The sequence below is a fragment of the Oncorhynchus clarkii genome, chromosome 6 (genome assembly GCF_045791955.1).
Source record: "Oncorhynchus clarkii lewisi isolate Uvic-CL-2024 chromosome 6, UVic_Ocla_1.0, whole genome shotgun sequence".
In the NCBI taxonomy this organism is placed as follows: domain Eukaryota; kingdom Metazoa; phylum Chordata; class Actinopteri; order Salmoniformes; family Salmonidae; genus Oncorhynchus; species Oncorhynchus clarkii.
This window is the reverse complement of record NC_092152.1, coordinates 38,933,996-39,078,174: the sequence shown is the minus strand read 5'-3', so window position 1 is coordinate 39,078,174 and position 144,179 is coordinate 38,933,996. Positions and strand designations below refer to the sequence as shown.

The window sequence follows — 144,179 nt, the reverse complement described above, 5'->3', positions numbered from 1 at the left end:
TTTGGATATACCATGTAAACACTGTTGTTCTAAATCTAAAGCTCTTTGGTATTTCATAGGCTTATATCTACATTTCAGTACAATGTTCTACAGTGAAAGTAATCTGCTGAGAGGGGTAACAAGTACACTGTAAACACCAATGCAATGTAGAGACAGAAAATATTTATTAGGCCAAACATTAAAGATGTATACAGTAGCATACAACAAAACCATAAACATATGTAAACCAAAAGTATATTCTTTAGAATACAGTAAAGAACACATCCCTGGGGGGGTGGGGGGGGCAGTCACCAGTGCTAAGTTACGCTACATCTCTTCTCCGGCCTCACAAGATACGTTTTCTCTTGCCAAACATCGAGGGAAGTATCTCCTAGCATGGCATATCCAACCTTGGACAGAGGCAACCTCTATGTCCCCACATGGAGGGAAGTATCTCCTAGCATGGCGTATCCAACCTTGGACAGAGGCAACCTCTATGTCCCCACATGCGTCCTCCATTGCCTGGAGAAGCGACATGCGGGCATAGGGTTGACGATCATACACTTTCCAGCACCAGGCTGATAAGAATTCCTCTATGGGATTTAGAAAAGGTGAATATGGGGGTAGGTACAAAACTACAAATTGTGGATGAGTGGCAAACCAGTTTTGGACCAGAACAGCCCGGTGAAAACTAACATTGTCCCATAAAACGACAAATCTAGCAGGCTCTTGATCTGGACAAGCATTGTGTAAATTGCATCCAGAAAAGTGAGCATATGGCCGGTGTTGTACGGACCCAGTGTGGCATTGTGATTGAGGACCCTGTTTTGAGTGATGGCAGCACACATAGTTATATTACCCCCACGCTGTCCAGGGACATTGGTAGTTGCCCTCTGTCCTATTACATTTCTTCCGCGGCGCCTGGTTTTGGTCTGGTTGAAGCCAACCTCATCCACATAAATAAATTCATGGCGGATTACATGGGCATCCAGCTCCAATACTCTCTGTAACAGACAAAAGGATATACAGATGAGTAAATATGGTATGTATGAAGTACTGGAAGTAGTGTTGCATACATACCTCTACAAAGTCATGTCGCATATTCTTGACTCTGTCAGAGTTTCTCTCAAATGGCACCTTGTAAAGTTGTTTCATCGTCACTCGGTGCAGTTGGAAGATGTGTTGTATGGTCGACAGGCTTACAGCATTGATGTTGTTAAATATGGTGTCATTAGTCAAGATATGCTCTCTTATCTCTTGAATCCTAATTGCATTGTTGGCCAAAACCATATTTATAATTACAGTTTCTTGTACATCTGTAAACAAGCATCCTCATCCTCCATGATGTCTTTGCCTTTCCACTCTGTACAGAATTCAAACACAGTATGTGTTCAGCATAGGAACTGTAAACGATGTACAAAAAAATGTAGTACCACATGATAACCAACCTCATTCATTCAATGCAGTGGAGTAAATGGATGGCTTAGAGTTACAAATGTTTATGCAATACTATGCAGTCATACATATTTTACAGTACATTACTGTAATGCTAAATTAGTCATTATATAGTTGCATACCTGTTCTAATTTCTGAAGGTTCGAATTATGGACGTCACTGTAAATCGACTCAAGTTGGGCTGGACTCTCAGTCCAGCCTCTCTCATGGTCAAACCGTGGTTGATCACATGATCAACAAGTGTTGCCCTAATCTCATCAGAGATGGCTCTCCTTCCTTCTTTTCTTTGCCCTCGTCCTCTTCTTCATCTTCCTCTCCCTCCTACTCCTCTTGCTCTCTGTCCATTGTTGGCATCCATTGATCAAAACAGGTAATCTGACCTTTGACCTATTTATAGGCCTATACTACAGTAAAGCAGTGATTGGTTAGTGATCAGTTAAGCTATTAGTGTTTGCACATGTGAGGAGTGTGTGTGTGACCTGGTGAATAAGTGTAGCATTTTGATTGGTTGTGTTTGGAAAAGGAAAGCAAGTCACTTCTTGTTAGATTTTTGTGTTTTAGGTAGAGGATTGTGTGTAGTGTTTTGAAAAAGTCAAAGGCTGAGAAATAGCTTACGTAGTATATATGTTTTGTGAGTCCGCCAGATCAGAGGCAGAAGGGATGACAACACGTTATATTGATAGGTGTGTGAATTGGACCATAACTCTCTCCTGCCTCAGCATTCAAAATTGAAAAAAGTCATTTTTGGTGTCAGGTGAAATGTACGGGAGTAAAACATACCTTATTTTCTTTAGGAATGTAGTGGAATAAAAAAATATAAAGAGTAAAGTACAGATACCCCCAAAACGACTTAAGTAGTACTTTAAAGTATTTTGCTTTACTACTTTACACAACTGTTGAAGGGAAATGGAGGATGGAGCTGCTGAGACCAACACTGCAAAACAAGAACAAAGTGATGGTGAGCACTCATGGGATTGGCTGGCTGGCTAGAGTCTTTCATTAGCAGGTAGAGGGAACAGGGAGGGAGAAACAAGCCATGACACGTCTGTCTGAATCTGGGCCACTCTCCTCCCTCTGTCGTAAGCCCCAAAGTTAACATTCCTCAAAGGGCACACGATTGGATTTACGTGACATTCTCAGAGTGTTGGTGTTTAATTGGTGTTGTGGCTTTTGGCAACACATTTGAAAAAGGTCCACAGGGATATTAATAATTAAAAATAATGAGTCAGGGTTTTCCATTAGCTCAGAGTGTTTTCTGTGCCTCGTCAAAGACGTTCAACCACACGCAGCGAGAGTGATTTCCTATGGATAACTGTACAGGATCTGTACACAAACACATCTCTTTACCTGTACACAGACACGTGCATCTCTTTGTTCGTGTGTGCGTGTGCACTTCCATTTGTGTTCTTGTATGTGTGAATGTCTGCATGTGTGCCTGTGTGTGTGTGCCTGTGTGTGTGTGTGTGCCTGCATGTGTGTGCCTGCGTGCGTGTGTGTGTACGTGCCTGTGTGCATGCATGCATGGCTCAGATTGGAGTGAAGAATGGCATTTATAAGCACTTTTATAGCAGGCATGTCTCCTAGGTTGTAGGTTTCACCAGGCATTTACAGCCTGTATGAATCAGGGACAGTAAGATGGGTGATCATTTGACAGACTGCTTCAACCTTTCTGCTGTCTTCACTGATGAAGGGTGCTATATTCCACACTACACTACCTCCTGCCTCTCCCCCCGGGCCCCAGTCCTACCAAGGGCACTGCTTCATTGCACTTTTCTCATAGACTGCGGCCCCAAATGACACCCTATTCCCTATGTAGTACACTACTTTTGTCCAGACCCTGGTCAAAAGTAGTGCACTATATAGGTTAAAGGGTGCCATTTTGGACAAAATACTGGGGTCCTGACCCTCCAGGTCCACTTCACACCTCACAGCTGAGGAATGGAGGCCATAGAGAAGGCTTTATAGTCCTGTAAGACCCTTAAATCTTAACCCTTTATACTCAAGGGAAATGGCCTATATGAATCGGGCTAAATTGAAAGGTTTATTATAGAAGAAATATGCAGAACTATGGTAGCAATTGAAAGGGAACCGTTTGGAGATTATGTGAAAATTATTAGACCAAAGGTGATGAGAACAGTTCACCTGACACAAGACTGAATCCAGACATTACACTGCTGATTTTATGGGCGTTTTACATTTACTATACCTTTCGCTGCATTTGTTGATAACGAAATCTATAATTAATCTGGATACATTCGGTAACATGATAAGAATATTCCTGGAAAATGTGGGGTAGGTGCAACATAGGACAACAAGAAAAATACAATGGTTTGAGTGAGAGGACTAACTTGTGACTCCAAATGGCCACACATCTCTCCAAAGTGTGCACAGTTCCAAAGCAATTTCAATGCACCGTTTTGACTCAAAGAAGAGTCTTCAACTATAAGATGATTTTTTCGAGCTCTCCTAGCTGTGCCGTTGAGGAACTAGAGCAAGCACACTTGTAGTTGTTTTGTTTGGAACACAACCCTGCATCCCCACCATCACAAAATGATTGTTGTTCATTGCGCAATCCAAAAACGGTCCATTATAAATCGCAATCTGGATCAGGTGGGTATCATTTAAAAGCCAGTTCTATTTCCAACATGTTTAGCTAATTTCTAAAATATAATATTACAATCTTAGGCTTTCACAATGTAATTCAGGAAAAATATTGTCATTTTAGTGGACATAGAAAAGAGTCATGAATGCATTCAGGTACATGTGCTGCGTGAATTTTCTTCTCAATAGACAGACTCATTGGGGCGGTTTCGTGGATACAGATTAAGCCTAATCCTAGACTCAATTGCACTTTTAAACTGGACTAACTGAAATGGCATTTCTCAGATTTAAAAAAGTCTCAGACTTGCCAAGGTAGATTTAAAAAGTTTGATTTCCAGAAGGATGATTAGAGTTAATCTAGATCTAAATGAAGCCTTAAATTAAACCTGGCCAGAGGCCAATTGGTAGTTACAGTCTTGTCTCATCGCTGCAACTCCCGATACGGAGACTCAAAGGTCGAGAGCCATGCATCCTCCAAAACACGACCCAACCAAGCCGCACTTCTTCTTGATTCAATGCCCACTTAACCCAGAAGTCAGCCACATCAATGTGTCAGAGGAAACACCGTACACCTGGCGACTGTGTCATTGTGTATGCACCCGGCCTACCACAGGAGTCGCTGGAGCATGATGGGACAGGGAAGACTCTGCCGGCCAAACCCTCCCCTAACCAGGACAATTGTGTGCTGCCCCATGGGTCTCCCGGTTGCAGCCGGCTGCGACAGAGCTTGGACTCGAAACAGGATCTCTAGTGGCACAGCTAGCAACTGTGATGCAGTGCCTTAGACCACTGCGCCACTCGGGAGGTGGCCCCCAGGTTTACCTTGGCAATGGAGGAAAATGGATTACCCAGACTTCTTCAACGATGATCAAAGAGCACCACCAAGGCCAGACAGAAGGGCGGTTATAGACAGAAGGTTATAGAATGATTTTTATGAAATCGACTTCTGTAACGTTTCCGTACAAAAGAAAATGCAGATTACATTTGTTTGCTTGAGCCAAGGACTTCGTCTGACTCTCTTAGGGGAATGCCCATCCCTCCTTCCCTACAGGGGCTGTGTATGCGATATGTGAACTGAAAGACAATTACAGTACATCAAGATCCCCGATGCTGCTGCCCAAGCCAACTACAAGGTAGAGTTTATGGAATATGGGAACTTCCCTCGAGTCATTGGCTGTATAGATGGATGTCATAATCCCATCAATTGTCCCTCTACAGCAGGTGCTGAGGAGTACAGGATGAGTAAATACTGGTTATCAATCAATGGACAAAGTGTGTGCACTCACAATTTGCAGTTCTCCAACATCGTTGCACATTGAAAGGATTTTCCAAAACTTCTCTTTTCATGCTCAGGAGGACAACATAGTGGAATCTTACTTGGTGACAGTGGGTACATACAGTATGTACAGACCAACTTCTTGTTCACCCACTTTCTTCCTGCAATATGACCTGAGCAACAACAGTACAACCAAGCACATATACGCACCATAAGTGTAGTGGAGCGCATGTTTGGTGTATGGTGTCTCAGAAACACATTGCGCTTCCAACCAAGAAGATTCTGCATTGTCATAAATACACATGTTAAATGAATGTGTCCAACCAAATGAGGAGAGGAACGGTCCCCCATCTAAACTGTCCAAATGGTCATCATCGGGGATGCCTTACAGGGGTTGCTGGCTATCAGGGATCCCGGTTAACAAGTCCCCCAGCTCATATGCCTCTGTGTTTCCACTGCTCCAGAGTCCAATGGTGGCGAGCTTTACAACACTCCAGCCGACGCTTGGCATTGCTCATGGTGATCTTAGGCTTGTGTGTGGCTGCTCAGCCATGGAAACCCATTTCATGAAGCTCCCGACAAACAGTTCTGTGCTGCTGTTGCTGCCAGAGGCAGTTTGGAACTCGGTAGTGAGTGTTGCAATTGAGGACACACAATTTTTAAGCACTACTTGCTTCATCACTCGGTGGTCCCATTCTGTGAGTTTGTGTGGCTTACCACTGTGCGGCTGAGCGGCTGATACACCTGTCAGCATCGGGTTTGGCTGAATTAGCTAAATCCACTCATTTGAAGGGGTGTCCACATACTTTTTTATGTATACTGTACAGTGAATGTACAAAACATTAGGAGCACCTTCCTAGTATTGAGTTGCGTCCTCTTTTGCCCTCATAAGAGTCTTAATTTGTCGGGGCATGGACTCTACAAGGTAGAGCGTGGAAAACCCAGCAGCATTGCAGTTCTGGCACTTACTGCCATACCCCGTTAAAAGGAACTTCAATCTTTTGTCTTGCATTCCCCCTTCTACAATGTAGAAAATAGTACAAATAAAATAAAAATCTTGACCAGAAGTGTGTGTATATATATATATATATATTACACTGTTTGGACCTGAAAAAATGCCCAAGGAATCCAATGACAGAAAAATCCTTACATTGGATTTGTTTCCTTGGTTAAGATTTTAGATCAGTACATTATATAACAGAAGATGGTTTTGAAAAACAATCAATATTTGAACTTATGCAGGACATTTTCATCAGCAGTACAACATCGATTTGAGTGGTGTAAATGGGGGCTGCTATCTAGGTATCGGAGGTGAAATTCTGAGAATATGGATGTACTCCACCTACCACCACTGCTGAGCTCAATAACCATCCTTCACCCTCCCTGAAGAGTGTGTATGATAGATGCCTGATGCACCCCAGCAAGCATATGGATGTGTCACAAATGGCACCCTATTACATATATAGTGCATTACTTTTGACCCATAGGGCTCTGGTCAAAAGTAGTGCCCTATGTAGGAAATAAATGAGGATGCCATTTCAGACTCAGCCATTGGTGAACCTGTCAGGGCCCTGTCGCTCCCCCACCGCACCCTAACCGTTCTCCCACCACTCCTGTACTTGGGGTTTGAAGGTTAATTGGGTTGAACCCAGATACACGTCATAATGGTCAGATCAATCATCAATCAGGTCTTTACTGTGTGGGGGTCAGAGAGGGGAGAAGAGTACAGAGAGCAGAGCTCAGTGTGTGTCTCAAATGGCACCCTCTTCCCTACATAATTCACTACTACCTTAAGAGCCCTGGTCAAAAGTAGTGCATTATATAGGGAATAGATTGCCATTTGGGACAGGGCCTCGGAATAGATTCAGGCTGAGACAGAGGGAATTGAATGCTTCTACAGTGTTATCATGCCCTAAAGCCATCCACCATCACTAGTCCTCACCTTCCCTCACTGATATAAAAATATGTTATAGATATATTATAGAGCAGGGGTAGGCAACAGATTTGAGTATTTTTTCCCCCAAAATGGTATTCAGCTAAAAGTGTTTCATTTAGGAAATCTGTTCACCAAGTACTCCCATAAAAAAAGAGATGTGATCATTTCTCAAGATTTTTTTGTGCCTAGTTGTGATCACTTTGTAGTGTAAAAATGATTCAAATTATGTTCCGGCCCCCGACCATCTGCGGCTGAATCTAGTTGCCTACTGCTGTATTAGAGGCACAGCTTCCTGCACTGGCTGGGTTATGAGCATCAACAGATTGTCCAGTATACAATACCAGACTGACATATTTCCACATCACTTTTCACACACATAGGCTGAAAGTGTCACGTTCTGACCTTAGTTCCTTTGTTTTGTCTTTGTTTAGTATGGTCAGGGCGTGAGTTGGGGTGGGCAGTCTATGTTTGTTTTTCTATGTTGGTTTCTGTGTTCGGCCTAGTATGGTTCTCAATCAGAGGCAGGTGTCGTTAGTTGTCTCTGATTGAGAATCATACTTAGGCAGCCTTTTTTCCACCTGTGTTTGGTGGGTGTTTGTCTTCCGTGTCAGTGTTTGTTCGACGGCACGGGACTGTTTCGTTGATGCACGTTATTTTGTCTTGTTCCAGTGTTCTGTTGTTTTTATTAAACATTATGGACACTTACCACGCTGCGTTTTGGTCCTCCGATCCTCAGAAGAGGAGGACGAGATCCGTTACAGAGTGTCTTACCTGATATACCCTGCCAGGTATAATCACATAAGACACCAGCCAGCACTGAGCACACAGACCAATTATTGCTAATAAAGTGGACAAAATCCATGTTTATTGGTCACATACACGTGTTTAGCAGATGTTATTGGTCACATACACGTGTTTAGCAGATGTTATTGGTCACATACACGTGTTTAGCAGATGTTATTGGTCACATACACGTGTTTAGCAGATGTTATTGGTCACATACACGTGTTTAGCAGATGTTATTGGTCACATACACGTGTTTAGCAGATGTTATTGGTCACATACACGTGTTTAGCAGATGTTATTGGTCACATACACGTGTTTAGCAGATGTTATTGGTCACATACACGTGTTTAGCAGATGTTATTGGTCACATACACGTGTTTAGCAGATGTTATTGGTCACATACACGTGTTTAGCAGATGTTATTGCGGGTGTAGCGAAATGCTTGTGTGCAGTGTGTAAGCAGACAGCACCATACATGACTTTGTCCCAAATGGATCCCCTCCTCTCAGCATCTTGACCCACATATAGGCCGTATGGGCCCTGATCAAAAAAGGTATACTATATAGGGAATAGGGCGCCACTCGGGACAAAAATTGCACAGCCATTTCATGCATGTCATAGCAGTGCTATAGCCTACTGTAAGTTTATTTTCCTTTTTATTTCCAGAACCACAATTAATGTCAGTTCTCAGTTATCTGAACCAAGAAAGGTCAGATGTGTGTGAATGTGAACATGTTCCTTCAGCAAAACCCCTTAACCTGGACATTCTGCCTCATTCCTTGTTCTGACCGGACATTCTGTAGCGGCTGCTACCGGCCTCTTATTCCATGTATGGTTCTTCCAATCTCTACAACCCAGCCCTAGTTTACAGGGCCATTTGGGGCACCCTCCACCTCTCTTGCCATTAGGATGGTAATAACTCTATGATGGCACTGGAGAGAGCGCGATGGCCCACAAGCACAGACCCCTGGGAAGGGAGGACACTGATGCAGTGTAATAAACCATGGACACTAATGCTAGCATTCCGTAAATATATCTACTACAGTGCAACCTCTGGACCTCAGGATACTGCTGATGTAGTTACTATAAGGAAAATGGGATTTCAGTCCCTTTCATTAGGCAAATCCTTATCGATCCAGAAGACTTTATCCGTCTGTCAGATTATGGTAAAGACCGGCCTTATCTTCTAATATATATTCATATTTTATTATTTATTTTTATCCCCCAAACTTTTACTCGGTTCATGTTTTATTCATTCTGCTAGATTATCACGTGAGGTGATGCATTTCCTGTTCCTGTTGTAAAGTAATTAGTTAAATCTACCATGAATTGGCCAGTGTGTGTTCAACTGACTTTTAAATCCTTAATAACCGTGTAACTAACTTTTACTGTTAATCCTCACCCCTAGGCCAGCTATGTAGGAGAAAGCTTCTCTCTGGTCTCCCCTTGATCTCCCCTGTAGTTCTGAACGTCAGAAGTTAGGCTTTATTACTAAGTTCCTCTTTTCCGCAAAGGTAGCTATAGTTCTTTGTATAGAAATATACATTCTTTATAGACCCCAAGGAGAGATATACTGTTAGCTTTCCTGTTCGTTCAGTGTCTCTCTACATTTTTGATTCTATTCCTCTCCAATATGCTCAGTCAGCTCTCCTCTCTCACTTTGTAGAAACCTGCCTCTAGGGCACATTACCAGGCCCAGGGGAGGGGAGGAAAACAGAGAGATGGAGAGAAGAGACAAGAGAACTGACAGCTGAACTGACTGTACCTTCTCTCTGCTGTGGAGTCATTTCTTTCTTTGAGTTGGTCTCAGTTTGTTTATTTTCTAATGGCCAGCGAGAGTCAACAGTTTGCAGGGCATTAGGTGTGACCATGTGACCAGGCTGCATTTCGATCCGTGTTTCCCCTCCGCTCAGCATCTTGACTCACATATACTCCTGGCTGATGCAAGACCTGACATCTGGGCCTAGTTGCAAGATGGTTTTAAACATTTTGGGGGAAAATCTGAGATCAATGACTCTGGTGTCCTGTCCTATCTAAACCCAATGATTTTAATGCCGTCAGCCTGTCACGCAGTATGAATGCTGGTTGAACCCCACCTCAGACTGTCAGCAGGGTTCAAATATTGAACTCAACATGAATTCATTCTTCATACCACTTCACATATAACACATATAATTGGTTCCTCACATCATTTATACACTTAATGTAAGAAGGTATTCTGCTATGTTGTCTCTGTCGTTCCAGCTGAGCTCATTCACAGGTTTACGCTCTGATTACACTACTCATCTACCTAATCAGGGTGTTTTAATTGCTTGAGAGAGAGAGAGAGAGAGAGAGAGAGAGAGAGAGAGAGAGAGAGAGAGAGAGAGAGAGAGAGAGAGAGAGAGAGAGAGAAAAAAAATATATATATATAGGAAAGCTGCTGAGGTGGCTTTTTCAACTCTTGCCTGTAATTGGGAAGTGACAGAGCTGGAGCATTTTCACACATCAAGCGTCCAACAGAGCTGTGGCTGCTCACACTGAACCCAGAGGCAGGAGGCATCAGTACTCAAATAGCATTCATCGCCTGCCGTCTACAATTAAATACATAGAATTAAAATTGTGCTTTTAGAACTACAGGAAGCTCTATAAATTACAATAACTCTTTTCAAATTGTGTTACCATAACTCCAATTATATCCCATGTGATATCTCTTTATTGGCCCTGGCCACCTGGTTGAGACAAAGTACCAGTCAAAGGTGTTTACTCCCCATTGTGGAGACAGTCAGAGCCTGAAGCAAGCTGCCATGAGTCACAGATCCAAATGAGCCACTGAAATTGGCAGAGAAATTACTCACCTCTCCTCGAGCAGAACGGTTAGGCTAGAGTGGTGTGTTACATAAGGCTTATTTTGGATGAAATACCACTTGGTGACTGATGCTGAGTGTGGTTTGTGGCTCTCCCGCTGTGACTGGTGTTAGCAGTTGATGTTATTCTTCAATAACACTAACTCCAAAGCAAATCAGGGGGAGAAAAATAGTTTTATTTGAGAAGGTGTTATGTTATGTTGATGTTATGCTGGGAGACGTAGATGTTCAGTCTCCCCTGTCCTCAGCTTTTCTCCACCCAACAAAGGAACAGGATGCCATTTATAAACCCCCACCCCACCCTAGCCTGGGGTTGACCAATCAGAAGTCCTTGCATTACCACTGGGCCAATGGCCAAACAACAAGCATCCTGCTCCCGACTCAATGTACAGAAGAAAAAAAATCCAGAAAATCACATTGTAGGATTTTTTATGAATTTATTTGCAAATTATGGTGGAAAATAAGTATTTGGTCAATAACAAAAGTTTATTTCAATACTTTGTTATATACCCTTTGTTGGCAATGACAGAAGTCAAACGTTTTCTGTAAGTCTTCACAAGGTTTTCACACACTGTTGCTGGTATTTTGGCCCATTCCTCCATGCAGATCTCCTCTAGAGCAGTGATGTTTTGGGGCTGTTGCTGGGCAACACGGACTTTCAACTCCCTCCAAAGATTTTCTATGGGGTTGAGATCTGGAGACTGGCTAGGCCACTCCAGGACCTTGAAATGCTTCTTACGAAGCCACTCCTTCGTTGCCCGGGCGGTGTGTTTGGGACCATTGTCATGCTGAAAGTCCGAGCCACGTTTCATCTTCAATGCCCTTGCTGATGGAAGGAGGTTTTCACTCAAAATCTCACGATACATGGCCCCATTCATTCTTTGCTTTACACAGATCAGTCGTCCTGGTCCCTTTGCAGAAAAACAGCCCCAAAGCATGATGTTTCCACCCCCATGCTTCACAGTAGGTATGGTGTTCTTTGGATGCAACTCAGCATTCTTTGTCCTCCAAACACGACGAGTTGAGTTTTTACCAAAAAGTTATATTTTGGTTTCATCTGACCATATGACATTCTCCCAATCTTCTTCTGGATCATCCAAATGCTCTCTAGAAAACTTCAGACGGGCCTGGACATGTACTGGCTTTAATTAAGCAGGGGGACACGTCTGGCACTGCAGGATTTGAGTCCCTAGCGGCGTAGTGTGTTACTGATGGTGGGATTTGTTACTTTGGTCCCAGCTCTCTGCAGGTCATTCACTAGGTCCTCCCGTGTGGTTCTGGGATTTTTGCTCACCGTTCTTGTGATCATTTTGACCCCACGGGGTGAGATCTTGCGTGGAGCCCCATATCGAGGGAGATTATCAGTGGTCTTGTATGTCTTCCATTTCCTAATAATTGCTCCCACAGTTGATTTCTTCAAAACCAAGCTGCTAACCTATTACAGATTCAGTCTTCCCAGCCTGGTGCAGGTCTACAATTTTGTTTCTGGTGTCCTTTGACAGCTCTTTGGTCTTGGCCATAGTGGAGTTTGGAGTGTGACTGTTTGAGGTTGTGGACAGGTGTCTTTTATACTGATAACGAGTTCAAACAGGTGCCATTAATACAGGTAACGAGTGGAGGACAGAGGAGCCTCTTAAAGAAGAAGTTACAGGTCTGTGAGAGCCAGAAATCTTGCTTGTTTGTAGGTGACCAAATACTTATTTTCCACCATAATTTGCAAATAAATTCATTAAAAATCCTACAATGTGATTTTCTGGATTTTTTTTTCTCATTTTGTCTGTCATAGTTGAAGTGTACCTATGATGACAATTACAGGCCTCTTTTAAGTAGGAGAACTTGCACAATTGGTGGCTGACTAAATAGTTTTTTGCCCCACTGTAGCTCTGAGTTCAGGAGGGACATTCCACAGATTCTAAACAGCTGTTGAACTGAAACCCAACTCCTAATTACAATTCCCTATTGACCATTAGTACTCTAGTTTTTAGTCCTCTCATCCTCTGCATTGTGTATTTATCTTCTTCTACTGGCCTAGTTGAACCTGGAATCCTGAGGAGAGGTGAGTGGCTCACCATGTGGCCTGGTCTAGATGCTCTGTCCCCAATCAATCAATCTCTATCCCCCCCCCCCCCCCCCCCCCCCACATCTCTCAAGAATGGTCTAACATCGATATCTGTCCCACAGGATGTGACAGAGCTGGTCTAAATTCTAGAAATGGGGTCGCCTTGACCCTGGAACGCCATGTCTTATCCATCAGCTCTCAGATGTGTTTTTCCTTGCCCTGCGACTACGTCTGCCTCGGCAAGTGTTCTGTCTCTTCTGATCATGACTCAGGGAGTATTGAGCTGTCGGTGGACACATTTTTAAGCCAACTCAGATTTGCAACACTTACCATGCTGTTTCACGCTCACAAACACTCTCAGCCCTTGGACTTTTTTTAATGACAGGCACATCATCTTTTAAATTGAATTTCAGAGTACCCACATGAAAATACAACAGTATACTATGCTTTGAACACTTTAGTATTATTTGTGAGAAATTGTCTAGTTTTGAAAAGACTGTATGGCTGGTTTTAGTGAATGGTGAAAAAGGCTCCCTTAAGAGGGACTCAAATTCATGACTTCTCCTTAAGACGTTTTATTTTAGGCAGGTCAATCGTCAGAGGACATTGAAGTTAAAGAATATATACTGAACAATAATATAAAACGATACGTGTAAAGTGTTGGTCCCATGTTTCTTGAGCTGAAGTAAAAGATCCCAGAAATGTTCCATGTGCAGGAAAAGCTTATTTCTCTCAAATTTTGTGCACAAATTTGTTTACATCCCCCATTAGTGAGCATTTCTCATTTGTCAAGATAATGCATCCACCTGACCGGTTTGGCATATCATGACACAGGTGCACCTTGTGCTGGGGACAATACCACTCAAATGTGCAATTATGTCACAGATGTCTCAAGTTGAGGCAGTGTGCAATTGGCATGCTGACTGCAGGAATGTCCACCAGAGCTGTTGCCAGATAATTTAATGGTCATTTCACTAGCCTAAGCCGCATCCAATGTAATTTTAGAGAATTTTGGCAGTACACATCCGCAGACCATATTTAAGCACGCCAGCCTAGGACAACCACATCTGGCTTCTTCACCTGCGGGATCATCTGAGACCAGCCACCCAGACAGCTAATGAAACTGTGGGATTGCACAACCATCTTAGGGAAGCTCATCTGCATGCTCTTCGTCCTCACCAGGGTTTTGACCTGACTGCAGTTCGGCGTCTTAACCAATTTCGGCGTGCAAATGCTCACCTTAGATGACCACTGGCACGCTGGAGAAGTGTGCTCTTCATGGATTAATCCTGGTTTCAACTATACCGAGCAGATAGCAGATGGCATATTCTGTGTTGTGTGGGCGAGCGGTTTGCTGATGTCAACGTTGTGAACAGAGTGCCCCATTGTGGCAGTGGGGTTATGGTATTGGCCGGCTTAAGGTACAGACAACAAACACAATTGCATTTTATCGATGGCAATTTGAATGCACAGAGATACCATGATGAGATCCTGAGGCCCATCCACCACCATCACCTCATGTTTCAGCACGATAATGAATGGCCCCATGTCACAAAGATCTGTACACAATTCTTGGAACCTGAAATTGTCCCAGTTCATCCATGGCCTGTCCCCAACTGAGCATGTTTGGAATGCTCTGTATCAACATGTACAACAGTGTGTTCCACTTCCCGCCAATATCCAGCAACTTTACACAGCCATTGAAGAAGAGTGGGACAGTATTCCACAGGCCACAATCAGCCTGATCAACTCTATGCGAAGGAGATGTGTCGCGCTGTATTAGGCAAATGCTGGTCACACCAGATACTGACTGGTTTTCTGATCTACGCCCCTTCCCTTGTTTTAAGGTATCTGTGACCAACAGATGCATGCATATCTGTTTTCCCAGTCATGTGAAATCCATAGATTAGGCTCTAATGAATTTATTTAAGTTGACTGATTTCCTTATATGAACTGTAACTCAGTAAAATCTTTGAAATTGTTGCATGTTGAGTTTATAATTTTGTTCAGTGTAGTATGTATGGTTGGTAAAGGAAACAGATGGCCGTTAAACATAAATCCACAATAAGCTACAATAACCCTGGCACAATTCATCAATACAACTTTGCCATATAATGCTACTCAAAAAGGGAGCTATAACTAGCAATGCTGAACTGGCTTAAACGTAAATTAACTATATGCTAAGTGCTAGTGCTAAGAAGCCATAAGAAACAATAGGGCAACACAGCATCAAAAGTAATGTTCAAGAACATCATCTGATAAGTCAGAAACTATAGAACAAATCAAAGTACATAGTAAGACAGAAACATCAGGCAACAACTCACTTTTGGTCAATGACGTATACTGCTAGTCCTCAGATGATGGCTGCTGTTCAATGAATTGTGTGGTATGTATTGTGGCCATTTTAATATGGTCAGCGGGTGACCATCTGACCTGAAAGGTGAGTCGTCAGGTGACTTGTCTGTCATTTTGGAAGCACTTTACCACTGTGATGGTGAGTTTGATCGCGAACTGGGCATTAAACATAGTATAATCTGCAACAGCCGCCACCACATGAATGCTGCTAATGTGTTCCCTAACCGCTATTCAGGCATTGTCCTTTGCGATGGCTGGCAAAGACGGGGTCGCTGCTTACACAGGTCTCTACATCTCTTGACCACCAAGCCAGTGGTAGGGTTTGTCCATCTTTGGCAGGATTGCAGCGTGGGTTGACACTGACAGATGAAGTCCAAACACTTGACTGCGGCACCATCTCTGCCGCCCCATGGAGCCAAGGGCAAAGCCAACTTGAGGCAGGGATGCATCCGGGATTTGGAATGTCAGAGATTGTGTGCTCAAATCAAATGTTAATTTCTCACATGCGCCAAGGTATAGACCTTACAGTGAAATGCTTACTTACAAGCCCTTAACAAAATAACAGTAGCGAGGCTATCGGTACAGGGTCAACATGCGGGGGCACCGGTTAGTCGAGGTAATTGAGATAATATGTACATGTAGATAGAGGTAAAGTGACTATGCATGGATAATGAAACAGAGTAGCAGCAGCGTAAAAATGGGGGGTGGGGACAATGCAAATACTCCGGATAGCCAGTTGATTAGCTGTTCAGGAGTCTCGGGGTAGAAGCTGTTAAGAAGCCTTTTGGACCTAGACTCTGGTACCGCTTGCCGTGCCGGAAGCAGAGAGAACAGTCTATGACTAGGGCGTCTGGAGTCTTTGACAATTTTTGGGCCTTCCTCTGACACCGCCTGGTATAGAGGTTCTGGGTGGCAGGAAGCTTGGCACCAGTGATGTACTGGGCCTTATGCACTACCCTCTGTAGCGCCTTGCGGTCTGAGGTCGAGCAGTTGCCATACCAGGCAGTCCAGCTAGTGGCCTGGCATTGTCTGAGAAGGTTCATTTCAGCATCTCTGCGAGAAGGCTTGGGATCAAGGACCAGTGAACTTGGCATCTCCACTTGACAGCACAGGGTGTCAGAGGGCATAACCAGGGAAGACAGAAGGCACTGTTGCACTGGAGTGTAGCTGGTAAGGAAGGCCCTCATAGCCTTGCAGGGTCCAGCCAATGTGTCTTGAAGCCACATTGGCAGGTTTTGCAGATTGTAGGGATTGAGGCTAGTCGAGTTTAGTTCACCCTTGAGCTGTAGGAACTCTATGAAGCAGTCTGGGACACTTCGGCAGTTGAGAAGTCTGTCAACATGGAAACAGTAGTTCAACTTATAACCAGAATGATCTTTCAAAGACGTCCATCTGCTGGTGAGCATGTTGCTTTGTAGAGCAAAGCTCTGGAACCCCTGAGAGTCACCAACCTTCACATCTTGGGCCATGAGGAGGGCAGCAATCTCACTTTGAGTGAGCTGATGATGTTGGCCGTGCTGGACCTGGAGTGCCTGAATGCTAGCTGTGTAGGGTGATACATTTGGACTGGCCAATAATCTATGCTTCAGGGAGCTTAAGCTGTTCCAATAGGACATGGTACTTGTATTTCTCAGTCAAGGAGATTGTCCAGTGCCCGTTTCAGATTCACAAAGTCCTTTTAACTGTCAGTGGTGAAATCTGGTTTAGGAGCCCCATACAGTGGCTGAGGGTGACTTGCATTCAAAGTTGGACCCATCTGCTGACCTGGACCCCAGGAGGCTGCAGACACTCCTTTGGAGCTGGATGTGGAACTTGCTGCGGGATAGCTGGGTACTCCGACTTTGAAACAGGGTATAGAACTTCCAGAGAGTGACCTGGATACACTGGTACTGGGAACCGATGGAAGAACACTGGCTGATGTTGAGCAGAAACTGGTTGAGAGTGACCTAGGTGGCCTCAGGAATTGACAGGCTGCGAGTGAGACAGTTGCCCTTGAGCTTGAACGCCCTCTAGCTACAGAAGTAGGGCCTGAAGGAGAGTACGAAATTATTTGTCAATGCTCCTCAGTGTTCTGCACTGGGCAGGTTGCCGATCTGAAGGCCTGGTTGAAGGTGTAGGTAGTCTGAACAACTTGTATGTAGTGAAAGTGCCCTCTACTGATGATAACAGGTTAGGACTGCTGGAACCTTGTGGTTGGGGTTTACCTAGTTGTAGGACTTCAGGGTCTAAGCGGGACACCACTCTCTGAGGGGGATCGTCTTTCGGATTTGCAGTAGAGGTACATATTATGCAAGGAAGAGGTTTGCTTCTTGGAGTCCATCTTGAGTTCCAGGCTCCACTTCCTCTGGTTGCAAACCTTAAAATGAGACATAGGACTCATCAGAGACAGAAGTTTTATTCTGTTTCTGGTTTTGGAGCAGTTGTGCTGGGACCAGCCAGAGGCCCACTCTCCTGACTGAGGCCGTTCTCACTCTCCTCCCAGAAAAATAAAGAAATGTGGTCAAGCATTTCCTGACACCTTCTATGGCGCCTTTCATACTGGAGCAGTTGGCTTCTAAGCTGCTTAATCTCTCCGTCTCTTCCATTTCAGCTTTAGACACCGACTCCACAAGTGCTCTTAAGGGACTTCATGTTCAGAGATGCCTGTTGCACAGGGGTTTGCCCATCAGCTCGTCCTGCCCATATGTCTGGCAGAGAGCTGGCTAAATGAGAATGTCTGGTATCCATCCACCTTGGTAGCCACCAAATCCACACGAAGGGCCATGTAAGAAATTGTCTAGTTTTGAAAGGACTGTATGGTTTTAGTAAATAGTGATGGCCACCAAAGGGCTCCTGTCAGAGAGACTCAGATTCAGGACTTCTCTTTGATCCGTTTTATTTAGGCAGGTCAATCATCAGAGGACATTGAAGTTATAGAATGTCTGGCTCTAGGAACAAAGGAAACAATTGACAGTTAACATATCCACTATAGCTTCAATTGCCCTGGCACAATTCATCAATACACATTTCCCATATAATGCTACTCAAATGGGTGTTATAAGCAGCAATACTAAAGAACAAATCAAAGTACATAGTAAGAGAAAATATTGGATAATAACTCACCTTTGGTCAATGACGCATACTGCTGGTCCTCAGATGATGACTGCTGTTCAATGAATTGTTTGGTGTAGTGTGTTATGGCGGCCATCTTAATATGTTCAGCTGGTGACCACCTGGCCCATCACGTGACTTGTCAGACATTTTGGAGAGACACTTTGCCACTGTGATAGTGAGTTTGATAATGAACTGGGCATTAAACATTAAATAATCCACAACAATATTTACTGTATATACTATAGTAATCAATGTAGTGTTTTTGCAGACATGACTATGATAAACTGTATTATTTACATGTTCGTATAGTATTAATACTGTAGTATTACTATAATTGAGAAACTATAGTATATGCTATACTAATCAAGGGATCAAGGGGTAGTGGTATAGTATTCTATGATGTACTACACAATTCTATAGTAAGCACTACACAATCGAGGTGTGGAGTATAGTATACTACAGTTTTCTACATAATTCTATGGTAAGTACTATAGTATTTTATAGTAAACTGTAGTATTTGTTAATGTGGGGCACCTCAACTCAAGCACCCATGCATGCACACACACAGATACTACCACACCATGTGTGTGTGTGTGCGCGTGTACAGTGGGAAGAACAAGTATTTGATACACTGCCGATTTTGCAGGTTTTCCTACTTACAAAGCATGTAGAGGTCTGTAATTTTTATCATGCCAACGTTTCAGCTCTCTTGCTAACTCTTTACGGAATTGCCATGTTTGGCTTGACAATGACAGTGGAGTATGCAAAACCACAAACAGATCTGGGACCAGGTTAGGACGAAATATAATCTGCCAGGAATACAAAACATTAACAACAACTGCTCTTTCCATGATATAGACTCACCAGGTGAATCCAGGTGAAAGCTATACTACCTTTTTGAGGACACTTGTTAAATCAGTGTAGATGAAGCGGAGGAGACAGGTTAAATCATTATTTTTAAGCCTTGAGACAATCATGAATGGGCAAGACAAAACATTTAAGTGACTTATGGTTGTAGGTATGGTATGGTTGTAGGTGCATGGCTCACCGGTTTGAGTGTGTCAAGAACTGCAATGCTGCTGGGTATCCCACACTCAACAGTTTCCCTTGTGAATCAAGATGGGCCATCACCCAAAGGAGATCCAGCCAATTTGACACAACTGTGGGAAGCTGATTAGTTTCACATGTTCCTGTGATTGTCTCCAACCCCTCCAGGTGTCGCTTATTTTCCCCAGCGTATTTATCCCTGTGTTTCCTGTCTCTCTGTGCCAGTTCGTCTTGTATGTTTAGTCAAGTCAACCAGCGTGGTTTTCCTGTACTCCTTTTCTATTCTCTTTTTAATAGTCCTCTCGGTTTTGACCCCGGCCTGACTCTGGACTACTTTCCTGTCTGCCTGATCATCCTGTCTGTCCTGACCTTGATTCTGCCTCCGCTTCGGTACTGTCATGACGTTGGCCTGTGGGTGAGGTTTATGACCCTCTCATAAATACCTTTCTCCGTTTCCTCTCTCTTGACTCTACAGAAGGACTCTTGAAAAGCCTTTGTTAAACATAGAGAGTCTGGGAACATCAAAAAGTGGGGGAAAGGAACCATATTTCGGTAATCCAACCAGCTGAAAATATGCGTTTGTACTAAATTAATATGATGCCAGATCAGTTGACGTCTGAGACCTTTATTACTGATGATAGGATGACAAACTGTATCTTGGAAAGTCTGCACATTATAGTTATCAGATTCACATGGAATTGTTGTGCAATTTAAATGTTTAAATATGAAACTATTTGTGAAAAGATGAAACGTAATTTATCTTCTTAATGAGAGAACGGTTTGTCATAGTAAACTATGCTCAACTCAGTGGCCCTGCCCATGTGAACAGACATTGGTTATAAACAATGAAACACGCCCTTCTCTCCCCTCCTATATAAAGCCCTTGACGAAAATGTAACTTTGTGTTCCGAGGACGTTAGCGCGACAGTCCTACATTAAAGGGGCTCAGATTATAAGCTGTTCCAAGGACGGGTGGACTTGAGGTCCCCACATTGAAAGGACAAAGACCACCTGCAGAACTAAGCCAACCTTAGAGAACCTAACGAAATTAGCATCGAATTTCAATGTGAAGGTGACGACGTGAAGGATGAATTTCGACTATATCAAGATAGCCAGTCAGTTGATTATTGATACGTTTTTCCAACACATGTATGAGCACAAGATTACTGCTGCCAATTCCCCTGGGAATCTGTAGCAGTACGACGATAACACTGTGAAACTCAAGGACATTCAGAGCAGGGCTTGAGCTGTTGTTGAGCCAATGCTTTATAATAGCTTCTTCAATGTTGGCTGAGAACTTTGCCCCTTTCCTGTTTGGATGCAAACCATCCCTCTTATAAAGCTGGAGCCTCTCCCAGAAGTGGTCAAAAGTGTCAATGATCTCCAAATAGATTGAGGAACAGTATGATTCAAGCCAGTAGTGTAGATGGCTAAAGCAATCAATTCTGTGACCTATTGTTGGTAGAGGACAGGAAATGAGAACCAGCTTGTCCGTCTCCTTTAGCCTGCCTATGAGCCCTCTGAAGTCAGCTTTGGATTGCTCCGACTTATGAAGTTTGCTGTTGTTTGTACCAACATGAATGATTACTGTGTGAGCAGTCGGGAACGGCTCCATTACAACAGCGACCTGGTGATCTACGTCCCGAACACAGGCTCCAAGGAAGCAGAGGGTCCTTACTTCCGCGATCACTACATCCCTAACCATGGAGCTTCCTAAATCAACCACCTCTAAAAGACGAGAAGGTCCCTGCGAGACTGTGGAACGTGCTCTGGGAGCTGATCCAGGGGATCACGTTGAACATATCACTGGTCTTACATTTGTGTCCAGATTTCTCTATTGAGGCTTATGTCAAATGGAAGTTGCTTCCATTATAAAAGGACAGACTCAGAGCTTCAAAATGGTATGTCGTACACTGTAGTCGGAGGAAACATGGAAAGTTATGCTGCTTTAAAATTGTATTTGTTATCCCACTTAAAAGACAAGTAGGAGAAAAATGCCCTGAGATTTTCACACATTCCAAGAGAGCTCTTCTTTGTTTATGCCCATTCAGCATTGTTTTCACCCTCTTAAGCCTTAGCCCAACCCCACCCACACATGTAAACGCATTAGAGTCAGCATGGCATTGTCCTCTAGAAAGTAAACTCACTACGTGAACCCAGCTAAATTCAGGACAGCAATGTTTCTGAGAGATGTAGCAACAATTTTGCTGTTGTCCATAGCTATAACTTTCCCCAAAAAATCTGTGGTAGCTAAAATGATCTATATACTGACCGGGGTAGAGCCCATTCTGTTATAGACAGAAGCCTTTGACATGGCAGACCAATCAGGATTCATCTCTCGGCATGTCCAACCAATCATGACTAGCCAGGAGCCTTTAGCTCAGTGGTCTGTACTTGGATCAAATAGGCTGATAGTTTATCATCTTTATTCATATTTACGGATCCCGTACAAGCTTGTAATTAAGGCACATGAAAGTTCACCTGTTCAAGAAGGCATTTCTGCAAAAACAAAAAACAAAACATATATTTTTTACAGCCCTACTGTGAAGTAGGAACCATTGTCAAATGCCTCAGATCCTCTAACCATTCACATTTCATGGCAGAGGAGTCAGACAGGCTCGTATTCAGGTCAGGATCAATGGTCCCGGCTACAAGAGCCTACCGCGACGCAAGACAAGCATTGCAGGTGACAGCCAGGTAGGATTAGCCTGCTAGCTCTGGCACTTCAGCCAGGAGACAGTCAAATACAGCCAGGAGAAGAGTTGCATAAAAACTGTGTTAAGAACAGCACTAACACCTTCCCTCTTAAACTGCACTATTCAATCTGTTCTGACAGAAAACAAGGATCCCCCTGACACACGCACACACTCACACACACACCCTGAAGTCAGTCTCTCTGCCGACCGGTTTTTGTTATTTCTTTATCTTTCTTTAAAATACACAAAAGCAATATACAATGCCTGACCCACTCTCTGGTCTTTCATGCACAGCCACCGACACAGACACAACCACAGACGCACACACGCAGGCACGCACAAACTTTCCTCCCATTAATTTTCCCTTTCCTCTCTATCAGCACCAACTTCTGCATGTCACTCCCACAGCCGAGTAGAAAACCTATGGCCTCCTATACCGTACGCCTCTTTACAGCTTGTCCGACATTTATCATCCTTGCATTGTTCTCATTCCCTCCTTCCTTCACTCCCACCTTCATTCTTCTTTTCTCTCATTTTATTTTTGTCTCTCCAGTTTTATATCACCCCCCCTCCTGGCTGAATTTTAAATGTCATAATTTTTGTCCTCTAGACCCTCCTACTCTCTTTATTTACAGTACCCCTGCTTTGCTCTCTGCTCTGGATTGTACAGCAGGGAACCACACTTACTTCACTGTTCATCATTACTCACATAACGGTTAACAATTCAGTATATCTGTATCGATTTGTATGAAGGATGAGATATTTAGGTGTGATATAATTGGAAATATGTAAGTACATAGACATTACTGTATGAGTCTGTATTGTAACTAGAAACAGCCACAGTGGAGTAATATTGCACTATGCATAAAATATTGCACTCTGCTGGGGTGTGGACATGAAGCTAGGGTTAGGCGGGGTATTTATGACTACATCCAGGCTCAACCCTAACCCTAACTTCATGTCCATATCCCAGTTCAACCCTAGCCTCAACCACAACCTTAACCCTAGCTTCATGTCCACATCCAAGTGCATCCCTGACATCAACCACAACCCTACCCTAGCTTAATTTCCACATCTCGGTTCAACCCTAAACATAGCCTCATTAACAACCCTAACTTTACCTCTTTGATAAGTATCTTAAAAAAACTCTCAATTTGTCGGGGCATGGACCCTACAAGGTGTCGAAAGCGTTCCACAGGGACGCTGGCCCATGTTGACCCCAATGTTTCCCACAGTTGTGTCAAGTTGGCTGGATTGCCTTTGGGTGGTGGACCATTCTTGTAACACACCGGAAATTCTTTAGCGTGAAAAACCCAGCAGCATTGCAGTTCTTCACACTCAAACTGGTGCGCCTGGCACCTACAACCATACCCCGTTCAAAGGCAATTCAATGTTGTGTCTTGCCCATTCACCCTCTGACTGGCACATGTACACAATCCACAGTCTAAAGGCTTAAAAATCATTATTTAACCTGTCTCCTCCTCTTCATCGACACGGATTGAAGTGGATTTGACAGGTGACATCAATAAGGGATCAGCGCTTTCACCTGGATTCAACTGGTCAGTCAATATCATGGAAAGAGCAGGTGTTCTTAATGTACCGTGCATTCAGAATGTATTCAGACCCCTTCACTTTTTCCACATTTTGTTACTTTACAACTTTATTCTAAAATGGATTAGTGGTTAAGGGCGCTGTACTGCAGCGCCAGCTGTGCCATCAGAGTCCCTGGGTTCGCGCCCAGGCTCTGTCGTAACCGGCCGTGACCGGGAGGTCCGTGTCAGAACACAATTGGACTAGCATCGCCCGGGTTAGGGAGGGCTTGGTCGGTAGGGGTGTCCTTGTCTCATCGCACACCAGCGACTCCGCTAACCAAGGTGGCCAGGTGCACGGTGTTTCCTCCGGCACATTGTTGCGGCTGGCTTCCGTTTTGGATGCGTGCTGTGTTAAGAAGCAGTGCGGCTTGGTTGGGTTGTGTATCGGAGGACGCATGACTTTCAACCTTCGTCTCTCCCGAGCCCGTACGGGAGTTGTAGCGATGAGACAAGATAGTAGCTACTACAACAACTGGATACCACGGAATTGGGGAGAAAAAAGGGGTAAAATTCAACAAAAAAAAACATATATATAAAAACACCCTCATCAAATCTACACACAATACCCCAAAATGACAAAGTGAAAACATGTTTTTGGAATTAAAAAAAAAAGTATTTGGAGTGACCTGAAAATAGCTGTGCAGCGATGCTCCCCATCGAACCTGACAGAGCTGGAGAGGATCTGCAGAGAGGAATGGGAGATATTCCCCAAATACAGATGTGCCAAACTTGTAGCGTCATACCCAAGAAGACACATGGCTGTAATCGCTGCCAAAGGTGCTTCAACAAAGTACTGAGTATAGGGTCTGAATACTTATGTAAATATATTTCAGGTTTTGTTTTTATACATTTGCAAACATTTCTAAAAACCTGTTTTTTGCTTTGTCATTATGGGGTACTGTGTGTAGATTGATGAGAGAAAAAAAAACAATTTAATGCATTTTAGAAGAAGGCTGTAACGTAACAAAATGTGTCAATGGGTCTGAACACTTTCTGAATGCACTGTATGTAGAGGTAAAAAGAAAGTCTTAAAGTAACACCTAAAAATACACTCAGTTTGGAAGATACTTTAAAAAAAATATGATTTGACCTTTATTTAACTAGGCAAGTCAGTTAAGAAAAATGTATTATATTCAATGACGGCCTAGGAACAGTGGGTTAGGGGCAGAACGACAGATTTTTACCTTGTCAGCTCGGGATTTGAACTTGCGACCTTTCGGGTACTAGTCCGACACTCTAACCACTATGCTACCCTGCTGCCCCACAATCTTAATTTTGTCATTCAAAGGTTATTTCTACCTCATCGCTCTGTCTCTGCATATCCTCCCCCCTCTCTTTGGCAGGGCAAAATAATTCTTAGGCTGTTATTTTTCACTGTTTGCTTATGTTTCACTCCTCAACTCTCCGCCGCATTCCCACTTGACTCTGAAAGGATTTGGCCAGTGGTCATCGTATAACAAACGACTCCGTCGCAGAGCTCAACACACTCTGCCAGGGCTCTGCCAGCTCTGATCTATCTTCAAACGTCTGCTATTGGCAGAACAGTAAATCTTCTGTCACCACGGCACTTCAATTACCGAAAACAACAGTAATGTACAACCCCATTTACACCGAAAGTACTGGGCCGGCCCGGGAGAGGAGAGCTTCTTCCCAGAATACCAATGACAGAGCTCCCTTCTCCTTGGTCCATCCATAATGCCTACATCCCAAATGGAAGCCTGTTCCCTATATAGTGCACTACTTTTGACCAGAGCCATATGTAGTGCACTATATTTGGGTGTAGGGAATAGTAGGGTGCCATTTGGGACGCAGACACTGTGACCTCTAGCTGTAGGTCCTGCAGACAGATTCACTCCTAGAAGCAGGGTTTATAGATCTATCCCTCCCAATATCGATTAACACTGAAACATCCCATCAGACCCATTAATTTACTCTGCATTCTGCTCCATTCAGCACATTAGGGGTTACTGGTCGTGGCGGTGCTGGTGCTGGTGCTGGTGCTGGGGCTGGGGCAGAATGAATTAGCTGTGGATCTCGTGGGGTTGAATTGAATGAAATACTTTCTGAGGGCTTCAATAACGCACGTAGACCACTTCACCACGTCTCTCCCATGTTTCTTGGAAAGAGCATTATATAAATTATCTAGTAACCTTAATTGGACACAGAGCAGTAAACTGCCTCGTAAAATCTGATTTTATGACTGAGAATTCATCCCCTTTCCCTAGGCGTAATATGAGAGGAAATTGTAATATACAGTAATACTGCATATGCCATTTAGGAAATGCTTTTATCTAAAGAGACAGAGTCAGGCTTGCATACATATACACATATATGATGTATAGAAAAATATTCACCATGGCACTCCCTCCAATCCATCTTCCTGATTGATTCTGGTTTTATCTACAAATGTTGGGTCACCTCCAGTCTCTCCCTGACCTACTTTGTAAACACACACGCACACATGCACACACGCACACACACACACACACACACACAGTTTCTAGCTCGGGAACATGTAGGCACTCAATCTCGCTGACACACGCCCTGACCCTAGCAGCATGCCCCTTATTCTACCCACCAAAACGTATTATTATACTTATTGATTCATCACTGACGCTGTCTCCGACAACACGGCTTTTATGTATCATTTCTCTTATTTGAACCTTCGAGGTCATATTCATGTCTGTGTACAGCCATGAATATGGATGGACGTCATAAAGGTAAACTTGTTCATGCTCCCTTTGAGCCCTGGTCAAAAGTAGTGCACTTTATATGGAATAGGGTGCCATTTGGGACAATGCTCTTCCCTTCCAGTACGCTTCCATGCCTGGGTTTGACATTTACAGGCTCTTCTTCATCGATCACTGGTGTCATGCTCTGTCTACCACATTGACACTGACTGTACATAAATACATGGACACACATCAACACACACACATGACACACGTGCACAGTTCAATAGCCTATATGACATTTATACCAATGCTTACTTGGTTCAGTAGAATAAGTGACAGCTGCAGTGCCTGGTCAATCTCAAGTGGTGATTAAGCTTTGGTCGATTTACTGAAACCCAGAAACTCACTTACTGTATCTGCCCAGTGTTAGCCCTATTAAGTAAAAAAAAAAAAAAAAAAAAAAAAGTGAATTTGCCTGCGCAGTGTGAAAACAGTTCAGGTTGTGCTTTGGCACACATTTTGTGCAATGCAACAAAAAAAAATGTTTCAACTCACTTTTATGGTTTATTTGGAGGTTATTATTAATCTATGCTGTTAGTTTGTGGAGATTGTTGTGTGCCGTGTTTCCTAAGTAAAATCTATTTCCTTAGTTCTCACACCTCCCCATATACCCATGGTACCAGTGTTCTTTGTGCCCAGCACAGCACAATCTAATAAAAGAAGAGATATTGCCTCAGTGTTTAATTATTCAACTCTCTGCAGATTTTTCAAATTATATATATTTGCTGTGCAAACAATTACCGCATCGGCTCACCACAGTCACACAAGGAACAACCTCACAAAGACCTGCATACGTGCAATAAATGGAGTGACATCATCCCTAAACCCCAGCGGAACACCAGTAGAAGATAAAAGGGGAACAACAATGAAGCTATTGTTGAATGAAGGCATTTTTAGCCAAACATTATGACCAGTAAACATATTTGTGTGAAAGCACATTTGCACGGAAATGAGGGGTTTGAATTTGATGCACAACTATTTCACAAAAGCTATACTACACTTACCCTGCTATAAATGACGACAGGGAAGGATAAAACTGAGCAAAAGCAACCAAGTGAGGCCCTTATTCCCAGGAGAAAAGCTAACAAAAACGTGGTCTTTCAAAACATATTTTACAAAACGCTACAACCTTGTGGGCAGTTTAAGTCAGTACATAATGCAATACTTGAATTTTGGGTAAAGTACTACTGACAACTACACAACACTCACATACCTGCTACTCCGTGGAGGCTGCTGAGGGGAGAACAGCTCACAATAATGGCTGGAACGGAGCCGATGGAATGGCATCCAACCATGTTGATGATGTATTTGATGCCATTCCGCCAATACTACTCCAGCCATTACCACGAGCCTGAATGACATAGAAAGTGATTAGGAAACAGATTATCCTAACCAATTATGCTTCTTAAACACCATCATGCATTTCCCCATGCGTCCCCATAAAACCAAACCTCTGTGAGAGAGAAACCCAGTGGTCCCAGTGGATTCTGGTTCCTATCAGATTGTGTTATTGCTCAGGTTAACACCACACAGACATATAATAAACAACGGCAGCTCCTAATAAACACCCCTGTATGAGAGGAGAGGGATAAAAGCCTTGATCTCAAGGGCCAGAGCCCTTACATTGTGTGGAGGGAACAAAGCTTCATCAGACAAAACCATCAGCAAGAAACAGTCCTTCTGCATAATTCATCAGTAGAGATCTATTCATTATTGTAATTTTGAAAGAGACACAAGCTGAAAGAGAGGTGAAGACCAGGACATCCATCTGAATGATGGGCAGCTCTGACAGCACAGCTGCCTCTTCCTTAGTGTGACACTAACATTACCTCTTCATAACAGCTCACCTGGAGAGAGAATGGGCCTTGTATGACTTCCTGTTGTTCACACATGGCACCCTATTCCCTTCATAGTGCACTACCTTTGACAACCGCCCACGGGACCACGGCCCATGGGGCTCTGGTCAAAAGTAGTGCACTATAGAGGGATGCAAGCTTGTTTGTTCACACAACAGGAAGTGAAGAACAGGAAGAGAATAACCAGACCAGGTACTAGGACCATGTTCAGTAGGTAGGGAGGTACCACCTGAAAATGCTAGCTAATTTCAGTTTCAAAACGTTTTGCATGACCCAGATGTTTCAGATAAAGATGTTACATACAGTACATCATAATCACTTTGTAAATTAACTATGCCAATGACCAAGCTTCAAAGAGCTTAGGGCCAGTCTGAAATCTGATTAGTATGGTCAAGAACACCTGAGGAGGTAGGGAGTTGCCCAGGTAACCAAACATGAAAGCAAAGCCACTTCTGACCCCCAACAAGGTTGTTATACAGTAGTTACAATTCTGGACATAGACCGCCATTGATGATGTAAGATCCAATCTATGCCAAACACACCTCAATCTTACCCTGTTCTATACATTTTTTTTATTGAAAGAAGCAATTAATTTGTAAAATACATGTACATATTTCAAATATGACTTTTTTTTTTCTTTAAATGCCTTTTTTCATTTCTTACAAATGTATTTAGCTTTTCAGAGTAATGGTACACAAAGTCCAAATAAAGTAAGAACTTCCTTCATAGAATATCACAAAGACCTGCCAGAGCGGGGAAGGAGGGGGATATTTAATCATATTTTAAAAACCTAAAATTCAAAAAAGTTATATGACAGGAGGAATGTCTAGATTGTTCAATTTGGGCTACTATTTGATATGATTAAAAAATAATAATAATAATAATAGCTCAATAAAAATATACTGTTTTACAACAACAAAAAGCTAATAAAATATGTCTCTACTCTTCAAGTGATACTTGAAACATCTGGTTGAGATGAGCACACACTCACTGGTAAATACTGGTCACTTGGCAAGAGCATTGACAACCGCTGGAAAGTTCTCACAGACAGTTGTTATTGGCTGACTTTCCTACCTGTCAGCACTTTTTACATTTCGGTTAAAAACTACAGGCAACTATGGGATTTAATAGCCACATGTTATTCATTGACAAGAAATATCAGATTGGATATTGGATGTCAAAAGCAGTACCGGATACTGTAGATACCTGAATATAAATGTGCACATGTACATTGCCTAAAAAAGTGGACAAATAAATAAATAGGACAGATGATTAAACATGCTGAGGACAAAAAGTGTTACATTGTATACAAGAACATAAAATACAAATCTATTGAAATAAGATCTTTCGGCCAGGTAGAGTGAGCTCAGGGACAATGAATTGAGTATTACTGTACTGTAGCTAATGTATGTAAAGTGTCACTGTGTTTTCTTAACAATAGCCAATAAGAAAAGGTACCCAATTTGACAGCACGCGTAGAGACATTTCAAGCTGAGGTGTGAGGTTACGAATCAAACTCTTGTTACATTGTGTACCCACCCACTGGCATCAGCCTGCCGTCTGCATTGTGCTAGCTAGCTGAACTGACGTCAGCAGGTCAGAATCAGGGCCGTGGCGATGTCTTTGTTGAGCTCCTTGTAGGCTGTGAACAACAACATCTCTAACTGAACTGAGAGAGGCAATTTCACTTCTGAAAAGAGGTGACATGGAGTATTGAACATGACGTCTCTCTAGCGCCTGGTCATTTAGGGAGAGTTGAATAAACAATAGAAACTAGAGCTAGATAGACAATAGAAAACAACGGGGGAAGGAAAGGCATCAACAGATTAATGTCTGTATCATCAACACAAAATACTGTCATAAACAACAACACAAACTAAAACAAAAAGTAGAAATATTAGATGAATTTAAGGAAAGAACGTTGAAATAAGGTGAGATATGCTGCTAAACAAAATGATGCCCAACTGCTATCCTCCTAGGTAAAATATTAAACTGCACACAAAGTGTGTGAACTGGTTAAGTAAAGCCTTCCAGCTCCCAAAGAGAACCTCTCTTCAAGAAGACACATATAGTATTTTCCATTCATCAATCCACCAGTCTTAAATGTGAAAGTTGTGGATCCACCCACAGACACATCTGTAGGTGCAGTGTAGGTAGGCACAGGCATAGAGGTCAGCCCCTATAGAGAGGTCATCCTGAGGATCTCTGTCCCCTGGCCCTGTGCAGCTGTCTATTGTTGTGTCCCAAATGGCACCCTATTCTCTAAAGGGCACCTGGTCAAAAGTAGTACACTATACAAGGAACAGAGTGCCATTTGGGATTCAGCCCATATATAAGTACAGAACTTCCTCCAGATGGATGGGTGGGCGGGGGGCGTCGGCCAGACCAGGCCAGCCCAGGCTGCTCACCCAGTGGTCTGCTCTGAGTTAGGGGGCGGGTTAGGGGGCGGCTCAAGAGTCTCAGCGATCTCCCCCAGTTCATCCAGCAACTCTATGAATGCCGGTCTCCTGAAGGACTCCATCTGAAAACACAGAGGAAACATAAGGATCAGTACTGGGCCTTGTCTGGGGTTTAAAACAAAATCAGAGCCTGTATACACAAACCGTCTCAGAGTAGGAGCGCTGATCTAGGATCAGTCTTTAAGATAAATGAGATATTTTGGACAGGAAAGACCTGATCCTAGATCAGCACTCCTACTGCTTTGTGAATATGGGTCCTGAAATACTATTTCTGACATATGAAGTCTGTCTGGCATCAGACCAGAGACAAAGAGATTTTGGCTTCCCATTTAAGTTTACACATAGCTAGGGCTCTATACTGGTCATCAGGCTGTCAGCAGCCATGTAACGTTTACTACAGTAAAGTTATGGTACCTAATTCTGTATCTACTACAGCAAAGTATACTGTATCTGTAAGCAGCCATGAACTGTGCTGTAAAGTATACTGCACTGTGTCTACTCACCAGACAGCAGCTGGCTGCCAGCTCCAACACGCGCTGAGGACACCCGCTCGCCAGCTCCCTAAACGCACTCACATCCAGGCCGTAGTCCTGTCAAACACACACATGCACAGCAGACATTACACATGGTGCATACGGCAGAGCTTCCACACAGGGTACACGGCAGACAACCTGGATCTATGTCTAGTCGTACTCTATGTCTCCTGCAGCTCTCTATTCAGTATGTGTGTTTGTGTGAGTGTATATCAAAATGAACAAAGCTTTTTCACTGACGGTCGTACATAAGGTGAATACAGAGTTGAGCTTTACCTGGGTTCTTGGTAGAATCTCCGGGTCTGCAGGGATCCTTGCCAGTATTTCACAGAGTACAATCCCAAAGGAGAATACGTCCACCTGATGACAACACAGAACCACATACCAATCATCTAACCAACAATGAGCTGTGTTCAAACAATGAGAAAATGAAGAAAAAACTAATATTTCCATTAGCCTCCTAAGAGTGTTCTTAACCACATCTTATCCAATGAAGGGTCTTGGTGGCATGCATACCTTCCGGTCGTAGGGTTCCCCGCGAAGCATCTCCGGGGCCATCCAGAAGGCAGATCCCACCAGGGAGAGCTTCCTCTCTGGGTCTTTAACCGGCAGCTCCACCACCTCTCTGGCCAGGCCAAAGTCTGTGACCAGGGCCTCTCTGCCCCGCGCTGTCACACGGATCAGACAGTTCTGCAGAGACAGACATGAGAAATCATATGTTAGTATACAGTGCCTTCGGAAAGTATTCAGACCCCTTGACTTGTTCCACATTCTGTTATGTCATTCTGTGGAGATGGGAGAACCTTCCAGAAGGACAACCATCTCTGCAGCAATCCACGAATCAGGCCTTTATGTTAGAGTGGACAGACGGAAGCCACTCCTCAGTAAAAGGCTCATGACAGCCCGCTTGGAGTTTGCCAAAAGACCCTTAAAAACTCTCAGACCATGATAAACAGGATTCTCTGGTCTGATGAAACCAACATTGAACTCTTTGAGCTGAATGCCAAGCGTCACGTCTGGAAGAAACCTGGCACCAACCCTACGGTGAAGCATGGTGGTGGCAGCATCATGCTGTGGGGATGTTTTTCAGCGGCAGGGACTGTGAGACTAGTAAGAATCGAGGGAAAGATGAACGGAGCAAAGTACAGAGATCCTTGATGAAAACCTGCTCCAGTGCGCTCAGGACCTCAGACTGGGGCGAAGGTTCACCTTCCAACAGGACAACGACCCTAAGCATACAGCCAAGCCAATGCAGGAGTGGCTTCGGGACAAGTTTCTAAATGTCCTTCAGTTGCCCAGCCAGAGCCTGGACTTGAACCCGACCAAACATCTCTGGAGAGACCTGGAAATAGCTGTGCAGCAACCTGACACAGCTTGAGAGGTTCTACAGAGAAGAATGTGAAAAACTTCCCAAATACAGGTGTGCCAAGCTTGTAGCGTCATACCCAAGATGACTCGATGCTGTAATCATTGCCAAAGGTGATTCAACAAAGTACTGAGTAAAGGGTCTGAATACTTATGTAAATGTGATATTTCTGTTCATTTTTGTTCATTTTTATTAGCATACATTACAAAAAAACTGTTTTTGCATTGTCATTATGGGTTATTGTATGTAGATTGATGAGGGAAAAAAACGATTTAATACATTTTAGAATAAGGCTGATGCACTTGGATAGGAACCAGGTGATATGGTCATAATAGACAACAATAGAGGTCTTTGTCCACTCTCTAATCATAAAACATTATAGAAAAGGGCTCAGTGCCATTATCCTTACAAGGGAAGAGTGCACAATGTATTGGAAACGAGGGTGCCAATAGGTTTGATCCCTATCTTTCTGAGCGATAAAAATATGACTTGTTGTCAAACAAAAATATCTTTCTCTGAGCAATTGTATTAGTATAAAACAATATATATATATTTATATATATTTTTTGGAGTATACAATATAGCTCAGTATTTTGTATTATTTATTTTATAGTCTTTTTTGCTCATCTTTATTAAGGGTGCCAATCATTTTGGAGGTTACTTTATGCCATTAAGCAGACACTTTTATCCAAGGCGACTTACAGTAGTCTACATACATTTTCATATGGGTGGCCCGGTGGGAATTGAACACCCAACCCTGGCAATGCCACACTGGACCACAGTATCCACATCAATATACCAATAACATGTATCAATATATACTATGTAGAAAATGATTATCCCCAATACACAACAGTATGCCAAGACATTTCAACATGACATGGCTAACAGCCGAATAAACAACATATTTAGGAGATTTCATTCAGCCCCTTTTTTCCACTACAGTAGTCCTGCCACCATTAAGCATTTCTGTTATGACATCTGCTTGCCAGCAGAGGGTAGTGTAACACTGTTATAGTACGATCACAGCAATAAGCAAGTTATTGAATAAAGCAAATGTGTCTGAATATACAGACAACTCAACGGAACATTCTCTGCCTTGGAATCTCACACATGATCCTCAACCTGATGCGTTCAACATTACACTTGTCTGTAGGCCTACTTGATGCTTTAGATACCTGAGCAAATCAAATCAGGCGGTTTGAAAGCTGAGAAAACGTGATGACAGACATGTCATGGAACAACTCTTAATTCTCTCCATAGTATAGGCAGATAACTGTATGTGCCCCATAGGGCTCTGGTCTAGGAAATAAGGTGTCGTTTGGGACGACGCCATTATGAAGGGGATACCCCAGACCAGACAGCCAGACCAGACACTCTTAAAGAGCCTGACTCAATGGAATCTGCACTCATCACTTCCCCGCCATGCTAAATGATTCAGTTCTGACCTGGGTTCTGCTGGTGAGCTACAGAGGTGATAATCCACCTGCTTTGGCATCTATGCTTACAGAGAACAAAGCCCAACTGTGTGTTCGGTGGTGATTACCATAGCAGAATAGTGTGGAGAGAGTGCATGGGAATGACTGAGGCCTGAGAGACAGGCAGGCAGACAGGCAGGCAGGCAGACCGGCAGGCAGGCAGGCAGGCAGCCAGAGGTAGAGAGAGAGTCAGGAAGAGAGGCATGCAGGCAACAAGCATGCAGGCAGACATGCAAGCAGACAGACTGGCAGAAAGACAGGTAGACAGGCAGGCAGGCAAGCAGACAGACAGAAATATGGGCAGGCAGACAGGGAGAGGGCAGGGCAGAAAGGCAGACAGGCCGAGAGACAGTCAGGCAGGCAGAGCGGTTAGGGTGTAGAAAGGCAGACAGACAGACAGGCAGGCGGAGAGAGAGTCAAGTCGGCAATAAGAAGGCAGGTAGACAGGCAAGCAGACAGACAGGCAGGCAGACGGTGGTGTGGAGCAGAGACAGCACAAGAGAGACAGACAAGCAGAAAGGCAGGCAGACAGGCAGACAGGGGTGTGGAGCAGAGCAGGAACTGCTGATGAGGGAAAGCAGGCGGAGGGAGGGAGTGAGGGGAGGGCCCTGTTGGCTGACGACTCCTAAGCATCTGGATCCCATTATAGAGGGAGCCACAGGCCCTCTCTCCCGCTCCAGCGTTTCCATTCAGTAGCCTGTTATTATCTGGAGATCGCTCCAAGCACCAGACCTGACCGCTAAATTTAGCATGGTCCCTCACCCCAGAGAAAGGAAAATATCTAGAATGGAGTTTGAGGGAAAATAAAAAAGGTCTGTGCCACTGGAACTCCGAGGAATTGGCATGAACTGCAACCAAGGCTGTGTCCCAAATGATACCCCTATTCCATATACAGTGCATTCCTTTTGACCAGAGCCCTATGATCCCAGTAGTGTACTATAGTGGATAGGGTGCCATTTGACCTTCAGAGCTAACTCTGGATTCCAGTTACTCTTGTAAAGCTCACTAAAATGATCTATGTTTGCAATTCCATCCACCATGCCTTTCCTTACCCTGGTCATTTTACACTGTAATGACTGCTTCTACAGGAGAGATGTCAGAAGCCCTGCGCTGTGCAGCCAAACCTCATGTCTCTAACTGAAGCAGTGATTGGTTTAACCTAACATTACCTCTTCAGAAAATACACTGTACATGTCTTATTGGACATAGTGAATGACCCTGCATGTCTGGCTTGGATCCTTTGTTATTTATAGGCATGGAAGTCTCTTCTTTCACGATTGAAAGAGATTGCACATGAGAAGATGCCTCGTCTTGTCTATAGGCTTCTGTCATACATCCTTACAGTGAGTGTGAGAGAGTGTGTGTGTGTGTAATGGGCCTCTACTATTGATTCACTGCTCACTGATCCTACTTTCCCAGACTAAGCGAGACTGGCTGGCTGGATGTGTGTGTGTGCAGAGTTGGGTAGGTTACTTTCTAAATGTAATCTGTTAGGGTTACTAATTACCTGTCCAAAATTGTAAACAGTAACGTACATTTTGGATTACCCAAATTTAGTAAAGTAATCTGATTACTTTCCCCTTAAGAGGCACCAGAAGAAGACAAAAAAGACCCATCAAACGCATTTGGTATTTCATCATAGTGGTCTCTGGCTGTATTGAATGTCATTGAGAAAACAGAAAGATGTCATAATGTATTTGTTTCTCTCGCAAACATCCTTTCTGAATTTAAAAGTAATCCATTAAGTAATCATTTCGTTTTTCAAAAGTACCTGTAATTGGCTATTTTTGTGTGTGCTGGTAATGTAACTGATTACAGTTACATGTTTTTAGTAATCAAATTACATGTAACTGATTACATGTAATCAATTGCTCCTCAACCCTGTGTGTGTGTGCATTCATGTGTGTGTACGTGTCTGTGTGTGTGTGTACAATAACACCGTTTAGAGTGGGAAGACATTAGCATGACAATGGACTGTGCTTGTTGCTTGGCTCCTCTGCATAACATAACTGACCTGCACTTCTGTGGAACCTGGCAACCGGGAGAGAGAGTCAAACGATCTTTCTACGCTGCTGTCTTCTCCACATGGGACAGTGTTATCCTCAGCTTCAGTCTGACTACTGAATGAGCCTCAATTCAACCTTATCCTGCATTGTCCACAACAGAAGAAAAAAAAAACTATTTATTTAACATTTATTTATTCAGGAGATCAGGAGACCTCTTTTACAATCGAGACCAGCCAGTGGGATCACTACATTATGCCACAGCACTGATGTTGCAAACGTTTGACGTAAGAGTAGGGGTTTTCCTGATGTCAAAGAGAGTAGTCAGTGGCTGTAGCCAGGCCAAAAGTAGCGTACTATATAGGGCATAGGATGCCAATTCAGTGACAGCTAGTGTGTGAGATGACATCTCCTACTGTTTTTCCTGAGTGTGGACCTTCCTACTGTTCCTGTTCATAAATGGTTACCTTTTGGTCGATGCAAGACAAATACGACAATAATCTACATTTAGATGGGCGTGTAGTTTTCCTTTTTCAGTGACATCCCTGGTCTACTGTACCTTGGAGTTGGGGTCCCTGATCTACTGTTCCTTGGAGTTAAGGAACCTGGTCTACTGTACCTTGGATTTGAGGTCCTTGGTCTACTGTACCTTCGAGTTGAAGACCCCGGTCTGCTGTACCTTCGAGTTGAGGTCCCTGACCTGCTATACCTTCGAGTTGAGGTCCCTGGTCTACTGTACCTTGGAATGAGGTCCCTGGTCTACTGTACCTTGGAATGAGGTCCCTAGTCTACTGTACCTTGGAGTTGAGGTCCCTGGTCTACTGTACCTTGGGGTTGCGGTCCCTAGTCTACTGTACCTTGGAGTTGAGGTCCCTGTGATAGATGTTCTTGTAGTGCAGGTAGATCATTCCCCTGGTGATGTCACAGGCCAGGTCCACCTTCTCTCTCCAGCACAGAGACACATCCTTCCTGGCTAACAGCTCTTCCAGACAGCCCCCACTCACATACTGCAACAGATAAACAACCCATCAGCCCCCACTAACAAACTGAGAACAGATCAAGAGACCAATCAGCCTCACTGACTAAAACAGACCTGGAAATGAGGTTTAAGTTCAAAGGAAAGGAACACTGCCACAACCTTACTCTCCAACCAATGTGCATGAGTAGCAAACTGAAGTGAGGAGGAAATTCTTGGAAGTTGATAAAACTGCTTCATTATTGAAAAACCAACATGTTTTGGCTGCTGCAGGCCATATTTTCCCAGATGAAGGGGCTCACTCACACAGACACACAACCCAACCTTATATACACAACATGACCAAAAGTATGTGGACACCTGCTTGTCGAACATCTCATTCCAAAATCATGGGCATTAGTATGGAGTCGGTGCTCCATTTGCTGCTATAACAGCCTCCACTCTTCTGGGAAGACTTTCAACTAGATGTTGGAACATTGCTGCGGAGACTTGTTTCCATTCAGCCACAAGAGCATTAGTGAGGTCAGGCACTGATGTTTGGCGATTAGGCCTGGCTCGCAGTTGGAGTTCCAATTCATCCCAAAGGTTTTGATGGGGTTAAGGTCAGGGCTCTGTGTAGGCCAGTCAATGTCTTCCACAACGATCTCAACAAACCATTTCTGTACGGACCTTGCCTTGTGCACAGGGGCATTGTCATGCTGAAACAGGAATGGGCCTTCCCCAAACTGTTGCCACAAAGTTGGAAGCACAGAATCATCTAGAACGTCATAGTATGCTAGCCCGAATCATGAAAAACAGCCCCAGACCATTATTCCTTCTCCACCAAACTTTACCGTTGGCACTATGCATTCGGGCAGGTAGTGTTCTCCTGGTATCCGCCAAACCCAAATTCGTCTGTCAGACTGCCAGATGGTGAAGCATGATTATTCACTCCAGAGAACACATTTCGCGGCTGAGCCGTTGTTGCTCCTATATGTTTCCACTTATAGTTGGCCGGGGCAGCTCTAGCAGGGCAGAGATTTGACAAACTAACTTTTTGGAAAGGTGTCATCCTATGACGCTGCCACGTTGAAAGTCACTGAGCTCTTCAGTAAGTCCATTCTACTGCCGATATTTATCTATGGAGATTACATGGCCGTGTGCCCATTTCAGGGGGTGTCCATATACTTTTGCATAACAAATAAAAATGTATTTGTCACATACACATGGTTAGCAGATGTTAATGCGAGCGAAGCGAAATGCTTGTGCTTCTAGTTCCGACAGTGCAGCAATATCTAACAAGTCATCTAACAATTCCCCAACAACTACCTAATACACACAAATCTAAAGGGGTGAATGAGAATAAGTACATGTAAGTATATGGATGAGCGATGGCTGAGCGGCATAGGCAAGGTGGAATAGATGGTATAAAATACAGTATATACATGTGATATGAGTAATGTAAGATATGTAAACATTAAAGTGCCATTATTTAGAGTGCATTGTGTAACGTGACTAGTGATCCATTTTTAAAGTGGCCAGTGATTGGGTCTCAATGTAGGCAGCAGCCTCTCTGAGTTAGTGATTGCTGTTTAGCAGTCTGATGGCCTTGAGATAGAAGCTGTTTTTCATTCTCTCGGTCCCAGCTTTGATGCACCTGTAGTGACCTCGCCTTCTGGATGGTAGCGGTGTGAACAGGCAGTGGTTTTTGTCCTTGATTATCTTTTTGGCCTTCCTGTGACATCGGGTGCTGTAGGTGTCATGGAGGGCAGGCAGTTTGCCCCCGGAGAAGCGCTGTGCAGACAGCACCACGCTCTGGAGAGCCTTGCGGTCGAGGGCAGTGTAGTTGCCGTACCAGGCTGTGATACAGCCCGACAGGATGCTCTCAATTGTGCATTTGTAAAAGTTTGTCAGGGTTTTGGGTGACAAGCCAAATTTTTGTTGCGCCTTCTTCACCACACTGTCTGTGTGAGTGGACCATTTCAGTTTGTTTGTGATGTCTATGCCGAGGAACTTAAAACTTTCCACCTTCTCCGCTGCTGTCCCTTCGATGTGGTTGTCCATGATCATCTCCTTTGTTTTGTTGACGTTGAATGAGAGGTTGTTTTCCTAATTGTGTGCATATGTACAGTACATGACTCAGAAAAAACATTAGCATGGCTCCTCACTTATCTCACTGGCGTGTGAACATGTCATGAATCCAAGTTGGAGAAAGTAACAATCACCTCTAATATGGGGTAGAGTTTATCTTCTTTCACACAGATCCCCAGATACCTAGAACGAATGGCAAAAACAGAATTATAATGGGGAAACATAATGAAATTCAGAATATAAACTACCGTTTAAAAGTCACTTAGGGTCACTTAGAAATGTCTATGTTTTTGAAAGAAAAGCTCATTTTTTTGTCCATTGAAATTACATCAAAATGATCATACAGTGTAGACATTGTTAATGTTGTAAGTGACTATTGTAGCTGGAAACGGCTGATTTTTAATGGAATATCTACATAGGCATACAGAGGCCCATTATCAGCAACCATCACTCCAGTGTTCCAATGGCACGTTGTGCTATCTAATCCAAGTTTATCATTTTAAAAGGCTAATTGATCAATAGAAAACCCTTTTGCAATTATGTTAGCACAGCTGAAAACTGTGGTGCTGATTAAAGAAGCAATAAAACTGGCTTTCTTTAGACTAGTTGAGTATACGGAGCATCAGCAATTGTGGATTCGATTACAGGCTCAAAATGTCCAGAAACAAAGAACTTTCTTCTGAAACTTGTCAGTCTATTCTAGTTCTGAGAAGTGAAGGCTATTCCATGCGAGAAATTGCCAAGAAACTGAAGATCTTGTACAACGCTGTGTACTACTCCATTTACAGAACAATACAAACTGGCTCTAACCAAAATAGAAAGATGAGTGGGAGGCCCCGGTGCACAACTGAGCAAGAAGACAAGTACATTAGAGTGTCTAGTTTGAGAAACAGACGCCTCACAAGTCCTCAACAGGTAGCTTCATTAAATAGTACCAGCAAAACACCAGTCTCAATGTCAACAGTGAAGAGGCAACTCTGGGATGCTGACCTTCTAGGCAGCATCTCTTGTGGACAGACAAAATGTCGAGAAACTCACCTGGGCTGCCGAGATTAACAACCTAAAAACACCATCCTTCACTGAAAGGTTATTACTAATTACATGAACAGGTCAGTCTCCATTTTATTATATTGCTCTGACATCGGAGCCTGAGAACATTGCCTTCCTCAAACACAGTGAATTTGTCCCAAATGGCACCATATGGGCCCTGGTAAAAAAAAGGGCACTTTGTGGGTAATAGGGTCCACTTGGGATTCAACCACCGTGTCTGAGGAAGGCCATGTTTTCACATCCTTGTTTGAGTAGTGCCCACTCACAGAGGGATGGATGGCCTGTCTGTGCCAGGTACATATTGTACTGGACTCAGATTCGCTTTTATCACGGCTCTCTATGCTCTGACATCAGCAGATAAACTGTGCTGTTTGATTCCCGCTGATACTGTGACCTTGCAAAAAGGCTAATAAGATTGCTTGGACAAACACTATGCCTTCACACCTTATGTAACCACCCCATAGGGGTAGATTGGGCCTACGTGACTATCAAAAACCATGCCAATTATTATCATATTTCCCAGCATGCTCTATTGTAGGTTTATTTTTTGAATTGTTTGTTTCAATATGTGTGTTTTTGCATGCACATTGATTGATTGATTGATCTTACGCTACACAAAGATAAATAACGTATATTTTTCTAAACTAATCCAATCTGTTAGTAGTTGGACCTGTTACAGAGATGGTTGTTCTCTTTTAGATGGTGTAGGTAGTCTCATTTATCAATTTTTCCTACCTTGGCAGTCATTCTAAATACATGTTGTTGGTGATTAAAACTTCAAATTCTGGGATATCCTAGCTCTGCCTGTATTCCAATAGGAATTACATATCACTTTACAAGACAACATAATGTGGCTTGCCCGATGTGGCCTGTACACCAAAAGTTTCAGACCACTGTTAGGGTTAACAAAAAAATGTACTTGAAAGGCACACTGGGAAAAAGCCTTTACACCCTACAGTGTTAAAACAACACCCAATTTTTGCCATTTAAAAGGAACAAACGGCTTTGTCACAGTGGTGGTACCCTAAACAAGCAGATTTGTACTTTTTCCAAAGGTACGCTTTTGTGCCTGTACTAACTACCTTGTTCCCTAAGGTACACTATTGGCACTTTTAAGGTACGAACTGCAAAGGTACAATTATGTACCGATAACTTAAGGTACTACAGTGACAAGCGTGTGTGCCCCTTTAAAGAACACATTTCTGAGAGTGTACAGCATAATATAAATCAAATCGTATTTGTCACATACACATGTTTTAGCAGATGTTATTGCGGGTGTAGCAAAACGCTTGTGTATATAAATATGTAGATACAGTATAAAGATAATACAATGTAACACAGTATAATACCCTATATTTTGGACTCGAATACAGGAACAGTATGCCATGATTCTGATGCCTTCACAGCTTATCTAACCACTTCAGAGGGGTAATTGAATTAATTGAACTATTATAGTCCTGTTTCATTGACTGCACCACATAGAAGACAAACGCAGACATTCCCTGCTTTCCAATTGTTATCAATAAGGACATGTACCAAAATGTATAAGTGATCATCACAAAAAAGGTGGGAGTAACTGACTAATACCTGACTATGTTGGGATGGGAGAGTTTCTGCAGTAGACTAATCTCCCGCACGATGCTATCCTGGTCCACGTCGTTCTTATATATCTTCACCACCATCACCTTACGGGTCGTACTGTGAGTCACCTTAGAGAAACAGACAAGGGTTTACAGTTTAAAGGGCCAATGCAGCCGTTTTTATCTCAATATCAAAATCATTCTGGGCAACAATTAAGGACCTGACTGTGATTGTTATCAATTAAAATAAACACAAAAGGCTAATAAGATTGCTTGGACAAACACTATGCCTTCACACCTTATGGAACCACTTCATAGGGGTAGAATGGGCCTACGTGACTATCAAAAACTATGCCAATCATTATCAGATTTCCAAGCATGCACAATTGTAGGTTGATTTTTAGAATAGTTTGTTTCAATATGTGTGTTTTTTATGCACATTGATTGATTGATTGATCTTACGCTACACAAAGATAAATAACATATATTTTTCAATGAAGGACCTTACTGTGATTGTTATCAAATAAAAAAAATAAAAATAGCATCTCAGCAAAGAGCAATTTCACAAGCAAGAATTTTGCCAGAACTGTCTGGGAGTGGTCTGAGTGGGGAGGGAAAAACAGAACATTTGCTGTTATTGCCAGATGTTTGGAACTCTTTTTCTTATTGGTCTATTATTAACAAATTTACCGCATGGTGATGTCATCATGGATGGCCAGAACTCCAACCCACCAAAGAAGGCTGATATTTCAGGCGATCTTTTCAAATAGCTCTTACACTGAAAGAGCATTATCATCATTTCCACAATCTCACAGTACTATTCCAACCTTACAGTGTGGAAATATGTATAAAACACAGAAAATCCAGTTTTTTGACTGCCCTGGGCCTTTAACCACTAAAAGACCTGCTCAAGACCTAGTCATGTAACGGTGTACAAAAAAAACAAAAAAACAGTTAGGTGTCTGAAAGGAGCTTTTTTGCAGGTAAATTCATTAAGACCTCCATTAATTGACACTGCCCTCATTTTAATTCTGAACAGCCCCCATGGTTTTACAGTGACCTCTGATGTATTACCTCACTGGCACTGCTCAATTATATTAATATTTTAATGTGATTAAATCATCACATAACATAAAACAGATTAATGGCCAGTATTATCTCTCTCTACTCAGAACATCCAGTGTTCAACTCTAGTAGACTAATAGATTCAATCTGTAATCATCCCATCTGTCTTTCTCCCCAGGCCCATTCCACTTCTAAATCTAAATGCATGTCATGTTACTCCTCCATTGGCTCTACTTCTGTACAGAGTACAGATTGGGGAAGTTATGTTTTTTTATTTTAACCCCTTTTTCTCCCCAATTTCGTGGTATCCAATTGTTGTAGTAGCTACTATCTTGTCTCATCGCTACAACTCTCGTACGGGCTCGGGAGAGACGGAGGTTGAAAGTCATGCGTCCTCCGATACACAACCCAACCAAGCCGCACTGCTTCTTAACACAGCGCGCATCCAACCCGGAAGCCAGCCGCACCAATGTGTCGGAGGAAACACCGTGCAGCCTTGGTTAGCGCGCACTGCGCCCGGCCCGCCACAGGAGTTGCTGGTGCGCGATGAGACAAGGACATCCCTACCGACCAATCACTCCCTAACCCGGACGACGATAGGCCAATTGTGCGTCGCCCCACGGACCTCCCGTTCGCGGCCGGTTACGACAGAACCTGGGCGCGAACCCAGGGAATCTGATGGCACAGCTGGCGCTGCAGTACAGCGACCTTAACCACTGCGCCACCCGGGAGGCCCCTGGGGAAGTTATGTTAGCTGAAACACAGTGGGGTACCATTGCTCAGGCATCCATGATGGAGTGTAAGCTAATTGTGTAATGGCAACTACTGTATGTCCCAATTAGATCCAACCCACAGGATGCTTTGTCCTAATGCATCCAAAATGGCACCCATAGGGCTCTGTTCTAAAGTAGTGCACTATATAGGTAATAGCGTGCTATTTGGGATGCATGCGACGTTCAATACAGATGGCTAGGGAGGGACCAGGTACCTTGTAGACTTTGGAAAAGAAGCCGCTCCCGATGAGCTCGGCGGTGAAGTTCTCCCAGAACTCCAGCTTGCGGACGGCGGTGCGGAGCTTCTGCCAGCGGTCCACATGGTAGTATTTGTCAGAGGACTCGCCGTAGAGCGTGGGGCTGGTGGGCTCCGAGGACACGTCCACGTCACAGTCACACATTCTGGAGTGGGGAGTGATGTCTGCTATGGTACACAAACACACACGAACATGAAGATGCAAGCACGCATGCACACACAAACACATACACGCACACACACGCATGCACACACAAACACATACACACACAAATGTTAGCCACACCCCTCACCTCTGTGACAGATTACATTGAAAGAAGGGCTGTCCTTAAACAAAGAGTCTGCAAAACCCCCAAATAACCCCATGCAGAAATAAAGTACAGCGGATGAAAGACAGAGCAGATTAGAACACAATAATTCAATCACACACTCGTTAACTAGATGGGAGGGAAAGTGCCTACCCTTCATGCCTCCCCTTTATGGAGTGAAACAAAGAGACAATAATGGTTCCTTAAAATAGAGAGGAGCAGGCCTGGTCAGTGCAGGTGAGAGACTGTCCAGTGCAGCCTTCTCTAGTCAAGTGACTTGTTTTCCATCTTGGCTTATCATAAAAAGGAAGATGGAGAGGAGTTCTATTTATTTTAATGAGATGATATGAGTGGGACATGTAGCCCACACACAGGATGAGAGGGAGACATTTGGCAAATAAAATGTGCTATTTTGATTTATCTGGAGATGTATCTTTTATTCATTTGTAACCCGTTGTTTCCTCATAAGATGATGTTCCTCGATTGCATTATTTATAAATGTCAGTGTGTGATTCCATCTTTAAGGTTTTTAGGCCTTCTTTCACCAAGCCCTTATCAGACAAACACAAATTATTGGAATCGCCTGTCACAGGAAACTGTCGCTGAGAAGAGAACCTCTAACAGGAAGCTTGTGCAGCAAACCAAACCACACTGTCATTGTTTTTATAGCAGTAGGATAGGCACCTATGATGTGTGGCACAGACATGTGGTTTACAACATACATAACTGTCCACCCCTTACAACTGTAATGAATACGATGGAGACAGAGTGCTGGTTCCAAGCGCAGGGCGCAACAGGTGTTCATTAGCAAGGGACCACAGGAAGAGGCAGGTAGCTGGGTCCAGGGACAGGCAGAAGGTCATACACAGGGACGCCAAAAAGGTAACAGTACAGGCAGGGAAAAGGCTAATAACGTAGTTCGGGAGATCAGGCAAGGGGTTTGACGACAGGAAATCTGATAGGCAAAAGTACAGGCAGGGAATAGGCAAGGTGTCGTTACTGAGGATGGCCAAAAACTACGATACACAGCATAGTTAAGGGCAGTGGGAGTTTGTTTTCCAGAAAAACAAACCCAGTCCTGACAATGACACCAGTGAACAGCACAGACTGACATGCTGACACAAATGTGAATCAAAGCTAGCCCACGCACTCTTTTCAGCTCAACTGCACCGCCTTAACCCAACTGGCTGTCAGAGAAAACACTTATAGTGCAGCCTTATGTCACTCACTGACAACCCATGGTATATCATAAAGACACCCTCCTCAATCACAGTTACTTTCACAGACATCCAGACTCTCATCCACCTCCCGTACGGCACCCTAGTCCCTATATCGTGCATTACTTTTGACCAGAGCCCTAATGTGGTGCACTATGTAGGGGATAGGATTCCATTTAGAACACAGTTTTGCATGAATACATGTTGGTAGATTAATCAGGCCATTGTGACAGGCCTCCTTAGTGTCACGTCGGTCTAAAAGGGTTGGGAGACAGGCGCAGGAATATTTTTTTTTTATTGACCCAAATTACAGCGCGCCGCGTAAAGGCACAGGACCAAACAAACACGTATACAAAACACAGGGTTGAAACACAAACAAACAAAAAAGCGAGGAGTACCTCGAAGAAACACACAAGTGCACAATGATACCACACGGGACGAGACCCGTAATCATCGACACAATACAAGCAGCAGAGAAGCCAAAACAACACAGCACAGGTACTCACGAAACTAACAGACATTAGAACAAAAATCGACAGCCTAATAGTGAACCAAAGGGCACATTTATACAATTACTAATCAATGGGAATGGGGACCAGGTGTGCGTAATGACACAGCTCCGGAGGGATCCATGACACTTAGCATCAGTTTGCTTGCACTTCACGTTAATTGAGAGTGCATCTCAGTGTGCAAACAACAAATCTCTGTCTCTAAACGGAATTTCATAATGTTTGGATTCAATTTGTGTTTACAAATCAGTTTTTTTTTGGTTGGTCTATTTTTAGCTTTTTCTTACAAAGTGCTTTTTTACTGAGCCAAGAGTTGCAAAAAAGGAAGACACTTGTTAGTGGGTGTCCTAAATAGCTCCCTATTCACTATATTCTACTTTCAGGGCCTTCGTTAAAGCGATCTCCTGTGGAAAGGCCTGTTATCACACGAAACGAGTTTGACCTTTGACTAAGTGTCCGACCGCAGAGACCTTTATGAGAAACACCACCAGTGGGACCGCCCTACTGACGTCCCACCTACAGATAAGGAATGTGAGTTATGAGACTTTAACAGTGAGATCAGTCCACACCAGGGTGAGGCTGTCCCTCAGGGGAACGACTCTCTTTCTGAGGAAGTTCTCGCAGATCTGACTGCTTTCTCAGTTCAGGGCAGAGAGAGGTGGACAGTGTTTCTAGTGAATATGCTGTGTGATAAATGTGGCCATCGAGAGAGAAATAGAGCCAGAGGCATCTGAACGAAACCCTTCAGCGAAGCCATTTCCGGACTGAGAGTAAATCACGTCAACGGGTGATGTCTGAAGGGATTACGCCGCCTTCACACAGACGTGCAACCGACATGAGTTTGCGACAGAGATTCTGATACGATCCCTGACACTTTCGAGCTGCAACCTTTCACACACAAAGAAAGGGGCTCTGCCACAGGAGCCCTGTGCTTCCTGTGCACGTCTGAAGTTCTGTGATCAACACAGAAACAGCATGGAAGGATCATGTTGTGTGTCTCTACAGCTGATCAATAGGTCTGAAACATACAGCCCCCACACCAGACGACACATACCTGTGGCGCTGACTGTGCTCAGTATCAACCATAATTCACCGCACATAGGTGGAACATGCCAAAGCCACTGTCCTTTTGCATTTAAAATGTATGTGTGTGCCATACATGGCGGTCTGTCTAAGGTTGTCTCTACGTTTGGGTTCCTGTTGAGCCTGTAGCTAATGGCCCGAGAGTCCAAACCAAGGCATAACTCAAAATGAAATGCTTTCTAGAGAAATACAGAGCAAGAAAGAAAGAAAGAAAGAAAGAAAGAAAGAAAGAAAGAAAGAAAGAAAGAAAGAAAGAAAGAAGAGAACTGAGAAATGTATACTTTCATTGAGAACATTTCTGCAATGAATAAAGTAGGTAATTGCATCAGTGTTGCAGCTCCTCTGTATCTTACACAATGTATTTCCTCAATGTAAATCCCATCGTATTTTCTTGTTATATCATTGTGTGGTCATGTGGGTGGGACCTCTAGTATCTCACATTAACCCGCTATTGGACTAGATCTCAGTGCCAGCAGCCTAAAGCAAAGACCAGAGATTTGCCTGGAAATCTTAACTACCAGTCAATCACATTTATTTGAGATAGCCCCTTTTTACATCAGCAGTTTTCACAAACTGACATAGGCCTATTGACATCCATTTCCTCTGTAAACAAAAAAATACAATGTTAATTAACTGTGGAACAATGTGTGTACACGGTGCTTACTTAGCTATAATCCCCTGAAACTCAAACTAATGCCCAGTGCCTAATCAAATGTACTAGCATTATGAAAATAAATCATCAAATAAAAAGTTGTGACGCAGAACTGGGTTCCGTCTCAAATGGCATCCTATTCACTATGTAGTGCACTACTTTTTGACTTAGGGTCCATAGGCGTCTGGTCAAAAGTAGTGCACTTTTTAGGGGAAAGGGTGTCATTTGGGACGCACACGAGGTGTAAGTGGCTGACTGAATCAGATAGGCTGCCCTATAGTGCACCCAAGTCATCAAATGAGTCCATAAGTATTAAATAATGTACTGGGATGAGGTGTTTCATTTAACCAATCAAACCACATCCCGACAGGTCAAAAAGATGGAGGCGTTACTTTCTTGAATCAAAGCATGGGACCAATCATTTCTGGATCGATTGCTTACTGTACGTGTTTTGCTCACGAATTGAGAGCTCCTAATCAACAAACGCAGAGTTTCATAACACTAAGACAAAGATAGTCTGTCTTCCACCATCTTTCCATGGGGCAAGAGCTTGTTAGATTCAACAAATGATGGTCACATGAAAGACAAATTGTGAATTTAGCACAGTATCTGTTGCAAGAATAGAGCATATCAATAATGCCAGACAGTGTCCATAAATATGTGAAGATACAGTACCCCTGGAAGATACAGTAAAACAGGGTTCTATATAAAGAAGTAGCTAGACCGTAATGCTGTGCAGTACACGCATTTGCCATTAATGGCCATGCAGCGAGAGCATCAGAAAAGGGCCATGCTTCCCTTTTGAATCCATTGAATTATTTGGAGGGCATTCTCAGCTCTGCCTCAAGCGTCTCTTCACCTCCATTGTTAGGCAGTAACTCTATCCATTTAGGTCTTTCTCAGGCTGTCACAGACTCTGCACTGGTTCACCGCCTCAATGGGAGGCATGGTAGCAGGTACCCAGGGTTTAATTATTAAGAAGCTGCAGTAGAATACCTACCTGGCACAAACAGCCTAACTCTAACCTATATATTCCACGTATTAGGCCAATGAACACTATCCAGTCCAGTCAAAATTATATAAGCGCGTACACACTGAGTGTACAAAACATTAAGAACACCTTCCTAATATAGAGTTGCATCCCTCCTTTGTTCCTCAGAACAGCCTCAATTTTTTGGGCATGCTACAAGGTGTCAAAAGTGTTCCACCTGGATACTGGCCCATGTTGACTCCAGTGCTTCCCACAGTTGTCAAATTGTCTGGATGTCCTTTGGGTGGTGGAACGTTCTTGATATAAATGGGAAACTGTTGAGCGTGGAAAAACCCAGCAGCATTGCAGTTCTTGACACAAACCGGTGCGCCTGGCAACTACTACCGTACCCCGTTCAAAGGCACTTACATATTTTGTCTTGCCCATTCACCCTCTGAATGGCACGCTTACACAGTCCATGTCTCAAGTGTCCCAAGGCTTAAAAATCCTTCTTTAACCTGTCTCCCCCCTTCATCTACCCTGATGGAAGTGGATTTAACAAGTGACATCAATAAGGGATCGTAGCTTTCACCTGGATTCACCCGGTCATTCTATGTCATGGAAAGAGCAGGTGTTCTTAATGTTTTGTACTCTCAGTGCAACTTTGCTTAGATGCTATAGGATAAAAAAATATATATTACAATTGAATTACATATACAGTATAGGCAGAGAAGAAATCGTATAAAAGGCACCCTTACTTTGAGAATGAAGCCTTGTTTACAAATGATACTGATGCAGACTGTGCAGGCCCACAACACACTGTAGTTGTTAACAGTTGTGGAAACGCTGGCTTTGCTCATCATGGATCAATTGTGTACTAAATGCTTTCCGGTAGCATAATGACTTTTGAGAACAACACAGCATTGTGGGACGGGAGGGAGAAGGATGATGTACAGTATGGGAGGTCACACAAAATGTCAGCAGGACACAATGTAGCTCTGTCCCTCTCCAACTTGTGTATGTCCTAAACGGCACTCTATTCCCTAATAGTGCACTACTTTTGACCAGGTCATTCATAGGGCTCTGGTCAAAAGTAGTGCGCTATATAGGGAACAGAGTGCCATTTCAGACACAGCTTTGTCCTGTCTCCCAACCGTGCAGTGGTCAAACAACCAACTGGATCTAGGGTTTGTTTAGGAATTGACATTTAGTGGGGGAGGAAGTATTAGGAACGTTGGGAGGGTAAAGAACAGCCTTGGACAGTCTTGGACGGGAGACGCTTATAGGAAGGAACAACATCATTTGCAAGTCCTCTCTCAGGTGAGGGAAGAGTGGCGTGTCATTGGGAATAAATGAAAAAACCTCATAGAAATAGTTTTGGGTGTTTAAATACACCACCTGATACATCATTAAAAAGACATACATAATATAGTGCACAAGTAGTGTTGCCTTTTGGGATGACAACAGACGTACAGAAACCTGAGGTTATCCCCATGCATCCTTCCCTATGTAACATACACTGTGACATCTGTGCGTGAGCTTAAGGCTAAGAAGTTAAAAGGGCAGAACATACACGTGGGTAAGTCAGTCTGCCTACTTGCCCAGTAATATGGAAATCCTGGTTCAGAGGAGGACAGACTAAAAAGCCTCAACCCCTCTGATTACATCATCATAAACAACAACAAACCCAGAGAGAGGAGAGGGATTTATGCCAGCCCCTCCCTCCTCTGAGTCCCCTCTCCTGACTCCTCCGCCTCTCTATTTCTCTCTCCCTCCCCTCCCCTTGCCATCCCCTCCCCTCTGCTCCAAAGTACTAACCCCCATCACAGACAGGCTTCACGGGAACCAGACCATTTGTTTCTACGCTGGTCAGATGGCAAACAGAAACAGAAAAAGGCCCTGCACAGTCTCCATGGCTTCTGTGAAAAAGTATGAAAAATGTACGCAATTAGTACTGTAAGTCACTCTGGATAAGAGCGTCTGCTAGATTACTAAAATGCCAAATGTTCTGTAAACATCCACTTAACAACCACTTTAACAGAAAATGACAATTTCCAGCAAGTCTTCAGGGCACGTATTCATAAAGAGTCTCAGGGTCAGAGTGCTCTGGTCAAGGATCAAGTTAGCATTTTTAATTACCGGTATAATGACTGGACAAGGGGACCTGATCCTAAATCAGCACTTCTACTCTGGTATGGCCCCAAAGGCTATTTTAGATGCTCGAGTCTCTAACGTGCCAGTACATCACTCTTGTCACATTTATTCACTTGAGGCCTCATTTATAATAATGTTCTTAGATTTATACTTGAACTTAGTCGTAAGATAATTTCCACGTCAAAGTAAGGTTTTTATAAATAACTACCTATACGTGGCTTTCTGCGTAAGTCATACATAAGATCAAAATTGATGGAGTCTGTTTAGAGAATGAGTCTCTGATCTCCAGGAGGATAGATGTATACAAGTAACAGGGTAACAGGACACTTTCCTGACTCAACACCTCTGAAAAAGGTTAGGATATGCAGAGGAAAGGAGTTTCTATATTAGGACAATGCACCCTACTCCTTATGGGCTCTGGTTAAAAGTAGTGCACTAGGGAATAGGGTTCCATTTGAGACACACATTAGTCACACAATATGAGAGACTCAATGTCTAAACAAGGACACAGGGTGAGAAACTGAAGCTCCATGCACATGCGCTATAATCATAAATGCTGCGAAGCAGGCACAATATTTGATTTAACTGATCATTTAGGATATAAAACAGTTATGTCTAAAGCTTCGTTTACACCCTGTGCTAACATGTGAGTTTTGTGATCTGAGCAATATGATCCAATCACTATTTGATCAAGGTTTGTCGAGTCTACACATTGCATTAAAATGTGTCTCATCCGTCCACTGTGTCCACATTGTGACCAGATCAACTGGTGCCTCCCTGCAAATGATTTGAAAGATATTCTTTCGAAATAATATGAATGTATTCATTTTGAGACAATTACTGATGCCATGAGTCAATGGTGCTACCTGTCAATGATTTTAGAGGCCGGTATAATGATGATTTAAATAGTCTGACCCTCCAGATCTGTTTACACTTGGTTGATATCCAGGCACAATGCCTGCTGACTACCTCTGGAGCTGGTGAGGAAGATCTGATCACAATCAGATCACAATGTGTATTTTAATTGTCTACACCTGTCTAAAAATGTGGCACAATCAGAATGTGGACAAGATCAGGACAAAGGGTACATGTTAGCACCAGGTATAAACAGGGCTTAAAGGGTAATATGTCTAAGGAAGTATCAATCAGACTCATAGGCATATGATTAGGAGTAAAAACAGGCTTTAGGATACAAATTCAAAGCACTACTTCTGCAAAGCTGTGAAACGTTCCTATATTATACATAGTTGTCATGGGAGAATCATAGGATATGACGGCAGGGGATTTCCATTGCAAGGGAAAATAGAAGGGCTAAGAAAAAATGGTAGTTTTTACAGTACTTACTCCATTGATTTAATAAGCTATTCATATGCATCTTGAGGATGGGTGAAAATGCACTGGCTGTCAGTCAGTACAATACCCAAGCCAGCTGGGCAGAAGCTATAGTCCTTATCCAGAAGCTGGGGGGAAACCACATACATGCAACAATGAGCACACACAGACCCAGGACTGTTACTGTACAGTGACAAACATTAGGCTTTTCTTTCGTGCAGGCAACATTTAGAGGCAGACATAAACATGAATTCAATAGGCAACCTGTTTCATTCACTTATTTTGACATTTTTAAGTAATTAACTATTTAAAGCTAAAGTCTAGGTATGTTATTTTTATGAAATACATCAAATATTGAAACACAATGGCATTGCACATCTCACTATTAATATCCTCACTATGATGAGGTTGTAATGTAAGGTTCCTATTTTCATTTCCATGTCCAAATCATCCTAAAGTATCAAAACATGACTGTGTAACTCAATTAATTTACGTATAGATGATTTAGATATGATTTGGAAAATGCTTATTTAGGTACCATTGATTGCATTAATATCTTTCTAAACAAGTGTATCATTTATCTTTAGGCTCCCTAATGGTATGTAAACGGTGCTTTCAGTATTCACTCCCTTTAACTTTTTTCACATGTTGTTATGTTACAAGGTACGATTAAAATAGATTTCTTAGCTCTATTCCATTTCTTTTTATCCTTAAAAACTCAGATGACAAGCATGCCCATAACATGATGCAGCCACCACCATGCTTGAAAATGTGAAGAGTGGTACTCAGTGATGTGTTGTGTTGGATTTGCTGCAAATACAACACTTTGTATTCAGGAAAAAAATACATTCTTTCACATTTTTTGCCTTATTGCAAACATGATGTTTTGGAATATTTTATCCTCTCCGGAAACTGAGTTAGGAAGGGTGCCTGTATCTTTATAGTGACTGGGTGTATTGATACACAATCCAAAGTTTCATTAATAACTGCACCATTTTAAAAATGTATTTAACATTTATTTAACTAGGCAAGTCAGTTTAAGAACAAATTATTATTTACAATGACGGCCTAGGAACAGTGGGTTAACTGCATTGTTCAGGGGGAGAACAACAGATGTTTACCTTGTCAGCTCTGGGATTCGATCGAGCAACCTTTTGGTTACTGGCCCAATGCTCTTACCACTAGGCTACCTGCCGACCCCCACCATGCTCAAAGGGATATTCAATGTATGCTTTTTATTTTTAACCATCTACCAATAGGTGTCCTTCTTTGAGAACTATTGTAAAATCTCCCTGGTCTTTGTGGTTGAATATGTGCTTGAATGTACTGCTCGACAGAGCAGATAATTGTATGTGTAAGGTACAGAGATAGGGTAATCATCTAAAAATCATGTTCTACTAAGCCAACATATGGAATTGTTTTAAAATGGTCATACCATGGATCATTTAACTATTTGATTTGGAATTTTAGGACCCCTTTAGATATATAACAAAATATTCACTAATTATTTGATAAAATATTGAATTTGGCCTTTCCTACTGTAGCCCATAAAAATAGATTGAATAACACATTCCTAAACGGCAAAAAAATACAGTCCAAAAAAAATAAATCATGAGGAATAAAGTTTTGCAGTGTCTGTCCTACATCTATGAGATATATGAAAGCTTAGGAAATATTTTTCGGGTGACACATATTTAACCCCTTATTTTGTTGGCACAAAACTACCTCCATATTTCCATTAATTTGGAAATATGAGTCCCGTGACATTTGTAAGGGTCATAGAGCAAAATGGAGTACACCATCGTGTTCGCGAGAGTTTCATCTTTCCATAGGGTGGCCAAACTGTTCGGATGCTACAGACGTTTTCCTGAGAAGACCAATTTCTGAGATGTCTCCTTGTCTGACAAACAGTTCTGTAGCTCTGACACTTTCCACCGCAGTGGAAAATGTGGTGGATTGAGGCGCAAGCCATGCAAATGTATAGATTTTGATGGGGACTTTTGATATTATGTTCATTATATTGACGCACAGGACCGTCTATAGACTCTTAAATAACCACTACTATTGTATACCGAGTGAGTGCATGCAACCTACTATGTGACTTGTTAAGCACACTCCTGAACTTATTTAGGCTTGCCATAACAAAAGGGTTGAATAGTTTATTGACTGATTACATTTCAGCTTTTCTAAAAACATAATTCCACTTTCACATTATGGGAGTATTGTGTGTAGATCAGTGACACAACAACTCAATTCAGGCTTTAACACAACAATGTGTGGAGTGTATAGATCTGACTTCATTAGCTTATATACTTTATATATATATATAACCTTTTCTAAATGACAAAATACTAGATACATTTACCTTAAAATCGTTTTGTTGGAGTGACTTAAACGATTACATTTTTAGTTGAGTTAGAGTTGTGGCAGTCAGGGGAAAGTGTTAGGAAAGATTGGTGACATAAGGTGGGTTTCTATGAGAATTATAGGGGGGTTACCCAGAGGGCTAGTTGCCCCAAACTACCCTATCTAATAAAATATTACAATTAAAATCAGGATTACAAAAGCAAAGTACAGCAGGCTATATGACAAATCTTAAAAAATTAGATTCGATTTTTGAATAGGAGCCAGCCATTTGCCCAGTCATCATCGAGGTTATTTTCTATGCCTTAGTGGTATGCAGCCTAATCTTCAAGTATTCAATCAATGAATGATTAGTTGTTTTAAGAAAATCAAGGGCAACTTTAGGCTACAACTCCAACCTTTGATACATCTATTTACGACATACACATACTTAATCTGTATAAATTCTAGTCTACTTACATGGTTATAACAGTCCACTTCGTTTATAAAGGCAAGTAATGTGATCTCCCAGAAATGTCTTGATTTTATTCTACACAGGATATACTATATTGGGCACCGAATTCTGGGCGCGCTTCACTGTTTCCGTGTTGGGTGTGCGGCTCTTCAGTCTCTAACCAACGCACTCGCGTCATGCAAGGTTCACAGTCTGAAAGCGGTATGGCGACGGGGGGTGAAACAAACTCGATGAAATACATGTTTGATGGTTTGTCTTAGGATCCAACTTCCATTACGTCGGTTGATATGGCTCAACTCAGTCTCCACCCACTCTACAATAAGAGGCGTGAAACTACATTATGAAATCAGTTACAATATAATGTTTTTTTCTTTTTTTTTCTTTTACTTCTGTGGCCAATTCAGATTTAGGAAATGTATGCCTTTCCTGTGCAGCCTTTCCTATGCACTTCTCAGTAGTTGGTATTCAGACTTATAGTAGGCTACCGTATGCAGCTGCATATTGGGCTTTGCAGCGTGGTTCCCTTTTGCGCGCTGAATACATTTAGTTCAACCACTGAAAACCCACCCACTTGCTAGCCAACAAATGTTCACATGGAGTTTTCATTCAATAGGGGTTTCAGAACATTTACTGTATCTAAAGCTACCCCTTTAAATTTGGTGTACCTTTAATTAGAATTTTCTTGACGCACTAAATTACACTACATATACAAAAGTATGTGGACACCCCTTCAAATTACAGAATTTGGCTATTTCAGCCAGACCCGTTGCTGACAGGTGTATAAAATCGAGCACACAGCCATGCAATCTTCAAAGACAAACATTGGCAGATGAATGGCTTTACTGAAGAGCTCAGTGACTTTCAACGTGGCACTGTCATAGGATGCCACCTTTCCAACAAGTCAGTTCGTCAAATTTCTGTCATGCTAGAGTTGCCCCGGTCAACTGTATGTGCAGTTAATGTGAAGTGGAAACATCTAGGAGCAACAATGGCTCAGCCTCGAAGTGGTAGGCCACACAAGCTCACAGAATGGGACCACCGAGTGCTGAAGCGCGTAGCATGTAAAAATCGACTGTCCTAGGTTCGAACACTAACTACCGAGTTCCAAACTGCCTCTGGAAGCGATGTTAGCCCAAGAACTGTTCGTTGGGAGCTTAATGAAATGGGATTCCATGGCCGAACAGCGGCACACAAGCCTTAGGTCACCATGTGCAATGCCAAGCGCCGGCTAGAGTAGTGTAAAGCTCGTCATCATTGAACTCTGGAGCAGTGGAAGTGCGTTCTCTGGAGTGATGAATCAAGCTTCACAATCTAGCAGTCCAACGGACGAATCTGGGATTGGAAGATGCCAGGAAAGTGGAAAGTCTTCCCAGATGAGTGGAGGATGTTATAGCAGAAAAGGGAACCAATTACATATTCATGCCCATGATTTTGGAAAGAGATGTTCGACAAGCAGGTGTCCACATACTTTAGGTAATGTAGTGTATGGAACGGTTCAGAATATTAGGGATCAATGAACGAAATCCATGTAAATACATGCATATTCATCTCCTTCAAGCACCAATATATAGATAAAAAAAGCCTGGGATATGAACCCGGGACCTCTAACACTACTACATGCAATGCAGTGCAGCGCCTTAGACCGCTGCGCCACTCAGGAGCCGGAATGGTGTTATTTTTATTTGGGAAAGAATGAAGTATAATATACCTTTATGTTGTTCCACCTGGAAGTGACAGGTTGCTCTACATTATTCAACGTTTCATCGCGTTAAGGTGGTGGAATTATGAGGGAATTAAATCAAGGTCAGAATACGGTGTATCTGTGGACACACCTCCACCACGCCTTCATTTCTATGATATACACTGGCAATGAATAGCATGCTATTCTCATGCTTAGGTTCAAGGTCAGAATACACATAGAGAGAAAAGTTAATACAAGGGAATTAAGTTCCAATTACACGTGCTTAGCCCGGGTCAGAATCCCCCCCCCCCCCCCCCCCCCCCCATAACACAATATAACAATCTGTAAAATGATGCAGTATTGGAGACATAGACATTATTCTAGCTAAGTCTTTAATATATAATCATTTTACACAGTATTTTCATAGACAGTCTCTGTAACTAAACTCACAAATATTATATGAACCAGCTATATTTCTTGGAACATTTTGATGTCAAACAGAGTTTGCATGCAGGTAACATTGGAGCCGGGAAAGCGGTCCATGGTTGTTTTGCAGGCTTGAATGCACCAGTCTAAGCATAACCTCGCTCTGAAAGTGTGGGAACCAAATAAACACAGAAGAGGTAAAGTAGCGTAACAAAGAAAGGCTGGAACTTGCTGTTTGTCACTGTCTCATGGTGCTATGGTTAGTGTGACTGGTCCTACAGCCTGACTGTTGGTCAACCATCTGCTGCAGGCTGGCTGAGAGAAGCGGGCTGCCGACTCTAATGTTCATGAATCATCAGCCTATTTTTGATCCCTCTCACTAACAAATCCCTCTCCTGCTGCAGGGAGATTCTATCATTATATCATCATTTTACCATCCCACCCACCCTGTGATTACACAGCATCTGAGGACATCTTCATTCCTCTGTTAACTTGACTATTTTCCCATAGCCATTATGTAACAGTCACCACCAACAAACACTTCATTTTGATGATATGGATTACTATACTACAACATCAAATAACTAAATAAAGTCATAAATATATACATTTTCCTCAGTTGGATTACATTGCATTAAGGATAGTCAGGTGAATTTGGAGTATGGTCTACTTGTTCAATGACACTATTCAGTGCAGAGGATAAAAATGCATTGTACATTATATGGAATACATTTTCGGAGGTAGTAGTTGGACAGATTCAATATGTTCTATGATCAGAAGGCACTTCAATAGACATGATTAAATAACATATGTGACTTGTAATGATACTCTGGCCATGACACCGCACACCATTGCACTGTGACACTGATCTGTTCTCTTCCATGTCATTATAATAGGATAGTGGGTGAACTATGCCACCGGCTGTTTATCAAGTGTAACTGCAGATCTTTGCTTACCTTTGGAATGATTACATCTAATTTTATGTCAACCTCTTTAGTATTAGAGGTCGATAATAAACCTTTCACCTAATTGTAGCTTAGAATTTTGCCAACAAACACCAGTCAAGTTCAAGATATTGTGTATGACATCAAAGAACATTGCCTCCATTAGTTGTAATGTCAGAGAAAACCAGTGGTGGAAAATACTTAAGTAAAAAATACTTTTAAGTACTACTTAAGTAGTTTTTTGGGGTATCATTACTATATATATATTTTTGTACAACTTTTACTTCACTACATTCCTAAAGAAAATAATGTACTTTTTACTTCATGAATTTTCCCTGATAGCCAAAAGTACTCGTTACATTTTGAATGCTTAGCAGGACAGGAACACGGTTAAATTCCCGCACTTATCAAGAGAACAAGCGGTCATCCCTACTGCCTCTCATCTGGCTGACTCACTAAACAGAAATGCACAATTTGTAAACTATATCTGAGTGTTGGAGTGTGCCCCTGGCGATCTGTAAATTTGAAAAACAAGAACATTGAGCCTTTGCTTAATATAATATAAGGAATTTGAAATTATTTATACTTTTACTTTGAATACTTAAGTATATTTAGAACCAAATACTTTTAGACTTTTACTCAAGGAGCACAATTGGATACTTTTTCCACCACTGGAGAAAACAAAGAAACAAACACATTCATTTGAGGGCTTGTTATTCATTTTAGTGCCGTAGAAAGACTGGATTGAGACATCAGCAGGTGAGATGGCTTTTCTGAAAGTCACCCCAAATGTCCAGCAGCTCATGTGGTTTAAATCCAGTGACAATGACCCGCGTGGCATACGTACACGTCTCATAATCCAACCGATTGATCTCAAACAAGTTCCTGGGAGGAAGCAGCGTTTGAGAGTACACAGGCCGAACCCCTAGTACCCGGAGACACAACCCCACATAGACATCCTCCAGGGGGATGGGTCTCACAAACCTGGATGCCCATGAGATCCTGTTGGCCAGGTCAATAGAGAAGACATACCCTGCTCCAGAGACATATGGAGGGAACGTGTCTTCGGGGTAAATGTCCTCAGACAGATGCCACTTGCTCTTCATATCCCTACGAGGCCTGCCGTCACTGATGACTGAGCCTGTGATGTACTTATGCCTGAGAGGGCCACCTCCAACTAACAGCTTATTGACCAGGTAGAACACGTTGACGAAAACATCTGTGTCCACCTTCATCGCATAAGAGGCACCCTGACAGTGGGTGGCGAGCCAGTCCATGATCATCATGGACTTGATGGTCAGGTTGTGGTAGCTGTCCAGGAAGTCCATTTGGATGATGTCAGCGTGTTCTTTGCTCTCCTTCTCCAGGTCCTGTTGAATGTGGGAGCTTTGTCCCTCCGCGGGCAAGCCCACATAGAACAGAGTGAGGATATCCACATTAGAGATGAGGCCTGGTCTGCCCCATGTCTTTCTGATAGCATCCCTGGACAACCCATCAGAGGGTGCCACTGGAACCATTAGCACCAGAAATGGGCTTCTTTCCTTACACACAGACACATGGTTGAGAACGTATTTGTAGGTCTCTGGGGAAATCACCTTGTAAAGTTCCTGAGACAGAGGACTTGGTGTTGATAAATCCGTCTTTGGCTGAGATTTTTTGTTCAGTAAGATATTAAAAACAACTGTGAGTACACCTGCAATGATAAAATACTTCACTAACCTCCAGTAAGACGTTTTAAGCATTGCAAAGTAATCATATACAATCGGTATCTCGAGTGTATCTGATTTTAATTCCTAAACATATTAATTCCTAGGTTACTGTTTCTGTATTCGCGAAGCACCAAAAGAAAAGCATTCACGGTGGCGACAACATCAAGCTTGCATCATTTCCTTGCTACGATTTCATGTTGCCACTCCCAGGCCAAAGAGCAACCAGGAAAATAGTTTCCGTCTGACTCAGAGCTCCTTAAAAGCTCTGACTACTAAACAGCATACGGGTCATACTGGAATGGCCGGTGGTGGTGATTACTACCGGTTTTCAGCACTGGTGGTTTGTTTACATAGTGGGTTACGATAACTAATGTAGCAGATTAGGTTCATAAGTTTACGGTTAGGAAACGGGTTAGTTACAACGCTACAGCTGTCAACAACTGTTATCACCGAAGTGACAACTAGATGGCGCTATACGGGTAGCCACAACCGTACAAACTATCAGTCTCCGCAAACCATCAGTATCATAACAGCGGTGCTTTGTTGCGCTAGTGCCCCCTTCACGTGGCATTGATCAATACATGTGATCGATAGACCTTCATGTGTAGGCCACCTCCCATAAAAATACAATCTCATTATAAATATGAGGCGTGCATTCTTAGTACTATAAATAGCCCCCAACATAGGCTTTATAGAGACTATGGCTCCTTCCCATGGGTGCGTCGAAGAGCTATTGACGAGCCAACTCCAAATATCAAAGGTAAAAACACATTTATGGCGGTAACTGATCGGCGTCTTAAATTATTTAAAACATGTTTTGTTTTAGACAAGATTGAAGACTCGTCATTTTTAAACAAACTTTGTTTTATTGTAATACGTGTTACAGAGAAACACCTGTTGTTCACCCAGTTATAATCCCCCAAAAATGTTAAACCACAGAAGCACAGAAACGTTTCATTACACAGGTATTCAAGGGACGGGGGTCAGTGGTTTCGTCTCCAGGCATGGGGAGGGGGGAGGGGGGACAAAACAGAATGAGAACAACTTCTCTTTAGTTAATTTTGGTGTGCCCAAATATATGTTTCTCAGCAAAGTGAACACTGTGACCTTACAATGTCAATTGGAATTTGCTATGAACCTCTTTTCAGCATCAATATATTTTGTATTTCAACACAATATTCCCCTCTTAACTAAACTTCTGTAGTTAATTTTGGTGTGCCCAAATATGTTTCTCAGCAAAGTGAACACTGTGACCTTACAATGTCAATTGGAATTGGCCATTAACCTATTTTCAGCATCAATATATTTTGTATTTCAACACAATATTCCCCTCTGACTTGTTGCACACATATATGTATCCATATATGTATTTCACATTTAGCAAAAAATGTAACAATCACCCACCATTTCATTATATATTGAATAATAGGTCCTGCCTTGGATTTTATAAAGGAAATAAAAACAAATCAAACACATTTACTTTTTCCTCTGGATCCTGTAGCTAATGCATGATAGCTGGAGGAACAAATAGTACAAGCTCAGGTAAATGTGTAAGAAACAATTGCACAGCACTTGCATGGCCCACACAATCAATGGAAACACATCATGTCATCCACATATGTCTGTGTGGGATGCAGCAGATGATCTATATTCAGAATGTCATTTATTTTCGCCCGTGTCATTTCAGGTGACAGTGTGCAGGTTGAGGTGAAGAAGGGATGTCGGGAAAGATAAAGGGACAAAGGATGAGTCACACATAGAATGATGAATGACAAGATAGGACTTTCTCTGGGATCTCTCTCCATTTTACACAGACATTTAACATCTTAACGAGTCGTGCGGTTTAATGAAGAAAATCCGTTTTTGATCAATAATCTCACTTCAATCCAGGAGATCAATAACATCACTTCAATCCGGATGATGGAATCGAATGTACATACGGTACAGTATGTGCTCTTATTGGGTGTTGTGTTATTCAAAGAATATAATTTCTATAATCCAGTTTAGAGGTTATCAGTATTATTGAAGAGGCCCTGACACTAAAACAAGACCACATGTATGTAGACAGCCATGCCCTCTCTGCGAACACCCTAATGAACATGCTACTGTGGCTGGAGGAGATGGACACACTGTAGAGGCAGAAAACATCAGTATTCTACATGTTAATGTGCCATGCCATACCAGACTCAAATGCACCCCTCCGCTTAGTGCTGTAACATTGTGAGAGTGAGAAGAAAGAAAGAAATGCTTTATACTCGGGTTTCATAGATTAAGCTCTCTTTGGTGCATGTTTAATCGGCGTGGGCTGGGTTGGTGGAGTTCATTTTTTTTTTCACATCAATTTGGCTTTGACAGTATTTATACTGCACACAACCATTTTGTATCAGGTGGGGTTGGATAGTGGAATTTGTAGTGAATTTGACTGAATCTGTGCTTATTTCTGTGAGTGAGCAGGAGGAGGGGTGTAATTTGAGGTGGCTGGGCTCTTGGCAGTGGCTTTGGTAGCTGCGGGGAGGTGTGGGTGGTGTCCCAAATGGCACCCTATTCCCTATGTAGTGCACTACTTTTGACGAGGGCCCGTAAAGTAGTGCACTACACAGGGAAGAGGGTGCCATTTGGAATGCTACCCTGGAATCAGCAGGGGCAGAGGATGGAGGACGAGTTCAGGGGTCACGAAGCGGAGCGACAAGGAGAGGGGTCGGAGCGTGGATTGGTCGGTTGGTTTACGATCGCTTCCTTCTTCCCTCAAAGTTCCTGAAGTTGGATGGCCTGATCTTCATCTCAGCAAACTCAATGGAGTGCTCGTGGCCTTTCCAATGGAACCAGTTGACTCCCTGAAGAACATTTTATTTTATTAACACAAATGCTTTGCATTTCCTCCTTTGCATAGTCAATTTGTATCCAAACATTTCTGTCTATAGTTTCATACTGCGCTACAGAAGTATTTTTGAAATATGGATGTAGAAATTGCTGTTAGTTTTGTACATTCAAATATATGTGCGCTCACCTTGCTATGACTGTCATCTCCATATCGTCCCATAAGGTTGACACGATGGCAATTCTTATACCAGAAGGCACCCTTGTAGGACAGGGCACAGTTTGTGACGGCGATGTCATTGTCATGGTCGTAGGTTGAGAATGGGCGACCATGGTGGTAGGTCATAGAATCACCTACACAGGGCAGCAGAGAGAAAGTGATCGGACTTGAGGAAGGAGGTTTTGAATCCATGCTGACGTCATACTCACACCTAACACCATGTCAAGTCCTTTATAACTTCAGTTTATCCTGTCTATTTGGGGAGCATCCCAAACGGCACCCTATGCCCTATATAGTGCCCTATGTTTGGGCTCTGGTCAAAAATGGTGCACCATGTCGGGAATAGGGTGCTATTTGGGATGCAGGCATGTAACTAATGGTTGTAGAGAAGGAAGGCTGACCCGCGGTACCACTGTAGCCTCCAACGTGGACCTTGTAGCGACTGCGGGGATCAGAGACAGAGAACTTGTCATACTGGGCGTAGGCTACATCCCCCTTGTCTCTGAGGTCCACACGAAGTTCATACTGTCCTGCTACTGTGATCTTATGGAGGTTTGACAGGCCTTTGGAGAAAAAGATATCAAGTCAAGGTGATGTGCTTGACTTTTTATGTAAATGTAGGAACTGTGGACATGAATTTCCTCTGTGGAGGACAATAAAACATATCGCATCTAAAAGATTTCAAACATTTGACAAAATACTCCTGATCACACAGTGGTGCTATAGCTGAATCAATTTGTGTGTTGAAATGTTTTCCCTAATATGACCATACCGAGCCAGAACTCGTCGCTCATGTCACCAAAGCCAGCAGTGTAGTTCCTCCAGTTGCGGAAGAACTCCAGTTTACCGCTCTGGCGTCGGACAAACACCTGCATGGGATCGGGCCAAACTACATCAGCTCACTCATTCTAACATCATATGGACTAAGATCCATTGCACCACATTAGATACATCGGAATCAACACGGTTTAGAACCGCTTATGCGTTTTTTTCATATAGTCAGTGTTATAACTCATTATAAAGCATGATAAAGGATTGATATAAAGCATTATACGTATGCACTTCATAGGAAGTCTTGCCAAGTTAGGTTGCAGAGTTTACTGGCCGGTGACTTACAATCCATCCACCTCCATCCGTGTCCATGTCACAGTAGACCTGTATGGGCTGACCCTCATCTCCACCCAGGTAGATGGTGTGAACACCAGACGCTGTGTCTCCATTCAGCAAGGCCTGGGAGCAGTCCCTAGGGTGTTTGTACAGCACGCCAACTACGCACGCACACACACACACACACGCACGCACACACACACACACACACATAGGATTAGTTACTAAACAGTTCCATCCGCCCAACAAACTCTACGCTTAAGATTAATATGGAATAGAGATGGTCTCAGTGGATGGTGAACAGAACAGAGGGTACAGTGACAATCCACTGAGGCCATCTCTATTCATTATTCATGACATGTTTTGTTAAACATACAGTACCGTTCAAACGTTTTACGGTCACTTAGAAATGTCCTTGTTTTAGAACGAAAAGCCCGTTTTTTAGGGCCATTAAAATAACATCAAATTGATCAGAAATACAGTGTAGACATTGTTAATGTTTTAAATTACTATTGTAGCTGGAAATGGCAGATTTTTTATGGAATATCTACATAGGTGTACAGAAGCCCATTAGCAGCAACCATCACTCCTGTGTTCCAATGGCACGTTGTGTTAGCTAATCCAAGTTTATAATTTTAAAAGGCTAATTGATCATTAGAAAACTCTTTTGCAATTATGTTGGCACAGCTGAAAACGATTGTCCCGATTAAAGAAGCAATAAAACGAGCCTTCTTTAGACTAGTTGAGCATGTGGAGCATCAGCATTTGTGGGTTCGATTACAGGCTCAAAATGGCCTCTGTATGCCTATGTAGATATTCCATTACAAATCTGCCGTTTCCAGCTACAATAGTAATTTACAACATTAACAATGTCTACACTGTATTTTTGATAAATTTGATGTTATTTTAAGGGCATTTCTAAGTGAGCCCAAACTTCTGAACAGTAGTGTATATTTTCATATTTTAGCGTTTATGGACAGGGACAGTCGGGGAGACAGATCCCGAGGAAAACAGAAAGTAGGGGCCGAGGCAGGATCCATAACCCTATTGCTAGAAGGTATGTTCGGTCCGGAGTCGGCAGAGCTACCACTAGACTCCAGCATCACTATGGTAACACACTCACTGGTGGTGAAGACGGTGGTGATGACTCTGCTCCTCTTGGGCCCTGCGATGGCCTGCAGTCTGACGGAGTACTCAGTGGAGGCACTCAGCTGGGCCATGTTGTAGGAGGTGGCTGTGGGGCTCAGAACAACCTCCTGGAGGAACACCACAACACCACAGTAGTCAGAATATACGCCAGAAATACAGAATTAATAATACATTGGATTTAGATAGGACAGTGTCCATATTACCTGAAACTGTGAGACTGTGTCTGTCCTAACATAGACTCTGTAATATAGTGATTTTCTAGATCCCAAATATGTATTCATCAATAGGTCAATAGACCTCTTGGACAAAACAATCATCTATTCTAGAATTGAAAGAATGCAAGGTTGTTCCACCCATAGAAATATGTTTCAGATTCAAATAGATTATACTGGAATAGAATATATTATATTTCTACGGTTCCATTTCTATGGCTCCAGCAGACCACTACTTACCCGGATTGTGCCATCAGCTGACTCGAAGCTGAGGATGTAGCCGGTGATGCCAGCGCGTGGGGCCTTCCAGGTCAACATGGCGTTCTCTGTCTGGATGTTACTGGCTGCCAGGCCCTGAGGCGCATCCACATCTAGGGGAGAGAGAGCATAGTTCAGACTGCGTACCTCTTATTTTGACCTTCTTTTTGCAGGTTCAGGTTGTCTGTTTGAAGTGGTAGCGGGTAAAAAACAACAACTGGCAGACTTGGAAGTGAGAGTTTGTGTGTGGGAGGGAATGTTCTTGGTCTTGGCCCTTTAGGCCACTCACCAGTGGTGAATTCAGTTGTGGTGACGGTGCTCTTAGCAGATGCTCTCATGGCATAGACCTTGACAGTGTAGTGGGTGGCAGGGGTCAAGGAGCTCATCTCAAACTCGACAATGTTCCCAGACACTCTCTCCATCACTGGGGAAACTACACACACAGAACACACAGATACAGTAAGAATACAGAGATAGACAGAGACAGACAGACAGTGACAGACAGTGACAGACAGACAGACAAGGACATACAGTGACAGTCAGAGACAGTCAGAGACAGACAGTCAGAGATTAGACAGTGACAGTCAGAGACAGACAGACAGACAGACAGACAGACAGACAGACAGACAGACAGACAGATAGACAAGGACAGACAAAGACAGACATACTGTAGACAGACAGAGACAGAAACAGGCAGAGACAGACATAGACAGACAGAGACAGTAAAGGAGAGTATCCGTACAGAGACAGTAAGGGCCCGGTCAGCATCTGTCTAAAATATTCTGCAAGGAGATTAAAGCAATCTGTCAATTTAGATCTCTTCTTAAATCCAAACAATGAAGGAACATACAACACACGCAATGGGAGGCCTAATGCCTTTTCTCCCACAATCCCTTGTAATATACTGTACAGTACATCCAGATGGTGTGTTTGTGTGTGTGTGTGTGCTTGTGATACTGTACCAGTGTCTGCGCTGTAGGTGATGACATATCCGTCTACAGTGGCGATGGCAGGTTGCCAGTGGAGCAGAGCCTGAGTGTCAGTGATGTTGACTGCGGTCAGACCACGGGGCTTGTCCAGAGCTGTCACATAGAACACGCACACACGCACGCACGCACACGGACAAACAATACGGTTACTCTGAGCAGAACCACATCAAATACCTCCCCAAGGATAGAGACATGTTCTGTAGTTAAACGGAAACACAAAGCCTATCCACCCCCAGCCATGCTCCATCTGTGCACACTAACAGAATTCACAATGGTCTACGCGCTCAGCCTTTAGAGACGGGTTACCACCATTAGTGTTTGATGCTTTGTTTAGAAATATTGAATGAATCCAACCATTTCTGCAGAGCGTACAAAGACATGCCTATAATGGCTGTGAGGATGTACTCTGAGTGTACAAAACATTAGGAACACCTGCTCTTTCCATGACACACTGACCAGGTGAATCCAGATGATGCTGTGATCCCTTACCGATGTCACCTGTTAAATCCACTTCAGTCAGTTTAGATGAAGGCGGAGGATACAATTCAGAGGGTGAATGGGCAAGACAAAATATTTAACTGCCTTTAAACGGTGTATGGTAGTAGGTGCCAGGCGCACCGGTTTGAGTGTGTAAAGAACTGCAATACTGCTGGGTTTTTCCACGCTCAAAAGAATTCCCATTTGTAACACAAATGGACACAGCCCTTGTGTTGTGAACAAGTGTGAATCTCACCTGTGGTGACGCTGCTGGAGCCTGGCTCACTCTCCTTCTGTCCCTTCACAGAAATGACGGACACCTGGTAGGTAACTCCAGGGGTCAGGTTTGGCAGCACGGTCTGAGTCTCAGTTCCACCCACTGTCACAGTCTTGGGAGCGCCTACACACACACACACACACACGGTCAAAAGGTCAGTCAGACGTCTGATTCTGTATACAAAGTTAGTGTCATTATAAGTGTGTTATAATGCAAGGCATTCTAAAGCATTTTGCATATGAACTTAGAATGTGCTCCCAAAAAGTGTTTTCATTATCATCAAGTAGTGAGGTGAAATAGTGAACCAGTAGCGAAGCAGTTGACATTGAAGTTGTGTTGACACCCTGCTTTCAAACTGCCACATCCTCTCACATAGACAGAACAGCCACTAGAGGGCAGAATGATACTAACATAGGATTCCACAGGATAGATCAGTTCTTTTTACAGAGACTCAAAAAAACACCTTATTTATTTTTCATTGATTAAATGAAAACGAATGCCATATGACCACACCATACATGTCAATGACTTACCCCTGGTTTTGCAGCCACTGTATGTACAGTATAGGTATGTATCACAGGAGGTTTGTGGCACCTTCCTTGGGGAGGACGGGCTCGTGGTCATGGCTGGGGCGGAATGGTTTCTATGTGTTTGACGCCATCCTCCCCTTAGCAGCCTCCACTGGTATGTTTAGTATAGGTATATCTGTATGTACTCACCTCCCTGAGCAGCGACATACGTGACACGGTAGCTGTCCACTCGAGCTCTGGGGATTGCCCAGTGTACGGTGGCAGAGGTATCAGTGACTTCAGAGAAGCGGATGCCCGTGGGGGTGCCCAGCCCTGGCATAGGATAAATGATAGAGAGTACAACAAACACACAGAAGACAGGTAGCTAGTTAGCTAAAGACTCCGTGGGCAGGCTTTTAAGTGAAGAGAAATGTATACCAGATCCTAAGATATCAAATAATGCCTCGTCACATTTTTTTATAAAATAATACTGGTGTCAAATTTAAAACAAATACTTTTAACAGGAAAACACATCCCTAAAGCATTCCTAAAGACCCCATCCCCCAATTCATCCCTAAAGATCATATTAAATCCCATTAATAACCCAGAAAATACACATCATTCTATTCTTTTAGTGTGAGCCGATACACCAGCATTGAGAACCACTAGTTAAAGTAGATAAAAGGAGATAGACTGAAACAAAGAGGCCAGCGCCTGTCGTCAGCACTGAGCCACAGTATCTGTGTGACAGACATGACAGGGGGAGATTAACTTGCCCCCATTGCAGACACACTAAAGTGAAACATGCGGCAGGGCCATTGGACCCGAGAGTGAAGCCATACCCCCAGAGAAGACAGGGGACAGCAAGAGAGAGCCATTCAGACACTCAACAGACAACTTTCCCTTTACAGTTTAAAGACAATTAGACAAACCCATTTAGGGGCAAGCCAGCCAAAGACAACATTGGAGACAACTTGACAGATAGAGACAAAAAAAACGGAGCAAATTAATAGATGAGTAAATCTCCTGAGCAGTTCTCTGGACCCCCGTGAATGAGAGGCCTTCAGAAGCTGAGTGTGGTGTTTACACACACAGACAGACAGAAGCAGACAGACAGAAGCAGACAGACAGAAGCAGACAGACAGACAGACAGACAGACAGACAGACAGACAGACAGACAGACAGACAGACAGTTGGTTCACAGACGCTGGGACTGGTTTAAGATGAGAGGACTGCTGGATGATTCCTGTGGAATCACTCAAGAGTGCTGACAGACAAGACAATGACAGGACAGTGAACACTGAACAGACATGCCCAACTGGGTTGACAAACCACGATGAGGCACATCACACACAGCTGCTGACACATGACACACAAGGCAGCCCAAGCAGGTTTTAATCATTAATTTGCAAAGCTAACTGTTTATAATTCTACCAGATTGCTGCCTTGAACAAATATTATCACACAATGTTATCAGGTTAGTAAACAAAAATGGATGCAGGGATGGACGATATTCAACACTGACCCAACGTTGACCCCATTTCCATGCTGTTGTTTTAGGAGTACACATTGAGACGTTGAGAATATACCATTTACAGTATTAAAAGAAGCTGACACGTTGTAATGAATACATTCCTAACATAATCTATCCAGTAGCCCTAGGCCATTGCTGGTGTGATGTCATACCGCGTACCTGTTTTTGCCACCACTGAAATAGAATTGGAGAGCTGTCCCGAAATGACTCCATAGAGCTCAATGTTGTACTCTGTGTCCTCAATTAGCTCAGTAAGCACTGTTGTTCTCTCCTCCCCGGGCACGACCACCTCTTGCGGAGAAGCGAGGTCGTCGCTTGTATCATTGATCATAATGACAAAACTATCAAAGAGGTCCTCTTCCGCTGACCAGGCCAGTTTACAGCTGTCTGGTGTGATGTCGGAGACCAAGAGATACTCCACGATGGGTTCAGCTTCTGGGTGATAAGGGAAGACATGTTGTTTTTGTCCCCTAGACCTCAAGAGTACTTAAATAAGTTCTTATGAAGATTACAGAAGATCAGGAAGTAAAAGTTATTCAAATCTGTGTGTACAATAGACATCACAATTAGTTATGGATCCATATCAATCTATGGATCCATATGAGTCAAACAAGAAGAGCAGGTTCACAAGATGCAATAATTCAGAGTTGTTACATACCCCATCCTGGGGGAAATTAAGAGGTTATTTCCAAGAATTGTAATGATTTTCATGTTGACTTTGTGTTCACTCATACTCATTGTGTCAGGCATAACTGAAGTGTTTATACCACTTAGGCATCTTAATAGGTTTTGACACAACCATACACGGCTAGAAAACCTTGTGCTTAGTGTATGTGCCTATCACATCCACCGTGGTGAGTGTGTAATGTTACAAAATTCCTGGAATTTTCAATAAATTCCATGGTTTTCCCAAAATCCCGGTTGGAGGTATCCCGGAATCAGGAAAGAATTAAGCAAGAAATCCAGAGCACTCCAACCAGGATTTCTGGAAAACCAAGGAATTTATTGGATGTTCCAGGAATTGTGCAACCCTAGGTAAGTATGAAAGTAACAACATGCATTTTATCGGGGTAGATAGGTACATTGTTATTAACCAGCTAGTTTGATCAAATTCAACCCTCAGTTTATCGATGCTGTGACTGCAAAAGAACATACATGGGATTTGTGCATCAGTTCCATAAATACACTGATACGAAAAGTAATCTACATTCAGAAGAAAAGGAACATTAGACAGACTCAGCCAGAGCTTTACTAGAGTTTTAAGAGCTTGGGTGACGTCAGGGCAGATGTGTCGGTCATATACAGTGTTGTAAAAGCCAACGGTGTTAACTAGTCATTAGCAGTAGCTAATAATGGCTGAGGAAGAGTAGAGGAGCTGAGCGAGCAGGAGTCTACAGCTGTTAGAGGAAGTGCTCGGCAGAAGTCAGAGAGAGAGAGAGAGGTTAGACCGACTGCCTGCAATGCAGCTTACAGACAGCAGCTCATTAAACTAAAGCTGCTTCCTGGAGAAACAGAGTTACAGATGGATAGAAGGTGGCCCACGGTGGTTTTAAAGTATCTCTGCTGTATATGAGAGACGGACTGCCGTAGACCTCGAAGTGGACTCAGTGCCGCCTCAGTGCCACTTGGCTAGATACAGGGACATAACTCATTAGAACACTACACCAAACGTTAGGGTCGCAAGGTCTTGAGCCAGTGTGAACCCAGAGGATTCGGCTGACGTGAAACGAGGGAACTTGTTGTGAGAAGAAGTGGTGGAAAATGAAAACCAGAGTAGACAAATCCCAGGTGCTGTCACTCTTCGTTAGGAGCGGAGCAGGCCTGCCTTAGATACAGTAGTCAGCCAGTCAGTCAGGGAAGCAGGGAGGGTGGTAGAGAGGGACATGGAGGCCCTGGTCAAAAGAAGTGTACTATACAGTGGGGCAAAAAAATGTAATTTTCATCATAGGTACACTTCAACTATGACAGACAAAATGAGAAGAAGAAAAATCCAGAAAATCACATTGTCGGACATTTAATGAATTTATTTGCAAATTATGTTGGAAAATAAGTATTTGGTCAATAACAAAAGTTTATCTCAATACTTTGTTATATACCCTTTGTTGGCAATGACAGAGGTCAAACGTTTTCTGTAAGTCTTCACAAGGTTTTCACACACTGTTGCTGGTATTTTGGCCCATTCCTCCATGCAGATCTCCTCTAGAGCAGTGATGTTTTGGGGCTGTTGCTGGGCAACACGGACTTTCAACTCCCTCCAAATATTTTCTATGGGGTTGAGATCTGGAGACTGGCTAGGCCACTCCAGGACCTTGAAATGCTTCTTACGAAGCCACTCCTTTGTTGCCCGGGTGGTGTGTTTGGGATCATTGTCATGCTGAAAGACCCAGCCACGTTTCATCTTCAATGCCCTTGCTGATGGAAGGAGGTTTTCACTCAAAATCTCACGATACATGGCCCCATTCATTCTTTCCTTTACACGGATCAGTCGTCCCGGTCCCTTTGCAGAAAAACAGCCCCAAAGCATGATGTTTCCACCCCCATGCTTCACAGTAGGTATGGTGTTCTTTGGATGCAACTCAGCATTCTTTGTCCTCCAAACACGATGAGTTGAGTTTTTACCAAAAAGTTCTATTTTGGTTTCATCTGACCATATGACATTCTCACAATCTTCTTCTGGATCATCCAAATGCTCTCTAGCAAACTTCAGACAGGCCTGGACATGTACTGGCTTAAGCAGGGGGACACGTCTGGCACTGCAGGATTTGAGTCCCTGGCGGCGTAGTGTGTTACTGATGGTGGGATTTGTTACTTTGGTCCCAGCTCTCTGCAGGTCATTCACTAGGTCCTCCCGTGTGGTTCTGGGATTTTTGCTCACCGTTCTTGTGATCATTTTGACCCCACGGGGTGAGATCTTGCGTGGAGCCCCAGATCGAGGGAGATTATCAGTGGTCTTGTATGTCTTCCATTTCCTAATAATTGCTCCCACAGTTGATTTCTTCAAACCAAGCTGCTTACCTATTGCAGATTCAGTCTTCAATTTTGTTTCTGGTGTCCTTTGACAGCTTGTTGGTCTTGGCCATAGTGGAGTTTGGAGTATGACTGTTTGAGGTTATGGACAGGTGTCTTTTATACTGATAACAAGTTCAAACAGGTGCCATTAATACAGGTAACGAGTGGAGGACAGAGGAGCCTCTTAAAGAAGAAGTTACAGGTCTGTGAGAGCCAGAAATCTTGCTTGTTTGTAGGTGACCAAATACTTATTTTTCCACCATAATTTGCAAATAAATTCATAAAAAATGCTACAATGTGATTTTCTGGATTTTTTTTCTTCTCATTTTGTCTGTCATAGTTGAAGTGTACCTATGATGAAAATTACAGGCCTCTCTCATCTTTTTAAGTCGGAGAACATGCACAATTGGTGGCTGACTAAATACTTTTTTGCCCCACTGTATATGGGGTGGCAGGTAGCCTAGTGGTGAGAGCGTTGGACTAGTAACCGAAAGGTTGCAAGATCGAATCCCCCGAGCTGACAAGGTAAAAATCTGTCGTTCTGCCCCTGAACAAGGCAGTTAACCCACCGTCATTGAAAATAAGAATTTGTTCTTAACTGACTTGCCTAGTTAAATAAAGGTTAAATAAAATATAGGGAATAGTGGGAATAGCCATTTGGGACACAACCTAGGAGTGCAAACATTTGTTTCTCAACTTATTTCAGAAGTGTGTTGAACATACATTACACAGCTGTTCCCAGATAATGATGATTCAGCAAATGGATATGGATCAATCAATGGAGACAGACTGACAGTGTTTGTATGGATACTTCATAGTGTTGTAAATGGATTATGTTTATTTAGGCTAATGTCAATCAGCGATGTCTAAAGAAAACATGGTAGCTCCAAAACAGAAACTTTTCAGTAAATGGGGAAAAAAAACAGCCATATTTTCCCTTTAACTAACATACAATTACGAAACTGGTTTCTGGGGCTGGTTTCTCTTCAGATCATTAGCATGCAGACAATGGGCTTCAGAGCAGACTTGAATATGTGCCACATTGAGCCATGGTCCCAGCAAGCCGCAACAGTCCCTGGCACCCCAACACCAGGCGCCAGGCTCCTGGCCACAGTGTCAATGTGAGCATGAGAATGAGGAGCAGAGGGTCTGGGAGCGGAGCAAAGCGGTCTGAGTCGAGGGATGGAGGGAGAACTGGGGGTGCATACAGAACAGAGCCTTCACAGAATGAAACAAAAGCTCCTCAGGGACTTGAAGAAACCACTGACTCTCCATCTATCCATTTGCTGAATCATCATTATCTGGGAACAGCTGAACTATCATGTGCTTTTGATGTTTACTAACAATGATACAATACCCGTATTGTTTATACTGCGAGTATGCAATGGAAAAACTTCCCTTTGTCAAAATAAAGAATCATTTCAAATTCGCTTTGAAAGGATCATTTCAAATATATCCCTTTTAAAGTGACCAAATAAGTAGATGAGGGACAACTCATTTGACGTCGTTTTTTTTGTTAGCAGGTGAGATGCAAGACAGAAAGCGAGACCTCAATAGAACAAAGCTATGTGTGTGTGCAGCCTGGTCTTTATGTGAGTGTTTCTGTAGAGTGGGTGGTACCAGGGGTCTCTATGTGAGTGTTTTTGTAGAGTGGGTGGTACCAGGGGTCTCTATGTGAGTGTTTTTGTAGAGTGGGTGGTATAGGGGTCTTTATGTGAGTGTTTCTGTAGAGTGGGTGGTACCAGAGGTCTCTATGTGAGTGTTGTTGTAGAGTGGATGGTACCAGGGGGTCTTTATGTGAGTGTTTCTGTAGAGTGGGTGGTACCAGAGGTCTCTATGTGAGTGTTGTTGTAGAGTGGATGGTACCAGGGGGTCTCTATGTGAGTGTTGTTGTAGAGTGGGTGGTACCAGGGGTCTCTATGTGAGTGTTGTTGTAGAGTGGATGGTACCAGGGGGTCTCTATGTGAGTGTTGTTGTAGAGTGGGTGGTACCAGGGGTCTCTATGTGAGTGTTTTTGTAGAGTGGGTGGTACCAGGGGTCTCTATGTGAGTGTTTTTGTAGAGTTGGTGGTACCAGGGGTCTCTATGTGAGTGTTGTTGTAGAGTGGATGGTACCAGGGGGGCTCTATGTGAGTGTTGTTGTAGAGTGGGTGGTACCAGGGGTCTCTATGTGAGTGTTGTTGTAGAGTGGGTGGTACCAGGGGGCTAACTGATCTGAAATGACAGGTATTATTCTCTCCATGACAGCAGAAGTATGCAGAGGCCAGGTACATCCATGTACTCTATGCTGTAAAACAGATGGCTGTAACCAAACTGAAACCCAACTTAAATCCCAACGGAAAATAGATTACTACATTGAACAACACTCAAAAGAAAGATTTGGTTGGGCGTCACCCCTACCTTGCTGGCAAAACATTTTAGTGGCACCAGTCCAGAACATTTTGAAGTTGAAAAGTTAATTTCTTACAATTCTACACATTTTGCTATGGGTATACATTTTGCCATGTGGCGGAGAGAAAATGTTGCAACTCTACTAGTTTTGCCACTGCATACAAATACTTATTATTACTTATGGTAACTACTGCTTAACTTCTTAGCCCACTGACAGTTTAGAAATGGTTCAGGTGCTTTTTATCTCATGGCACGTCCTGACAGGCAGATAGTGTGCTAAGGGTGGATCAACGATTGATTCACCGTAGGCCATGCCAGGCCTCATGTGAACTGAATCATATTTGTCTGGGAGGGGTGGTTCTATACCGTGGACGGTTGGTTTCAAAACATATTTTACAGTCAGTGCATCAAAGTGAGGGAAACACACAATGTGGGAAGAGGTATTGTTAGGTGATAATGGGTTATGGGAGAGGCATGATTTGAGTGGCAAGAGGTTAAAACGTGTGGGTTTTTTTTGTATTGTGAGGTCGGGCATTAGAGAGGTTGGGCACTGATGATGGGTGATTAGGCCTGGCTCTCAGGTGGCTTTTCAATTCATTCCAAAGTTCTTCGATGGGGTTGAGGTCAGGGCTCTGTGTAGACCAGTCAAGTTCTTCAAATTTGACGAACTGACTTGTTTGAAAGGTGGCATCCTATGACGGTTCCACGTTGAAAGTCAGTAGAATAGCTCGGGCCATTCTACTGCCAATGTCTGTCTATGGAGATTGCATGGCTGTGTGCTCGGTTTTATACATCTGTCAGCAACGGGTGTAGCTGAAATAGCAGAGGCCTCTAATTTGAAGGGGTTTCCAAATACTTTTGGTCATGTAGTATATTTTCTGTGTCCCAAATGTCACCCTATTCCAGAACCCTATCGGCCCTGGTCAAAGGTAGTGCACTATATACAGTTGAAGTCGGAAGTTTACATACACTTAGGTTGGAGTCATTTAAAACTAGTTTTTCAACCACTCCACAAATTTCTTGATAACAAACTATAGTTTTGGCAAGTCGGTTAGGACATTTACTTTGTTTACGTACACTAAGTTGACTGTGCCTTCAAACAGCTTGGAAAATTCCAGAAAATTATGTCATGGCTTTAGAAGCTTCTGATAGGCTAAATGACATCCTTTGAGTCAATAGGAGATGTACATTTGGATGTATTTCAAGGCCTACCTTCAAACTCAGTGCCTCATTGCTTGACATCATGGGAAAAATCAAAAGTAATTAGCCAAGACCTCAGAAAGAAAATTATAGACCTCCACAAGTCTGGTTCATTCTTGGGAGCAATTTCTGAATGCCTGGAGGTACAAATCAATCCCAGAACAACAGCAAAGGACCTTGTGAAGATGCTGGAGGAAACAGGTACTAAAGTATTTATATCCACAGTAAAACGAGTCCTATATCGACATACCCTGAAAGGCTTCTCAGCAAGGAAGAAGCCACTGCTCCAAAACCACCATAAAAAAGCCAGACTACGGTTTGCAACTGCACATGGGGACAAAGATTGTACTTTTTGGAGAAATGTCCTCTGGTCTGATGAAACAAAAATAGAACTGTTTGGTCATAATGACCATCGTTATGTTTGGAGGAAAAAGGGGGAGGTTTGCAAGCCGAAGAACACCATCCCAACTGTGAAGCACGAGGGTGGCAGCATCATGTTGTGGGGGTGCTTTGCTGCAGTAGGGACTGATGCACTTCACAAAATAGATGGCATCATGAGGATGGAAAATTATGTGGATAAATCGAAGCAACATCTCAAGACATCAGTCAGGAAGTTAAAGCTTGGTCGCAAATGGGTCTTCCAAATAGACAATGACCATAGCATACTTCCAAAGTTGTGGCAAAATGGCTTAAGGACATCAAAGTCAAGGTATTGGAGTGGCCATCACAAAGCCCCGACCTCAATCCTATAGAACATTTGTGGGCAGAACTGCAAAAGCGTGTGCGAGCAAGGAGGCCTACAAAACTGACTCAGTTACACCAGCTCTGTCAGGAGGAATGGGCCAAAATTCACCCAACTTATTGTGGAGTGCTTGTAAAAGGCTACCTGAAACGTTTCACCCAAGTTAAACAATTTAAAGGCAATGCTACCAAATACCAACTTCTGAGCCACTGGGAATGTGTTGAAAGAAATACAAGCTGAAATAAATAATTCTCTCTACTATTATTCTTACATTTCACATTCTTAAAATAAAGTGGTGATCCTAACTGACCTGAAACAGGGAATTTTGACTCGGATTAAATGTCAGGAATTGTGAAAAACTGAGTTTAAATGTATTTGGCTAAGGTGTATGTAAACTGCTTTTACTGTGCCATTTGGGATTATTGTCTCTCCTCCCATTTTCAGTCATCAGAAGCAACTGTGGCAGGGTCTCAGGTTTGGCCTTTAGCACATGCAGATGGATATGTGATGGGATGAATAAAATAACTTATTGTCAAGACGAGATCATCTCAAAAACATGCAGGACAGGCACTTTGTGCTCCATTTGGAGGAGAAATTGTCATGCAACATTTTTATATAAAAATAGTATCAACAGGGCCTCCCGAGTGGCGCAGTGGTCTATGGCACTGTATCGCAGTGCTAGCTGTGCCACTAGAGATTTTGGGTTCAAGTCCAGGCTCTGTTGCAGCCGGCTGCGACCGGGAGACCCATGGGGCGGTGCAAAATTGGCCCAGCGTCGTCCGGGTTAAGGGAGGGTTTGGCCGGCAGGGACGTCCTTTTCCCATCATGCCCTAGCAACTCCTGCGGCAGGCCGGGTGCAGTGCACGCTGACACGGTCGCCAGGTGCACAGTGTTTCCTCCAACACATTGGTGCGGCTGGCTTCTGTGTTAAGTGGGCATTGTGTGAAGAAACACCACGGCTTGGTTGGGTTGTATTTCGGGGAGGACGCACGGCTCTCCACCTTCGCCTCTCCCGAGTCCTTATGGGAGTTGCAGCGATGAGACAGGACTGTAACTACCAATTGGATACCACGAAATTGAGGAGAAAACGGGGTAAAATAAAAAAAATTGTATCAAACATCAAAACTTATTTAAAATTCAACAACATTTCCGGTCTTGTTCCTGGAACTTAGGTTTCAGAGGAGGAAGGGGAAGACCATACTCCTCAGTGAATTTCATCAAAATAAAAATAGTGAAACTTTAAAAACTACAAATTATTTTAGGTAAAACTATACTAAATATATTCGCGTCACCAAATAATTTATTAAAACACACTGCTTGACAATGAAGGTCTACAGTAGCCTCAGCAACACTCTGCAGGGTAGCACCATGGTTTAGCCGGAGGACAGCTAGCTTCTTTCCTGCTCTGGGTACATTGAATTCAATACAAATCCTAGGAGGCACATGGATCTCACCCCCTTCCATAGACTTACATAGTAATTATGACAAATTCCGGAGGACATTCTCCAACCTATCAGAGCTCTTGCAACATTTACTGGCATGTTGTCCAGGATCAGAGAATGAATCTAGTCCTGAAAGTATAAGCTTCAGCTAGCTAGCACTGCAGTGCATAAAATGTGGTGAGTAGTTGATTTAAATTGAGAGAAAGACAATAGTTGAACAGTTTTGAACAAATCATTTTTTTACAAAATGAAGGAGAAGCAAGAGAGAGAGAAAGAGATTTTGATTGTATTTTTTTTTTTTTACTTTCACTTAGCTAGAGAATGCAGCTACCTAGTTTAGCCTACTCAAATACATGGCTCAAAAAGAGAGGGTTGCTATGTTAGCTAGCTGGCTACTGCTATCCAACACTGGAACTCTTCCAAGTCAAGGTAAGCTTTTGGGTTCATTAAATTATTGTAACTGCTAAACTTCTTTCTGACTGTACACTGTACTGCATGATTGTAGCAGGTTTACTAACATATTAGTTCTAGTTAGTTCTAATATGTTGACTATGACATGATAAAGGTGTAGTCTGCGTGTAGTGGTTAGCAGTCATGATATGAAGGTTTGGCTTGGAAAGGTTTTTTCGCCTGGTCACAGACAGCTGATGTGTTGTGCACTGAAGTCCACAAGTGAAGGTAAAAGATGAGAGGAGGAGAGCGCATAGATAGTTGTGAGAAGTAATCAGATAAACAAAGAGTATGTTGTTTTTATGTGGCTGTTATGAAAGTGAACTGTGTTTGTTTCTTAAACGGAAGCAAACTGAGTCGAAAAGGGGATAAACATAGCGGAATTTGGATGTCGCTTAAGGCAGCCCCCCGCACCTCTCTGATTCAGAGGGGTTGGGTTAAATGTGGAAGGCACATTTATGTTGAATGCATTCAGTTGTACAACTGACTAGGTATCCCCCTTTCCCTAATTTGTCCAAAATAAACTCTAATTTGCAACTGTTGGACTAATGATTACACCCTAGATCAGCTAAATGCTGGCAAGACTGTGTAAGTGAAGTGTAAGTAAGTGAAATAGAAAGTGAAAAAAAATAACTCTCTCTCTCTCTCTGTTTTTCTCTTGTCTCTCCTTCATTTTGGAAGAAATTAATTTGTTCAAAACTATTCGACTATTGCCTCTATCTCTCTTTGAATCAACAACTCACCACATTTTATACACTGCAGTGCTATCTAGCTGTATTTTATGCTTTCAGTACTAGATTAATTATCTGATCCTTTGATTGGGTGGACAACATGTGAGTTCATGCTGCAAGAGCTCTGATAGGTTAGAGGACGTCAAAGCATCCCGGAGTCGCCTCTTCACTGTTGACATTGAGATTAGTGTTTTGCGGGTACTATTTAATGAAGATTCCAGTAGAGGACTTGTGAGGCGTCTGTTTCTCAAACTAGACTCTAATGTACTTGTCCTCTTGCTCAGTTGTGCACCGGGGCTTCCCACTCCTCTTTCTAATCTGGTTAGAAACAGTTTGCCCTGTTCTGTGAAGGGAGTAGTACACAGCGTTGTACGAGATCTTCAGTTTCTTGGCAATTTCACGCATGGAATAGCCTTCATTTCTCAGAACAAGAATAGACTGACAGGTTTCAGAAGAAAGTGATTTGTTTCCGGCCATTTTTAGCCTGTAATCATAAACAGGTGAATGTTCATTAATTGTTTATGGTTCATTGAACAAGCATGGGAAACAGTGTTTAACCCTTTACAGTGAAGATCTGTGAAGTTATTTGGATTTTTACAAATTATCTTTGAAAGACAAGGTCCTGAAAAAGGCATGTTTCTTTTTTTGCTGAGTTTATATATATATTTATATGTGTTTTTGTATATTTTGTATAGTTTTATCTGTTTACAAATAAAATAAAATAAATGTATTTAAGTGAGTAAATCAAGATTCTTCCAGTAGACCCGGAGGAACCATTCAAGAACGATGGATAACGCCCTACTACAACAATTGATCACGGCACAGCAGACAACCATAGAACTCCTGCAACAACAGCTGAGCCGACGAGAAGAACCTAGAGTTAAGCCAAGAGCGGCTGCTCACGCCATCTTACCTCGTCTCTCCAAGGAGGATGATATTGAGGCCTTTCTCATGACCTTCGAAAGGACGGCCACCTTGGAAGAGTGGCCGCCCACAGAATGGGCGAGCGCATTAGCCCCTCTGTTGACCGGGGTGGCTCAGGAAGCATATTTTGACCTGGATTCCTGCGAAGCTGCGGACTATGGGCGACTAAAAACCGAGATCCTGTCCCGGTACCAGCTGACTGCCAGAGATAGGGCTGTAAAATTCCATCAATGGACCTATACAGCTGATCAACCCGTCCGTGCCCAGATCTTCGCATTAATACGACTGACGAAACAGTGGCTAGAACCTGGAAAGGGAGTAGGACATGTGATAGAGACTCTCGTAGTGGACAAGATATTGAGAGAATTACCCAGTGACTTAAAAAGGGTTGTGGGGCAAGCCAACCCGTTGTCAGCCGACGACATAGCCCAGGCGGTAGAAACATATCGGTCTACAGGGGAGTTGTTAAAAAGTGACAAGGAGGAACGGAAGGAGTCTTCCAATCCCGTACCACGACTCACCCCGGCGCGCCCGCCACCGAAACGTCCAAACCCCCCCCGGAGGTGGGAGAAGTCAGCCACCACACAGCAGGGTCGGTGTTATAAATGTCAGTCTTCCAACCATTATGCCCCACAATGTCCTAGCAAGGATGAGCCCATGGTCACAGAGTCATCACTGCCTATCCCCACACATCCCGTTTTGAGGGGGCAGGATCAACACTGTTGGTTAGCAGAGATAGCCCCAGCCTCAGAGATTCCAGTGCGAGTCGAAGGACAAGATGTGGTAGCTATTCTCGACTCGGGAAGTATGGTTACGTTAGTAGAGGAGCGGATGGTGACCTCCGCAGCACTGCTACCAGACAAAGTAGCCGTATCCTGTATCCATGGAGACACCCACTATTACCCCACTGTGAATCTGCCTATTCTCACTCCAAAAGGAAGGTGTACAGTCAGGGCAGGGAAAGTGCCCCAGCTGAAGGTGCCATTATTGATCGGGAGAGACTGTCCCCTATATAAGGAGCTTCGGCAGATGACGTTATGCACGGGAAGAAGGGGGACAGGAAGGAAGAGAAAATCCAAGCCCGAGGTAGTAGTCCTACAAGGAGACATAGCCGCGTCCTCGTCCTCTGCAGCAGAGGAAGAAATAGCGACCCAACGTTTACGGCAGATATTCCAGGAAACCACCGATGAAGACACATGTGAAGGGTTATACACAACGCAGGAAGAAAGGAGCAACCAGGCGCTAAGGGATATATTTGAAGCTCCATCCGAGGAGGGAACCTGGAAGGGATTCTCCTCGGTCACCCCTGAGGAGGATGATCCTCCCCTTCCTCCTCTGAGGAGCCTCCACTGGCTCACATGCTCAAGGACCCCTCCCAAAATCCGCCAGAGGACACGAGTACATCCTAGTGGTTATAGATTACGCTACCAAGTTCCCGGAGGCCATACCCCTGCGTAACATGTCGTCAAAGGGAATTGCCAAGGAGTTATTCCTGATGTTCTCTCGTGTGGGCCTCCCCAAGACTATCTTAACCGATCAAGGAACCCCGTTCATGTCCCGGTTGATGAAGGACTTGTGTCGGTTATATCAGGTTCAACAGATACGTACAAGCATATTCCACCCTCAAACAGACGGGTTGTGTGAACGCTTGAACAAAACGATTAAAAGCATGTTGAGAAGAGTGGTGTCCCGAGACGGGAAAAACTGGGACATGCTTCTCCCACACTTAATGTTTGCCCTGCGAGAAGTACCCCAGGCATCCACTGGATTCTCTCCGTTTGAATTGCTCTATGGCAGACCCTGTCGAGGAATCCTCGACTTAGCCAAGGAGACCTGGGAGACCCAACCATGCCCCTTTCGATCCACAATAGAGCACGTTACCCTGATGAGAGACCGCCTGTCAGCAGTGTGGCCCATAGTCAAGGAGCATATGGAGAAGGCCCAAAGGACCCAAGGCCGGGCCTATGATAAGTCCGCGACCCCCCGTGAGTTCACCGTGGGAGAGAAAGTGATGGTGCTTGTGCCCACGGCCGAACATCGCTTGCTGGCGCAGTGGAGGGGGCCCTACGAGGTAATGAAAAGGGTCTCACCGGTCAATTACCTCATCAAGCAACCTGACAGGAGGAAGAAGGTCCAACTCTATCACATAAACCTGTTGAAGACGTACCATGGACGAGAGGAGGAGGTGGCTTTGATGGCCCTGGAGGGCAAAGGAAAAGAGGAGGCTCTACCTCAGGTGCACCGTGGCCAAACTCTCCTACCGGAGCAGTCAAGACAGCTAGACAAGCTGATTATGAACTTCGGTCGAATATTCTCTCCATTCCCAGGACAAACAGATGTCCTGTCTCACCATATCCACACTGAAGGTCCCACCTTGGGTCCCAAACCATAGTTTAAGAAACCCTGGCCTAAACCTGTCAATGTTACATTGAGCTGGGTGAATGGAATAGAGAGGGTTATGAACAGCAGAATCTTAATAAGGCTTTAATAAGGCTTCGTTTGCAATCTAGGGTTATACGTCATAGTCTGTATGGTGTGTGCAGGGCACGAAAGCCAATACATGCTGCTGTGTTTATTCTATTATTCCAATCCGGTTATTGGCTCCTTTGACTATTGCTCAAGATATGATCAATCAAACAGTTCTCTCTCATTGTGCCTGAGTCCGTTTACACAAAGGCTCCCCACAACTCGGTGAGTCCCTGAATTTGCAGATTAGCCTAAATGATGGTTAAACTGCAGGTTTATTGTCTCCTGATCTTCCTGTACATTTCTGACTGCTGGACGGATCTAGAACTTTCAATTTACCGGGACATTTATTATATTACTGGCTCAGCATTTGAAAAAGCCTCAAAATTCAGAACCGCTGTTCCTGAGCATTTTTTCCCGCCAGAGGTATGTGTTTCTGATTTGCTCACTCCAGTGGGTCTCCAAACACTTGAACTCAGATTCTTGTAATCCTTTCAATGCCTGATGATTGTCAAACACAAGTACAAGTAAGGCAACCCCCCCCCCCCCCCCCCCCCCCCCCCCCCCCCTTGTCCAATCCATTTATATCCCTGCTAACATGCAGCATGCTTAGTGTTTGCATTACCCGTCTGGAGACGATAAAACAGTCGGAGGAACGAATGCTGTATGCGGATTAGAGGAGTGTTAATTTCGGAGACACAATGTTTTTGCAGGGGCTCCCTCATGTGTCTTTTTATCTGACAGACCCACAGTTCATCGTAGTCAAATCACAGAAAAAAAACACAGGGGAATGGGCTCACTCCAACAATTATCACATGAATGAGCTTTGTATGGAGCACACACAACACTGCCTCCATTCTGCACCTTGGCAGCATGGGACACAGATTCAACAAAATAAAGTTATTCTGAACCATCCCAGCGTTTTCCATCCCAGCGTTTTCAATTTTGCCCATAGCCATACACATTACTGGCTACCCTGTTACATAACTGGAGGACTTTCTTCTCAAATGTTTGGTTTGGAAGCACCCTGACCACTGGGGCTAGCAAAAAAAAAAATCACAATCATCTTTTTCTTTTTCTTTCCTTAGTTTCAGTCAAATAAGTTAAATAAACCCACATTCAGTTAAATGAAAGGCTTGAGGGGGGAAACAGAGACAGACAGAAAAGTGGTAACAATGAATTCAATTCATTGCCTAGGTTTGGCTGCAGGCCTCGAGAGCAAAACTGAATCTTTGGTTAATGAGAAAAGGGCTGGGGTCCTACAGTACGAAAGCCTGCAGTACAAAACCATATAATAAAAAACCCTACAGCACCAAACCTCACTAAACACAGCCCAAACTCATTCTCACAGAATAAAAAAATACAACTTTCTTCCATACCCCTACTATACAGCATCAACATGAATGATGGACAGTGTAAATCCCTCCTATAGCTTTTTAAGATACAGTAAGAGATTGTTGATAGTTAATATACCTGGAAGATGAATAGGGGTAGTGCTAAGGTATAGCCTAACATAGTTATTTTCTAAAACTCATCATGTGAAGAGATGTAGCCTAGTCGTCCAGTCTGTTTGTGCTTTAGCCAATGAAGATAGAGTTAGGTCAGATACTGTACATACAGTCTGGAACCAGGCTAGGAGAGGTGTACTGTTAGCCTGGTTCCAGATTAGTTTGTGCTCTTGCCAACTCGTCATTGTCAAGACAGTTATTGTCAATTAAATTGAAGTTTTGGCTTGACAATTACAGTACTGTTTACACTGACCTGTGGCTCGTATACATACTGTACATTCTGAGACCATAAAAAGATATGTATGGGACCAGGTTTGGAGAGGTTCTGTCCACACTGACCTGTGGCTACTGCAGTATGGGACCATATACTGTAAATAGAATGAGGGGACACTCAATATGGCCGCCAGTCCTCCCATTATGGCATAACTGACCTGAATGGGCATACCTGCTCTATTCATTCTAATTCTATGTATGGGACAAGGCTTGAGTCTTCACAGACCTGTTGCTGCTGAGATGGTTGCGGTGCCACTCTGCTTGTGTCCCCTCTCAGCGGTCAGGGTTATAGTGTACAGCATGCCAGGCGTCAGGTTCCTCAGGGTGTACTTGATGTCATTGGAGAAGGGGGTCAACTCAGCCCTGTACCCGTCGGCTGACACATATAGCAACTTGTACTTGTCGATCTTAGCCACCGGCTTCTGCCACACCAGCACCAACTGAGTCTCAGTGGAAGACTCCACCTCAAGGTTTTTAGGCGCATCCAATGCTGAAGATTAGAATAAAGAAGGAGAATATAGAACAAATAATATGAAATATAGAAAGAGAATATAGATCATAGAAGGATAATATAGAACAAATAATATGAAATATAGAAAGAGAATATAGATCATAGAAGGATAATATAGAACAAATAATATGAAATATAGAAAGAGAATATAGAACATAGAATGATAATATAGAACAAAGAATATGAAATAGACAAAGAATATAGAATACATGATATAGAAGGAGAATATGGAACATAGAATAGGAAATATAGAAGGAGTATTTCAGGCTAACAAGACTAGGATGTCTGACTGTAGTTCAAGACAAGTGGAGAAAACTATTTGTGGATTGTAGGAGGTAAATAGTTGAATGGGAATTATAATTAGTAGATTCCTACTACTATCCATGACAGTAAACAACACAATGTATTTATTTACAATACAGTAAAAGTGAATAGATCTCACCTGTAACGGCATTGGTGGTGGAAGGAAGGCTCTCGCGCTCGCTCTTCACGGCAGTCACTCCCATCCCATACTCTGTCCCAGGTCTCAGGCCTACACAACACACAGACAAATAACACGTATTGTACCAGATGTGTGCAAACAGAGTATGAGGAACATCTTTTTGTTTTATTGACCAATGATCAGGTTTTGATCTATGAAAATAGTGTCATAGAAAAACACTCAGCTGTTTGCAGCTAATAGCTTCGACAACAATAAAAAAGACTCAAGCACTTCAAGGTCTTAATTGCCTAAAAGAGATTCAAGCATAATTGGGTTTCAGCCTCTTCATCCTGGAACCTGTATTTGGAACCTCTATTTGCACTGATGGCTCTAGAAGAGGCTCTCTATGGGCCAGAAACAACATTTGCTGTGATATAAGAGGCTTTTGAGATCGCTGTGTGTGGTGCAATTAACAGCCCTCAGTCCAACTGCCCTTATTTCCTTTATTAACTCCCACAGAGGTCACTAGGCAGCCAAGCACCAGGAGTCTTGCAGCATGAAATTACACCTAATGCAGAGGAAACTCATTATCAATAAAATCACAAGCGTGAAGGCAATTACAGATAATAACTGTGTGAAAAAAGTGCTGAGGTGTGTGAGGATCAGAGAGGAGCGGAGGGGGACGTCAGTCAGCTAAATAGAAACACTTTGTTTGTCCCAAATGGCACCCTATTCCCTACAGAGTGCACTTTTTTTGAGTAGTGCACTATGTAGGGAGTAAAACACTATGTAGATAATGGAATGCCATTTGGAATGCACGCACTGCCTTATATACAGGGGATGGGCCTACCAAGGACAAAGAATGGGTCTCAGACAAAGACACAATTACTGGTTTGGAATCTTTTTTCTTTTTTTCTCAGGTAGGGAGCCTAATCCTTCAATGCAGTGGCACATGGTTTAGAAAAACACGTCCGTCCGCCCACCTCAAAGCATGGTGCATTCTGGGAGCCGATGCATGTGGATGAAAAAAGGCCCTCCCTGCTTTTCTTGTTTGACCAGGATGGAGCTCACATGGAATAACACTGTTGCTTGTTTCAATTTAAAGCCCGAATGCACTCTCCTTTTAGCTGTTTTCTAATAAATTGGGGGGCTTTTGTGACCGGGCAAACGTTTCACGAGACAAAAACAAAGCAGGCCATTTGGAAATACTGTAAGTGCATTGAATATAATGCAGAACATTTTTGAAAGAGGACCACAAATGCAGAGCGCCGCCGCCGTTTACATTGAAAAACAATATCTATTAATTTACACAAAGATAGCATGGTTGTTTTAAAGCTGTTATCACATTGAAAGAAATCATTTTTTCTTAAAGAGTTAATGAGTTAATGTAAACTCAAAGAAAACAAAAGTATCTAAAAAACTGAAACTGTACCAGAAGCACAGTTCACTTCCTCACTTCCTGTAGAGTGGGAAACGAGACTAGCACCACCACAGCATCCTGTAACTCTGGACTAGTGGGAGGGGTTCTGTCTTACCAAAGGGAAAGGAACACCGCCACAACCTTGCTCTCCAACAAAGCCGATTTGAACTGAGGAGCTAACTGAAGTGAAGAGGAAGTTGTCTGGAAGAGAAACTCTTGGAGGGCAGTTGAAGTAGATCAAAATAACATCTTTATTGATATAACTAACGCATTTGAGCCCTCTGCCTTCGCCAGGGTTTTACAGGTATTCAAATGAGATCACTTACCACTGATCTTGGCCTGGGTGGTGTCCATGGGTCCTGTAGGGAACAGCAGCTCCCCGTGGTCTCCTCCAGAGAGGGGGCCGTATTTGATGCGGTAGTTGTCTACTTTTGCCTGGCTGTTCTTCCACTCCAGAGTGATGCTCTCGTCAGTCAGCTCTACCGCCTGCAGATCCCGCGGGGCATCCAGGTCTGGAACACATCCAGTCACAGATCAGTCGGAGTGGGAACTGACCACTTTTTTTTTTAACAGAATTTTGCATCCCTAGTTCTGTATGAAATGCTTGTTCCAGGTTCCTTGGCTGCATCCCAAATGGAACCTGGAACCAAATATTCCCTATATAGCAGGATTGGGGTGAATTCCACAAATGAAATTCTAATTCTATTCCATCCCTGTAAATTCCATGTAATTCAATTATTTGAATTCTGAGATAATTCAATTCCTTTCAATTCCAATGTTAGGTAATTCCAATAATTCATTCCCCGATTCAATATTATCCCCAGAATTTCTACAAATTCAAATGAATTCCCTCAGGCTTTCAGGCTGATCTGTTCAGACAGCCTAGCTGTACTGGAAATATAGAAATCCAAGTTGAAATGACTTAAACAAATCATGTTGTCAACTTTTGATACTGCATTAATTATATTAACTGGGACATATACAAATATCAATTAAATGAAATTACAGAGATTAAATGTTTTTACAATTCTAATTCAAACCGTCTAATTACAATTCAATTCCAATTGTGTAAATTGACGATTGTTGAAATTCAAATTGAATTCAATGTATATTCTCCACTTCATGAGTGAAATCAAAAATGTAATTGGAATTTCAAATGAAATTGGAATTGACCCCAACCCTGCTATTAAGTGCAATACTTTTGACCAGAGCAATAATGGGGCTTGATGAAAAAGTAGTGCACTATAAAGGGAATAGGGTGCCAATTGGGACATTGCTGGTGTCTTACCTGTTAGGAAGTTCTCAGACACAGGCACACTAGTCATCTCTCCCCTCTTGGCCATGAGAGACACCTCATACTCTGTGTCAGGGTTCAGGCTGCCCAGGTGGTACTGTGTGTCGCTGGAGGACAGCTCCACTGTGTTCCTGTCTGAGGGGTTGTCGTTGGGCCCGTAGGTCACGCTCACCCCGTCCACCACAGCCACCGGCAGAAACCAGGTCACCAGCGCTGTGGTGTCCGTTACGTCACGCACATCCACCTCTCTGGGCGAATCGATCTCTGTAGAGAGAGGAGGCCAGAAAAGGGGGTGGGGTGAATACAAGGTGCTATTCCCTATATAGAGCACTACTTTTGACTAGAGCACTATGGTACCGGGTCAAAAGTAGTCCACTATATAGGGAATAGGGTGCTATTTGGGTCGAATCCCATTTAATAAGCATTTAGTAAGCATTCATAAGGTTCGTAGGCCAGAGAAGGGGGTTTGGTTGTTAAATGAAGGCAGGTTGCCTATTTAGGAATGCACTGGGCAAGGGAGGAAGTGGTACTGGGTGCAGGTGCCCAGGTCAGACGACAAGGATCGGGCAGAGAGACTTGGAATCCAGGTTAGAGAGTGTGAACTCTCACCAGAACCTTTGCAACAGGGTTGAATATGAATAGTGAGAGCATGTACTACCAATAATAGTTTGAAAACACTGCCATTTCTAGTATGCATCCATGCATGCGGTTGTTCATGTAAGTACACATCAAAACCTGGAGCATGAAAGGCACTTTCCCTACAGTGTGATGGAATTGATTTGTCACATTCAGCAACTTCAGGAAAGTCAAACCTTCTGCAAAAGGGAGATAAGACATGGAACCTGCATTGGAGCTTAACACAGATTTAACCCCCAATGAGACTGGCTGTGTGCTTGTGCGCGTGTGTGTGCGTGCATGTGTGCGGTTCCATGGTTGCGATTGTCTCCTAAGTGGTGCCTCCATCCCACACACATACACACCATGGGGGGAGGGGAGGGGGAGAGTCAGGGGGGGACGGGATCACTCCATGCAATTAGACCCCCAGAATGCAAATCCCACTACAGTATGTCAATGTGTGTTAATGGCAGACATAAAGAAGCCCTGAGTGACATGGAGATATAGGAAACCCCGTGTGTGTGTGTGTGTGTGTGTGTGTGTGTGTGTGTGTGTGTGTGTGTGTGTGTGTGTGTGTGTGTGTGTGTGTGTGTGTGTGTGTGTGTGTGTGTGTGTGTGTGTGTGTGTGTGTGTGTGTGTGTGTGTGTGTGTGTGTGTGTGTGTGCTTAACACCACCCAGTGTGGTGCTCAGGTTCCATTGTTCAACAGCTCCATAGACTTCACACACGTTGTAAATGCTAGTCCTATAGTAGTGACAGTCAATGCGTTAACTTATAAACTACCCAAGAGGAGGTCTATAAGAGGAGAACGTCAGGTAGCTAATGGCTCCTCCTTGCCTTGCTCGGTTTACTCTGGCAAATTGGGGGCTGTTTTCAAACCATAAATAAGCAGAGAGAGCCTGACCTTGCTTTGGGATGGAGGTGAGGCCATAAAGGTTAGTAGAGAACCTTGTGAAACATTTTCTTGAGCATATTGAAATAGCCTTATTCTGATTGGTTGTTACAGAACTCTCTGGGGCAGTGTCAAAAGCTCACACTGTTCAGATCCCATTTCAGTGCTGAAATGTTCCACAAATCTTTAAAATATATATATAATAAAACACCATTCCCGGAGATTACTAGTCTTGAATGTGTTGGTGGTGAGCCACCTAAAAATAGCTTGGCTGGTGAGAGGGTTGGTGGGAACCAAGCGGGCAGTTGGAGTATAGTTTCAACCCCAAAACCTGTAGTTCTATTGATCCAAAACCCAAAGTACTTCTCACTGATACAAGCCATTAGCCTTGATAGCAGCACCCTGATGGAGATATTATTTCCTCATAACTGTTAAACCTTCCAAGGGGGTAGTGATGGCTTTTTACTGCCTCTAGTAAATCAAGACGATGATGTGAAAAGTAATGAGCTAATCACTCAACGTTGGAACTTCAGGATGCCTTGGACCGACTGTCCGACTGCATCCTCCTAAATTGTACCCTGTCGCCTACATAGTACACTACTAGTCCCATAGGACCCTGGTCAAAAGTAGCGCACTACATAGGAAATAAGGTGGCATTTAGGACAGAATCTCAGAGCTGCAGGAGAGGGGATATTCAAGAAATCTATTGGATCAATGTGACAATGTGTTTCTGTGTGTAACTTTGACAGCTGAAAGCTGCTTCTGAGTCTGTCTGTATTGATGGAAATCCTATTTAAAAATGTATGCAGGAGGTCAGAATGGCGTAAGGGGGGTTTATGACTTATTCCCATGCAAATATGTCATGAATACAAGGATTACAGTAGACTTGATGCTGGCAGGTCCCTGTGTGAAGCTCTCCATATTTTGAAAGAGTTATTTACCTGTAATTGTGTGTAGCCAGCATTGGCAGGCATGAAAAAAAAACTAATTCTGAATGAATTCTGAACATTTAATTCGACGCTTCTTCAGAGATAAGACATTCAAGCCTTGAGGCATTAAATCAAAGGCCTACTGTATATGATTCTGTAAACCTTGGCTATCACAGTGCGACCAAGTGGATATACTTGGTACCATCTACTCAGGCTCAACATTCAGGTACATTTTTCAGGTACAAGTTATTTTCAGGTACAAGTTATTTGCCTGGAGGAGTAAATTGTTGTCCTGTAAACAAATGGATATACACTCACTTGTGAAAACGTTCTTGCGTGCCGGGGGTCCGCTGGTGTTGTTCTTCACCACCTCCAGTTTGACCTCGTACTCCTGACCAGGTCCCAGCCCAGACTGCTCGAACATGGTGTCAGGGCTGCCCAGGGAGTTCAGAATCTCCCCGTTCTCCTCTTTCTGTCAACACCAAACAACACCAATCATTAAAATGATATGGCATGTTTCATAATGGCACAGTTCCCCTTGTGGATTAATTAAGTACCTATCTATCTAGTGTATCTATCATTACCCACCTCAAAGGCAAGCTTAGGCTTGAGCAGCTTCCCAAACCCTATTCACTTTACAGTGCACTACTTTTCACCACTGCCAATTGGGCTCAGGTCAAAAGTAGTGCACTATATAGAGAGCAGGGAGCCATTTGGGACAATCCCTTGGTGTGGGAATAGGTCAGCCACATCATACCCAGGGGTCCAGTCTGTGATGGTGGAACTATAGTAGGGTGTGTGGGGGGAACTGAATGTAATTAACTGTGGCTTTCATGTCCTAGGACTATTTCTCATAGGCTCTTGAAAAGAAAAAAAGCTTTTAGAAACAATAATCATTCTGTGCCTCATGGCTGCAGTACATGGCCATTAGAGCTGTCAATAGAAGCCTCGCAGAACATTCAGTCACATTTAAACTTAGAGACTTAAAGAAAACAGTCTTTGGATACTGTCTCGGCGAAACTATTTTCCATGAAATACTAACCCTGTTTCACATAATCTCCCTCTCAAATGGCACCCTACACCCTATTCCCAATATAGTGCACTACTTTTGACCAGGACCCATAGACCTATAGGGCTCTGGTCAAAAGTAGTGCACTATATAGAGAATTATGTGCCATTTGGGACGCAGACACATAGCTAGGGCAATTACTGAAGCTTGGAGTGGGTGTCTGTCCTGTTATGGGGCGTATATGGTTTCTTCCACAGGGAAACAGGGATAATGATAGGCTGTGGGCTTCTGAAGATCTCAACTTCCTCCTTGTGGAATAGGTAGAGAGAGCTCCATTAACAATATGCAATGCACCATGGGAGACAGGAGAGGGGCATGCTGCCCACTCACACTGTTTCTGAAGATGAATGGTCTACTGTTGCTAGCTCACAGTGTTTCTGAAGATGAGGGATCCACTGTTGCTAACTCACAGTGTTTCTGAAGATGAGGGATCTACTGTTGCTAACTCACAGTGTTTCTGAAGATGAGGGGTCTACTGTTGCTAACTCACAGTGTTTCTGAAGATGAGGTTCCAGCCATCAAAGGGGATGTCCAAAGGGTCCCACTGAACCTCCACTGCAGTCTCCCTCACTGATGTGAACTTGAGACCCTCAGGCGCAGGAAGATCTAAGGGGATGAGACGGACAAATAAGACCATATTTGATGTTCTGTTTACTTAACCCTCAGGACAACCAGCACATGGCTACATCTCAAATGGCACCCTATTCCCTATACAGTACACTGATTAGACCAGAGCCAGCCCTATGGGCTCTGGTCAAGGTAGTCCACTATAAGGAATCGGGCGCCATTGAGACCCATACATGGACTCATGGCCAGCTGGTTCCAATGACGGGTAGATCAAGGGCAACATTGAAAAACTGCACCATCCCAGGTACAAATGAGTGATTGAATGAAATTACATTGGCAACAGATTTTCGCATTAGCCCTGTAATCAATTTGTTGATATTAAAAGTTACATTGGCTTTTTATTGACTGCCCTTAATTAATGGCATTTTCTGCATTACCCATAGCAGTCAGGCATCAACGGTTAAGGTTGTACAGTGTCCATATTAGGACAGTCTCAGTCAGACTTTAGTCAGCCTTATCATGAGTGCCTGCTGAGACAGAGAATGTCCGAAAGTGGGCACCGCAGAGGTGCCTGATGGCTCCGGGGTGAATTTTACCCTAGGTACAGATCTAGGAACGGCTTCCCCTACCCAAATCCTAACCTTAACCATTAGTGGGGGAAATGCTAAACTGACCCAAGGTCAGCATCCTGGGTCAAAGTTACGCTACTCCTGACTTACGTGTTGCCACCCTGGCACTGACAGGGACACTCCTCTTGTTGTTGAGAACAGCAAAGACACTGATCAGGTACTCCACACCAGGCTCCAGCTCACTGATGGTGGCAGTCTTCTTGTCCCCAGGCACACGCATGTCCAGCTCCAGGCCCCCAAGGCCGGTTGGCACATAGGTGACCAGGTACTCTGACACCTGCATCTCGTTAACCCAGGAGAGGTCCACTGTCTCCGGGGTGACCTCTAGCACTGTCAGGTCCTTGGGTGGAGACACTGGAGAGACACAAAACAACAACATGTTAGGGGACATATTCATCTTTTTTAGAAGTGATAATTGTTTTTGTTGTTTATATCATGGAAGCTTGTATATATCATGGAAGCAGGGAAATTAAAATGTCAAGATAGGCTAAGTGAATATTTTTTTGTATGAAAATTACAGCAACACAACTACAGTTCAATGGAGGGTGGGCTTCAACAGTATAATTTGACATTTTTCTCTGATCTGAGTTATTTTGCGGCGACTAATGACCTAACTTCAACCAAATCATCAATTCTCCATGTTGAAGCCAGTGGAAAACTTCAACCCATATGTCATCATTCGACAACCACATTAAACTGCAATATTATTAATTTAAAGCAATATAAACAATGTTGTGAGGCCAGACACATTAGCATTCCAATGAATGTCATCATGTGGAAATGTTCCTTAAAAATATCAGCCGACATAAACAAATGACATCACATCAAACAATACCCAGGCCCTGCATGTCCCCAGGCACCCTCATTTGTTGACTTCTGTGATCGAAAAAGCCTTGGTTTCATGCATGTCAACATCAGAAGCCTCCTCCCTAAGTTTGTCTTACTCACTGCTCTAGCACACTCTGCTAACCCTGATGTCCTTGCCGTGTCTGAATCCTGGCTCAGGAAGGCCACCAAAAATTCTGAGATTTCCATACCCAACTATAACATCTTCCGTCAAGATAGAACTGCCAAAGGAGGAGGAGTTGCAGTCTACTGCAGAGAGAGCCTGCAAAGTAATGTCATACTTTCCAGGTCCATACCCAAACAGTTCGAACTACTAATTTTGAAAATTACTCTCTCCAGAAATAAGTCTCTCACTGTTGCCGCCTGCTACCGACCCCCCTCAGCTCCCAGCTGTGCCCTGGACACCATTTGTGAATTGATCGCCCCCCATCTAGCTTCAGAGTTTGTTCTGTTAGGTGACCTAAACTGGGATATGCTTAACACCCCGGCAGTCCTACAATCTAAGCTAGATGCCCTCAATCTCACTCAAATCATCAAGGAACCCACCAGGTACAACCCTAACTCTGTAAACAAGGGCACCCTCATTGACGTCATCCTGACCAACTGGCCCTCCAAATACACCTCCGCTGTCTTCAACCAGGATCTCAGCGATCACTGCCTCATTGCCTGTATCCGCTACGGAGCCGCAGTCAAACGACCACCCCTCATCACTGTCAAACGCTCCCTAAAACACTTCTGTGGGCAGGCCTTTCTAATCGACCTGGCCCGGGTATCCTGGAAGGACATTGACCTCATCCCGTCAGTTGAGGATGCCTGGTCTTTCTTTAAAAGTAACTTCCTCACCATTTTAGATAAGCATGCTCCGTTCAAAAAATGCAGAACTAAGAACAGATATAGCCCCTGGTTCACTCCAGACCTGACTGCCCTCGACCAGCACAAAAACATCCTGTGGCGGACTGCACTAACATCGAACAGTCCCCGCGATATGCAACTGTTCAGGGAAGTCAGGAACCAATACACACAGTCAGTCAGGAAAGCTAAAGCCAACTTCTTCAGGCAGAAGTTTGCATCCTGTAGCTCCAACTCCAAAAAGTTCTGGGACACTGTGAAGTCCATGGAGAACAAGAGCACCTCCTCCCAGCTGCCCACTGCACTGAGGCTAGGTAACACGGTCACCACCGATAAATCCATGATTATCGAAAACTTCAACAAGCATTTCTCAACGGCTGGCCATGCCTTCCGCCTGGCTACTCCAACCTCGTCCAACAGCTCCCCCCCCCCCCGCAGCTACTCGCCCAAGCCTCTCCAGGTTCTCCTTTACCCAAATCCAGATAGCAGATGTTCTGAAAGAGCTGCAAAACCTGGACCCGTACAAATCAGCTGGGCTTGACAATCTGGACCCTCTATTCCTGAAACTATCCGCCGCCATTGTCGCAACCCCTATTACCAGCCTGTTCAACCTCTCTTTCATATCGTCTGAGATCCCCAAGGATTGGAAAGCTGCCGCAGTCATCCCCCTCTTCAAAGGGGGCGACACCCTGGACCCAAACTGTTACAGACCAATATCCATCCTGCCCTGCCTATCTAAGGTCTTCGAAAGCCAAGTCAACAAACAGATCACTGACCATCTTGAATCCCACCGTACCTTCTCCGCTGTGCAATCTGGTTTCCGAGCTGGTCACGGGTGTACCTCAGCCACGCTCAAGGTGCTAAACGATATCATAACCGCCATCGATAAAAGACAGTACTGTGCAGCCGTCTTCATAGACCTTGCCAAGGCTTTCGACTCTGTCAATCACCGTATTCTTATTGGCAGACTCAGTAGCCTCGGTTTTTCGGATGACTGCCTTGCCTGGTTCACCAATTACTTTGCAGACAGAGTTCAGTGTGTCAAATCGGAGGGCATGCTGTCCGGTCCTCTGGCAGTCTCTATGGGGGTGCCACAGGGTTCAATTCTCGGGCCGACTCTTTTCTCTGTATATATCAATGATGTTTCTCATGCTGCGGGCGATTCCCTGATCCACCTCTACGCAGACGACACCATTCTATATACTTCCGGCCCGTCCTTGGACACTGTGCTATCTAACCTCCAAACGAGCTTCAATGCCATACAGCACTCCTTCCGTGGCCTCCAACTGCTCTTAAACGCTAGTAAAACCAAATGCATGCTTTTCAACCGTTCGCTGCCTGCACCCGCACGCCTGACCAGCATCACCACCCTGGATGGTTCCGACCTTGAATATGTGGACATCTATAAGTACCTAGGTGTCTGGCTAGACTCTAAACTCTCCTTCCAGACCCATATCAAACATCTCCAATCGAAAATCAAATCAAGAGTCGGCTTTCTATTCCGCAACAAAGCCTCCTTCACTCACGCCGCCAAACTTACCCTAGTAAAACTGACTATCCTACCGATCCTCGACTTCGGCGATGTCATCTACAAAATTGCTTCCAACACTCTACTCAGCAAACTGGATGCAGTTTATCACAGTGCCATCCGTTTTGTCACTAAAGCACCTTATACCACCCACCACTGCGACTTGTATGCTCTAATCGGCTGGCCCTCGCTACATATTCGTCGCCAGACCCACTGGCTCCAGCTCATCTACAAGTCCATGCTAGGTAAAGCTCCGCCTTATCTCAGTTCACTGGTTACGATGGCAACACCCATCCGTAGCACGCGCTCCAGCAGGTGTATCTCACTGATCATCCCTAAAGCCAACACCTCATTTGGCCGCCTTTCGTTCCAGTTCTCTGCTGCCTGTGATTGGAACGAATTGCAAAAATCACTGAAGTTGGAGACTTTTATCTCCCTCACCAACTTCAAACATCTGCTATCTGAGCAGCTAACCGATCGCTGCAGCTGTACATAGTCTATTGGTAAATAGCCCACCCATTTTCACCTACCTCATCCCCATACTGTTTTTATTTAGTTATTTTTCTGCTCTTTTGCACACCAATATCTCTACCTTTACATAACCATCTGATCATTTATCACTCCAGTGTTAATCTGCATAATTGTAATTATTTGCCTACCTTCTCATGCCTTTTGCACACAATGTATATATAGACTCCCCTTTTTTCTACTGTGTTATTGACTTGTTAATTGTTTACTCCATGTGTAACTCTGTGTTGTCTGTTCACACTGCTATGCTTTATCTTGGCCAGGTCGCAGTTGCAAATGAGAACTTGTTCTCAACTAGCCTACCTGGTTAAATAAAGGTGAAATAAATAAAATAAAAAAAAATACTCTCATCAACCAAAGGATCTCTCTTTCTCCTATATAGTGCACTACTATTTACCAGAGCCGTATTGGCCCTAGTCAAATATAGTCAGTGGTGGAAAAAGTATCCAATTGTCATACTTGAGTAAAAGTAAAGATACCTTAACAGAAAATGACTCAAATAAAAGTGAAAGTCACCAAGTAAAATACTACTTGAGTAAAAGTCTAAAAGTATTTGATTTTAAATATACTTAAGTATCAAAAATAAATGTCATTTCAAAAATATACTTAAGTATCAAAAGTAAAAGTGAAAGTATAAATCATTTCATATTCCTTATGTATGGCAAACCAGACGGCACGATTTCCTTGTTTTTTTGTAATTTACAGATAGTTGGGCACACTCCAACACTCGACATCATTTCCAAATTAATCATTTGTGTTTAGTGAGTCCGCCAAATCAGAGGCAGTAGTGATTACCATGGATGTTCTCTTGATAAGTGTGTGAATTTGACAATTTTCCTGTCCTGTTAAGCATTCAAAATGTAACAGGTACTTTTGGGTGTCAGGGAAAATGTATGGAGTAATGTAGTGGAGTAAAAGAAAAAGTTTTCAAAAATATAAATAGTCAAGTACAGATACCCCAAAAACGACTTAAGTAGTACTTTCAAGTATTTTTGCTTAAGTGTTTTACATCCCTGAACATAGTGCACTATAAAGGGAATAGGGTGCCATTTGGGACGCAAGCCTATGTCTCTTACCCTCAGAGCAGTCTTCTCCGATGAAGCCGTTGTTACACAGACACACTCCGTTCATACATTTCCCCTGGTCCTCGCAGTCTCCTGGACAGGTCAGCAGAGAACAGTCCAGGCCCTGGAATCCCTCGAAGCACACACACTTCCCGTCCACGCAGTAACCCCTCTCCAGGCAGTTATTGGGACACGTCTTCTCATTGCAGTCCTCCCCAGCAAAGCCCTGGTTGCACACACACTGGCCATTGACACAGTGGCCACGGTTCAGACAGTTGTTGGGACAAGTCAGCTCGCTGCATTCTTTGCCTGTGAAGCCCACAAAGCACACACACTTGCCATCAACACACTCGCCGTGTCCCAGGCAGTCTTTGGGGCAGGTCTTGATGCTGCAGTCATCCCCCGCAAAGCCTTTACTGCACACACACTCTCCGTTCACACAGCTCCCTTGGTTCAGACACTTCATAGGGCAGGAGATTTCAGAACAGTCCTCGCCCTCAAATCCTGCATTGCAGACACACTCTCCATTGACACACTGGCCTCTGTTGCTGCAGTTGTCTGGGCAGGACAAAATGGAACAGTCCACTCCCTCGAAGCCTGGGTCGCAGATGCACCTCCCGTTGAAACAGTGGCCTCTATCAGTACAATCGTTGGGGCAGGTGAGCTTGGAGCAGTCTTCCCCGCTGTAGCCGGAGTGACACACACACTGGCCGTTGACGCACACCCCGCGGTTGTTACAGTTGCTGGGGCAGGTAGGCTCCCCACAGTCCACTCCTGTAAAGCCCTCTTCGCAGAAGCAGGTTCCGTTGACGCAGCGGCCGCGGTCGTAGCAGTCGTTGGGACAGATGAGCTCGGAGCAGTCGTAGCCCGTCCACGGCTCGTCACACACACACTCATCGTCCACGCAGCGGCCACGCCCCAGGCAGTTGTTCAGGCAGTTGGTCTGGGAGCAGTCGTTCCCTGTGAAGCCTTCCTCACAGATACACATGGCGTCGATGCACTCCCCGTTGTCCCCACAGTCCACCTGACACAGCTCCATACTGCAGTCATCTCCATAGAAGCCCTCGAAGCAGACACACTTGCCGTCGATGCAGCGCCCCTGGTCCTGGCAGAAGTTGGGGCACTCAGGCTCGGTGCAGTTGGGTCCCTTCCAGCCGGGCTCACACACACAGCTGCAGGTCTCAGTGCTGAAGTTACCACGGCCGTTGCAGTAAGGCTTGGTGGCCACCTCACCTGAGGAAACATGGAGGGAGCAACACAAAATTCAATTTAGGTGATTATAATAGTAGAAGTTCTACCACAAATATTATGCAAAGAGACAAAGACAAGTCTGAATAGGGGTTATTAATCTTTAGAAGAATTAAGACCAATCTAAAAATGTTATCTAAATCAAAACTACAACTAACTGCCGAGAGCAGTGTTTCCACATCCTTGTCCTTTTGTTTTTGTCATAGCACTAACATATGTTATTCAATTAATCAACTCATTATCAAACCTTTCGTTGAATCAGGTGTGTCAGGACCAAGATTGGGAAACACTGGCCTAGAGTGTCTGTAGACCAACTGTGCTATACTGTACCTGTAATCTGAGCTCCACAGCAGCTGGTTCCACTGCCACACTGTTCTCTGAGGCTGGACAGCTCAGACTCCAGCATCTCCAACCTGCTCAGGATGTGCTTCATGTCGTGCATGGGGTTGTCACAGCCGCACGCCTGCTTGGGAATGTTGATGCGGTGGGTGAACACGATCTGGTTCTCCCCGTCCACCGTGTGCTCCAGGTGCTCTGTGGTCTGCATGTCCGACTGGACTGGACTTCCTTTGGGCTTGATCTCAGTTCCTCCGGGGCTCTCCACGTCTACGGAACACAGGGAGCTGGAGGGGACATTGATGTTGTAGATGTGGTTGAAGACCACTGGCTGGTCAGGGTTGGGCAGGGTCATGTTCTCAGAGGGGTCTCTCAGGGTCTCTCTGCGGTGGCGGATGATCTTCTTGACCAGGCCAGCGCTGGAGAGCTGGAGCAACACGGTCACGGTCACACAGCCTAGGAGCAGGCCTTTCATCACCATGATGACCAGGTCCTGTCAAGTCCTGCTGGGAGAGCTTGTGATCTGTCAGGAGAATGGAGTCGTTCTATCTGTGAGATGGCGAAGATGCCCTTGTATCCTAGAATCAAAGAAAAAAAGAAAGCCTAGTGTGAATCGAAGCCGAAGGTTCAGATAAACTGTATGTAAGAGAGAGTAGGGAAAATATTAGGAGAAAGATTGGAGAACAGTAGCTACTTTATCTATTTATAAAATATTGAATGCACAATCTCAACCCACTCTCAATTCTCAAGTTATGAAACTCATTGTTCATCTTGACATTTCTAGTTTGCCCTTACTAGCCAGTATGGATCTGACAGGGACCAACACACAACAGCCTGATTCACTTCAGATCATGTGGCTACAGTGAAATGTCAAAGTATCCTACTAAAAGCAATTAACATTCCACAGTCTCATTTAACAAAATACCTCCTCCAATACATGATCCTGTTGCTGCCTGTCTGTCTGCCTGTCTGTCTGCCCTGCCTTTCTGCTTAGTTATCTCCTTGCCTGCCTGCACCCCATCTCAACCCCCCTGCTCACAGTGGAGGAGACAGACATTTTCTCTGAGGACCAACACTGCAGGGGCAATTACTGCAGGGGTGGCGAGTTGTGACCTTGAGTGCTGCGGGATTTTATTCTCTGTCCGGGTTTCTCATGACAGGCTGCCATGAACAGCAGGCAACACCTGCATGTGGGGAAAATGGAACTAACCTTCTCCCTCCCCTCCCCTCCCCTTCCCGACGCCCCAGACCACAACCCAAGCTGACAGATTAAAACCGGTGAGGGGGAGACCATCTGCAGGGTTCCGGCTAGCCTTGCAGCACTCCGCGCAGGGTTGGCCGGGTGTTCAGGGCTTGCATCCCAAATGGCACCCTATTCCCTTTATAGTGCATTACTTTTGACCAGAGCCCTGGGTTGAAAGTAATGCACTGTAAAGGGAATAGGGTGCCATTTGGGATGCTCTCCAGACGAACATTCAGTTCAATTTGGTAACATGATTCTTTCCACACCAAAAGTTACTGGGCTGTTTCTCTAGGCTAGACATGTTGCTTCTTTTAAGAGTAACGGTCTGCTGGAAAATGTGCTGAGATTGAGTTATGGTTTGGAGGCTGGCAGTAAAACCTTGTGGTCTGTCCTTTGATCTTGTTGTTACATAAAAAATACATGTTAGTGAAATTATGCCCCTTTGTGGGCAACAGAGCTTGAACGTGGAGCGTACATTACATGTTCTTTATCAACACAAGAACAAATCTGGACATATGGAAGGGGTTTGTAAAGACAATGCTGAACAATCAGGAATTAAGTAACTATTAAGTAACTTTGTGTAAGTTAAGAGTGACATACAATTCAACACGTTTTTTTACCTTCTCATTATTGGTCAGTATAAGGGGGAGGGTAAATACACATTTAACAATGGCTTTTAGGTGTTTCCCCCTAGCTAATTACACAGTAACTTTTTATTTTTCCTTTATTTTAACTCAGAGGCAGAACGACAGATTTGTACCGTGTCAGCTCATGGATTTGAACTTGCAACCTTTCGGTTTCTAGTCCAACGCTCTTACCACTAGGCTACGCTGCCACCGTCAAAATGCTGACACCATCTATTTGGTGTTTCTCACCTTCAGTAAGAACAGATACACAGGTTGCTCTAAAAGTAGGATTGCTTTCAAGCAGTCAAAATAAAATGTTCTCCATATGTTCCAAAAAGAGTTGCGACTCAAAACCAATTCAACATTAACTAGACATGAGCCCCTAGACATGTTCCGTACGGGTACGTCCCAAAGGGCACCCTATTGCCTGTATAGTGCACTTCTTCTGACCTGGTCAAAAGTAGTGCACTGTATAGGGAATAGGGTGCCCTTTCGGACTCAGCCATGGATATATAATGGAGGGAGTTCCATTATCGTGGGGTGATGAAAAGGGGGTTACTGCCTTGCCGCAGACAGGGTCAGAGTGACACAGAATATACTAACGGTGTGCAGCGAATCATAAATCTTCTCTACACACAGAGAGCGGGAGCCTGACAGCCAAGACAGCCACTGGCACAGGGAGGTCATGAGCAGTAGCTCCTGTGATGTGAGGAGCCACTGCTCTGCTGCTCTCTGCTCAGTCTCCTGAACCTGCGCTGACGTGTGATTAGGCTGTCTGACAGATGAGCTCCAGTCCCAGGGATAGAGCGAAAGGGATCCCACGGCTGATCTCAGCTTCAGCAGCCAGCCCCTGATTAGACAGACAGGGATGAGTGCCTCCGTGATGGACGCACAGTAAGAGCACTAATGTAGCCTGCTGATGGGAGCGCTGAGATCTGGGCCCTCGGGGGCACGAAAAAGCTACCCCCCCCCCCCCACCTCACAGGCATACATGCAGGCACACACACACACACACACACACACACACACACCACACACACTTGCTCCGCTGTGCCTGAGCATCGCAAACCAGGGATTAAATCAACAAAATAGCCAGAAAATTGCTTTGAGTTGCTGCTAGGGTTTTAGTTCTGGGCGGATGGTTGGCTTTCTCACTTTGGAGGCTGGCTGGCTTCTCTCCACATGGAACACTTAGGGAACCAACCCTCTCTGAGAGAGAAAACTAGTCTTTGTGCGAGGCATTATTTAGCAAATCTGTGGCTTTGGCGAAACAAGTGGAAAGGAACTAAACTTGTATTTCTCAAATATCCATAGACAGTAGTCTAATATATCAACTACTTGCAACCATAATTTGATATGCTGCAACGGTTATTATTAGATGATCATTGAAATACACCAGACAGTTCTAGCCTTTTTTCCACCATGGGAACAGAGAAAACAACCTCCCCTCCTGGACTTCCGTCAGCAGACCCCTGTGGCCATGGCACTATGCTAATGCAGTTGGTTGCTGGCACACTCACTCGGACTTGACACAATTTGACTGCTGCTACTTTCTAATTCTCTCACTTTTATTTTACTCTATTGTTAGCTTCTCAGACGGCAACAAAGCCAGTTGGCTGCCATGTGGCCAATGTGTGGGGGATTTTACCAGGGGAACAAGAACCTGCTGGCTGGCACACATATTTAGTGCAAGTGATCTAAATTAGCCCAGTATTGTAAGAGTGCTGCTGAGCCGGCAACACTTCAGTTATATATCCACCACACACAGAGGATAGCTGGGAATGGTTTCAAACAAAGTCCCCTCTTCCTAAGCTTCTAATTCAAAACGAATTCTAATTTAAAACACTGCTGCATATGCCGTTCCTCTGAGGCAACAATGATGCCTGTCATAGATTATAGAACAAGGTCTCCCCCAACATACATATGCAAAAGTTTGGATTGGTTAGATAAATGAATGAGACACAGTAAATCTCAAAACAATGAAGTCAGCATTGGTCTCTGATCATACAGTATTGATGATGGGGATCACAGTAATAAGAAATAGTGTCAAGTGTGACAGTGCTAACTAAATTTACATGATTTTGACTGATCAAATCAGGATGATCCTGCACAAAATCTACATGACGAGAATCTAGAAATCCATATCAAACTGATGAACGGTTTTGCCATGTGGGGGTGAATACAATAAGCATGCTTCTTCATGTTGCATGGAAAAGAAGAGACTGTATGAGACAGAATTGAGACCCTGCAGAGATTAAAGCCTACTCTGTTTGTAACGTGGTGTTATTTCCTCTGTATAAACCACGTTTCCATCCACAGTTGTCATGCGAGTAGAATCCTACCGTATAAAAAATACATTGCGACAGCTGTGACAGAAACGGGCAAGTTCGGTACATCTCCTTCCCATACGGTACCTTCCTGACTTTCTCATTAGTGTAATGTAAAAACCATGGCGCTGTGTTATCCATCTCCAAACAATGCAAGCGAAGATCCCCCCCCCCCCTTACCATTACAGTACCAAACGTTCTTTCTTTCTCTGATAAATACTCCTTTCGTCTCTCCGCTGTGTGTTGCATTTGGAGTCTTGGAGGATCTTAATCCTTCAGTAAATCAAGTGAATGCACTTATTTAACACAAAGCAGAAGGAAGAGGATCAGGGTGGAATATAGGGAGTTAGCAAGAGGGAAAACCCGGACACTTCTACAGCCCATTTAAATTCATATGAGCTACAGTGGTGTATACCAATATTTGATTTCATTCCAAATGGCACTCTATTCCCTTTATAGTGCACTACTTTTGACCAGGGCCTCAGGTCAAAAGAAGTGCACTATATAGGGAATAGGCCCAAGTTTTGACTTGTGTCAAGATTTGCACTGTAAATGTTCAATCGCTTAGCATCGCTGCTACCATTTCTCACATTCACCTCTAGTGTCAGGGGAAATAAACACAGAAATATTTTGTCAATGATTGTTTTTCCAGTGGTACCATGTCTTTTTTTCTTTCCTTCTCCCGTCTTCTCCCGTCTTTCAGACTCAGGGCCTGCCCTAGCCTTTTGGGGGCCCTAGGTGAGATTTGGTTGGGAGCCCCCCCCCCCCCATTTTGCTATGGGAAGGACATAACATTTAGCAATTTTATAACTAATTTCATGCAATTCTACTCTCGTTTTGCCATGGGACAGAGAGAAAGTAAGTTGAGACCCTGACTGAGTTCCCCCCAAAAATATGCCCAGGGCCGGCCCTGCAGACACTGGAAGTTTTGAATTTTGAATTCAATCCCGTCAAGGATTTCAGACGTCCTATGCAGAAGCCAGGATTTCTTTCAAACTCAGCCCAGCCTGGCCCCCATGCTGGCAAACTTAATCATCACTGTAGTCTACCTTTACTAATACCCACTGTGCCATATGGTGCAGCCAATATAAATCACCAGAAAACACCACTGTTCACCATGCACAGTGCAGGCTGTCACTGTGTAGCCCGTTTGGTGAAAGATGCTGGCTATCGATAGAGCAGGAAGGAAGGCAACCATCCTTCTGCACAGCAGGCACGTGTTTTATGACTTAAATGCAAGCTAATACAGATCATGATAGTTTGCTAATGATAAATAGAAGATATGCCTGTGGGATGGAGTATAAGGGAAGCGTTCACATGGCTGGAGCGAACTACTATCTAGTATCAGTAAGATAAACTCCACAACAAACAAACTGAATATTGAAGCAGATTGGCCCACTTGATGTGTAAAAACTGTAAATATTCAATGACTTCTTCAACCGACCAACTCCCCAGACTGTACATCACCAGTATGTTAAACAGGGGAATGTGGAAAAGCATGCTTTTCTTTTCATTTCTGTGGAAATCATCAAGCTTGCCTAGTTTTGTAGGTCACCCATGACAACAACGAGCTTTCCTTCTTTGCCACACACTATTCCTTAATCTGGGTCGCTCGTGAGGAGATGAATGAAAAGTTATTGTCTGGAGGATCTTTTCACCTTGAGAGACGCCATACAAAATGTCTGGGTGGATGGACCAGGCTCAATGACCAGGAAATGTTGCTCCGTCAAAACAAAAATGAAACATGCCAAACTGCCATACTAAGAGCATCCATTCATTGCAAAGCCAAGAATAAATCGGCTAATAAGGAACTCTCTCATCACATGTCAAGATTCATCTCTGAAGAGAAGCTCCTCAATAAGGCAGTCCTACTGGCTGATATTGAAATGATTTATATGTACATAAATCATAATGAAACGCCTGCAAGTTGAAAGGGGTTCTACTTATGTCCTCTTCTGGAGCAGTTTAAGTATTGATTTGTTTCAATCCCCACCAAGGTCACAATCAGAGAGAGCGAGAGAGAGAGCGAGAGAGAGAGAGAGAGAGAGTAGCTGAGGACAGCACTATGGCTGCGAGTTATAATCATCAAACACAAAAATGTATTTCCAGGACAACTCATAACATGGATTGACTGCAAAGAGAGAGACATGGGATCGATTGTAAAATTCAGCCCTCTGTTGCGATGTTGCTGCTCCTCAAAATGGGTTTTTAAAGTTATCACCTTGCAACAATGGAAGACTCTGTCCTCTCTGTCTCAACCTATCATACAGTGCACGACCTGTGCTGATATTGCACAGGGTTCAGGATGCCCCAGGAATTCATATTTGATAACACAGCGGATGAAGCAGTCAATCAATCTCATCTTATCTGTCCAAAGGGAGGGGAGGAAGGCACCGCATACTGTAGAGCAGGGCTGGGCAAACTTTTTCACTTGAGATTTTGAAATTCAACGGAGGGACGCATTTTTTGGGGGACCAATTGTTTGTTAAAATCAATTTTCCAGGGCTTCCCGAGTGGTGCAGTGGTCTAAGGCACTGCATCACAGACCTGGGTTCGATCCCAGGCGGGGTCACAGCTGGCAGTGACTGGGAGACCCATGAGGCGGCGCACAATTGGCCCAGCATCGTCCGGGTTAGGAGAGGGTTTGGCAGGCCGAGATTTCCTTGTCCCATCGCTCTCTAGAGACTCCTGTGGCGGGCCAGGCGCATGCACGCTGACACGGTTGCCAGGTGTACGGTGTTTCTTCCGACACATTGGTGCAGTTGGCTTCCGGGTTAAGTGGGCATTGTGTCAAAAAGCAGTGCGGCTTGGCTGGGTCGTTTTTCGGAGGACGCACTGCTCTCGACCGCCTCTCCCGAGTCCGTACGGGAGTTGCAGCGGTGGGACAAGACTATAACTACCAATTGGTTACCATGGCCATCAGACTGTTAAACAGCCACCACTAACATTGAGTGGCTGCTGCCAACACACTGACTCAACCCCAGCCACTTTAATAATGGGAATTGATGGGAAATGAGGTAAAATATATCACTAGCCACTTTAAACAATGCTACCTAATATAATGTTTACATACCCTACATTATTCATCTCATATGTATATGTATTTACTGTACTCTATATCATCTACTGCATCTTTATGTAATACATGTATCACTAGCCACTTTAACTATGCCACTTTGTTTACATACTCATCTCATATGTATATACTGCACTCAATACCATCTACTGTATCTTGCCTATGCCGCTCTGTACCATCACTCATTCATATATCTTTATGTACATATTCTTTATCCCCTTACACTTGTGTCTGTCTATAAGGTAGTAGTTTTGGAATTGTTAGCTAGATTACTTGTTGGTTATTACTGCATTGTCGGAACTAGAAGTACAAGCATTTCGCTACACTCGCATTAACATCTGCTAACCATGTGTATGTGACAAATAACATTTGATTTGATTTGATTTGGTTTGAAATTGGGAGAAAAAAGGTATAACATTTGTTTTTCTTTCTTTTTCTTGCGTGCTGGATTAAGGTCCGTACTTTGCCCCCACTTGCCTTAGAGGGATGAGGCTAACTGATGGGACTGACTGTGCTCATGACCTACAACCCTACAGGAGCCTCAAATGGCACCCAATTCCCTATATAGTGCTCTAGTTTTGAACGGAGCCCTATTGGAGTTGGTCAAAAGTAGTGTACTACATAGGGAATAGGGTGCCCTTTGGGACACACGCTGCAACACAGTCCACTGCCTCCAAACAAGCCCTCTTAGTCTAGTCTGCTAGTGGACGACTGGACGCCGACGCCCCTTAGCCATTTATTTTGTCTGGCCTGGACACCCTTAATAAAAGGGCAGTCGGTCGTGGCAGGTCAGGTTTGGGTTCGCTGATTGGATTGTTTTGAGCAGTCATAATAAACACACAATACACTTCCATTTGTACAGATGAAAGGCCTGGTGGGTCACAACACAGAAACTGACCCTGGCTGGTTATCATGTCTGGCTGTTGGACAAATCACAGTATTTCCGTATTGTGTAAATTTACATGGTGACAACTTTAGTTGAATAATTGCAGAAATGCAATTAAATCCCAAAAGATTAACTTTAAGAAACTTTAAATTGTAGGCGACTCTCTTTTAATATGCTGGCTTTCAAAACTAAGGGGAAAACACTCCAAGAAGCGAGAATATGAAATCAATTATGTGTTGCAATGTTTTGATTACTTCCCCTCTTGGCATATAGCTTATCAATTTCCCTCTTATGGGAAAAGCATAAAATTACACAAAATGAAAATTAAATCGAAATATGGTCTGTTTTTTTTTCTTGGGATGAATTGGTTTGGTTTCATATAAATTAAGGCCCATGTTATTGGTCCTCCATGACCCTGGTGTATCTGATGGCACACATAGCGCGGGAGTGGGGGGTTGGTGTGTTCACGTCTGATAAGACAGGCCGGGGGTGGAGGACTGTGATACCAGCACAAACACTTATCTCGCAGCACTGTGCTACGTCCCAAATGGCACCCTATTACCTATATAGTCCACTACTTTGACTAGAGCCCTATGGGGCCCGGTCAAAAGCACTGCACTATATAGGGAATAGGGTGCCATTTGGGACGAAGCCAATACACTGCAGTGAGATCACTTTGCCAAGGGTGAACAGTATCACCCTGACGGAACCACAAGGTTGCCCTGGAGCCCTCCTACCTTATCTGACTGTTACAAAAATAAACACACATTCATTTAACAGAAAAGCCATTTCCAAATCTGACATTGAGATACAAAGACAAAGTGTGATACTGTGAATGCACATGGGAGGGGAATGCCTTGGCAGATATCTGAAGACTCAATTCCATTTTATGATGTCAAGATTTTGCTCATCTCTGGACAGTGAGCCCATCAATATTCTTCACTGCTTCATGGCCCAACGTACAGTAGGTCCGTCTCACGCTGCTCTTATAGCCCAGTCCAGCTGGAGAGGATAGATACTAGTCATTGTTCATGAGCTCTTTTTTTACATGTTGAGGACTGTTGACCTCCTGTTTATTAGTCTAACCTCATCTGCTGCCTTTACAGAACATCTAATCACTCATTTTTCTAGACGGTCTTAACAACCTAACCCTCCATTCATTTATCCCACTTCCTTTCCCTTAGGTTGAGCAATTCCAATAAAATCTGCTTGTGTTGAACTGTATTCCAACTATGTCGTAATGTGGTGAAAAGGTATCTTATTGAGGCTGGCTGATAAACTTTCCAAGTAACCGACACCTTCCGTCTCAGGTCACCAAATCTAGCTGCAAGACGAACTCGACCGAGATCTGATTGCAGTCCTATAACAAGAGAGCTAGGAGCTGTGTGGGCTTCATATTAGTTACCTCTAGAGAGTGATTTATTACTTAATGCCTACACATACAAAAGTGACACTAGGATCACACACGAGTGAAGGGAAAAGCATGATCCAATTCCTTCACAGACATGAAGACAGAAGATACCTCAGCTAGGCTCTTTAGTGGCTTTATAGACCAATAACCTTCTACTTCCTGAACTGTGGTAGGCACAAGGCAAGAACAATCTGGGTGTTCATGTTTACTTGGGAGAGGAAACCATCTATCAACTGTGGACAGAGAATTCCTTTTCCTGGAGAGGGAGCACCATGTCGTCTGGGGAGCGTCTCGTGGTGCTACTCCCTGACTTTGCACTGTAGTAGTACATTCAGACAGAGGAGAGGACAACTTCCTCTGCCCTTGGTCCTAGTTCCTCCCTCGCAAGCTGCACTGGCAGCAGTCTAGTATTTCCAATATGGCAAATGTGTTAACAATGTACAGCAGACAACTTGATGAAAAGGTATAGAGTAATCAAAATGATGCTCTCTTCATTCACTTGCAAATTAATCAAAGGGATGTTCAGGTTATTCAAGGACATCCAAAGTACTGTAGACTTATCTTTTCAGGACTGAAAAGAGGGAGATTCTTCACAGCATTGACAGGCTTTATGACTTTCTCCCACCCTATTCTCTAAACAGGAAGGAGAGGTTTTCCCACTCGGAAATCGAGGCAGGAATGTTGGCTGTGATATGAGGACATCTGTTTGTCCTTGTCTGCATGTCGATAAGGGCTGAAAGTGTGTCGCGTGTCCTAATGGGAAGTACTACCATCCATTCACACACTTGTATGAGCTATATAACCCCACCCCGGGAACATTATGCTATGGTGGGTGCATTCCAATATGTGGGGTCACTGGTGAAGGCAAAGAGTCACAGCCGTGTTATTAGCCACGTGTTCATCTCTTGGACGCCTCCAATGCAGTGACTATGTTGGTAACACAGAGGCCCCGGAACACAGGCATGCTGTGTCCCAGGGCTCTGGTCAACAGTAGTGCACTATTTAGGGAATAGGGTGTCATGTGGGACGCACAAACCGGCTGCCAGTGCTTCCCCTCTACTCAGCTCACACATTAGCATCAGAGGAGCATTAAAAACCATCTGCGATTTCTGCACTTTAAGACATTGGATTCTTTTGAGAGAATCTTTGTGTCTTTGTTCCCGTGGTGATGACTAATCTGTCGGGAGCTTTTTGTCTCAGAGGGGCCGTCACCACCAGGGGCCAATTCTGGGAGTGACATAGGAAAGAGGCCTTTTATAAGGCTTAATACATGCGTATGTGTCACTCTCAAATGTGTTCAGCAAATATAACATGAAAACAAAGCACAAATACAAAGCATGATACTACAGAGGTCAATTTACTGGATCGAAGGCTTAGTCTGTGTGTACATGAAGCAAATAGGTCCTCTCAAAGAGGTAGATTGATGGTATTCATTCATTGTCAATGGTGGGATTTCATGAGTCACAGGAACTCAAACTACTACAAGCACAAACAATGACTTCTTCACTCCAGAAAGGTTTTGGTCTTGCAGTCAAGCTCCACATTGTGGGCTATGTGTTCCCAGGTACTGGGATCTGATTAAATCTCTGTGTTGTAGCTAACATCTGGCAGACAGACATGCCCTACTGCCAGCGGCTGGGATATACAAGGTGATATGCACGACTTCCTTATCAGAAATACCAACACACATTTACCAACCTGGAATAGTCTAAATGAACCGCAGCAGGTCATTATCTAGTAAATTACTTAACATCCTTCAATTCAATCAATGAGACATATGCAGAAATGTAATTATGTCATACGGTCAGTGAGAGCTATGACTGTGCAAAGAGACACAGAGCGAGAGAGGGAGAGAGAGAGAAAGAGAGAGAGAGAGACGGAAGGGGGGGGGGTTGCAGTTGTTTGGTCCTGAGACTCATCCAAATTCAACTCATTTGCTATCCTTCCCTCTCCTCGTGGGCGTGTACAGACAAACCTCTTCAGGTCATTATGAATACACATGTAAAAACAGTTCATTTTTCCAAGTGCGTTGATTATCAAGCTTGGGGTGTTAGAGGATACAGCTGTCCAAACAAAGGACATTTCCCCACTCATCTCTGGCACTGGGTGTCACTGTCAATGGATCCTCCCTCTGCACATGGCAATAGCATCATAAAACATTCCTACCCCAAGCCTGAGCAACCACCGAAGGCAAGCAGTCGGCACTAAAACACCACCAATCTGACACTGGCTGTACACACGTCAAGTATATGAGAAAGTGGTTGACAGAGGAAAACCTACATTGAAGCGTCATATGTCTTAGCTCACGGCGATAGAATAAAACCCACACAAATAAACCAAGATAACTCATGTCAAAAATAATCCCACAAGCATTGGAATCGTGTGTGGAAAAAGTTAAATATCGGCCAATTAGGCACTGAATATCATTGTGTTGCATGGGTTGAGCCTGCTTCAACCGTTATTTGCCCAACAATGTTTAAAAGATTAGATGAGGTGTAAGTATTACATTGTATATCCCCCTAATTTCGCAATTACCATCCAACAGACACAACCCTGGTATCCTGGGAGTCTCCTCCTTTACTGCACCCCACATCTCCATACATATACACACACAGCGCCTCAAAATACACAGAGCACACCACACAAATATCTCCACACACAGCGTACACACACACACACACACACGCATACACATACACACAAACACAACTCCATACCCATCCTCTCCTCCACTCTCAGTCATCCCAGTCACAGGGGTGTAATCTCTTTGTGGGACGTTATCGACAAACCCCCCAATAAGCTCCTTACATCCCTAATTTCTCTCTCTGAGCGTGCTGATATATTTGACATCTGTGAGGAGTGAGGACCACGTGCACACACACACACACACACATGCTGAACAGCGTGAACAGTACATTGCTATAGGCTAGAAGGAGGGAGGGAGTCGGCGGAGCTGCCAGCTAGTACTGCGTACCGACCGTACAGTGAGAGAACCTGGAGAGAGGAGAAAGAGTAGATAGAGTAGAGAGAGCAGAAAGAGTAGAGAGAGTAGAGAGAGCAGAGAGAACAGGGAGAGAGTAGAGAAAGCAAAGAGAGCAGAGAGAGTAGAGAGAACAGGGCGAGAGTAGAGAGAGTAACTCAAATGCACAGCATCTGTCTGTCTTCCGGGCTACAGAAGCCCGCTGTCTGCTGGCACACATTTAGTAGATTTACAGAGGGCTGGACAGACTCAGATCTGGCAGGCTGCAGCAGGCAGCACCCACGGAAACAACCATACCCCTATCTGTACTCCTAACACAACCCGAGCCGACCGCAACTGAACACAACACCTTGCAGAATTATTCAGTAGTTAGCTGATGTCTTGGATCCCTCAATTTACACATTTTCCTCTGTTCAGGTAAGAACTAACCTCATCCTCAGGCTCTAGAGAGAGAGCCGGGTGGTGGAGGAGATTAGGTAAGGGCTAAATAGTAGAAGCATGTCAAAAATGTGGTGAACAACATCCTTCATAAACTGTAATGGGCACCTTTGAACATGTAAAGTCAATTTACTGTCGGTAATGATGGAACAAAACCTAGCCGGTCTCAGAAGTGTCTGCTTGTTAAATAATAATGAAGGTGAACAATAAAAGATCCCACTTCGATTGATGAAATCTACCTAATTACAATCCACAGTTTACTATTTCAAAATATGTTGCTTCGACAATAAACAGCCATTTCTCTGATGTGTCTATAGAATATTCATTGATATCTACATATTTTGCAATAAATACGTCATTTCCTGTGAAGATTTAGAAACCAAAATCATGAAATTGATTGTATTTTCCAATTTGATACTTCTCTAATATGAATACAAATCCACAGTCACAGTCACACTAACAATAGTCTTAAATGATCTGATTACACAAAACCTAGACATCAGCACTCATTCTATTTCGAACAGAGCATCAAAGTGTTGCAGCCAGGTAAAGACAGGAGCAGCTTACCTTCTACTGAATTCACAGAATCTCTCCACTGGAGCTAAATCAATGTAGAGTTGGGCTCAAATAAATAAAACAAATGTTCTTGTGGGTCTGTCTTTGCCTTCTAAAGCAATGACAGTTATGTCATTTTCCTCTCTTTCTCCCAGTCACTCTATTCCTGCCACCTAGAGAGCCAGCCTGCTGATGCTGTAGCCAGTGAGAGAGAGAAAGAGAGAGCAGCCAGGAGATCTAGGGACTGAGTGAAAGAGAGACGGAGGGAGAATTCCCTTTCTCTTAAACAGTAGACTCTGCGGTCAGACCCCACTCCTACCTAGCGCTCTTAAATACCCCCCCACCCCTCTTACGGGAAGCTGAGGAGTTGAAACGGGATGCCTCAAGGCTGGCTCCTGCTCGCTCACGGTACAGAGAGGGAGAGAGAGAAAGGGACGGAGTAGACGAGTAGACGGGGAGGGGGGGGGGGGGGGCATATTAGCCACAAAGTAAGGCAGCCAATGGGAAAAAATGAGTGAATGCAGGGCCACATTAATATACAATTTTAGACTTGAATATAAAAGAGAAATGCAGCTAGTGACGGCCTCTGCTTTATGATGATGATAATAATGGTGGTGGTGATGGTAATGATGATTATGATGATGCCAATCAGATCTTTGTCCTCTTATCCCTTCTCATCGACTACCTTCCCCAAGTATACCAGGAGACTGAAACCTCATACAGAGCGAGCCTCCTCTCCCTACAGTGCTCCACCAACCACACAGCCCTTGATTAGTGTGTGTTTAGATACAGCTTGCGTCCCAAATGCCACCCTATTCCCTTTATAGTGCACTACTTTTGACCAGGACCCACAGGGACCTCCATCCCTCTGGTCTACACCCAGGTCTGGGGTGAATGTAACACTTCCTTCTTTAGGATCCACTACAAGTACGCCAGTAGAGCAGAACCCGGTGGATGCTGGTAGCAATTACCAGCCGTGAGCTGTGCTGCACTGAGCATTTAGTGTAAACAGACAGCCCCACTTCAAATAAACACAGGAACAACCAACGAGGACGAGGCAGGACCCAGCCAGAGCCAAAGCCATACTGCTCCCAGGCAGTGTCCCCTAATTCCCAGGGACTTCAAAAGGGGATGTGCATCAAAGATATTTCATAAGAGCCAGAGGATCCAGCATGGAGAATGGAGTGACCCGGCCTGCAGACTAATCGGGAGCTACAAAGGCTATGGTGCTGATAATGGCCGTGGTGCATGGGGGGGGGTTACCTTGTGGAACGTTTCAAGAAACCCTTTGACATACATTTTTATCAACCCCCATTAGCTTCCTTCTCCTCAATATATCATGAAATAGAGCTGCTGTGACAGAAAAACCTTGTCAAAATGTTCTAATGGTGCCAGTCTCTGGATGTTCTCTGTATAAAACAATGTGAAAATGGAAACACTTTCAATGTCTTCCTTCCTCTCTATGGCTGAATAACACTGCCGGTATCCCAAATGGCACCCTATTACCTTAATGGTGCACTACTTTTGAGCAGGGCCCATATGTCTCTGTTCAAAATAAGTGCACTATATAGGGAATAGGGTGCCGTTTGGGATGCATAAACAGTGATAAGTATGCCTGGTGTGTGAGGCAAGGGACGTAGCGGTGTGTGGTGAGGGGAGACAGAGAGAGAGGCTTTCTCAGCAGGGGACATGATCCCCTCCTTGTTATTGAGAGCCAGTGACCAGTCAGATAGAAAATGTCCCCCTAATACCATACAAAACTCAATGGCACATACTGTATGTAGCTTGGCCGTTGGGTAATAAAGCATATTCCATGACTCAAGTGGCCTGATTCATTTTGCTTTGGCTCCCCTGAGGGTAAAAGAGAAAGAGGATCTAGTCTATAGATGTATAGTTGTGTTAACAATCAGTGCTTAGGTTATAATCAACGGCGTCATTAACTATAGGATGAAAAGAAGCTGTGGAGCCATGTCTAAGTATAGCACCTGTTTTAAATGAGTGTGTCTGTACACGCAGAGAGACCCTACGTTCCTGTGGAACACGTACTGCGACTCTCCATCTGTTCCTCTTCTCACCTTCCTGTCGCACTCTCCACTTCTCTCTCTCTCTTTCACTGCAGCGCAGTCAGGGAGGAGAGGGAGGATTCACAGGGAATTGCAGTGGGAGCTTGACTACTCCCTGTTTGTCATGCTTCTACTCCTACCTCTGTCTACTGACTTTTCACAAAATGCATGGAGCAGAGTTTGATTTCCCTGCTGACGTGTGTGTGCGAGTGTATCCTTCCCTGTCATCCATTCTCGTAGCTATCCGGAACCAGACAGTCGCTCAAGGGAGACAAAAAAAAAATTCATTAAGTGCAGAAGGATGTTCTGATTTAGATTGTAATTTAAATGTACTGTACTGTACATGTCTGATGTTTATCACTGCGACTTTAATTATCCTAACCTGCTACGTTAATTCTCCTAACCTGCTACGTTAATTCTCCTAACCTGCTACGTTAATTCTCCTAACCTGCTACGTTAACTCTCCTAACCTGCTACGTTAATTCTCCTAACCTGCTACATTAATTCTCCTAACCTGCTACGTTAATTCTCCTAACCTGCTACGTTAATTCTCCTAACCTGCTACGTTAATTCTCCGAACTTGCTACGTTAATTCTCCTAACCTGCTAACGTTAATTATCCTAACCTGCTACGTTAATTCTCCTAACCTGCTACGTTAATTCTCCTAACCTGCTACGTTAATTCTCCTAACCTGCTAACGTTAATTCTCCTAACCTGCTACGTTAATTCTCCTAACCTGCTACGTTAATTCTCCTAACCTGCTACGTTAATTCTCCTAACCTGCTAATGTTATTTCTCCTAACCTGCTACGTTAATTCTCCTAACCTGCTAATGTTAATTCTCCTAACCTGCTACCTTAATTCTCCTAACCTGCTACGTTAATTCTCCTAACCTGCTAACGTTAATTCTCCTAACCTGCTACGTTAATTCTCCTAACCTGCTACGTTAATTCTCCTAACTTGCTACGTTAATTCTCCTAACCTGCTAATGTTAATTCTCCTAACCTGCTACGTTAATTCTTCTAACCTGCTACGTTAATTCTCCTAACCTGCTAATGTTAATTCTCTGAACCTGCTATGTTAATTCTCCTAACCTGCCACAAAAGTCAAATCTGGGTTTTCATTTGACAAAAGCTGGATCCCTTTTAGCCATGACCACAGCATGAAAATGGCCAGCTAGTACATCTCTCTCCAGATCGACATTGAATAACTTGCTAGTACACAAGCCAGCCAAAGCAGCAAATTACAATGAAATCAATACAGCGCTCTAGTCACTCATTTGTGGTGGAGCAGCTAGCTAGCCTTCCGTCTAATGTTAGCTGACAGAAAACATCATCTGGTGAGAGTGAGAAGAAAAACTAAGGCAAGGGTTGCCTGGAGCATATTTAATAAGGTCTTCTTGCCACTGTATAATTGGTGGCACTCGACTTGAAGGCGAGGAAAAGGACTCGGCGGGAAGTGAGACACTTTCTGTCAATGACAGTGAGACCTAATTATAAGATGGAGCCCCTGCAGCAATTCTGTGTGTCAAGGCAGGGAGGTGCTGTAGTAGAGGCAGGCAGGCAGCAATAAGGCAGCTGATGGGGCAGACACACCACCCACTGAAGGTGCAGATGACCTGGAAAAACCTGTTTACCTCATTAAAATTGAATTCCCAGGTAATAATGGGGCCTGGTCACTTTGCCTCCCTCCCGATGTCTGTCCTTCATCTATTATGCACTAGCCGCTAGCTGGCATGGTGTGGGTTAAATCCTCAGGGAAGGTCAACCTGGACAGTAGCAAGAGTAACAAGGAGCGGAGAAGTCCTGTAGATCCTCCAGTCTACAGGAACCCATGCTGCTTAATGCAGTAGTGAGACAATAACACAGCATTGGGAGGCAAGGGATGTGCTAGTGGATCTGTAAGTGGAGAGTGCTCAGCTTGGGTGAAGTGAGTGTGCCATTAAAATCAGACATCAGCACAATAAGCCCGTGGCTGCAGTAAGTTAAACAAGGGAGAAACCGCCTATTAGAAGGAATCCATAATTCATAACCCAGGGAGGGAAGAGACATGGCTCCAGGATAGGCTCAAGCAGAGCCACACCGTGAGCTGGAGGACAGAGGATCCTTTCTTCCTCTTTCACTGTTCAATGGCTCTTCAATCTCTATGAACGATGGACATTTGGCAAAAGCAAATACTGCAGAAATGACGGAAATACACAACTGGAACCAATTAGACAATACTCATTCATGAGCATTCCTACGTGTGAAGAAATGGGATGATCAACACACAAGGAAAGTACTTGTTCAAACAAAGAGCCCCTGTCAAACGTCGATATTGAGTATCGTCTTATCTACATTGTTGGAAGCCTGGAGGTCTGATGCTGTGGGCCACACAAGCGCACACACACTTAGTTGTGATCAGCCTTATAAAACGCCTGTACATTTCCCAACACAATGACAGGACCTTGTGAGTTTACAGCCTCTGTGTGACCCCAGTAAGCAAGGACCTCCCACCTTTTGTGTTGCCACAGTTGGCACTGTGTCTACAGTAGGGGTGTGCCGACCTGGCCACGGGCTACTCGAATTCGTTATCGTACTCCGTAGACTGACCGTTGATAGTCGTATTGGATCGGATAACACGGACGTGTTTTAATATGCCCAAACAGACTAGATGTTGGCACATTCATAAACTCAAAAAAGCCGCAGATGAGGAGCAGGGTGCAGAGGGATGTGTGTGTGTGACTGTGTCGGGGCCGGCGTTATGGGCGGGCCTAAGGGTGTCCTACCGTACCTCCTTGAGCGCCTAAAGAAAGACGCATCAATCTCAGATAAAGCGCCCGTGTGAGCCAGACAGCGCTCCGTAGTATGTGTAGATCATGTATCTGGATGAAAAGAGCATGGCATGACATACTCTTTCTGGCCAGACAGGATCAGATACATACATGTGCTACATAGAGTACAGGTCAAAAGTTTGGACACACCTACTCATTCAATGGTTTTTCTTTATTTTGACTATTTTCTACATTGTAGAATAATAGTGAAGACATCAAAACTATGAAATAACACATATGGAATCACGTAGGAACCAGCCCAATTTTTCAGTTTTTGATTTGTTAAAAAAGTTTGAAATATCCAATAAATGTCGTTCCACTTCATGATTGTGTCCCACTTGTTGTTGATTCTTCACAAAAAAATACAGTTTTATATATTTATGTTTGAAGCCTGAAATGTGGCAAAAGGTCGCAAAGTTCAAGGGGGCCGAATACTTTCGCAAGGCACTGTACTCTGTTCCTCTGGTGATGTAGAGGTTAACCAAGGCCCTGCGTGTCCCTAGGCACTCTGATTTGTTGACTTCTGTAACTGTAAAAGCCTTGGGTTCATGCATGTTAACATCAGAAGCCTCCTCCCTAAGTTTGCTTTATTCACTGCTTTAGTACACTCCACCAACCCTATGTCCTAGCCGTGTCTGAATCCTGGCTTGGGAATGCCACCAAAAATTCGGAAATTTCCATCCACAATTACAACATTTTCCGTTAAGGTAGAACTGCTAAAGGGGGCGGGGTTGCAATCTACTGCAGAGATAACCTGCAGAGTTCTGTCATACTATCCAGGTCTATGCCCAAACAGTTCGAGCTTCTACCTTTAAAAATCCATCTATCAAGAAATAAGTCCCTCACTGTTGCCGCTTGTTTTAGACCCCCCTCAGCTCCCAGCTGTGCCCTGGACATCATATGAGAGTTGATTTTCCCCCCATCTATCTTCAGAGTTCGAACTGTTGGGTGACCTAAATTGGGATATGCTTAACACCCCGGCCGTCCTACAATCTAAACTAGATGCCCTCAATCTCACATAAATTACCAAGGAACCTACCAGGTACAACCCCAAATCCGAAACCATGAGAACCCTCTTTGATATCATTCTGACCAACCTGCCCTCTAAATACACATCTGCTGTCTTCAACCAGAATCTCAGCGATCACTGCCTCATTGCCTGCGTCCGTAATGGGTCCGCGGTCAAACGCTCCCTAAAACACTTCAGCGAGCAGGCCTTTCTAATCAACCTGGCCCGGGTATCCTGGAAGGATATTGACGTCATCCCGTCAGTAGAGGATGCCTGGTTGCTCTTTAAAAGTGCCTTCCTCACCATCTTAAATAAGCATACCCATTTAAAAAAAAATTAGAACTAAGAACAGATATAGCCCTTGGTTCACCCCAGACTTGATAGCCCTTGACCAGCACAAAAACATCCTGTGGCATTCTGCATTAGCATCGAATAGCCCCAGCGATATGCAACTGTTCAGTGAAGTCAGGAACCAATATACACAGTCTGTTAGGAAAGCAAAGGCTAGCTTTTTCAAACAGAAATGTTCATCCTGTAGCACTAATTCCAAAAAGTTTTGGGACGCTGTAAAGTCCATAGAGAATAAGAGCACCTCCTCCCAGTTGCCCACTGCACTGAGGCTAGGAAACACTGTCACCACCGATAAATCTATGATAATCGATCAGTTCAATAAACATTTTTCTACGGCTGGCCTTGCTTTCCACCTGGTTACCCCTACCCCGGCCAACAGCTCTGCAGCAACTTGCCCAAGACCCTGCTTCTCCTTCACCCAAATCCAGACAGCTGATGTTCTGAAAGAGCTGCAAAATCTGGATCCCTACAAATCAGCTGGGCTAGACAATCTGGACACTCTCTTTCTAAAATGATCCCCCCAAATTGTTGTAATCCCTATTACTAGTCTTTTCAACCTCTTCTTCGTATTGTCTGAGATTCCCAAAGATTGGAAAGCTGCCGCGGTCATCCCCCTCTTCAAAGGGGGAGACACTCTAGACCCAAACTGTTATAGATCTATATCCATCCTGCACTGCCTTTCTAAAGTCTTCAAAAGCCAAGTTAACAAACAGATCATCGACCATTTTGAATCCCACCGTACCTTCTCCACTACGCAATCTGGTTTCAGAGCTGGTCGTGGGTGCACCTCAGCCACGCTCAAGGTTCTAAACGACATCATAAACGCCATCGATAAGAGACATTACTGTGCAGCCGTCTTCATCAACCAGGCCAAGGCTTTCGACTCTGTCAATCACCGCATTCTTATTGGCAGACTCAATAGACTTGGTTTCTCAAATGATTGCCTCGCCTGGTTCACCAACTACTTCTCAAATAGAGTTCAGTGTGTCAAATCAGAGGGCCTATTGTCCGGACCTCTGGCAGTCTCTATGGGGGTGCCACAGGGTTCAATTCTCAGGCTGACTCTTTTTTCTGTATATATCAGTGATGTTGCTCTTGCTGCTGGTGATGCTCTGATCCACCTCTACGCAGACAAAACCATTTTATATACTTCTGGCCCTTCTTTGGACACTGTGTTAATTAACAAACCTCCAAACGAGCTTCAATGCCATACACACTCCTTCCGTGGCCTCCAAGTGCTCTTAAATGCTAGTAAAACTAAATGCATGCTCTTCAACCTATTGCTGCCCGCACCAGCCCGCCCGACTAGCATCACTACTCTGGACGGTTCTGACTTAGAATATGTGGCTAACTACAAATACCTAGGTGTCTGGATAGACTGCAAACTCTCCCTACAGACTCACACTAAGCATCTCCAATCCAAAATTAAATCTAGAATCGGCTTCCTGTTTCACAACAAATCCTCCTTCACTCATGTTGCCAAACATACCCTCGTAAAACTCACTATCCGACCAATCTTTGACTTCAGTGATGTCATTTACAAAATAGCCTCCAACACTCTACTCAGCAAATTGGATGCAGTCTATCACAGTGCCATCCGTTTTGTCACCAAAGCCCCATATACTACCCACCACTGCGACCTGTATGCTCTCGTTGGCTGGCCCTCGCTACATATTCGTCGCCAAACCCACTGGCTCCAGGTCATTTATAAGTCTTTACTAAGTTAAGCCCCACCTTATCTCAGCTCACTGGTCACCATAGCAACACCCACACGTAGTACACACTCTAGCAGGTATATTTCACTGGTCATCCCCAAAGTCAACACTTCCTTTGGTCGCCTTTCCTTCCAGTTCTCTCCTGCCAATGACTTGAACGAATTGCAGAAATCCCTGAAGCAGGAGTCTTATGTCTCCCTCTCTAACTTTAAGCATCAGCTGTCAGAGCAGCTTACCAATCACTGCACCTGTACACAGCCAATCTGTAAATAGCACACCCAACTACCTCATTCCCATATTGTTATTTATCTTCTTGCTCTTTTGCACCACAGTATCTCTACTTGCACATTCATCATCTGCATCATCTTATTTCGCCTTTATGGCCTATTTATTGCCGTACCTCCCTACTCTTCTGCATTTGTACACACTATACATATATTTTGTTAATGTGTTATTAACTGTACGTTTGTTTATTTGTAACTCTGTGTTGTTGTTTTTGTCGCAGTGCTTTGCTTTATCTTGGCCAGGTCGCAGTTGTAAATGAGAACTTGTTCTCAACTGGCCTACCTGGTTGAATAAAGGTGAAATAAAAAACTTGAGAAGACTCATGAAACCATAGACTTACTGGTAAAATGCTCATGAGGGGGTACTTCAGGGGTACTCCGGACAGACAAAAATTCAGTTCGTGGGACACTAACCGAAAAAGGTTGGGAACCACTGGACTAAATGATCCGACCAAAACATGCAAGGTGAAGTGATCGGGTGTAGGAAGCAAAGCAAGTGGATGGAGAAATACAGCTTCACTCTATCCAATCAGAGCAGCAGGATCAATGTACATCCCACCCTTCTCTTTACAGATAGGGAAACTAGCCAGTTGAACCCCAAAAAAATTTGGGGCACAATCACTGATGGTGACAAAAAAATACTCTGTCATAATCCAATGAGGACAATTGCCCATATCCATTACAATATATGTTTTAATCCAACTACTCAGCAAACCCCTGGCCTACAGTAGGTTTTCAAAATTCCATGAACTTTCAATAAATTATCTGGTTTTCCAGAAATGATGGTTGCAGGGAATCTTCCAACCGGGATTTCGGGAAATTCCAGGGAATTTATTGAAAGTTCCCTGCATTTTGCAACCTTAATCTACAGTGACTGACTGACCTCTACTTTTCATTACACAACTGCTGATTAACATCTCAGGGCTCAGGACACTTTCATGACTGGCTGACATGCATGGCGCTCATACATACACTATATATACAAAGTATGTGGACACCACTTCAAATGAGTGGATTCTGATTCTTGTTGACAGGTGTATACAATCAAGCAGTCCGACGGACAAATCTGGGTTTGGCGAATGCCAGGAGAATGCTACCTGCCCAAATAATGGTCTAGGGTTGTTTTTCATGGTTCGGACTAGGCCCTTTAGTTCCAGTGAAGGGAAATCTAATGCTACAGCATACAATGACATTCTAGACTATTTTGTGCTTCCAACTTTGTGGCAACAGTTTTGAGAAGGCCTGTTTCTGTTTCAGCATGACAATACCCCCCCGTGCATAAAGCGAGGTCCACACAGAAATGTCCACATACTTATAGTCATGTGGTGTATAATGCATGAAATCAACAAAAACTGCTCCATTTTCGTTTCGTGTCAGTGTAATTTACATTACAAAAAAAATGGTAACTGTAATCTGTTACGTTTCCAGCAAAAATATCGTAATCAGATTACCGATACTTTTGAAAAGATGATAACTTTAAAATTCAGAAAGGATTCACTTCTCTGTTTTCTCAATGACATTCAAATGAGCAATGAAAAAGGCACAACTTTAAGTTTGTTCCACCTGAGCGTGTCTGACCACCATGATGACACACCAAATGTGTTTGATGGATCCCGGAAACGAGCAGGAATGGGCTTTTGTAGGCTACATACACTCCAAGTCTTCCAATGGTGCGACTGCTGTCGGAATCCAAAGATTATCCAACTTGAATAAGCGCTTGGGTGGTAAGGATGACAGCAGTGGTTTAGTCTACGGCGATACGGATATCGCTTATTATTGATATCTACATAACGCATTGATGTGAATGACACTGCTGCTCACTCATTGCTATTCACCCTTACGGATTGTGGTTGTTGTGGATGGCTGTTCACACAAATGTGTATTTGAACCCAATAATGGTTCAATTCAAGAAGTTTAAGCTGCCTATCAATCATTGTTTTTGAAAACAGTGGACAGCCAGTGAAAAATGCGCTCTTGCAACAGCTGCATAGTGCAGATCCAAGCCTATGGAATAAAAGTGGGGTTTTTATTGCTCAATCTAATTCATACTGATATATAAAAGAATCAAGAGGCTTAATGGACACATGCTAAAACTTGTACACTTCTGATTGACTTAACAGGGCAATCTGTAGTTGCTACATCCATTTTTGGACTTATATATTTTATATATGTAAACATTGTAAATGTTAACAAACACTATACAGCCTCATAACAATAATGTTGATATCATGGATGGTCAGTCCTTGCATCCATAGCTCTGTCTATTAATCTGAGTGGTTACATTTCTCCGGGCCCATCCCTCAGCTTTTTACCAAAACAGAGGCGGGGCAACATTTTGTTATTGTTTCCTCTGTGAATTTGCCCTTTAAACAGCTGACTATTATCAAGATATCAAAGTGTCACCAACAAAAAGGTAAAAAAATAAGCCTATAGCAAATGCAGCATATGGCATTAATTTATCACATATAAATATCACTTTTCAGTAGTGCTCAAAGCATGTCATTCCATGAGTGCAGCATTTATTTTCAATTTGAATCAATGGGCCGAATCAGTCCTCCATGACAACAAAATCATAAACAACAGAGTAGGGCTGGCTAATAAGTCATGTGACGGTAATGCTTATACGAACTCGAACCAAGGCGCAGAGGTATGGGTAAATCCAGAACTTTTACTCAGAGTTTTAAAAGAAACAAGAGCACACTAAAAAAACATGAGCCCACAGCAATGATACAGGCCAACTGAGGAACCTAACTAATCAGGTGAACAGAGAAGGTAATTAAATACAGGTGAAACTAATAAGAAATAATCAAGATAACCTGGAAACTAGAAAACAAGGTGCCCTCCAGCAGTAACCTAAGGAAACAACTCTCAAATGAAACAGAACCTGTGACAAAGTCCTTAGTTTTGGGGTCATGCTCAGGTAAAACAATTTGGCTAATCTATACTTCCATATTTCCAAGTCCTATTCTTGAAGATCAAGGGATACAACATTTATTGGAATGACTGGAATTCTGATAGACTTTGGTTAACAACGTAAAGAGATAATTTAATTGTATTATCATATGTAGTAGAAAACAATGAGAAGAAGCCTACATAACCAACCCATAAAGTAAAATGTAACATACATGTATGGCCAGCTATGTAAACTATAAAGTGATTTATCCTGCAATAGATGTCGTTCAATTGGTAATATACATTTTGTCTTCTTGTAACGCCTCTTAAGGGGAAAGTAATCTAAAAGTAACAGAATGTAATCAATTACATTACTGATTACAATTTTGGCCAGGTAACGGATTACATTTAGAAAGTAATCTACCCAACCCTGGCTATGGATATGTTTAAATGTTGGTAGGTTGTATTAATAATTTCCCTGTCCATCCCTTGTATAAAGAGAAAAAAATTAAGACCAGTTTAACACAATCTGGCCTACATTTCATTTTTCAGTTCAGGGTGATTGAAAGGTAGAGCCTGTTAAAACATTAACAGCTGAATATGCCTCTCGATATATTTCTCTCTCTCAGCTCTGTATGTTTTTCTATTGGCTCAGATATGGCTCATTTTAAACATCAGGGACTCAGTGCCAACACCTCTCCCTATAAACAAACAAAACATGTAGAGACAAGTAAACCATTTCCTTCTGACAAAGGGCTCAACAGTGAATAGAGGGGTCTATGGAGCACAGATAGGGCTACTGAATGAGAACTTTATTGGGGGACTTTAAACGGGCTGATTCCTCTCCACTAATGGAGCCAATGGAACATATTTAACCTGCACACAGGGAAACTATGAACCAAACCTGACCCCTAACTGCTGATATTTCAAAGGGCAATGTTTTAATTGGACTATGGAATAAAGTAGTGCATTATATAGGGACTAGGGTGCAGTTTGGGCCGTAACCAGAGTGAGTAGAATGTGGCAATGTGAGCCACGTCAAAGCTGGGCAGTTGGGACCTCATGGGTAAAATGTGACAAGTGTGACCCCTGAGACCTGATCTCTGTCCAACCTCATCCCAGAGACGACAGGCTGACAGCCAGGGAAATACCAGTGTCACACTGTGTCCCAAATGTCATTATATTCCCTCTATAGTTTTGTACTTTTGAGCAGGGCAACATCCACACAGACACCCTGGGACACAGGACAGCTCAGGCTAATAACATACAGAAAACTTCAGTTCATTTGATTGAATGAAAGACAGTACATCGAAAAGACAATACATCCTTTAGGTTCCGCTGCCTCTTTTTCTCTTAATTGCTGGGATGACAAACTAATGTACAGTATGTACAGATTACCTCTAGTGCACCCTATGCCATAGTCAACTCATCTCAGTGTTTTAATTATGAACATCTGATTTAAAAAAAAAACTAGAGCACCCCCAGAGAACATTATTTAGTTAGAGGTGCTGACTAACAGTTAATAAACTGGAAGTGGTAAAATAGTCGCACACACATATATATATATATATATATATATCTCCCAGTAATTTATTGGGTAAAACACCAACATTTCGGCATCACTGTTCCTTCTTGGTGTTTTACCCAATAAATTACTGGGAGTATATATACAGTCGAAGTCGGAAGTTCGCATACACCTTAGCCAAATACATTTACACTCAATTTGTCACAATTCCTGACATTTAATCCGAGTAAGAATACCCTGTTTTAGGTCAGTTAGGATCACCACTTTATTTTAAGAATGTGAAAAGTCAGAATAATAGTAGAGTGATTTATTTCAGCTTTTATTTCTTTCAACACATTCACAGTGGGTCAGAAGTTTACATACACTCAATTAGTATTTGGTAGCATTGCCTTTAAATTATTTAACTTGGGTCAAATGTTTTGGGTAGCCTTCCACAAGCTTCCCAGAATAAGTTGGGTGGATTTTGGCCCATTCCTCCTGACAGAGCTGGTGTAACTGAGTCAGGATAATTGGCTTCCTTGCTCGCACACACTTTTTCAGTTTTGCCCACAAATGTTCTATAGGATTGAGGTCAGGGCTTTGTGATGGTCATTCCAATACCTTGACTTTGTTGTCCTTAAGCCATTTTGCAACAACTTTGGAAGTATGCTTGGGGTCATTGTCCATTTGGAAGACCCATTTGAGACCAAGCTTTAACTTCCTGATGTCTTGAGATGTTGCTTCAATATAGCCACATAATTTTCCATCCTTGTGATGCCATCTATTTTGTGAAGTTCAACAGTCCCTCCTGCAGCAAAGCACCCCCACAACATGATGCTGCCACCCCCATGCTTCACGGTTGAGATGGTGTTCTTCGGCTTGCAAGCATCCCCCTTTTTCCTCCAAACATAACGATGGTCATTATGGCCAAACAGTTCTATTTTTGTTTCATCAGACCAGAGGACAATTCTCCAAAAAGTACGATCTTTGTCCCCATGTGCAGTTGCAAACCATAGTCTGGCTCTTTTTATGGTGGTTTTGGAGCAGTGGCTTCTTCCTTGCGGAGTGGCCTTTCAGGTTATGTCAATATAGAACTAATTTTACTGTGGATATAAATACTTCTGTACCTGTTTCCTCCAGCATCTTCACAAGGTCCTTTGCTGTTGTTCTGGGATTGATTTGCACTTTTCACACCAAAGTACGTTCATCTCTAGGAGACAGAACGTGTCTCCTTCCTGAGCGATATGACGGCTGCGTGGTCTCATGGTGTTTATACTTGCGTACTATTGTTTGTACAGATGAACGTGGTACCTTCAGGTGTTTGGAAATTGCTCCCAAGGATGAACCAGACTCGTGGAGGTCTATAAAATTTTTTCTGAGGTCTTGGCTGATTTTTTGGATTTTCCAATGATGTCAAGAAAGAAGCACTGAGTTTGAAGGTAGGCCTTGAAATACATCTACAGGTACACCTCCAATTGACTCAAATGATGTCAATTAGCCTGTCAGAAGCTTCTAAAGCCATGACATAATTTTCTGGAATTTTCCAAGCTGTTTAAAGGCACAGTTAACTTAGTGTATGTCAACTTCTGACCCACTAGAATTGTGATACAATGAATTATAAGTGAAATAATCTGTCTGTAAACAAATTACTTGTGTCATGCACAAAGTAGATGTCCTAACCGACTTGCAAAAACTAATGTTTGTGAACAACAAATGTGTGGAGGGTTTGAAAAACGAGTTTTAATGACTCCAACCTAAGTAACTTCCGACTTCAACTGTATATATACATATATGAGTGTGTGACTCACTTTATTTTTTATATAGCTCACAATTATGAACATCTTAACATGTAACAAGAGTATCAACATTTTTCAATTTAATTTGGAACTCACAACGTTCCAATTTACTACATTAAACACTGGTGTGCAACATTAGTTTGTGGAATCTGTATTCTCGAGTATATCATTAGCTCATGGCACATAAAAGGTTAGTTAGTGGAACATGCAACTTTCTAAATACCTGCTGAGACTTTCCCCATATCTGCTTCAGTTTTAAGCTCTACAGAAAGAGAGAAGCCTGTGGAAGCGCATTGCAGTTTACACTGTGTGTTCCCGGTGTTGAACTGATGACTTATTCATGTGACACAGGTAGGAGAGGAGACAGACTACTACTATTTGTCAGGGTTTTATTCCTGTCTAGATTAACATGTCGCAGAGTTAATTTATACGTCTTCCAGTCTGTAGACCATGAGCTAATGTCGAAATGTGATGTTGTTTGCCCCACTAAACGCAAGGGAGGGCTAAGCCGAGGATTCAAGCTGTCAACAAGTCTTCAGTCGCAAAGCTTTATTATTAAACAAGAAACAGTGGAAGTAAAAAATGTACAAATGTTAAGGAACTTTGGAAGGAACAAGGTTCATGTGAACCATAAATTGGAATACAGCCTGTGTCTGGCTCATACATATGCATAAAACGAGGCCCACTTATTACTTGTAAAGAGCAATTAGTGGAGGTTATCAAATAGAGCAACGATCAGGGCGACTATCAGAAATATATCATAGATGGATGAGACAGACAAACATTGGCTGAGGGGGGCATCTTAGCAGAGCCAGAGACAGAGTTATAGGGGGATCCCCATCCTCATCCCCACCTCAGCATCCCCAACCCCAGTCAGACTCCAGCAGTCTTCATGGGCCATTCTCCACAGCCTGTCTGGGCCAAGGATTCAGCTCTCCTTTTACTCTTTTGCCTACTCTCTTGGGGGAAATGAATGGGAGGTTGTGTACAGGACAAAGGAGAGATCATGGGTCTATTCATTGGACAAATGAGCTTCATTCTGGTTATGGCAGCCAATGTAAATGAGAGGTCTGGACAATGTTGGGGGAGGGGGGCAAGGGCTCGATCACCTTCAGTCTCCTGTCCAGGATGGTCAGGAAGGGGATGAGTAATTGTAGTGTGCATTGGAACAGCTGAGCTCCTCCCTCTATCCCACCACAGCCACAGTATGTCTGTGTCATACAAATACCTCATCAATATCTATCAGTAACATTACTGATGCCGTCCTCAAGTGCATGGAGAATGGGGGAGAGAGAGGCAGCAAGCTAAGGGAAAAACTATTTGAAAACCAGGAAGGAATGATGGAAAACCAGTTTATTTATATTCTGTTGGGCCATTATTGTAATGGTTGGTTCTCTTTTGGCAAAATATGTTGCTGCAATATGCTCAGATCTGAAACCTATTTAAAATGAATAAATCCCTAATGTATGTGCTTATTTCTCAAACTGTTTATAAAATTTACATTGAAATTGCACTGTCCCCTTTAATAAAGCTTGGAACCTTTCCTTTCATATGATTGAATAGAGATCTCCTGAAAATTCACCCTCTCGAAATTGCCTTTTGGGTTCCACCTGATTTGCTGCTGGTTTCCTCTTTTTCCCCTGCCTCTCCATCAGTCCTGATATTTCATTTTGCGGCAAAGCCATCTCTTTAAGCCCACCCCCACCCACCAGTCTCTAGTACCCCACCCACGCATCCCAGTCTCCAGTCCATCCCAGTCTCCAGTATCCCTCCCACCCACCCCAGTCTCCCACCCACCCAAGTCTCCAGTCTCCCAACCACCCACCCAAGTCTCCAGACTCCAGGCTCCCACCCACTCCAGTCTCCAATCTCCCACCCACTCACCCCAGTCTCCAGTCTCCCACCCACCCCAGTCTCCACCCACCCACCCCAGTCTCCACCCACCCACCCCAGTCTCCAGCCACCCACCCCAGTCTCCAGTCTCCACCCCTCCACCCACCCCAGTCTTCAATCTCTGATCCACCCCAGTCTTCAATCTCCAGTCTCCCACCCACCCGTCTCCAGTCTCCCACCCACCCGTCTCCAGTCTCCCACCCTCTCCAGTCTCCAGTCTCCCACCCACCCCAGTCTCCAGTCTCCCACCCACCCCAGTCTCCAGTCTCCCACCCACCCCAGTCTCCAGTCTCCCACCCACCCCAGTCTCCAGTCTTCCACCCGCCCCAGTCTCCAGTCTTCCACCCGCCCCAGTCTCCAGTCTCCCACCCACCCCAGTCTCCCACCCACTCCAGTCTCCCACCCACCCCAGTCCCACCCACCCTCCCACCCACCCGTCTCCAGTCTCCCACCCACCCCAGTCTCCAGTCTCCCTCCCTCCCTCCCACCCCAGTCTCCAGTCTCCCATCCACCCCAGTCTCCAGTCTCCCATCCACCCCAGTCTCCAGTCTCCCATCCACCCCAGTCTCCAGTCTCGCATCCACCCCAGTCTCCAGTCTCCCTCCCTCCCACCCCAGTCTCCAGTCTCCCTCCCTCCCACCCCAGTCTCCAGTCCCCCACCCACCCAGTCTCCAGTCCCACACCCACCCAGTCTCCAGTCCCCCACCCGCCCACCCAGTCTCCCTCCCTCCCACCCCAGTCTCCAGTCCCCCACCCACCCAGTCTCCCTCCCTCCCTCCCACCCCAGTCTCCAGTCCCCCACCCACCCAGTCTCCCCCTCCTCCCGTTTGGTCTTTTTTTGTCTGCTTCTTCTTATCACTACTTCCTTTCAGCTGCGTTTCTCCATCCCCAGTGTCAGTAATCCAGCACAGTGCTAAATAGAGTCATGCTTATGAACTACTGCCAGCAAGCCCCATCAACTCCTCTTCCTACACACACACACACATACTCACACACACATTCATATTGACACAACAACAAAATACGCTCCTAAATTGATTATGTATGGATGAGATGAGAATGTTCCAGAAAACACAGTGTGTAGGAGTCCCAAAGATGGTCCTGGTATGAGACGACAGAACTATTGTTCATTATGCTATCGGTGTATATTTCAATTTAATGCTACAGTTGCACCAAAGAACATACAACATGAGTAAAATAAAGAATTCTGCCATTACACATTTAATTTGAGTAACATTACCTTTATAAATTACATCAAATTGTACTGTTATATATTTATTGATCCACAAATGTCAACCTTATAATCATCTGAAATGATGACAGACATCCAAATGATGACCATCTGACCCCCTTGACCTCTACACGTTAACTGAGGGTGACAGGTGGGGGGGCTGGGTGTGTGTGTGTGCGACAGGCTGCAGGGGGCTGGGGTGACAGGGGATGAGGCGGTCTGTCTGAATAAAGGGCTTTGTCAGCCCCCCTCATTTCAGGGGAATAACAGGCCCTGCCACCAGACAGGGGATAGAAACCCCACATGATTGATGTCTACCTTGGGACAGGTCTGGTAGCCTGTTGGTGGTCCACTAACCTCGTCCCCAGCCTCGAATTACTGGCGCATAGAGCCTGGTAACACTGTGCCACAAATTGGGACTTGAACGGTTTGTGGTTAAAATGGAGGGGAGCAAGCCTGGGAACGGGTCGCCAATTGTTACCACAGTCACAGAATCATAATTATGATTTTAGACCAAAAAGCTCATTTTTGTTTACATGAATATATAGTCAATTCCGACTTTGTGGCTGTGGTAACTAGTGAAAACCCACTGTCCATTGATGGGTCTTTGAACAATGCAGAAAATCGGCAATCAAAATAAATGTTCTATCTGAGTGACAATGTTATTTTTGGAGAGCCCAATTGATTCTGAGATTGTGCATAACGTTTAAATGTGAAAACAATTTCTTAGATGCATAGACGGATTGGTTGTTTAGCAACAAAACCGACTCATGCTCAACTATTGGGGAAAATAGACGGGTTTGGTTTAGAATGTTCACATGTAAACTATATTTTGTCTTTAATGTTTATTGAAAACAAATACATTTGCACAATGAGCACCTGTTTTCTCTCAAGTACATCGTTACAGTTAATTAGCTAGCTAGAGAATTTTAGCCATATTAGCATAGACATGACATCAGTCAAAACACCTCAAAACAAGACATGGTATCAAGAACAAGATAAAACTAGCTGAAACGAGCCATCTACGATTCCCCATATGGCAGCTTCTTGTAATTGTTGCTAGCTATCTGGCCATCCAGAATCACAACAACACATGTACTTCTGCCCAATTGAATCCCGCACATAGTTTTTGTGATGTTGTCAGCTGACTATATTTTCCGATTTCACGAACTCACTTCTGTCATGACTCTCCTGGGCTGGTCCAAAAGATCAGGTTATGGTGGATCAGCTCTACAGAGATTTCTCCCTCCCACAGAGGGGGAGAGGGATGAATTTAGGGGGTTTTATGACACCTAGTTTGGGTGTCTGGAATGTCTTTGTGCCGTATTAAGAGTTTACAGCACAAAACTAAAACATCAAATAAATGGACTATGGGACAATATATTTCATCCCCCGAATGCTGGCAATAATAAGAGGTGGAATGTGGAAGATGAATGTCTATTTTTGTGATGTCATTAAAAGTTAAATGAAGACGTTATGACGAAGACATTGTAACTGGAAGAGTTTTCATAATGTGTATATGTTTTTTTTATTTTATTTATTATTTATCCGTTATTTTACCAGGTAAGTTGACTGCGAACACGTTCTCATTTACAGCAACAACCTGGGGAATAGTTACAGGGGAGAGGAGGGAGATGAATGACCTATTGTAAACTGGGGATTATTAGGTGAGGGACAGATTGGGAATTTACTTTAAATTGTGTAGAAAATATCCAGATTAAAGAGAATGTTTTTGTGACGATACGGTTTTAGTTGTCTAAACGAGATCATAAATTCTAATACCATGTCTCAATACTAGCTATGCCACAGGAAACCCAGAGAGCATGTCATAAAGACAGGGTATACCCGAGGGTATAAAGCATGTGAGTTAAGAATTGACATACCAGATTAGGATGACCAGCGCTGTAGCCAAGGTCTACAATTAGTCACGTTCCTGAAACTTAACCCGAGGTTGAAGAAGACAAAGAAAACCTCTTAACAATCAATGCTATGGTGGATCTAAGAAGGTGAATTTAAGCAGGACCATCCGGTGATTCTCTTCAAATCATTGGTTGTCTACACGGCTTACCTACCCACGCTGGGAGCATTGACACGTCTGATTAGCCGTCCTTAGAAGACTACTCTCACAGAATGAGTGCAAGGAAACAGACAACTAAGAGAAAGGATATTGTGACATCTTGTAGACAACCAGAGGCTTACATCGGTTGAACCTCTCCCACTAAGCAGAACTCGGTCGACGAAGGCCTGGGCCTAACAGAGATAGATACCCAACAGAGATACCCGACGAAGACCTTCAACATGTAAATACATGCATTACACTTCTTACCCATAAGAGCGGTAGTTCGCAGCAAGGTATTAGGGCTAAAATAAGTGTAGTTTACAAATGTATCCAAGTGTTATTTATTTTTCTCTCTCTCTTTCTCTTTAAATCTCCATCTTTTGTAACATGTGCCATAATGTGTTGTTCCGCTAGGGACCTGTTGTCATTGTATTAAGTTCTAATCAATAGCCTAGACTGTGTTTGTGTGTTTGTGTGTGTGTGTGTGTGTGTATTTTATGCCATCATTTAGCTTGTTCGTAAATAATTAATCAACTAAATTTGTGTTGTACGGAATGAGTAGTGAGATCCGGGTTTGTGGAGATTTACAGAGTCTACGATGTTCAGAATGAGACTGATGAGGAAACAATTGATTATTGACTGTTATTGTATTGAGATATTTTGATATATTCTTGAGTTAATTCAGGAAATGGTAACTCATTAAACAAACTTTTCCCGTGGTGCCCCAGATTACTAATTAGTTAATTGTTACATGATTAATTTAATCACGTAATAATTAAACATAGTTAATTATTCGATAAATAGCATGCCATCACATTAATGATAGTCACATCATGACACTTCCTTGTTTAGCCCATTACTTGAACTGCTCGCCCTTTGAAATCCTCAAAGAGGGGGAGGTGCTGGATGGTAATGGACTGAGAGATCAGCCAATTAAAACCGGTCACTCTTTTCACCACACCTGCCATAGACTGCCATTCAAGTCCCGTTCTGAGGTGTTCTGAAACCAGACTTTTTGTCAGATAGAGAGCTGGCTGGTGGGCGAGATTAGTGGTCCACAAAATGTGAAATGTAGCCATTTAACTGTGCAGCTGTCTGCACAGATGGACATTAAATACTATTGTGAGAGCATGTTTATGCATACACTTAAGTTCTACAGCATACTACACTTCAAAATAAAATAATTGCTATGAGTTGCATTATATTTAACCCTTGTGTTGTTTTAACAGTCAAACATGACAGGAGGTATCTGAAGAAGAAGAATTTGGGGAAGAAGCACAATGAGCACGATGCATCATCTTCAGATGAAGAAGAAATGCCTCAAGCTGAGAGACATTTTTGTCAAAGAACAGCAAAATAACATGGTCCTTGTCACCATATGACAACCAGGGCAGGATTGCAGCACAAAATGTCATAAGGACGACCCCAGGGCCCACAAGACATGCAGTTGCCCATTCTCAGGACATCGCCTCAACGTTCTACATGTGCATTACAACAGCCATCGAAAAAATCATCCCGGAGAAGACAAATTTGGAGGGTTTCCGTAAATATGGAGACAACTGTAAAAGGATGGATGAGATTGACATGCGTGCCTACATAGGGTTGCTAATCTTAACGGGTGTGTATAGGTTCTGAGGCCAGGCTACATATAGTTTCTGGGATGCAGAGATTGGAAGGGCAATTTTCCGTGCCATGATGCCACTGACAGTCTTAACACTTTCTCAAGAATGCTACAATTGAATTACCGTGAGTCAAGACCTGCAAGATGTGTGAGAGACAAACTGGCGGCCATAAGACAGGTCTGGGAGAAGTGGATGGAGCGTCTGCCATACCTCTACAACCCTGGGCCTGAAGTAACAGTGGATGAGCAACTGGTTCCATTCAGAGGTACATTTTTATTTTCATATCTGTAATTTAAGTGATTTTCACTGTTCATGTTATTATGTATTGCTGTAATATCATTGATTTATGTGATTGTTTTCTGTGACACTGATACTAATTCCTGATAGTAATCTCTATTGTCAAAAGGTCTCTGTCCTTTCCGGCATATGCCCAGCAAGCCAGCAAAGTATGGCATCAAGATATGGGTGGCCTGTGACTCACAATCCAGCTACGCTTGGAAGATGCACGTCTACACAGGGAAGTCGACCAGTGGAGGCCGCGGAGAAGAAACAGGGGATGCAGGTTGGGCTTGATGTGACAGGTGGACTGAATGGGCACAATGTCACGTGTGACAATGTCTTCACCTCCTATGAACTCAGCAAGCCCCTCCTGAAGAAGAAGGTCACCATGGTTGGCACAGTTAGAAAGAACAAGTCTGAGCTCCCCCTGCACTCCTCGCAACAAGGGAAACTTTCTCATCAAAGTTTCCCTTCACCCCCACCACCATTCTAGTTTCTTACCTCCCAAAAGGAACAAGAATGTGGTCCTCCTGAGCACACTGCACTAAACGGCTGAGATCAGTGATCGTGAGGACAGGAAGCCAGCCATCATCCTGGACTACAACCACAACAAAGGAGGCATGGACAACCTGGACAAGGTGGTTGGAACTTACAGCTGCAGGAGGATGACTGCCTGCTGGCCCCTGGTCATCTTCCACAACATCATTGATGTGTCCTCATACAATGCCTTTGTGATATGGAACAAGATCAACCCTACCTGGATGTCTGATAAACGGAACAAGAGGAGGCTGTTCCTGCAGCAGCTGGGAAAGGTACTTGTAAGCCCACACATTCAAAGAAGGGAGCGCCTCCCCCGCACTGCAGCCTCTGCAGCGCTTGTGAAAGCTGTTCAGGGAGCTGAATCTTGTCCTGAACCAACTGAGGCTGCAGCTGGAGCACGCAAGAGGAGGAGATGCCAATTCTGCCCCCCAAAGAAGGACTGTAAAAACAAATACGATGTGCTACACATGTGAGAAACACATCTGCAATGTCCATGCACACACACTTGCATACTGTCCTACATGTGCTAATTAGAGTTGATTGATTTATGTTCTTCACATTTTTGTTTTGAATCTATTTTATTCTTATTTATTGTTGTTGTTTATACACCTTGTCAGTGGGGGAAATGGGTAAAAAATGGGAGAAGACTAGTATTTTGTAGTTGAACTCCTTATTGTACATTATATAAGAATATATCACTATGTTGCCAAAAAAGTTTAGGACATTGTTTCCCTTCAATAAAATGCACTCAAAACTACTTTCTGCATATTTCTTCGGCTATACAAGTGCTGTCTCTTGCTAAAAATGTTATGCTTACACCTATGCAGTACCTTTAGCAATAATAATAATAATAATAAACCTCTACTAGTAAAGAAAATAATTATGACAGGAATGTTGTAATAAAACGAGTGTAGTCTTTCTGCATTGTGAAGAGGGAAAACCCAGATATTCACAAAGTTTGTGACGAATGACAGGTTGTTTCTTCATGCAAAAATTGATTTGGGGTTTAAAATTAAATTAAGCTGCTTTATTTTAGAGGTTTAGAGAAGGCAGGTCATGTTTTACCCTTAGGACAAGGGACGTATACAAAATGTTAAGACTACACAAGGGTTAAGCATTAAGGCCCAATGGATGTGGGATATGGGGATGTGGGATATGGGGATGTGGGTATACCACGGCTAAGGGCTGTTCTTAGGCACAACGCAACGCAACACGCCCTTAGCCATGGTATATTGGCCAAATATCACAAAACCCGAGGTGCCTTATTGCCATTATAAACTGGTTACCAATGTAAATAGAGCAGTAAAAATAAATGTTTTGTCATACCTGTGGTATGCGGTCTGATATACCACGGCTGTTAGCCAATCAGCATTCAGGGCTTGAACCACCCAGTTTATAGAATAGAGTAACTACTGGTAATACCGTACCTAAATAGCAAACATCGCTATTAAAGGTATAGCTAGTTATTGAGGAAAAAACATTACTTGCTATGAATGTGATAACAGGTGTCTCTCTTAGCTACCTTAAGATGAATGCACTAACTGTCTGCTAAATGACTAACATGTAAAAAAATACATATATCTATATTTAACCTTCAGGAAGTCCCATTGAGGTCAGAGGACTTTTTTTTACAAGGGAGTCCTGGCCAATTACAAGAAGCGATAAAGGATACATTATTTACTTATTGTATGGTTTACAGGTCCATTAAAACACTGCCCAGATCCTCTTAGCCCCCACAGCAGTGGTCAGAGGTCAGAAGATCAGGAAGTGGAGGTGGAGGAAAGGAAGCGGACTGCTAGTCTGATTAACTTTCCCCCAGAAGACTCGGGCATTGGCCTGTCTTTTTATTTCTCTCTACACCCCCTGCTTGAAGCCTGCTGCTACAGCCATAAAGATACATAAAGACCAAACAGCTCATCATGGAAGTGGAGCCTCAGTAAGGAATCTACAGGTAGATATCTAACAGTGACTACAGACTGTCATAAATCAGCTGTGAACCACCAGTAGAATCTGGATCCTGAACAAGCCAGCTCCGAGAACAACCATCCATCATAACAATGTGGACTCCCATGATGGACACAAGGTCAGGAGTCAGGGTTTAGGCCCAACAGGCTGGCAGGGAGCAGGAGGTCCAGCCGTAAGCCAGTCCGACATGTGAGTATCTGGGCTGGAAAGCAATCTCTCTCTGCAAAGATTAGATAAGTGGGTTTGAAGCATTCAACGTTAAGTGATGCTTTAAACATCCATTAAGTTCTTGCCGACTCAATGGATATACCATTAGCATGCTGTTCTACTTAGTTCAGTAGCAGCTCAATGCAGAAAGAATGCCAGAATAATGTATGCTATGTACCTAATGATTTTACGAGGCACTAATGCTGATGTTATAGCTCATCCTCACACCATAGCCTCACACTGAGCACGGCGAACCAATGGAAAAGTTCAAGAGTTGAAACGGAGATCTTCAGAATATCACAAGTTCTGTGTTTTCCAGTTGAAAACACGTGTTGTTTGTTTATGCCAAAGAGCAAATATCCCATTTTCATCTTGCCCTTTCATTTTGCGCTGCATCCTAAACGCATGCTGTGCTACTGTAAAAGAGTCCACATGTGAAACTGATGTGACGTTTCTTAAAACAAATATATTGAATCATTACGACAGCATTCCTCATCTCCAACAATCAATAAGGTCTATCTTGGCGGTGGGATTGCCCTGGTGGTGAAGGTCTAGTTGGACCAAACTACCTGCAGTATTGTTATGTTACCCCTGGACCATGAGAACCCTGACCCCCAGGTCCTAATACACGTATTATTTGGCAATTGCTCTTCCCCACTCCGGCTTGCTTGGCCACTAAAGAGATAGCTAGTATACTGAATGACAAAAGGGTTAGTGAGGCTCAGTGAGACCGCAGCAGGCTACTGCCACCATATTAGTCGATACTGTAGCACAAATTATGACTTTCTGTTTGCTCAAAAATCAAATCAAATTTTGTTTCTCACTTATGCCTAATACAACAGGTGTAGACTTTACAGTGAAATGCTTACTTACAAGCCCTTAACCAACAATGCAGTTCAAGTAATAGTTAAGAAAATATTTACTAAATAAACTAAAGTAAAAAATTTGACTAAAAGTAACATAATAAGGGCCTCCCGGGTGGCGCAGTGGTTAAGGGCGCTGTACTGCAGTGCCAGCTGTGCCATCAGAGACTCTGGGTTCGCGCCCAGGCTCTGTCGTAACCGGCCGCGACCGGGAGGTCCGTTGGGCGACGCACAATTGGCCTAGCATCTTCCGGGTTAGGGAGGGCTTGGCCGGTAGGGATGTCCTTGTCTCATCGCGCACCAGCGACTCCTTTGGAGTGCACGCTAACCAAGTTTACCAGGTGCACGGTGTTTCCTCCGACACATTGGTGCGGCTGGCTTCCGGGTTGGATGCGTGCTGTGTTAAGAAGCAGTGCGGCTTGGTTGGGTTGTGTATCGGAGGACGCATGACTTTCAACCTTCGTCTTTCCCGAGCCCGTACGGGAGTTGTAGCGATGAGACAAGATAGTAGCTACTAAAAACAACTGGATACCACGAAATTGGGGAGAAAAAGGGGTAAAATTCAACAACAAAAAAGTAACACAATTAAATAACAATAACGAGGCTATATACAGGGGGTACCGGTACCAAGTCAATGTGCGGGGGTACAGGTTAGTTGAGGACCTGTTCTAAAAACAACCAAAGTGCATCAGGCAGAGAAGGTTCAATTTCAGGGATTCCTTAAACAGATTGGTCCCTCTAACAGTTCAATAGCTCAACAAAACTATTATCGTCTCTCTTGCTTCCCTGAAGGCAGCTCAGAAGCTCAGCGACTCCCCAGAGCTAGAATGATCCATCTCCTACAGCAGGGAGGGGTGGGGAGGGGTGGGGGGTAGTGGCGGGAAGTGTTTATTAATGACAAACTAACGTTGGCGACTCCAGAAGGGCCCTGGGAATCTCCCGAGGTGTGCAGTCTGTCTGTTCTATTTATTTTCACAACACAAAGAGACTCTGACACAAAGAGAACGCAGATTTAGAGTCATGCTGTGCTCACTTATGTGGGGCTTGCAGATTTTTCAAAACGTGCGTTACCATTAAAATGTGCCCCAAAGCCTTCCTTCACTGATAACATGTTATATGTTGTATGCCCATAAGCCAATCGCAGAGCCGAAAGATAGAACAAAACCATATGTGCGTCTTTTAAAAGAGCAAAACCATATGTGCGTCTTTTAAAAGAGCATTGGTATAGTTTTGATTGATGTGGATTGGATCTAGTTATTGGGCTTTTAAGTTGGGTTATTAATATTGTACATTGTTCCGGTTGGACACAATGTATTAAAAAGACTGCATCCAGTATAATGACAGGCACAGGCAAAACATTTTACAAAAGTATAAAAACACATTAAATATTAAATATGTAATATGACATACTGTAGAGCTGGTGTCTAGCCAAAATAAGTTATGGTGAATCGTGCTGTTATTTTCCACCAAGGACACGTTTTCTTGACACTGGAGACTGGAACACAGCATCCATCTCCTCTTTGACTCAAGCACATACAGCACGTTATTACCCCTGTCTTCACTGTGGTCCATTATATATGAGTTTTAAAACATAGATATGATATTAAATGATTGCAGATGATTCTGTGTCGGATAATGTGCATATTGGTCTGAGATCCCTTTACTTTCCCACACAGAAGTCAATTTGGCTCTGCCACAAACATTTGATTTCCTCCATGTGCATGTTTTACATGTGTGCTGCCCTAACTGTCACAGTAGTTATAATGATTATCGGACCAAGGCGCAGCAGCGTATGTTGAGTTCCACATCATTTTTATGAATAAAGTGAAACTTAGCAATGACAAAAACAACTAAACAATAAACTAACAACGAACCGTGACTACAGAGATGTTATGTGCACTAACTCAAAACACATACATTCAAACAATAACCCACAGGTGGAAAAATGCAACTTAAGTATGATCCCCATTTAGAGACAACGATCACCTGCTGCCTCTAATTGGGAATCGTACACAAACCCCAACATAGAAAATTAAACATAGAACGACACATAGAAATAATAAACTAGACTTAAAACCCCTAGTCACGTCCTGACCTACTCTACCATAGAAAATATAGGCTTTCTATGGTCAGGACGTGACACTAACATACTGCACACCTATGGCTTGTTCAAATGCATGTTCTCTATATGGGTGACTCTACAGAAGTGAGATAAATTGCTGTCCAAAAAAAAATATTTTAAAAAACAGTTAAGTCTCCAAACTTAGGACATTTATTTCCATCATATGTTCAAATTAAATCCAAGGTAATAACAAACATATTGATAAATGAATATACAAAGTCATTTCTTATACCCATATTTCTATTGAGAGCTGGCTGTCCCAAAACCCCAGACTTTATGTTTGAAAATAAAGCAATTAAGGAAACAAAAAAAGTATCATCATGTAACACTATTGTTTCAATATGACATCTTCAGTTGTTCTATTATTAAATTGAAAGATACTGGTCCAATTATTAGTTGTTTTTATTTTTAAGAATCTTTCTCAGAAAATGCTGTCCCTAATTTTGATGTCACTTTGGAAACACATACTTTAAAAGCCTGTAGAATGATTGTGCCTTAAGCCACATCCCTACAACTTTCACCGGGTGATGGGATTTCACACCGCTCTACTATGGTCACATGGTGAGTAGTCTGTCTGCAAACATTTTGGAGAAAATTAGTGATGAAGTTGGTAAATCTCAATGTATTTTTATCAAGTGTTACCAAGTTTATCAAGTATCAAAATCTCAAGAAATGTAAGTATGGTTTTGGGACTAAAATATATCTTTGCTGGGATGTACATCTATCCAAATGAAAGATAGCCAGACATATGTTAGCCATGGAGATTCTTCAAAGTCCAAAATAAGTCAAAATTGTCAAAACCAAAACAGTCACAGTTGACAATTGACACCTTTGAGATATATAGAGATATATAGAGATCTCATCGTTGTATCTGTGCCATGATGAAGTCTTTGACAGCACAGACAGTGCCATCAAGGCTATCTCCAATTTAAAGTTGTATGAGCCATGCTCTACCTACTGAGCTACAGAGGACCACCATGTGGATAGTGAACAAGCGCACACAAATGTAGACCATTGAGATGCATAACCAGAAGGGGGGCTCCAACCCTCCAAGAGCCCAAACTGTACTGTATTGTACTGTATTGTGCTCTACTGTACCGTACTGTGCTAAGTTGTATTGTATCCTACTCTACTGTTCTCTACTGTATACTTCTAGACCTTCTTTGGACACTGTGTTAACTAACGTCCAGATGAGCTTCAATGCCATACAACTCTCCTTCCGTGGCCTCCCAACTGCTCTTGAATGCAAGTAAAACTAAATGCACGCTCTTCAACCGATCGCAGCCTGCACCTGCCCGCCTGTCAAACATCACTACTCTGGACGGTTCTGACTTAGAATACGTGGACAACTACAACTACCTAGGTGTTTGGTTAGACTGTAAACTCTCCTTCCAGACTCACATTAAGCATCTCCAATCCAAAATTAAATCTAGAATTGGCTTCCTATTTCGCAACAAAGCATCCTTCTCTCATGCTGCCAAACATACCCTCGTAAAACGGACTGTCCTACCGATCCTTGACATTTCATTTACAAAATAGCCTCCAACACTCTACTCAGCAAATAGGATGCAGTCTATCACAGTGGCATCCGTTTTGTCAACAAAGCCCCATATACTACCCACCACTGCGACCTGTATGCTCTCGTTGACTGGTCCTCGCTTCATATTTGTCGCCAAACCCACTGGCTCCAGGTCATCTATAAGTCTTTTCTAGGTAAAACCCCGCCTTATCTCAGCTCACTGGTCACCATAGCAGCACCCACCCTTAGCACGCGCTCCAGTAGGTATATTTCACTGGTCACCTCCAAAGCCAATTCCTCCTTCGGCCGCCATTCCTTCCAGTTCTCTGCTGCCAATGACTGGAACGAATTTCAAAAATCCCTGAAGCTGGAGACTCATATCTCCCTCACTAACTTTAAGCATCAGAGCAGCTTACATATCATTGCACCTGTACATTGCCCACCTGTAAATAGCCCATCCAACTACCTCATGCCCATATTGTCATTTTTTTCCTTCTCCTTTGCACCCCAGTATCTCTAAGTGCACATTCATCTTCTGCACATCTATCACTCCAGTGTTTAATTGCTAAATTGTAATTACTTCGCTACTAAGGCCTATTTATTGCCCTACATCTCTAATCTTACATCATTTGCACACACTGTATATATACTTTTCTATTGTATTATTGACTGTACGTTTGTTTATTCCATGTGTAACTCTGCGTTGTTGTTTGTGTCACACTGCTTCGCTTTATCTTGGCCAGGTCACAGTTGTAAATGAGAACTTCTTCTCAACTGGCCTACCTGGTTAAATAAAGGTGAAATAAAAATAAATAAAAATACTCTACTGTACTCTACTCTAATGTACTGTGCTCTACTGTACTGTGCTCTACTGTACCATACTGTACTGTGCTCTACTGTACTGTACTGTACTGCACTGTACTCGAGATTACTCTACTCAAGTTTCTTATAGTTGAAGAAAGGGCCCATGGACTCTTGATCTAGTGGTCTTGGTCTTGAGATACATTTCGGTCTTTAACTTGTCATGGTCTCTACTCACTGGGTCTGGATCTTGGGACCAATGTCCTGGTATAAATCATGGTATTGGGTCCTGGATATTGCATTATTCTTTGGTTTACAAACAATAGGCAACCGAAATTGAAGAAGACAATACTCTCTGATCATTGGCTTATCACTCCTAACCAATGTTCCCTCTATACTGCTCGGGTGAGCAGCCGTGCACCTCCCCCAGGACTGCCACGAGGATGAAATGCCATGCTGTGCAGAGACTCTGCAAGATAATTTTACTGAGTTCGCCCCATTAGTTTGCACTACGTAGACTAATGTTTTTTCTGTGATCGAATCAACATTATATCATCCCCTTTTCATTGCAACAAACCAAAACAAATCTAACTTTGCAAAAATGTACTCTGAGATTTTGTTCGAGGCAGACCCCAGAGTGCAATGGGTAGGTGTCTTTCAATCATTCAGAGCGCAGAACCACGCGTGTGCACATTTGTTGTTATTCTTAGCTAGTTAGCGAGTTATTAGCCCAGTTATAGATAAGTATATGTCAGCAATGGAATTAATGCTTCCTACAAGAGCACAACACATGTAGGCCACATTTCAAGCTGTCTTTGAAAAGCCAGTCAAGTAAAAAGCTTACATCTTAATTAAAGGGGCAGTGTTTTATTTTGAGACAGGCTTGAATAAGAAAATAAGTCAATAGGCAGAGGGGTAGCCTACATTATATAATTCTCTGTATGGTAATAATAATACATTGTATTTTGTAAAGTGGTTTCTTGCATCATACAATGCATTGCAATTTACAGTCAGCTATTTGGCCCATGGTGTTACAGACTAAGTAAAAAAAATAATTAATTTCAACCCCTTCATAATGTAAAAACGTTTATAAAAGTCTCATGCAATGTAGGCCTGCATTGAACATCACATAGGCTACTGGAGGCTATATCAAAAGCTATTTCCATGTGAAAATGTAATGCGATTTGCTCCATTGGTTTTGTTAGTAGTCCCACGTTATGCTCACATTCTGTAGCTACAATAGCCGATTGGCTACTGTCTAAAACGGTAAGGGTACAGTGTAAACGCGTGTGAACACTGAAGTTGCAAAAAATTCTCACAACGTTCAAGTTTCCGCTCGCAAGACCTAAAATTTGCTAAGTGCCCCAAAAAATTTGAGGGAACATTGTTCCCAACCCATAGAAATCCACACATACTGTAGTTGACTACTTTTAAATGGTGAAAGCCCTCAATGGCAATGGCTATAACAAAACGTGTTATTTCCATCTAGAGCCCTCTATTTATCTCTATGATTGACACTTGACACTGAAATGCTTGTTATTTTATCAAAATATAAGTGAACATTTAAACATCTAACATAATTAATTAGATACAAAAGTAATTCAATCAACAAGTTTCAGATTCATTCAATCAACATTGAACATTTTACAGAGATCAACAGAGACTATATTACTCTAAATTCAATTTAAAGGTTTTGAAAATATGTTTGAACTATTTTGTTAATTTGGTATGCAAATAACATTTCTAAAATGAATCTGTAATAGTAGAAATTCATCTGTAGTAGAAGGTTAATCAAATGGTCACTACTATGCATGGTTCTCCCTTTATTGCGACCTTTTCACTACATTTCAGTAGGGACAGATTTAGTTGGATGGTAAGGAATTCAGGTAAATATTTCAAATATGCAATACAAACAAAGTGCGTGAGTAGAATATACAGTACAAGTCAAAAGTTTGGAC

At 43.4% G+C, this 144,179-nt stretch overlaps 3 protein-coding genes across 9 annotated transcripts; all 3 read right to left on the bottom strand.

The window, feature by feature from the left end:
• Positions 1 to 28,864: 28,864 nt before the first annotated feature.
• LOC139412060 (dual specificity testis-specific protein kinase 2-like) lies at positions 28,865 to 55,234 on the bottom strand. Of its 3 annotated transcripts, none has more exons than XM_071158853.1 (10): positions 54,970 to 55,234; positions 52,159 to 52,274; positions 43,881 to 44,089; positions 41,835 to 41,956; positions 39,332 to 39,380; positions 37,009 to 37,158; positions 31,821 to 31,994; positions 31,581 to 31,664; positions 31,275 to 31,361; positions 28,865 to 30,833 (listed from the first exon to the last, which is right to left on the bottom strand). In XM_071158853.1, the coding sequence occupies exons 2-10, from the start codon at positions 52,187 to 52,189 to the stop codon at positions 30,717 to 30,719; spliced, it is 1,023 nt and encodes a 340-aa protein (XP_071014954.1). In that variant the 5' UTR covers positions 52,190 to 52,274; positions 54,970 to 55,234; the 3' UTR covers positions 28,865 to 30,716. The 3 variants fall into 3 exon arrangements, with proteins under 3 accessions (XP_071014954.1, XP_071014955.1, XP_071014956.1); XM_071158854.1 differs by having other exon boundaries at positions 43,881 to 44,086; positions 54,970 to 55,176; XM_071158855.1 differs by lacking the exon at positions 52,159 to 52,274 and having other exon boundaries at positions 54,970 to 55,172.
• A 1,784-nt stretch (positions 55,235 to 57,018) lies between these two features.
• On the bottom strand, positions 57,019 to 59,941 carry LOC139411115 (beta-1,3-galactosyltransferase 8). The gene has a single exon (XM_071156980.1). It carries the CDS (start codon positions 59,755 to 59,757, stop codon positions 58,768 to 58,770), a length of 990 nt encoding a protein of 329 aa, XP_071013081.1. The 5' UTR covers positions 59,758 to 59,941; the 3' UTR covers positions 57,019 to 58,767.
• A 629-nt stretch (positions 59,942 to 60,570) lies between these two features.
• LOC139411112 (tenascin-like) lies at positions 60,571 to 113,003 on the bottom strand. Of its 5 annotated transcripts, none has more exons than XR_011634567.1 (23): positions 112,708 to 113,003; positions 99,148 to 99,731; positions 97,582 to 98,802; positions 92,845 to 93,108; positions 92,049 to 92,164; positions 90,808 to 90,961; positions 88,049 to 88,318; positions 87,087 to 87,272; positions 85,362 to 85,451; positions 84,635 to 84,898; positions 69,433 to 69,708; positions 67,950 to 68,072; positions 67,210 to 67,353; positions 66,450 to 66,569; positions 65,777 to 65,920; positions 65,470 to 65,600; positions 64,992 to 65,124; positions 63,878 to 64,029; positions 63,534 to 63,630; positions 63,163 to 63,324; positions 62,732 to 62,895; positions 62,352 to 62,558; positions 60,571 to 62,265 (listed from the first exon to the last, which is right to left on the bottom strand). XR_011634567.1 is itself a non-coding variant. In XM_071156973.1 (22 exons), exons 2-22 carry the CDS (start codon positions 99,632 to 99,634, stop codon positions 62,448 to 62,450), a joined length of 4,809 nt encoding a protein of 1,602 aa, XP_071013074.1. In that variant the 5' UTR covers positions 99,635 to 99,731; positions 112,708 to 113,003; the 3' UTR covers positions 60,571 to 62,447. The 5 variants fall into 5 exon arrangements, 3 of the variants coding, with proteins under 3 accessions (XP_071013074.1, XP_071013075.1, XP_071013076.1); XR_011634568.1 differs by having other exon boundaries at positions 69,433 to 69,705; XM_071156973.1 differs by having other exon boundaries at positions 60,571 to 62,558.
• Between the last annotated feature and the right edge of the window lie 31,176 nt (positions 113,004 to 144,179).

Excerpts from the sequence above, each read along its gene's own strand:
- LOC139412060 (XM_071158853.1), bottom strand. The coding sequence starts at position 52,189 with ATGCATATGAATAGCTTATTAAATCAATGGA. Across the intron at positions 44,090-52,158 it reads TAGCTTATTAAATCAATGGA|CAGACATCACTCCCCACTCC; the intron begins GTAAGTACTGTA and ends TGTGTACCATAG. Across the intron at positions 37,159-39,331 it reads AACTCTACCCCATATTAGAG|TATGTGAGTGGGGGCTGTCT; the intron begins GTGATTGTTACT and ends TATCTGTTGCAG.
- LOC139411115 (XM_071156980.1), bottom strand. The coding sequence starts at position 59,757 with ATGCTTAAAACGTCTTACTGGAGGTTAGTGAAGTATTTTATCATTGCA.
- LOC139411112 (XM_071156973.1), bottom strand. The coding sequence starts at position 99,634 with ATGGTGATGAAAGGCCTGCTCCTAGGCTGTGTGACCGTGACCGTGTTG. Across the intron at positions 90,962-92,048 it reads ACCTCATCTTCAGAAACACT|AAAGAGGAGAACGGGGAGAT; the intron begins GTGAGTTAGCAA and ends TGGTGTTGACAG. Across the intron at positions 87,273-88,048 it reads GTCTGAGAACTTCCTAACAG|ACCTGGATGCCCCGCGGGAT; the intron begins GTAAGACACCAG and ends GATGTGTTCCAG.